This window comes from Schistocerca americana, chromosome 1, assembly GCF_021461395.2.
Source record: "Schistocerca americana isolate TAMUIC-IGC-003095 chromosome 1, iqSchAmer2.1, whole genome shotgun sequence".
NCBI lineage: Eukaryota > Metazoa > Arthropoda > Insecta > Orthoptera > Acrididae > Schistocerca > Schistocerca americana.
In genome coordinates, this window is record NC_060119.1 from 560,973,299 (window position 1) to 561,117,477 (window position 144,179).

The 144,179-nt window shown below is 39.0% G+C and overlaps 1 protein-coding gene across 3 annotated transcripts; it reads left to right on the forward strand.

Annotated features, from left to right (window-relative positions):
* The first annotated feature begins 26,487 nt into the window (after window positions 1-26,487).
* Window positions 26,488-111,942, forward strand: LOC124606354 (protein PTHB1). 3 transcript variants are annotated; one of them, XM_047138339.1, is made up of 15 exons: window positions 26,488-26,544; window positions 32,778-32,914; window positions 39,817-39,885; window positions 54,599-54,887; window positions 60,767-60,855; window positions 61,233-61,497; window positions 61,894-62,141; window positions 68,126-68,256; window positions 73,381-73,561; window positions 79,176-79,409; window positions 98,571-98,813; window positions 98,900-99,198; window positions 104,724-105,032; window positions 105,249-105,636; window positions 111,352-111,942. In XM_047138339.1, the coding sequence occupies exons 4-15, from the start codon at window positions 54,622-54,624 to the stop codon at window positions 111,507-111,509; spliced, it is 2,811 nt and encodes a 936-aa protein (XP_046994295.1). In that variant the 5' UTR covers window positions 26,488-26,544; window positions 32,778-32,914; window positions 39,817-39,885; window positions 54,599-54,621; the 3' UTR covers window positions 111,510-111,942. The 3 variants fall into 3 exon arrangements, with proteins under 3 accessions (XP_046994295.1, XP_046994309.1, XP_046994302.1); XM_047138353.1 differs by lacking the exon at window positions 39,817-39,885 and adding an exon at window positions 53,431-53,498; XM_047138346.1 differs by lacking the exon at window positions 39,817-39,885.
* Window positions 111,943-144,179: the final 32,237 nt, after the last annotated feature.

A 144,179-nucleotide genomic window follows, 5' to 3' on the forward strand; every position in this document is an offset into this window, starting at 1 on the left:
CTCGCATGCTTAACTGTACCTCGACGCGAGAGACCAATCAGTGGAACGCAACGACACACCAGCTTGTGCTTGCCTAGATTAGCTCCCTTCCACCCACAGTATCCAGTCTCATTTACACGTAAATTCCAGTTGGGCTCCCCTGGTCTATTGCCAAGCAACATGAATTCGTGTTAATGAAATGTTACTCAGTTGAAGTTTCTGTTTATATATCTGTTCTATCTTGACTTTGATGTTAATAAATCTCTTTGTGATACCGTAGGTCCTTGTTATTAATTTTTGAACGACACCCATTCTCATTCCCTACGATGTCATTTATTTTGTCGTGGGTCTGAAGTAATTAAATTAATTTTATGTCTAGTTAGCCAACTCAGGGGTGATACACACAGGAGCCACTGTTTAATGTCAGATTTTCTTGCTTTATCGATAAATGGGCCACCTCTTGGTTATGGTGGTGACGACTTTTAACTCGTTTGGCAGACGGAGATGCCGCCACCATAGGCTAGCTTGCAACAATCCCTTCCGTTTCATGTTACAAAACAACAATTTTAGAATAAAATATGAATTAAACATTGAAAGGTTCAATTTTGCTATAAATACTGTTTACTTTTAAGTAACAGGCAGGAGGATAACTACGTAAAACAAAAATGTTCCTAAGGCTATGTAGCCCTTTATATATCCTCAGTCTATATCTATAGAGTTTACTGCTTTCGGTTTTTAGGGAAATCTAGCAAGACACTGAACGCATACTTAAACAGAGAAACTGTTATGAGGTAACGCCCAGTATATATGCAACACACCTAATGTACAGATAATGGGGGTACGACCTTAACTGACCGAAGCTACACTACTGGCCATTAAAATTGCTACAACACGAAGATGACGTGCTACAGAAGCGAAATCTAACCGACAGGAAGAAGATGCTGTGATATGCAAAAGGATTAGCTTTTCATAGCATTCACATAAGGTCACACCTACAACGTGCTGACATGAGGAAGGTTTCCAACCGATTTCTCATACACAGACAGCAGCTGACCAGCGTCGCCTGGTGAAACGTTGTTGTGATGCCTCGTGTAAGGAGGAGAAATGCGTACCATCACGTTTCCGACTCCGATAAAGGTTGGATTGCAGCTTATCGTGATTGCAGTTTATCGTATCGCGACAATGCTGCTCGCGTTGGTCGAGATCCAATGACTGTTAGCAGAATATGGAATCAGTGGGTTCAGGAGGGTAATACGGAACGTCGTGTTAGATCCCAACGGCCTCATATCACTAGCAGTCGAGATGACAGGCATCTTATCCGCATGGCTGTAACGGATCATGCAGCCACGTCTCGATCCCTGAGTCAACAGATGGGGACGTTTGCAAGACAACAACCATCTGCACGAACAGTTCATCGACGTTTGCAGCAGCATGGACTATCCGCTCGGAGACCATGGCTGCGGTTACCCTTGACGCTGCATCACGGACAGGAGCGCCTGCGATGGTGTACTCAACGACTAACCTGGGTGCACGAATGACAAAACGTCATTTTTTCGGGTGAATCCAGGTCCTGTTTACAGCATCGTGATGGTCGCATCCGTGTTTGGCGACATCGCGGTGAACGGACATTGGAAGCGTGTATTCGTCATCGTCATACTGGCGGATCACCCGGCACTTTGAACAGTGGACGCTACATTTCAGATGTGTTACGACCCGTGGTTCTACCCTTCATTCGATCCCTGCGAAACCCTACATTTCAGCAGGATAATGCACGACCGCATGTTGCAGGTCCTGTACGGGGCTTTCTGGATACAGAAAATGTTCGACTGCTGCCCTGGCCAGCACATTCTCCAGATCTCTCACCAATTGAAAATGTCTGGTCAATGGTGGCCGAGCAACTGGCTTGTCACAATACGCCAGTCACGACTCTTGATGAACTGTGGTATCGTGTTGAAGCTGCATGTGCGGCTGTACCTGTACACGCCATCCAAGCTCTGTTTGACTCAATGCCCAGTCGTATCAAGGCCGTTATCACGGCCAGAGGTGGTTGTTCTGTGTACTGAGTTCTCAGGATCTATGCACCCAAATTGCGTGAAAATGTAATCACATGTCAGTTCCAGTATAATATATTTGCCCAATGAATACCCGTTTATCATCTGCATTTCTTCTTGGTGTAGCAATTTTAATGGCGAGTAGTGTACTATGAAAACCACTGTACTCGACGCTTACTTATGAAACTCTACTCTAAACTGTGATAGTTTTATAGCTTTAGACATATGATGGTAACATCAAAGTACTGGGGTGCACAAGGAAAAGTTTTTATAGTTCGTCGATTTGAAGCATCTGAAACGCACTGGTTACTTAACTACCTAATAATTTATAATTCCATAGGCAAATGTGTATATTGAATCACATACAGTGATTGGGAGAGGAAATTCATACATTATTCTTTCTCTTTGTTCGCTTGATTGTAAAGTACGGCACAATGCGGATGTGTCCCGAGTCCCTTTACCCAGGATCGTGGGTAGAACTTTAAATTATGGGACAACTCCGCCGAAAACTGGATGGATGGCAACCCTACATCCCCCTCTACGTATTCATTTGTCACGGAATCTTTTATTTTGAAGCCTGTGAATATTAACAGTGAAATGAGGAAGAGCTGAAATGAGGAAGAGCTCTATCGTGCACGAATTGCATGCATTGTTGCCTTCAAAATGGCAAATGTTCTTATAGAACAGGTAGAATATTCTGTAAAAAAGTGTGATAAGTTTCTACGTCGAACCTGGCTGGGAGAACAAGAGGTCGTAACAAAGTCACCAACAATGTCGGCCAAACGTTGACAATCTGTGTTGATAACATGATTGCACAATTTCGCGAAGTTTCTCAACAGCCAATATCTGTTGACTATGAAGATTTACTATCTGATCACGTTAAAACGAATATGCGACCAGAACAGTGAGCGTTTGACACGTTGAATGAACCACTCACGGAAGTGTGCCCATGCAGGAAAATCATCTGCTGGAAGTGCCTGCACACGCTTTACATGGTACATACACAGCAGGTTCTCATGTAGCACTCTACAGTCATGTAGTCAACATCACTTGGCCGGCCGGAGTGGCCGTGCGGTTCTAGGCGCTACAGTCTGGGACCGAGCCATCGCTACGGGTCGCAGGTTCGAATCCTGCCTCGGGCATGGATGTGTGTGATGTCCTTAGGTTTAATTAGTTCTAAGTTCTAGGCGACTGATGACCTCAGAAGTTAAGTCGCATAGTGCTCAGAGCCATTTGAACCATTTCAACATCACTTGTTGCAATTAACTGTCTTGGCACTGATATTAGGGTTGTCGTCAGTTGCACGAAGAAGTTCCTCCTCCCGTAGACATGTCCTCGTCCTTCTAAGCCTGCTAGAGTTGCGAGCAGTGGGCTTAAACAGCACATGCTCCCTAAGACGTCATTTTCAACATTTCATGTAAGAAAAAATTATTGTAATCCTGGTACGTTCTGTCTGTGTGTGTTGCCCATGATTAATGTGATTATGAGAAGGCACAGGAAATGGGTTATATCATGTCTACGTATTTATACTCGTATGTTCTTCTTTGTCTATGTGTAAGCAATGTTTCCTGAAAGTTTGGTCATATCTCATTGTTACACCTTGTATATCGGATGAAGTGTAAGTTGATTCTAGAAAACAAAATGCAAAGAATGGCTCTGACATTACAGCATCTCCTGCTTCCAATGGTTTTTTCCTCCTGTAGAGTATGAAGGGAAGCTGGAAGATAGACACCAGCTATCTCGTAAAAGTCTTATTGCCAAGTTTCAAGGAACAGTACCAAGTAAGGAATCTGGAGATATATTACAACTTCTACTTATCGCTCCCACAGAGAATGTAAAGGCAAAATTAGAAGAATTATAGTACACACAAGCCCATTAAAGCACTTATTCTTTCGTGCTCCACACACGAGTAGAACGGAAAGTAACTTTAATACAGGGTATAATGGGAAGTACATTGTGCAATGCATTTCATAGTGATTTCCAAATTACAAATAGAGGGCTGTTTGAGAGGCATTCTACTTTCATAAAGCAACATTTTAGCCACTAAATTACAATTTCCTCAAGGACAGACGCAGCAACGCCGAGTATGTGGTTATTGGATCACCAGTCTACAAGATCTTGGTCACTAATCAAGCTTCAATACTGAAGATGGAATGCAAACGATCTTATACAGAGTCTTCATCAGTGACATCGTCAATCAACTAGGTCCAGAGCAGAATGTTCAACAAGAAGCATTGAGACCCACTGAACTATCTATAGAAAGTGTCCAAGCGTTCAAAGTTGTTCAAGCAGCTAATCACAGTTTTATGGATACAGCACTGAAGCTCCTCTCTATGCTAGCAAAAACAAATTTTGGCTTTCCAGTTGTGACTCTGATCGTCGTCAACATCGTTCCAGGAGCCTTTTCATACAGCCACAGTAGTATCCATCCCCTTCTGTCTGTTCAGATGCCTGCATCGTTTTCAGAAGCACATTGGAGCAAGCTGCCCACACTGTAGCCGTACTAATCTTTTGGAGCCCATTTTGAAGTAACTGTGGCTAGTGGTGATGTATACCCTGTTCCCTTACATACATATGGCCCAGAAACCACTCTATGATCTTAACTAAAATTTTACTTAACAAGGACAGAATACATTGTTGTTATGGTTTAAGGGTCACAGTTCTTTTTTATTCAGTTCAGGGAATTTTGTACACATGGTGGTACCTAGCAGTTGAATAGTTATATTTCCACTATTACATCCACCAGACAGTAGTGAATAGAATCATTTGAACATCAGACATTAGAGCCAATAGGCCAGTGCATCACTTACCACTTTCCGTATCCCCTGTAAGACAACACAAATCAATAGGAGGAATTCCTAAAAATCGTTTATGTACGTTAGATGCCCCTTCAAACGAAGGTCACTGCATACCCCAGCAAATTGCTACAGCCTTTGAGTATATCAGTTCTCAAACATATTGGAGCCAAACAGGATGGACATTAGCAACTGTTTATGAGACGAAGCTGCTGGATGAACACCTTCACTGTCAAGGGAACACAGCTAGACAGCTAACAAAACGAACTTCTTCGACGGTTAGATAGATAGCAATGTCAGCTTCCGCCTGAGATGTAGTAATGGCGCTGACTGTCATAAAAAGGGCTGCAAATAGGAGGTCCAGGCGGATTTTTGGCAGGCAGGTAGATAGTACCCCATATACGAAATGATTACTCTTTTACCTTTGAAGGATCAACATTATTGCACTACACAGCCACAAGACATACATGTCAGTATGGCCTCAGGCGCTCATAGTTGTGAATTCAAACGTTCAGATATGATGGCATGAACTTGCACAGGTCTTAGATGTAGTCCTCTGAAACCCCATTCGATGCTGCTTGCACCTGAGTGTGCAGTTCCCACAGATTGGTGGGTGGAGGTGGAGCCCTAATGTGGTAGCAGTATGAGGACAAGCGTTGTTGTGTTGAAATAGGGTACGGGTGTGGTTTTTCATGAATGGCAGAGCCATTGTTTGCAGAACCTCTTCCCCATATAGTGCAGTTGTCATTGAACCTGTTAGGAACACTAATGGAGAATGAACAACAGAACATATCTCTCCCCTCACCATTATACCAGGCGACCAGTCATGTGATGGGAGACCACAAACCACCTTTGTGGCACTCTCCACTGTGCCTCCAGATATGGAGCCGGTGGTTGTCGCTTCCACTGCAGAAGAGGGATCTATTACTAAAGATGGCCTGCTGCCATTCTGTCTGTTGTCGACACCAGGTGAGTCAGGTGCGACTCCTTTGGGGTGTGTGTGGTCGGTGTCATAATGGTCGGTGGTTGGCCAGTAGTACTGGCATTTACTGGATGTTGAACAGATGGCAGAACAGCTCGCCAAATGGCCACTATCACTGCTGTCAGATCGGTTCGTGCCTGGTGGACAATTCATCAATCTCCCCTCCTTGTGGTGCATTTGGGACATTCAGATCCTACATGTCATCCATATGTGCCTTCCTGTATCCATTGCTGCCAGCAATTGGCAATGCTGGTGTCCAAATAGTCGGTGTGAAACACAATACAACGATAGGACCACCCAACCTCCTGGAGCCCCACAATGCAGCCCCTCTTGAATTGATCTAGCTGGCCACCCTCCTGTCAGACATGTCACCTGGACATATATCCCAAGCAGGTGATGCTCTGGTGACTCTACCCGCTGTCATACTGACCAGCACAGCTGTTGGCTGTTAAGTCAGCTGAAGAGGATGGTGTCACAAATGCACCCACACTCTCAGAGTGTGTGGCCAACCATACAAAGTTAAACATGATATAGCCGTTGGTGTGCAACCACCCAGTTTGCAACCGATCAGTAGGACCTTCTGAATGCTGCTGTTTTTATGGCAATCGCTGTAATTCACTGGTGTCCAAAATTAAAGCAACAAACTGTTTTTTCCCAATACTGTGTCTGATTCACGATATAATCATACAATCTGTCAACCAGACATCTGTACGACCTTGTTCTGCACGGAATATGTCATTCCAGTCAACGACAAACTATACCAATGACGACGTTAGGGCATCTATGAAACGAGGTAGTGTTTGCAGGTAGTCACATCCACAATCGTTGTGTACACAGTCACAGACGTTGCAGTATGACACAGAAGATGCCTAACGAACTCTCTGCAGTGGAGGACCATAAAAAGAATGGAAGCAGGCCAGTCGCAAACTGATGTGGCCTGTTGGCTTAGTGTGAATCGGTCTGTTGTTTCTCGGATTTGGCGACGTTTTACAGAGACCGAAACCTGTATCCTCAAGACTAGGACAGGGCTGACCATCTGTGACTTCAGAAGAGAGGACCGTCATTTGGCTGTAAAGGCACGACACTAAGGCCTTAGTACTGCACGACAACTAGCATGTAAACTCGCAGCATCCACTGGACATGTATCGAGGCAAATGGCGTCCAGAAGGCTTTGGCAGAGTGGCCGTTATTGTCGGAAACTTGCTCTATGTCTACCTCTGACACGTCTTCACAGGTCTAGAGTGCAGTCATCAACACCCCACCTCGGCAGTCGAACAGTAGGCCAATGTTATTTTCACAGATGAGTCCCGATTTAGTCTGGAGAATGATTCCCGATGTATTCGCATCTGGAGGTAATGTGGAACACGATTTTGGGACCAAAACATTCCAGAAAGAGACGAATATTGAGGAGGATCCCTAATGGTGTGGACAGGGATTATGTTGATCACTAGAAAACCTCTTCATGAAATTGTACAGGTGAGTCAGTAAGGTGTGCTTGTTGCAGGGTGCTGTGGGCACAGACTCTGTACTGATGGACGATAATTCCCGACCTTGTAGAGCACAGGTGGTTGATGTTTTCCTAGAAACAGAAGATATTGCAAATATGGCGTGGCCTACTCGCTCTCCCGATTTGAATCCCGTAGAGTATTCCTGGGATACACAAGGGACGTGGCTTGCACCCACCAACCACTCTCCAAGACTGCAAGCAGCTCTGCAGGAAGAATGGGCATTATTGTCTCAACATGAGACTGGTGACATCATTCATAGCATGTCCCATCGTTGTCAAGCCTTTATTGCTACCAGAGGGGGTCACACCCCGTACTGAGCACATTACCCAGTTGTCAGAATGTGTGTGCAAAGCCGTTAAGTTGTAAAAAACGAACAACACTTTTGACAACCGATATGCATGTTGCTGTTGTTTACATTCTGAATTCTTTGCATTGTTTCTACTTTAATATCAAAAAAATGTCCAAATGTGTGTGAATTCGGTCCATAGACTTACACACTTCTTAAACTAACTTATGCTAAGAACAACACACACGCCCATGCCCGAGGGAGGACTCGAACCTCCGGCGGGAGGCGCCGCGCAATGAGTGACATGGCGCCTCTAACCGCGTGGCCACTCCATCAGCACTTTAATATCATCTGTTTATACTATTTTGCAACAAAAGAACAGCAGCCTTGCAAAATTTCCGTTTATTGCTTTAATTTTGGACTCCAGTGTAGTACACAGATGGTCAACTTAGTGCTTAGTCTGTCTACGTCATTTAATGTCCCACATCCTACAACCAACAGGCTACAGAGACCTTATGATAAGGTGGCTGCATCTCATGAACACCTCTGAGGACCCAAGACCTCAACTCCCATTGGGATCCGCCCTGCATCTTCATCGTTATCTGACGCTAATGTAACTGGAATCCCAGTATTGCCACAGGCATCACCAAAGCAGCAAATGCTGTAGGATTCAGTGGCAGCCATCCACCAATATGATCCACCATACTCTGCCCGGCCACACACTCCCACATCTCCTTTCCTACTGAGAAACTGGCACAGTGTTGGCAGATTTCGACTGCATATGTTGATAGCAGAGAAAGGGAGCTCATACCCTGTATAATGTGCAGTGTATTTAAAAGTAGAGTAAATGTCTGAATGTTTGCTTTTCTGTCTGACAGTATATGGCACTAAAGCATAGTATTCAAGTTGTAAGTTGTGGTAACCTTATCTTTAAAATAAATCCCAAAGCTGTGGGTTCGGACTTTTACCAAAATAAAATAAGTGTTAACTGACTGCAGATCGGATAGAAAACCAAACACAGTACAAATTATATATTTCAGTTATCGTATTAATTTCAATGAATGCAGCAACTGGTGATATATTTCTCATTGAAGTAGTAACAACATAACTAATTATGTTCTTTTTCAAATAAAAAGAAAATTTACTAAAATGAATTTCAAGTGCTTGGGTTATTTATTATAAGAATATGCTAAAAGTCTTTCCATCACTATTAACAAATGATCAGCAGCAAAATGGGGGGATAATTGTAAAATGGCCATTCATGGTTTTATAATATTTCACATCACACAATAAGCAAAACAAAAATTCGAGCAAGATTTAGATTTAGCTCACATAGTGCCTTTGGATTGTACTGAATTATAAGCAAACAACTCTGATATCACAAATCAAGACTTCTAGACGTGATATACTAATATGCCTCAGTGGAGACACTTTATTTACTCTGCAAATAGGTCTGTTGCCATTCTTGTGTCACTCGCTTCATTAAACAGTTATCTATATTTTTATTTCTCTTTTTATAATGGCCTATAATTATTTCTTATTATTATTTTTCACATTATTTCTGTTTTTGTCTCTTGTCAGCATAAGCAGGTGTTGATAGGAATATCTTGAGTTACTAAGTTATTTGTTTTTTTTTCTCACATGTACATGTCATTAAGCATTGATGCCAACTGTGATACTATTACAGGAATAATAAAGATAGCTTTACACAGTAGCTTTACATATTCTGAATGCCAGTTAACTAAAGATTGTTAGTTTTTTACGCAGTGTACAGTAACAACTTTTGTTGCTGGGTTTTTCTATTTGTGACATTGAATCTGGAATTTACTCTGATTATTTTCTTTGCTTTGTCAGACCATATAGTCAGGTCCCACAGAAAACCAAAGATAACAGAGAAGGGCCTTCAATCTCACAAGGCATTTAATTATTTCACAAACAATAATTTCATTACTGTATCTTGTGAGAAGAACTTTCATTTGCAAGATATTGTAAACATATTGTAAAATGGCTAATCATAGTTTTATGTCATTTCACATAATGCAAGAAACGAAAGGGATGGGCGACAAAGATTTAAATTGTGTATGTGTAGTGCCTCTGTATTCTATCATGAACATGAGCAAAGATCACTGACATCACAAATCATGACTTCTCGACACTATATACCTCACCTGATAATAAGAAATGGAATATTTTTTATCTTTTGAGTGTTTGAACCGTGATATTGACAAGAAAAGTAGAAATATTATAGAAAAGACACTGAAGGAAGTCCATGGTTATCTTATGTATGTGACAGAAAATAGAAGGATGTAATTCTACAGCTACATTATTTTATAAAGGTCTTTCGTTTCTTTTGCCAATTTTGTAGTTTTTTTTTATTTTTGTTAAAAGCTACTTTTGCTTTCTGATATGTACTTTATGTGTTTGATAATAAGTTAATAATTGAAATTATCAGTAACAGCAAATAAAAAGACATTGAAAAATAAGCCTTCTGTTGGACAATGTTAACTTTCAGAATACTTGTATTTATACTGGCTGAGCACCCATACACAACAAAACAGAAAGCACTGTTGTCAGTTCCCTTTTTATGATATAGGAGTAGGTGTTTAAATATGAAGGAGTTAGACATAAGTTCCCACAAGAATGATATAAATATGATATATCTGTAAATGTGCTGGATGCAGTTTGCTTCCTCTGTTCCCTGCAATCCTCCTTCAAGAGTGAACAGGAACAGCTTGACACTTAAATTCTTTGCAGTTTAAACTGTTGGTGCAGAATGAACTTTTGGTAGTGAGACTTACTGCCATATTAAGGTAAATGTTAGTTTAACATGTTAGTACAAGTAGCCAGGATTTAGCTTCAAATGTACCATATGATCAAGATCGCTAAAATTTCCATAGTGTGGACAAGGGAGCTATCTTCTTCTTTTCATTATGCTTTTGTCCCACTGTGATATTGGATCAGCATTGTTATTAACTTAAGGGGTAGCCAGGTGCCCTTCTTGTCAACACCCCATGAATCCCTCAGGATGGAATATGTGTGCCACAACTGTCTGTGTGTTGTGTTACTGATGTGAAAGTGAGCAAAAGTTTTATAAATGTTTGTGTATCATATAACTGAGCAGGACTTCGGCACCAACCAGGTATTCACCTAGTGGGGTGTGGGAAACAGCCTAAAAACCATGGATGGCTGGCCAGCACACAGTCCCTCATTGTTTACCTATCATGTGAATTCAATCCAGGGTTGGCATATCTTCCTGTCCCAGAAGTGGTTCTTTACTAAACACAGCTCTCCAGATGAATACAAGGAAGCTGTACGTATTCTAACAAATTATGCCAAAATATTAATTTACTCATAGTATTGTGTTCATGATTCTCATGGTACATGTACTACAATAAGTGTAACAGCCATTTTACATAACTGAAACGATATTTTTGAATCAGTTTTTACATGTAAAACATGGTGAGGGAGTTTAACCCATATATTTTAGTCCCCCACCATATTTTCCTGTCTATATATGAAGGTTACTTTCAGGAACTACTGTATGGATTTGGAAATGGTTTTCACTAATTAACTTAATGGTTCATAAGAAAGTTTTATTGTACATAATTTGTAAATATTTCGTGCAGATTGTCTAAGCTGTGATGAAATAATGTCCTCTGCCCGTTTTAGTGTCTTTATGTGAAGACTAATCTCAGGAACTACTTGAGGAAACTTGACACAGCTATCACTAATACATAGACTGATTCATGAGGACAGTTTGTGTATATAATCTATTACTGCTACACCAGACAAGCTGTCCCACTGTAGATACTACCTGTGTGAATCTAGGGAGGATATATTCCTACATTGTTTGTAGTCTGTCCGCCTAGCTGAATGGTAACATGCTTGCCTACCATGCTGCAGGTCTGGGTTCGATTCCTGTCCAGGTCGGAGATTTTGTCCACATCACACAGAGACTGGGTGTTGTGCTGCCCTCATTATCATTTATCATCACTGATGCACAACTTGCCCAATGTGACGTCACATGAAATAAGACATTCACCTGGCGCCCGAACTTCCCCAGATGAGGCTTTCCTACCAACAATGCCACACAATATATATATACAGGGTGGTCCATTGATAGTGACCGGTCCAAATATCTCACGGAATAAGCATCAAACGATAAAACTACAAAGAACGAAACTTGTCTAGCTTGAAGGGGCAAACCAGATGGCGCTGTGGTTGGCCTGTTAGATGATGCTGCCATAGATCAAACAGATATCAACTGTTTTTTTTAAAATAGGAACCCCCATTTTTACTACATATTCGTGTAGTACATACAGAAATATGTATGTTTTAGTTGGACCACTTTTTTCGCTTTGTGATAGATGGCGCTGTAATAGTCACAAACTTATAAGTATGTGGTATCACGTAACATTCGTGATACAAGAGAAGTTTGTGGCACAAGTTGACTAGAAGAAGGGATCGGTTGGTAGGACATGTTCTGAGGCATAAAGGTATCACCAATTTAGTATTGGAGGGCAGCATGGAGGGTAAAAATCATAGAGGGAGACCAAGAGATGAATACACTAAGCAGATTCAGAAGGATGTAGGATGCCGTACATACTGAGAGATGAAGAAGCTTGCACAGGATAGAGTAGCATGGAGAGCTGCATCAAACCAGTCTCAGGACTGAAGACCACAACAACATTACCCCTGTTAAAACAGACCGTTTACCAATTGCGGAAAAGGTCGATATCGTGTTGATGTATGGCTATTGTGATCAAAATGCCTAATGGGCATGTGCTATGTATGCTGCTCGGTATCCTGGACGACATCATCCAAGTGTCCGGACCGTTCGCCAGATAGTTACATTATTTAAGGAAACAGGAAGTGTTCAGCCACATGTGCAACGTCAGCCACGACCTGCAACAAATGATGATGCCCAAGTAGGTATTTTAGCTGCTATCGCGGCTAATCCGCACATCAGTAGCAGACAAATTGCGCGAGAATCGGGAATCTCAAAAACATTGGTGTTGAGAATGATACATCAACATCAATTGCACCCATACCATATTTCTGTGCACCAGGAATTGCATGGCGATGACTTTGAACGTCGTGTACAGTTCTGCCACTGGACACAAGAGAAATTACGAGACGATGACAGATTTTTGGCACGCGTTCTATTTAGCGACGAAGCGTCATTCACCAACAGCGGTAACGTATACTGGCATAATATGCACTATTTATGAACGGAAAATCCACAAGCTGCTACAAGAGGAACATCAGCGACCTTGGCGGGTTAATGTATGGTGCGGCATTATGGGAGGAAGAATAATTGGATCCCATTTTATCGATGGCAATCTAAATGGTGCAATACATGCTGATTTCCTACGTAATGTTCTATCGATGTTACTACAAGATGTTCCATTGCATGACAGAATGGCAATGTACTTCCAACATGATGGATGTCTGGCACGTAGCTCGTGTGCAGTTGAAGCGGTATTGAACAGCATATTTCATGACAGGTGGATTGGTCGTTGAAGCACCATACGATGGCTCACACATTCACCCTGATCTGATGTCCCCAGATTTCTTTCTGTGCGGAACTTGAAGGATATTTGCTATCGTGATCCACCAACAACGCCTGACAACATGCGCAGCGCATTGTCAGTGCATGTGCAGACATAACGGAAGGCGAACTACTTGCTGTTGAGAGGACTGTCGTTACACGTATTGCCAAATGCATTGAGGTTGACGGACATCATTTTGAGCATTTATTGCATTAATGTGGTATTTACAGGTAATCACGGTGTAACAGCATGCGTTCTCAGAAAAGATAAGTTCACAAAGGTACATGTATCACATTGGAACAATTGAAATAAAATGTCAAATGTACCTACATTCTGTATTTTAATTTAAAAAACCTACCTGTTACAAAGTAAAGAAAGTGGTCCAACTAAAACATTCATGTTTCTTTATGTACGACATTATTATGTAATAAAAAATGGGGCTTCCTATTTTTTAAAAACGCATTTGATATCCGTTTGACCTACTGCAGCGCCATCTAGTGGGCCAACCATAGCGCCATCTGCTTTACCCCTTCAAGCTAGACAAGTTTCGTTCTATGTAGTTTTTTCAGTTGCCGCTTATTTCGTGAGATATTTGGCCTGATCATGATCAATGGACCACCCTGTCCATATATTGTGTGGCATTGTTGGTAGGAAAGCCCCATATATATATATATATATATATATATATATATATGCACTTTTAGGGGCAATTAAATTAAATATATTGTCTTTCCTTTTGCTTTATTTATTTAGAATGCATTTCCTGAGACTGTTAAAACATTATTATGTGTTTTGTCTCCTTCATATAGTTTAGAACAAGAGATATGGACATCTGTAATTGGTAAAATTTTATATACATACCAATATTGTCCAGCCATTGTACAAAATTACTTGTGGCTAAAGAAAAAGACTAGTAAATTGGAAAGGAATTGAGGGTTCCAAAGTGTCTTTGCAAGATAAACCTTGGAACGTTATAGATCCATACAGCTTAACATCATTAATGAAAAATATGTGTATTCTGGAACATATTCATAGGATACTTAAAAGAACTACTGCCTCTAAAAATTTACCTGTGTAAGTAGTTTCAATGGTTCTAGTTCGTGGTTTGCAAATAGAATCAGAGTATCATGTAAAGGAGGCATCAAGTGACATTGTTGGTGACTGGGTTAAATAACATTACAAATTGTATTGTAAAATTTTAAGCAAAGTCATCATCACATCAAAATACCAGTAGTAAAAAGTGAAACAAGAAAGAGGAAACAGGGAAATGAGAAAATTTCCTTAAAGACAAAAGATAGCAGCAAAATTACATACTCTTTTGGAAGGTCTTTTTAAGTGAGTAGGTGATTATTTAGGTCTGAACACTACTTAGTGGATATCCAACACTTCCCAGGAAAAGCGTTTGAGAATCTGCAAGTCTTTTTTGGGATATTGGTGAAAATACATAATTCAAATACTACAGGTACTAAACACAGCAGTTAATTTCCCATAGCAGAACTTCATGAAACACTGACATTCGAAATACTGGATGAAATTGCTTGGTAAGTTGCTTGGAACGACTGAGAGAGTATAAATGATATCACTGCCATTGTTGGCTATTTATCAGTGATCTGTTTGATTTTAGTTTATTTCATATTCCTACTGTTTGAGCTCACAAGGATGTCAAATAAATCCATTTTTTATGTTTGCAGTGTGGTAACTTTGAATTCCTAATGTATTAAATTTATATTTTCATAAATGGTTTACAACTATAAAGTGAAACAGATACAGAGTGCAAGGTAAACAACATTATTAGTTGCAGACTACTGTAAATAGCAGTTTATCTTACAAACTTTGTCAAGAACATCCACTTGAAGCTTGCTTTGTCCATTAATAAACTTTTTCATTGTTAGTTCCTTAATTCTGGTACTAATTTCGACTTTTTGTATTATGGATGGCATGTAATACACTCAGTGTGTGGTAATGGATTAATTGAAGTCATATTGCATTCGCGTTCTTTCTTGTGTGAACATACCACCATTTGAAATTGACATCATCAGTCATTCAGTTTCGTTCCGTTCATGTCTAGTGTGGGTCAGAGTAAGGCCCATCCACATACAACGATCTGTCTGTGCAGACACAAGTTCTAATCTACTGCTTGCCTGCCATCTGTTACACTAGAAAAGAAATCTCAGTGGCAACCGCAAAATTTATTTCATTTACTCAGAAATTCATAATGGAGAAAATTCTGTTAGGACCTATGTTGATAAAAAAAAAAGACTAACGAGAATGGTCTATACAGTGACAACTTAACTGAAGGCAGTTTTCTCAAGTGTTTCAGAGTGAACCTGATGTCTGGCATAACTATTTGCAGATGGATTTGGAAACATATCATTGTCTTTTGAGCCACATAGTTCTTTGCAGAGTATGGAAAAATACTTGCATGAGGAGAGCAATTACCCTACATGATGGCTGATGCTGACATTCAGATTCCTAGCAGCAGGAAGAGACTTCAAGGAGCTAGAACTCTCTACTGCAATTTCGAAACAAGCAATGACTGAAATCATACCCAAACACAAGAGAAGTTATGTATACTGTCCTGTAGAACGATTTCACGAAGGCAACTAAAGGACCTCAATTCTGTAATACATCAATTCTGGCAAGCTTCTGATAATATTTTTATTTTTTTTAGACATTTTTGGAACTTAGTGTATAAGGTGTGCCCAAAGAGCTATATTCTAGTTTCTTTTTGAGTCAGGATTTTCAATTCGCTGCCTGAAGCCTACCAACAATCTGTTACAGACTCTTACACCAAAATATGAAAATTTAATTCTGAAATCTAGACAGGGATTAACAGTCTATCTCGAAAGTTCTACTTCCAGTATGGTGGTAGTGCATTTTACAGGTCACCTGCAATTCACTCTATTTATAAACCATGTATTATTTTGGAAGTAAAACAAGTGTAAGAATCGCTATGTCCCTGAATGCACTACTGTAAGATCTTCCTGTTTGTGTCATAGCAAGCCTAGATTTACTACAGGAGGGTGTTGAACTGGTACTACAAAATGCAAAAATATTAGTTAACTTTAGTAAAACAGTTTAATATCAAACACTTAACTTGCATGCAATCCACATGCACATGAATGACAGTATATGTAGCTATTTCTGTCGCTGAATACAATAATATCACATTATAATGCTGAATGAAGTTACTTTTAATTATGACCTTTGATGCACAGTTAATAATCCTAGCACAGTAGTATGATGGTCATTCATGACTGCGTCTGACAGTGACTTTTTTAGCTTGTGGTCCCAATGTGGGAAAATGTAACTTGGAACCTCATTCTTCACTCAAGTCTAGAAACAGCAAATCTCAATGCCGTTCAGGTGAGCCAAGCGGTTGTGCTAGACTGGCCTCAGATTTATAGTTTGATGTGGTTTCTAGTAGCAGAGAGCAAAAGCTTATAGCAGTATTCTGTGTATCATTCATATGTTTTGTTATGTTAGTACAAGTACCATTTGAAAATGAAAAAAAAGTAGTTGCAATTTGTACACTACAAGATATGGCAATAATAAAAGCTTACATCGCCAAACTGTCTGATACAGGAATGATAATACAAATTTTCGTAAAAATTAAAGATATGTACAAATGGCTGCAACTTTTTTCTTTACTTCAGGAAACTGAAAAATCAGCTGAGACACTAGGGAATACAGGTTTCTATTTAACTTGCATGGACATACTACAGATTACATTGCAAGCTCAATCTCAGTGACTTTTAATCTTGAATGTCTCAAACGGCTGGCCGGGGTGGCTGAGCGGTTCTAGGTGCTACAGTATGGAACCACACGACGGCTATGGTCGCAGGTTCGAATCCTGCCTTGGGCATGGATGTGTGTGATGTCCTTAGGTTAGTCAGGTTTAAGTAGTTCTAAGATCTAGGGGACTGATGACCTCAGAAGTTAAGTCCCAAGTGCTCAGAGCCATTTGAACCATTTTTGCCTCAAACGTTGCTATCCCAGAAAAGTATGAAAAAAATTGTATTGCCACAACATTCTCCTACCCACATACCAAATATTATGCTTGTCATGTGCGTAATATATACAAAATTTCATCAAAATCGAGACAAATGTATTATAAAATTTATTTATTTGAACAGTGTGATACAGAACCATTTTTGCCTCAAACGTTGCTATCCCAGAAAAGTATGAAAAAAATTGTATTGCCACAACATTCTCCTACCCACATACCAAATATTATGCTTGTCATGTACGTAATATATACCAAATTTCATCAAAATCGAGACAAATGTATTATAAAATTTATTTATTTGAACAGTGTGATACAGAATTTCTCATTTACTGTATATGCAGTTAAAAAATATAGAACATATTAAAAATTTACAAGTTTACAAACCATATCAAAGAAACATATTCTCAGCTACTTTATTATGGGTCTCGCCATGAAAAATTGGCTTTGGCAGTTTGGCTTACTTTTCTAACTCAGTATCATTAGTTGTGACAATTTTCTATTGAATTTCAGTTACCAGCAAAAACATTAATGGCAATCATACACTGAAGACAGTTTTTATTCTAAACTCACACTATCTTTCTAGTGTAGTCTCAATATCAACAATCCTGAATTCCTTTAACACAGTTTTCGATGGTGCTGAGCAAACCATGCAGTATCTTTTGAAAGAATACATGGCCATTTGACTGTATATTACTGTATTTTTCTTGTGTACAATCTAGATTTTGGCCATCATGTCATTATCGAGTATGGTCCTAAAAGCAGGAATATGCAAATGGCCAGAAAAATAGAAAAAAATTGAAATTTTGAAACAATATATTAGATGTAACTTGATATAAAAGTATGAAATATGCACTTATTTCTTAAACCATTAACCTTATATTCCTGTGTCCTGTGCAGGACAACAAATTCACCATTCAACACACTTCCTTAACATTGATATAAATGTTACAAAACTAATGACTTGTAGGAATGCAGCACATTGTTGCACCAGCATGTCATATCTTGCAAAATCAGGCCAAAGCAAGTAAATATAAGACTACTACATGCTTTTAAAATGTAACTATGAAAGTGATATCAAAGAATGTAGACTCTAGAAGAACTGACACAGTGAAATGTAGAAGTATCATAGATATAAGCTTACTAGTGTTAGGTATCTTCTGACCATATGTGATTAGCTTTGAAGGCAGCATTATGAATCATTATCTTTGAATTTACGTGAAACATCATATTATTAATAATACGAAGTAAACATATGTTATGTACCATGAAGAAACTGAAGACAGTAAGGAACAGACAAAATAAAGTACAGAAGCCAATGAGTTGCACTTAAATATATAGTAATCGCCAATAAAATACGAAAAAGTGCTAAATATAAGAAAATGAGTGAAAATTGGGGAGCGGAAAAGGGAAGGTGTGGGGAAAGAGGAGGTAGAAAAAGTAGGAGTATACAGGGTGATTCACAAAGATATGCAAATATTTTAATATGTTATTCTACAAGCAAAACTAAAGAAAAAAGTTCATATAAACATAGGTTCGCAAATGTTTAGTTATGGAGTTACTACTAATAAAAGATTTTGCCTGAAATTTAGTAACTTTGCTAATACAAAGCCATTGCAAAACTGTACAAGGTTAAAGTAAAGTACGATTTCCATTTATTTTGTTCCTGTTGGTCTGATGAATCTAATAAAACATATCCCAGATGTGCATCTGCAGTGTAAGTTTAAGAAAGAGTAGACGGTGAAGAGTGTGACTGGAAGGTTGGGAAGGGGGAGGGGATTGGACGGGGAGGAGTGGCCCAACTCTAGAGATGAGTTAGAGAAATGGATAAGTAGGAAATGTAGTGTCATAAATAGGTGTATTTCGTGGGAGGGTAGAGGGGAGTGTAGAAGGAGAGGTTTGGATGATGGAAACAGCAAAAGAAACACGAATGAATATTTAATCGACTGTTAAAGTTGGGTAGATCAGAGTGGGGTTGAGAGGATGGGAGAAGACTTGGGAAGGGGGGGGGGGGGGAAGGTCAAGAAATTACAATGGATACAATGATAAGCAAAGAGTTGAAAGCTTGGGTGAGTACAGAAAGAAACTACAATGGACACAATGATATACATGGAGTTTGCAGAAATAGGAGGTGGGGGTAGAAAAGCAGTCCAGTGGATTGGAACTGTATAGTAATGATGATGGGGAGAGGGGGAGTTAAGGGATAAGAGAAATGGAGTGAGTGAAGGAAAAGGAAGGATAGGAAATTGGGGGACAACCGTGTGGACAGATGAGGGGAATGGGATCAAAGGGTGAGAAATAACGTGGACCTATGTGGTTATTTTACCAGACATGACGTGTTGGTGCAACACTGTGCTGTATTCCTACAAGATGCTAATATTTTTTACGATTTACATGAATGTTAAGCAAATATGTTGAACTATGTATTTGTCATCCTGCAAAGTACGAAGCAAAATGATGTTCATGTTTTGAGGAGTAAGTGCATATCTCGTAATTTTATACCAGCTTGCATCTAATATTTTTATAAATAAAAATTCAGTTTTTTGCTATGTGGCTTACAATTTGCGTGTTCTTGCTTTTAGCATCATACTTGATAATGGCGTAAAAGCCGAAATTTAAATTGTGTAGAAGAAAAATACAGTAACATGTAATCAAAATGGCGGTGTATTCTTTCAGAAAATCCTGCAACACAGTTTGCACCTTACTGGCAATGTCTCCGTTGGAAATGTCTTGAGCAAGAAAATTTCCTATATCATTGCTACTGAGATTACACACTATAAAACCAGTTTGCCCAATTTTCCAGATATTTCAAATACTGACAAAAGCTACATAAACAATGTGTTGTGAAGATCTTGCTCTAATAATAGAGCCATTAAGCTAACTGTATTATACCAGAAACCTTGCAAAGCTGTTTCTAATATCCAGTGCAGGCACTACATTAATGAATATTTCAGCACCTCCATGATTGTGAAAAATAATTGAAATAGTTTTGTGTTACTGGTAGATTCAATCTGCTGAAAGAAATATAACACAAAAATACAAAGCTGCTCACAAACTGCAGTAGCTGGATATGACCTTCTTGTTAGAATTACGTAAAACTCCGCTACTTAAATATCAAATTCATTGTCCAGACTGTTAACACAACCATCTGTGAAAAATATGAGTTTCATCTCTATAGTCCTATGCAGTCAGAAATATATAGAATTAGTCATTTAAGATGAAAAGAATTGGAACACTTTTCTCGTGAAACTACTCACAGTTTGGGAAGAACATGAACTTACTGGTACCTATGTTTTTAGTTATGGTATATATTTCCCAGGAATTATTGTAAAGGCCTTTATTACTGTAAACTGCTGCATAAGTGGCCTAGGCATTTCGACACATTGTGAAGATTGTGTCAATGTACACGAAATTAAAAACTTCAGTTGTTAGCAAACAATTTTGAATTTCGTGCAGGATGAAAAAAAAACTCCTTATCCTGAAGGTGAATGTAAATTTCTGGCGCCCATGCCATGAGCTGCAGATCAAGACCAGTCCAGTGCATCCTATTGGCACCAAGGTCTGTTGTCCCAAGATATAAGTTCACTCTTTGGATGACACTGCACTTTCATTGTCAGTTTTACACACTACTGTGGCTGCACTTTTCTTTATAAGAAATAGAGCCTACATCTTTATGCTATATTGTCATGTAAGATTATGAGATATGACAGTACTGAGTGAAAGTATGCTAGCAATCCCTTTTGTGGATCAACATATTTCTAAGGGAAAAACAGGCAGAACTGATCATTTTGGTTCAGTTATACACACACTAGTGTCTTCTCAGTTTGATGAAATGATTTCTGCCAGTAGCACCTAACAGAAAAACTGTCTAAAGCTCTGTGTTAGTACCTGCAGTAATTTTCCCCAGTTGTCACTTGTATGCTTTTCGTCATGTAGAAAGTGAGTAGAGTCCAAAAGACAGGTTATAGTTCACATCATTTACAGGATGAAACTTAAACTGTGTTTCGTATGATCCATCTTCATTGGAATCACTCAGAAAGTAGAAGGTGTCAAAACAATATTTCATTGTCCCTGGCGCCAGATCGAACAGATTTCTTTACTTTGTTTGGCTGATATCCTGTTTGCCATAGTACTAAACGCTCCTAATTTCTTCTTTAACGAATTATAAACAGCTGTCTTCTTATGTTGATCACTATATTCTGTGCTCTTAATTTTCTTCAACATGTGTGACTACTATACATTTCAAAAAATTCGGCAGTGAACTCTGTAGCACACCTGACGTGAGTGCGCCATTTTAACACACACACACACACACACACACACACATACACACACACACACACACACTGGACTGATTAAACAGTCGACTCAAACACGTTTCACACCCCAGATTTATTGTGATCTTCGGTTCATACGCTCAAAACTCGAACTCCAACTTCGAGCTTTGGAAACATCTAAAACTTGCGCGAGTGTCCTGTTCACACGCAACAATCTTTCTGCTCAGAAGTGGTGTGTGCAGATTAATGATTGCCTCAACTACGATTTTCCGATATCAGTGTTTTCTGTGAATGCTACTTCTCAGTATCTGTTATTATTAACTGAGATTTGTCGCAGTTAAGAATCGCAGTTGACGAATTCAGGTCTTGTATCCCTCTTCCCCAAAGCTACAGACCAGTCTCCGTTGTTCCAATGTTCTCAAAGATATTTGAGGCATTGATACACACACACATAAGCATCTTCTTTGAAAAACACAGTATCCTATGTAGCAATCAGTTTGGTTACCGCAAAGGGAAAAATACAACAGGGGCCATCCTGGAAATCATTGACCAAACCTTAACAGCTTTTGAAAACAATAACATGTTATCACTGGCATTATGTGAAGCTTTCAATTGCATTCCTGTTGACGTATTACTGGGTAAACTAGAGTTTTATGGGGTGAGAGGGAGCACTTTAGCTGTGATAAAATCTTATTTAAGTAACTGAAAACAATTCGTTTCACTCAGAAATGTAAATTATTGTGTAATGGAAAACAGCACAGGTGTACCACAAGGATCTATCCTTGGACCCAACTTCTTCATTGTAGCTATTAATGATTTACCTAAAAACATACCCTACCCTGTCGTGTGTAATGCTGACGATGCAACACTACTTACCACACGTCAGAACATTTCAGATCTGAATAAACTAACAAAAGAAACATTTGATAAGGCCCTTTACTGGTGTGCAGCCAATAAGCTCCTGTGCAATCCTGATAAAGCCCAACAACTTTTAATGGGAACATCAAATGAAGCAGGCAATAAGTCGATTAACTCTTAGGTATTCACACTGGCTCTAAACTCTATTGGGAGGAACATGTAAATCATGTATGTGAAAAAATATCTTGGGTGGCATACCTTATCTTGAAACTATGGGAGGTAGTGAGCTTAGAGTACCTTAGGGTGACATACTTTGGACTATTCCAGTGACATATTTCATCTGGTCTCATTATATGGGGGCACTGCCCTCACATCAAGAACATCTTGAAATTACAAAAAAAAAAATAAAAAATAAAAAAATAAAAAAAAATATCATGCATAATATGTAAAAGAGGTCATAGGGAGTATTGTCGTCCTCTTTTTTCCAGACTCAGAATACTCATATTATAAATTTATACATCTAAGTGTCACAATTTTTTTAAAAAAATTAAGTAGCACAGCTGTCTGTCAGATGATCCATTCTATGACATTAAAGAATTCCTTAAAATGCCTGAGGAGGATATTAGCATTTAAAAGTTGTCTGTAGTTAAACATATTATTGTGTGCTGTGGTTAGTCGTGTGTAATTACATAGTGTATACAATAATCAATACAATAGCATATTATATTAGATTATAGTATAGCTTATTGCATTAACTTTTAGAAGCTATCTTGGTGTAATTTGGTACACTGCCTTGCTTGAAATGTATTCTATAATGTACTGACACTTGTTTATTTTATTATTCTGTATGTACTAGTACATCCTGTATGACAAAGACAATATCATTGTAAAATGATCTATAGTGAATAAAATTCTTGATTCTTGACTGCTATTTCTGCGATTTCTATGATTCCTGCGATTTCTGCGCCTCCTGCGATTTACCACCATGTGAAAAAGTTACACTTGTCCACACAGACAGTTGCATCTCAACAAAAGTGTCATTAGTAAGTATGTTTTGCATTTGTTCCTCCGTTAGCTTTAATTTTGTATTAAAGAAACAATTGTGAAAAAATTAATAGTGTAATTAATATGTAAGAACCCATATGTACCGTAATAGTTTGTGTTTAGAACATGAATTCTAACGTATTGTTACGTTCACAGGTACACAGACCATATTTCAGTCATTGAGTATGGCGATAATTTAAAATATCATTGTCAATATATCTGGAGAAATTGCCTCTGTATCTTTAGCCTGTCTTCGTCAGATGAGAGGTTAGTTTCTAAGTGTTTCGATGTACTTAATTAATTAAGTGAGATCGTTCTTGCAAATGTGAAACGTCCCTCCTTGAGTGGCTTTCATTACAGGAAATATTAGCAATACTACTCTGCCAGTTACACTACTTGTAATTAGTAACAGCAAAAATGTTTAATAATCCTTATCATTTTTCAGACGCAGTTCTGACTGTGATTACTGGTTGCTGTGCGTATCTATCTACATCAAGGCTCTTGAGAGAGAATCGTGAAGACTCAAGACAACTCTTAGAGGCTTTGCATTTTAAAAGTGCCATAATTATGAAATATGTGTGCAGAATGAGTGATTGAACTGTGTTTAATTGAAGGTATTACGCGAATTTAAAGGAATGATAAATGTTAAATACAGTGAGAGAATAGTGAAAATCTCGTTTTCTTCGTGCTAAGCCGTCCTATACCAGTAAATTTTCCGCCATTTAATTATTGGTAAACACTTGTTGGGAAGTGACATTCCCCCCCCCCCCCCACCCCCTCTTTTCCCCGTAATCTGGTTTTGGTGACGCTGATCTGTAACATAGCACAAGGTTTAGAGTATGCGTTTTGAGGCTGTTGGTATGAAAGTGGGAAGTACGGATCTTGCATTTAAATCAGGAATAGTTAAAGTGAAGTATTTGAAGGTAATACAGGGAAACCTTACTTGTGTAGGTGGTTGTAGTCTATGCAAAAAGTTTTTGTGTGTGCAGTTGGCATGTAGAACACCAGGTGTAAAATTTTTCTCCAGAGAGTTGAACTGTGTCGGAAAAAAAGTGAGGCGTTCATATGACACAATAATATTGTTTTCATTTCATTACACTTATACAGATGTGTAAGTTCTGCTGTGCTAACATTGCAGTCCTGTAGGCATGTCGAGTATTAACCACAACTGTCATTTTGGAAGCAGAATCAAACCATTTTTTAGGTTAATAGCTTCTAAATGATATTTTCAGGAGAAAAAGGCAGTGTTACTTCTTATTGATATAATACATTCAGAGTCACAGCTGTTTTCGACCAACCAAAATTGTTGCTGAATGTGCATGTTGTCATGTAATATGCATACAATTAACAGTACATCGATCTCGTGAGGCACGAGGTTCTTATAACGATGTACAAACGTCGGCCAACAGATAGCACTAGGCAATGAATGTTAATTGCGCTTCTTAGTTGCTACTTGCGACTTCTAGTTGCGGTTTGTTACAGAAATCGCAGTTAGACTCGATAGTGAATCGCAGAGAATGAACGTAGTACGAACTTTGGCCAACAGGGCACTGTTAACTGCGCTTTTTAGTTGTTACTGCGATTTTCAGCCGTGACTTGTCAATGAAATCGCGTTTGGGCTCGATGGCGTATCGCAGAGATGGAGCGTATACGAACTTTGGCCAACAGATGGCACTATTAACTGCGTGTTTTACTTGCTATTTGCGACTTCTAGCCGCGATATATCACTGAAATCGCAGCTAATTCCGTTGCATGACACCAGATAGCAGTACGAAATTCGGCCAACAGATGGCACACAGCGTTGAATGTGAAAGATGTGAAACGCTACTTGCGACTGCTGATTGTGACTGAAATCGCAGTTAAGTTCTGTAAAGTTGTTATTGTGATATCTGTGAGTTCTCAAACACTGTGATTTCTAACAAACGCGATTTCCTTCTACCCCTAGTGATGATGTTTGCGCAAACAGATGTGGCTTAAGCCCGGTCCACACGCAACGATCTATCTGCGCAGACATGGGCGCAGATGTCTGTACATGCAAAAGATCGCTGCAAATGTGGTCTGTTCACACGACACAAACCCCAATCTAGTACTCGCCCGCTATCTGTCGGAGTAGAAAAGAAATCAGTGGCGAGCGACTACGCTCCCCGTAAACGTCAAAAATTTAATTCAGTTATTCTGAAATATAGAAATGGAGGAAGTTCTGTTGTGGTCTGTGTTCGCAACTTGTGTTGCAAAAAGCATTCAGACCAACCGCAGGAAACAGAGAAAGCGGTCAAAATGGTGTAGACAGTGGCTGCTAAAGCGAAAGCAGTTTTCTCACGTAAATTTACTGTGAGATTTGCAGGGCGAACCTTAAGAAAGCCAAGCAGATCAAAATACTATAACGTTGGCTGGTATATTTGATCTACTCCTACACCAGATCTTCTACATTTCTGAACTTTGGATAACTCTTTTCGGTAAACAGTTCGCAACGAATTTTTTTTTTTTTTATTACTGTTTCTCTGTTTGCCGAGGCGTCCACTGCCCGCAATTTTTCAATTAGAGCATTGTATGGTGCTGTCTTTTTGTCTCGGTCACTATATCCTTTACTTTAATCTTCCACAAACATGGGTGGTTTCTACATATTTCAATGAATTCACTAACAAACTCTCGAGAACACTGACGAGTTATCAGCCATTTTAATGCCCTGTGCGCACAAATTCAAACACTAGACTGAGGAAACAGCTGCTTCGCGCCAGATTTGCGGCGATCTCCTGTCCACACGCTCCAACTCGTCTGCGCAGATGTGATTTGAACCCACAGATTTGAGAGGTTTCGCTCAAACCTCCAACTCCAACTTCCAGGTTTGCACACACCTCACGTTGGTGCAAATCTTCTGTCCACACGCAACGATCTGTCTGCGCAGATGTGATGTGCGCAGACATTTGCGCAGACAGATCGTTGCGTGTGGACGGGCCTTTATAGACGGGAATGTATTGATACCTTGAACTTATAATTATTGCCAGAAATTAATAAAAAAAATCGTTTTCCACCGAAACGCCAACTGCAAAGTACTAATTTGTTGGAGCAATGTATGTGCAGCAAACATATTTCGTTTTCGAACTTGCTGCAGCAATGCAATGTTAAGCTGTTGTGTTATATTGGCAGCAGTGTGACGCATACCAGGCCACGATTGAAAGAGAGATGTTTTGAATGTGAGGTTGAAGGTACTAAAATGAAATTTTTATTTTGAAGAAATGTCATAAATAAATATATTTTGAAAATTTCAGTAAATGTCCGCACCTGACAAGATAAAGTTATGAGATAACGATATATAAGATATAAATGAACGAGAGTAAATAATCGTTGATCAAATTTCAGTTGTTGCACACTTTAGGCTGCTTGAAATAATATATCAAATAAAATCTAAGATATTGTCATGCAATGAATGCCTTGTACTAATTGGATTGTACGGGACGTAGTCAATATGCTACTGTCACACAACGGAATCCATTTACTAGAAAGTGGATTATAAAACTAGTTTTGGGCAAATAGCGTAGCCTAGTAATAATTGGAAATGGTTTCAGGACCAAATCGTTCATGGTTCCAAAGATTATAAGTACATTGACAACAAGGCTCTTTCTGTCTCCAGATATGGTAGATAATAATTTGATTACACCCTCTCTGTCATGTAATTATTACAATATGTTGCCATGCCATTTGTTGTTTTGCTGTTAGTATCCTGAACACTCTCTCGGGCATCCTTTAACTATAAATTATTATTTCTGTTGTAATTCTTTTCTGTGGTGTGACTGTGTGGCATTTGTCCTGGCACGTGCATTCTTTTCCATGTAGAAATAGCGATTTGTTTAGAGTTCTGCCATTTGGAAGGAAAGAGAATTTGCTCGGACAAGGTGGCAACTTGCGCAAAACCCAGGCTAAGAGGGACCCAGCTTGTATTACCTTACGCAATCCTCACAAATTGAAAAGCAGACAACAGTAATCTCACAGGAGTACGTTAAGGTAAATTCAACAAAGTCCTCAACCTGACCGGATCAGATTTCTTTCAAATTTTGTGCTTTTAGTGATCCAAATAAGAAATAGAAAACTACCAATTTGCAGAGTTATATGACAATTGTGAAGGAAGTTCCAGGTCTGCAAAGTTTGGAAATTGTGTGAAAAGTTTGGAAATTGTGTGAAATTACGCTTGCCTGGTTCAGTGAAAACGATTGTAAACATGGTTCTGATCAAGATACGCCAATGAAACTTGTATAGTTGAAAAGAAAATGAGTAAAACTTTATATTGATATGCAACATGGTGGGTTTCAATCTGTTTTGACATACAAGGTCATTGACCTTAACCTTGATCTTGAATATGTGAAATGCCCCTTCTTCAATTTTTTTGAAAAACGAAAAGTTGTATTGGACCACAATGTTACCACGAACATGGTAAATATCAACATGGCACCCTAATGGCCTCATGCCCAAAATTTATTTCATCTGTGTCACTACACCAACAAAATATAGTAAGCAGCCATGTATCTGTCCCATTCTCCTCCCCTTCCTCCCAATATTCTGTCCAGTTGGTGAACATTTCTTGCAGTGAACAGCTAGTCACAGAGACTTTTTGTCAGCCAAACATCATTAGCTTGTTTCATGGATGTATGCAATCTGCAGTGTACAGTTGCTGTAGTATTTAGTAGCAGTTTGTAAAAAAAGAAAAAAAAATCAAGTCTAAATAGTATTTTTACAATCCATGTAAAGGAGAAAGTGACACAAGAATACAAAAGAATTTGAGAAATGTTTGGGAGTGGATAGTAAAAAAAATGTTCAAATGTATTGCTAGGTGGAAAAATTTGCAGCAAATGTAGAAAGCAGGTATCACAAAACCCACCAATCTCTGCAGGTGTTGCCTTAGCTGTGCTAGGTACTTCTGTAGAAAATTTAAGTGGAGATGAAATAGTATCAGATCTGGCACTTGACTCTTTAAATACTATCCTTCAGTCTTAAGTGAATCTCCTGTGAAGAGAAGGAGGCTTCACAGTGAGATAAAGTACCCAAAGCAAATACTGAAAAAGTTGCCTGAGTGTTGGAGCATACTTATACAGTACAACAAGGAAAAAAGGAGTATGAAAGAAATGGAGAAAGAGAAATCATAGCTCAGCTGAAAGACAAGTTTCACTAGTCAGACTGTGTGTGTGACAAAATACAAATTTTGGTACTACTTCCAAAGAGCTAGAGTGTAAGGAAAACCACGAAAGAATTTTCTACTTCAGATTAGACAGATCGAAGAGTAAAATGGTTATTAGTAGAATATGGTATACTAGTGACACCAAATGCAAAGTTAGGTGAGACACTGTGTGAGAAAACTGTTCAATATGTATGTGACTTTTACTATGATCATAATGCGATCTGTGTGATGTCAGGAAGAAAAAACTGTCTCTGAGAAAGAAAATGAAACTAGAGTACATACACAGAAGCAGCTAATGTTGCGTAATCTTAACGAAATATGCTTATTTCAGAGATACATATTCACAAGTAAATATTGGATTCTCAAAATTTTTAGAGTTGTGACCACTGTGCTGTATTCTTGCCAATGCCCGTGAGACCCATTTTGTTTGTGAGCTTTACACCAGAATTTGAGTTAACGGTTGAAGGATGGAAATTGAAAGAACTAACAAAGTATGAAGAACACAAATTACCATCGTACATGCATTGTGTACCATTTGTTACATGCCATCCTGCACCTCCAATATGTTTCTTAAGCACATGTCCTTATTGTCCAAGGGTGACAAGATAGACTGATTATCTTTTTGAGCTGTTTGCTACAAACTGCATTGATGAAATTACATACAAGCTTGGTTAACAACAGATAGGGTAGTTCTAGAGACTAGCGAAATCAGTAGATGATTTCATTGAGGTGTTTACATCAAGTTTATGACTGCTCCTGCTACACTTTATTTATCACCTAGCAGCAGTCACAGTTTTTTTAAATCAGTAAAGAAGAACTTAAGAGTAACTGAATATCTTATTGTTTGTGATTTTGCAAAGAATTGCTCCTCCATCATTCAGGATGAAGTACAGGGATTTCATTAGAACAGTTCACACATTACAGTTCACCCATATGTTGCTTACTACAGAGACACAAGCGCTAATGAAGTACGCCATGTGTCTTATGTGGAAATATCTGTCTGCCTTCAGCATGATACAGTTTGTGTGTATTCTTTCCAGCACAATTTCATCAATTTCTTAAAGTCACTTTCCAACTCCAGAGCACATTTATTACTTTTTGGGTGGATGTGCTGCCCAATACAAAAACAGAAAAAAAATTCAGTAATCTGTCATACCGTCAGGGATATTTTTATGTTTCAGCACATTGGTATTTTTTTGCCACAGCACCCAATAAAGAAACTTGCAATGGGGATGTAGGGACGATAAAGAGATTAATCACACTTGCCAGTCTAAACGACCTCATGAGAACGATATTTTGACGTCACAGTAGTAGTTTCAGTGGTGCAAAGGAAATTTTCCTCCATGTGTCTTCCACTATACATCAGCTTCCCATATGATGAAGAAGTTGCCAAGGTGAAGCAACATTTCAAGAATACAAGGACAATTCCAAGTACACATAAGCTTCATTGCGTAATATGTATTAATAAAGGTATAGTAAAAACAAAGACATATTCTGCTTCTTTAGTAAAGAGAGAAGAGTCAGTGACTGCTATGGTGAATTAAATGTTGTTAACAGACGCACATGGATTTGTTGCCTGTATATATGACAGTCATTGGTGGGTTACATATGTGCTGAAAATTTCTGAAGAAACAGATGAAGTAGAGGCCAGTTCATTGCACCCACATGGACCATCTCCATCATTTGTGTTTTCTGCCAAAACTAACACTTGTTTAGTCAGAAAATGTGACATACTCACAAGACTGGATCCAGTGACACCAACTGGAAGGACATACAGTCTCCCTGGATCATATCTGGTGAACATTAACAATTTCATTGGAGAATTGTGAGATGAGATTTTACCACATTTTATTACCTTTTCATTCAAGCTACGCTGTAAGTGGTTCATAAAACTACTAAATAATATAAACCGCGCTTTTGTACAACATTACTTATGAATTGCTCTTTTTAATAATTTGTGTTTCATATTTATTTGTTATCTTCTGTGTTTTGATAGTGTGCTGATGCTGATAAAATAAATTTTTGGGCATGATACCTTTAATGTGCCACCTTGATCATTACCATGTTTATAGTAACATATTGGAGCAATACAATACTTTTTTTTTTTTTTCAAAAAAATTAAAGATGGCGTGTTTTGAGATATTCAAGATCAAAGGTTAAGGTCAATGACCTTGAATGTGAAAATTCTTAGAAACTCATCGTGTTGCATATCAATGTAAACCATTACTCAATATGAAACTTCCTGGCAGATTAAAACTGTGTGCCCGACCGAGACTCGAACTCGGGACCTTTGCCTTTCGCGGGCAAGTGCTCTACCATCTGAGCTACCGAAGCACGACTCACGTCCGGTACTCACAGCTTTACTTCTGCCAGTACCTCGTCTCCTACCTTCCAAACTTTACAGAAGCTCTCCTGCGAACCTTGCAGAACTAGCACTCCTGAAAGAAAGGATATTGCGGAGACATGGCTTAGCCACAGCCTGGGGGATGTTTCCAGAATGAGATTTTCATTCTGCAGCGGAAGGTAGGAGACGAGGTACTGGCAGAAGTAAAGCTGTGAGTACCGGACGTGAGTCGTGCTTCGGTAGCTCAGATGGTAGAGTACTTGCCCGCGAAAGGCAAAGGTCCCGAGTTCGAGTCTCGGTCGGGCACACAGTTTTAATCTGCCAGGAAGTTTCATATCAGCGCACACTCCGCTGCAGAGTGAAAATCTCATTCTGGAATCATTACTCAATAGCTTTTCAGTAATACAACTTCTGTTGCTGTATCTCGATTAGTACCAAAATTAGTTTATGCTGAGACAGATGCATATAAATTTCGCACAATTTCCAAACTTTGCACCCCTTTAGCTTTCTTCACAATTGTTGTACACCTCTGCAAATTTTTAGTTTTCTGCTTCTTATATGGATCACTGAATGCACCAAATTTGAAAGAAATCTGAGACGGTCAGGTTGAAAATGTCACTTTCCTTTAATAGGTTTGAAGCTTGCTTACATGAACTCTTACCTAAGAAAAATTTTTCATGTAAGAAATGTGGTACAGTCATATTGATTTGGGTCTTCTCTCATGTTTCCACATAATTCTAGGCAAATGCTGAGACAGTGTTTTCTGATACGCTATGACTGACATTTTCGTTTTCTCTTGACTGTTATTAAGATTTTGTCAATCAAATGTTTTTATTGTGGGTGTATTATGATGTGATATGGTTCACTTTGTGTCTCACAGAGCACAAATGAAATAAAAATTAAATAAAATTACGTCATTTAGCTATATATCATTTTCAGTGCTCCTCTCCCAACAGTATTCAACATTATTCACCCTCCCCCTTTTTATCTTGTATCGTCAGGACATCACGACTGTGCCTAGAATGAATACACAAAGATTTATCAACAGCAGCAGATGCACTGGTGGAGCCAGAGAATGACCACACAGTCTCGGACAGCATGAGTGTCTTATAGATGATGACATTTTGAGGCAGTCAATATTGGGTTGCAATATGTTTCAATCATGTAGATAAAGACAATACCACCACTGTTACCACATAGAAGATTTGCCCACCTCTGTATGTCTTTGCCTACAGGACTTAAATGCTCTCGGAAATTAATGCTCTCGGAGACTGTGTGGTCATTCTCTTGCTCCCATAGTGTATCTGTTGTTGATAAACCATTGTGAATTTGTTCTAGATGTAGTTGCAAGTTAAGTCCTGATGATACATATATGGGTTACTGGACATGGTAATATTGCCAAAGTTATGTTAATGGGTGATTGTGCTGTGTGTACATTATTTCAATAAATGAAACTATGATGTAATTATTTAGACGTTACCAGTGATTTGTTGACATCTTGAGATGTTGGTTACCCTGCCGAATATCATAATTGTTCATCAGGTGGCCATCTGGTGAAGATAACGAATCACATTGTCAGAATATCATGCATGAATGATGCTGGTACCCAGCAGGGTACCCGACATCTCAAGATGTCAATAAAACTATACATCGACCTTGCCAAAAGCCGAGAAGTGACTCTGGGTCCTCAGCAAAGTAACCTGTCCTCTGTGATCCAATCTGGATGCTCAATAGATATTGATGAATATAATCGTGATGAACATTGATGACTGACTTGTATTTTCTTTATGTGGTTGTTTATACATCATTGAAGGTTCAAGTATGCTTCATGACACAGAGCATGGTTTAATTTGTTCATTCATTACAAGACTCCTAAAGTTTCTCTCCACCTTATGATTTTACATGATGTTTTGTCTTTGTTCCAGGTGCTGCATTGTACCTTCACTGTGATTTGAGAAAGTCAAATAAATGACTCTTGGGAGAAGAAAAGATGCCAAACCTGAGGATAAAATCATACTTTTAAAAATGAAAATAATGTGACAGTTTTGTGCACATACAACAGGTGTAAATCTGTGAATAATGACAATCATTATAGAAAGACATTTTGCACCAGCACAGATGCACACTTTAAAGGCTGCACATTTGTGTTAACTGCACTGTAAAGAATATGAAGTGACACATATTGTTTCTTTGCTAAATTAGATACACAGATTTTGAAGTTGTTTGTTGTATAAGGTTTGCCACAAAAAATAATACCAGAGATTTCAAACCACAAATTAAGCTTGGATAAGAAATGTCAGAAATGAATGAATGCCTTTGTGCTAACTGCTGAACAGTGATAGCAAATGTACAGAAAAAGATAGTGACTCTTGAGCTTACACTAGTGACATTTTCTCCTTCAATGGGAAAAGATAAGATGACAGTTGTGTAAAGAAAACAAAAAATAGGCAGTTGGTATAAAGAAACTAGTGTCACTCAAAAACCCAGGATTGACATATATTAAGTGCAATGTGGAAGACTGATGAAACAATAGCTACTAACAGGCAAGAGGGAAAATCCAGAGTACTGACAATAAGTTCCAAGCAATTAATTCATTAAGGATGAGAACTAAAACCTGAAATCATGGTAGCAGGGCTTTGAAAAGGAGGGGGATGGGGGGGGGGGGGGGGAGGGGCTGGTATGAAAGAATAAAGGAGATACGGAATTCTGCTTGGAAACTGAAAAATTGAAGGGGTAACAAAGTAAGAGCAAATGAAGATAGACTGATGATGGAAACTGTGGGAACAAGTGTGTGTTGGAGTACCAGTTATTTTATATAGCATTCAGAGTAGAGGGAATGTGATGGGAGAAGGAATGGGTTCATCTTGAATGAGCAACAGAAGCAGGTTTTAGAGCCACCTGCATTACATTCCAGAGCACGTTCAGCAGCAGGATATCTAACCTTGACTGCATAAACGTTTTGTCTGTGGATTTTCACTTATATTTGGAACTGTATTTTATCATTTTACCACTACTGAAATATACAATGATACATGCTGGACATAAGACAAACTTCACTATTCTTGCCATAATCATAATGATAAAATTGAAAAAAAAAAAAAAAGTTAACCTTTTTTATGTAGTCGCCCTCTTGAGTAGATTAGTGTCTAAGTATGTGCTCAGTTATGTGATAACCATCAGCATTTTTTCAGATGATGGTGCCCCATGGACCAAACTGTTGTGTTTCAGATTGTTATGTTATGTTGCTCCATTACAAAAGTGATTTATGTACGTTTTTCCCAAATAATCATCTCAGCATTGTACTTTATGAATATATAGGGTGGCCAGAAAATGTGTGAAACATTTAGGGATGTTGCAGGGGAGATTTTGTGCTGAGATGTAAATGTTAAGAAAAAAATTGATATGTTGTGCTGTTTCCAAGTTATTTAGCATGAATTTAGCCAATCAGGTCATCATGTGCTCAAATTAAAGTTTCAGCTAACCAAACAAAGTACTCGTTGGGCAACACAACAACCCCTGTCCCCTCAGCAGACCACTTGAATGTGAACATGTGTCTTCCCAATTGGCTAATTTCAATGCTAAATAACTTATACACAGCATACCTGCTCTGCAACATCCCTACAAGTGTTTCAGACTTTTTCTGACCACCCTGTATATTCATGCCCCCTGTCTTTATAAATTTCAAGGAAAAGTTTCGGTCTTGAAGGAATATTTTCATGGGTTTATGGTGTGCCATTTTTAGTTTATGGTTAATACATTGCCAGGGCCAATTTAAGGCCCAAACGACACAAGCTGCTATTTGGTGTGCCAAACTGAGAAGGGTATGAGAGGCACCACAACTATAAAATTTCCATACAGGACATATCACAATTAGTAGTGGTCGCTTGTGGCACCAAGCTGAACACCAGAGTCATCCGAGTGTAGGATATGTATAAAATGCATATCACAATTAGTAGCAAAAATTGACACTGGTGAAAGTGTAAGGGAAAAAAGGGGTAGGGGGTGAGGAGTGCCAAATGATAAGTTGCTTATGTGGAAAAATGTTCTGAAACTGCCCCTGTGCATTGCTTATCTTAAAAAACATGTATTCACGCAACTAACTATCATTGCTTTTCACTAAAATTACCAGAAACTCATTAGTGAAAGTCCAATAGATAACGAGAACCCTGTTGGCATTCATTTGTAAATTTCTTCAGTGTTTTAGAAACATTTGGGACCATTGAACTTTTCAGAGTTTACAAAGATCCACAAAAATAAGTTACAGCCAAACTACACGAAACATGTCTGGAGCCAAATCAACACATTTAGGAACTAAGTGTTCCCAGAATGAGCCATGTTGCCAGTACAAATATTTAAAGAGGACAGTTAGAAATGTGTAGTCCTACATGCAACAGGTGAACTGTAAAACCTGTGCTAGCAGTGATGATGATTTTATGCCAAGGTACTCTTCCAGCAGGCAAAGTGAATTACTCATACAATCATGAAACTGTGCAACAGTGAAAAGGTTAATGGTCTGCAGGTACTTTTGCAGAAGATTACCAAAGTTGCTGCTGGACGGTACTGCACTACTTTATGGTTTGCAAGATCATGAATGTGCAGTGAGAGGCAGAGAGTAGTCATTTACCAATCACACATTCCATGGAATGAAGTAATCCTGGATACAAAAATTGTACTAACAGATGACTTAGGCAAGTGCATTATTATATTAAATTCAGAAGTATTATGGAAACCAGAAAGACTTATCAGCTGTGCCTAAGTTGCACAATAACTACAAAAAAGGATTAACCTTCCAGAAACTTGGCTATCTTCAGGAAAACTGAAATACACCAGACTCTGCTTTAAAAATGTAAGTCTTCTTTTATGGAAACATGGCAGTATTGTGGAATAGTGGTAAAAGGTGTGACATGCATATTGATAAAATATGGAGCCACATGCACTGCTACAACAGTTGTTGCCAGAGTGATGGTGGTAGTGAGTGTTCACGTGTATTTATATTGGCCAACACATCAGATGACTTCATAATACTTACTGGAGGGTTAATGGATTATATGACACTAAATCTAATTCCATGTGCCACGAGGAGATGAAAAGAAAAAAGGTTGTAAGTGGCCTCTGTTAAAGCTGGTAAAAGGATCACTGGAACACAGTGAGGACATGACAGACTAAAATGGTAAATAAAGTAGCCTCATCCAAGTCATATATGAGATTCAGCCAACTTAACCAAATATACAATTAAACCATACCTGTTAGTTTTAGTGGAATGAAACTGGCTGTAAGCTGTGTTTCGGTTCAATGAATTTCTGGGAAAAAAGTGCCTTTTTATGATTGCCTCCACACCATTGGTATCTACATTCAATAAAGTTGATATGGTGATAGATGTTATATGGAGCATGGTGGAAGAACAATTAAAGAAGGAAACATGCCACAGCTTTGAAGGTAATGACACCAGAAACCATTAAGAAAGTTACTGATCATGACTGGAAGGCAGTCATAGTCCCCATATAGGAAACTGTGAATGTGTACCTGAAGAGGAATCCATTGATGAAAATTTCTACAAAAGACATTAGAATCAAAGTGGAATTTGCAGATAGAGAAGAAAATTCTGATAAACAGGAACTGTCTACTAACAATGTAGGTCATACAATCCTAGGCGCTGAAAGAAACTAATTCTTCAGATGTAAAAGTGGAAGGAGTAAATGTAAGGGCTCACTGTACAGTTGATGCTCTGAGTTGTCAACAGGCCTGTAAAAGAGACTAGGGTCATTTCTAAGTTTTGGACGAATCCTTCTTCAAAGCTGACAGAATATACCAGCACAGCTACATTCTCCTGGCTGACTGTATTGTGCTGACAGTGCAGCTCAGCTGTGGTTTTTGGCTGTGTGGGGTGGAGTGGACAAGGGGAGAAATATGGCAGGAAATAAGTGGAAGGGTTCGAGAAGGGTAGCTGACAGCTGGGAGGGATAGGAATGTGGCATTGGTGAGCTCATTCTGGCTGTAGATGCTTGCACAGGTCACAGTGAAGTGAAGGTGTGTGTTGGAAGGGAAGAGGAAGAGGGAGGCAAAAGTGAAGAAGGTGTGATAGAAGTTCGAATGAAATTAGTGTCATGGGGCAGGGGTGGAGGTGAATGAGGGCCAGAGGCTAGTGTAGACTGAGGCCAGAGAGGTTGCAGGATCAAGGGAACTGTGAGTGCAGTTCCCGTGTATGTAACTCAGAGAAGCCTTTGTTAGGATGAAGGATCCAAATGGCATTGGTTGTGAAGCAGCCATTGAAATCACAGGTGTTGTGCTCAGCAGCATGTGTTGCCATTGCGCAGTACATTCTGCTCTTGGGTATAGTTTGGAGGCGGCCATTCATTCATTCATCCTGCAGTTGTATCCACCTCTCTGCTGTTCTGTATCCCCCTCCCAATCCAATCCTCCAAATCATTGTGTGTAGCACACAACTCCCCCCGCCAGCAGTCATAATGAGCTCACTGTTGCCATATTCCTATCCCTTACAACTGCTCTCTCTCCTTCCCCTCTTTGAGCTTCTGTTTCCCAATCTTTTCCCCTACTCCCTCCCAATTTTCTCCACTTCCTCATTCCACCCAGCACAACAGCTCACACCAGTTGTGCTTCTGTCTGAAGACATAATTACAGCAGTTCTGCACACTAGTCTGTCCTGTAAGGGCATCTTCATCTCTGCATAATTTCTACAACCTACATCCAAATGGATCAAAGTACCATACATTAATCCCTTCGTTACAAAACTGGTGATATTTTTTATGCCTCAGGATGTGTCCAATCAATGTATCCCTTCTTTTAGTGAGGTTGTGCTATACAGTTCTTTTCTCCCTATTTCAGTTCAGTACCTCCTCATAGTTATCCAGTCTTCCCATCAAATTTTCAGTATCCATCAGTAGCACTACAATTAAGAAGCTGCTATTCTCTTCTTGTCAGTACTGTTAATCATCCACATTTCACTTCCATACAAAGCTACACTTGAGAAAACACTCCCTAACACTTAAATTTATGTGTAATGTTAACAACTTCTCGTTTTCCAAAATGCTATTCTTGCTTCTGCCAATCTGCATTTTATATCCTCTCTACTTTGGCCCTCGCCACTTTTTTTGCTGACCAAACAGCAAAACTCACCTATTACTATTAGTGTTCCATGTCATAATCTAATGACCTTGTCATCTCCTGATTCACTTTAACTAAATTGCATTATCCTTATTTTACTTTTGTTGATGTTCGTCTTATAACCTCTGTTCAACTGATCTTCCTAGTTCATTGTCATCTCTGGTAAAATAATGTCATCATCAAAGAGTGAATTCTCGTTAACATTGTCAAAGTTATAGTTCTGTTATATTCACACCTGTTGACATCTGTCTTCCTTCAAATAGGAATTGTTACATTCTTGATGAAGTCTGAGGTATTCACCTGTCTCATATACCTTGCGTACTAATTGGAATAATTTTGTCATGTTATGTTTTCCTGAGTGCTTCAATAATTCTGAGGAATGTCACCTACCTCAGGTGCCTTGCTCCAGCTTAGATCTACTCACAGTATCATACCTCCATTCTCAATTTACTTCTTAGTTTGTTTCTACAATATTGTCTTAAGTTCATTTACCTTATGTAGCCCCTGTATCACAAAGCCACGCAAGCCATCCACTTCAGCAAGGTCTACAGTTCATGGAGAGGAATGTAGTAATACAGAGTATTTACATTTGCAATCAATAAAGTAATTTCTTCAAAGTTTTTAGCATGTCTAAGACCTTTTGTTCCTTATACACTGTTATGACTTTATGCAGGACAATACAGTGCAAGGTTTTCATTACTGCCCTACTTCTCATTCACACTGGATATGCAAATAGTTGCCTATCTCTCATTTTCAATCACAACATAGCACACATTCCATCATTGCCTCACATGTACTTTGCTTATCAAACTAAACATCATCACTGTGGTCCTGATCAGCTGACAATGTATGTAGTGCTACATTATGAAATAATGCATGTAGTGTGTGCAATGACATAGAATAAGAAATAAGTGAACAGTGTAGCACTAGACTTTTACATTACAGTATTCTTCTTAGCGAAACTATTGAACACTAGGGATAAACCAAATGTGGAAGCACTGTTCCAAAAAGGCTGCACTCATATCTGGGAGGGTGGAGGTTCCAATCTCTATCTGGTCATTCTGATTTAGGTTTTCCTTGTTTTCCCTAACTAGGATATTTTTTTGTTCTTAAATTGTATACCATAACATGTCCAATGTCCTCGTAAAACTGGGATGTGTATAAATAAAACTACTACTGCTTGTACTGTAGATACACATATATACCCCCAAATAAAATATATCACAAGCCACTATTAGTTATTGATAGTCTGTGCAGTTTAGGCTATATACACAAATTTGTGTTTGTTCTCTGCACTGATTTTAATTAACAGCACTTCATTTGTCGTATCGTCATTTGAAGCTCATTTTTGGAAGCCTTATTGTTTGTAGACCCTGGTCACCAAGTGCACAAGTTCAGTCTTGCTCTAGGCACAGATCATTCTTAGCTGGAGTATTAATTTGGTGTACACATTTGTAATCATATTTGCTCAGTAAAATATTTTTCAGCGAGGTCTTTTTTTAAAAAAGAAAGAAAATTGTAATGTAGGGGCTACTTTTGTCCCTTCTTGTGTGATCATTTCACTGTATAGTGACAAATGACAGTGTTTGTGTTACTGCTTGTGCAATAACCATGTGTGAAAGTCATTGAGGCAGAGAATCTTCCATTTTGATTATTGTTTTGCAACCTCCTCCCATGCATTTAAGTATATGTTGCGATTTCTACAGGTTTAAAGTTCCTGCTGCCTTCTACATAATTGCAAAAGGCATATTTTGTGAATTAGTAACTAGCAATTCATTTGTGGTTCCCAGTGGTAAGCTTACAAAGTTTCTGAATTTGTTTCCTTGTTTTTCTCCTTTATAGATCCTACAGTTCATGATTCTACGAAGTGTTGCTGCTCTTTTTCACACATTGCTACTCCCTGTGCCCTCCGTAAGTTTGCAGTTAGTGTATAAGCTTTGCAATCTACACTGTGTTCGAAGTTATTCGTGCTACTGTTTCTAGGTTTGCTGGAAAGTTTCCAGTCAATTTATTGTTTATCATTCTGGACACTTTCGCATACATGTCTATTGTGATTGTTGGATCTCTACTCTACAGTTAAGATCTACCTGTGTCCTCAGAGTGATATACTTGTTCATTGTAAACAAGAGAAGTGGTACCATTGGTCATATAAAATTACAGAAAGTTAATTTTAGTCACTGTGTGACCATTTTCAGAGCTTAAAAAGTATAAGACATAAAATCAGACATGAAGGCCATATTATAAAACATAGGCATAAGTCACATTGGATAGATTACAATTACGATGTATAGTAGGTACCAGATATTAAAGTCTTGAAGACTCATGTAATAAAACACATATTACAGCTTCAGCATGGTGTCAGTACAGGACATAGCATCTAATGAAAAAATTTTGAACTGAGCTTGCAGCTTACAATCATACTCCAGTGTAACTTTCTTTAGTTTTCCTGGCCTTACCCTATTTGAAGTGGTTGCCATGTTAACTCAAGATTTGGCAACATAAGTGGTAGAGTGTGATCAGATTGCCATGCCCCCCTCCCCCCATACGGACGAAATTTGTGTACCATATCTGTCTGTACCTAGTGTTATGCCGTGGAAAAGTGTGTGAACATCTTTCCTAAATGTTTGCAAATCATGTAACTGAGGCATGACGTGAGTACTAGCCTGATGTTCACCTAGTCTAATGTGGGAAACTGCCTAAAAACCATATCTACACTGTCTAGTACAGCAGCCCTCATCATTAAATCTGTTGGACAGGACCAACATGCCTCCCTGAACACTGGAAACAGCATTCTAGCTATCCATGCAGGTCATTGCTTCATTCTATCATTTCATTTAAAACCTGCAAATAGTTCCTTGTACCGTATCTACTTCTAAACTCAGCTTAGTCCTTTGTTTGAGTAAATCCAATGTTTTCCCTGTTCAGCTCGTAATGATTTAATAGATGTCTTGTATATACAGACAGAAGGCTAATAGATCTGTTTGCCTGTTTACTCATATTTCATGTGACTCACAACAACTTTTGTATTATCCCACTTTTTGGGAATTGTCTTCCCGATGCAGACATTCTATAAATATGATCTCATTTTCATGGCAAACTGAGGTAATATATAGCTTTGACGTTTCAAGCCAAGTGAATTCATTGAAATAGCGCTACGTTTTGATGAGTGTCACTTTTGGCAGAGATGATAAATAGGGGGTGACACTCTTTGATAGATCACACAGTTTTGACGAACTCACACAGATTGAAACATGGCAACTTATATTAATTCTGTAAATAATTCTGAAAGTGCTTTTTGTGCTATTTTTTATCCAGATTTTATCACTTCTGTGGAAAAGCCATTTATTTATTTTATTTTTTGCAAAATGTTGTTTTTCTCATTTTTGATGTTTGTTTTTAAATTTGAGATTTTCCGTTGTTTTTGCATGAAGCATCTTTTGGCATCTGCCTAAGTACCTTTGTTAAATAATTGCTCCTTTTGTTGATACCTCTATGATCTTCATTTCCTAAGATGCTGAATGTATTGTTTAATTGTTTCTGGTATTCTACTGTTAAGTTTGTTTCTGTCCAGCTTTGTGTCTAGTTTTAGTGCAATATATATAATATTGGTTTTAATTTTCTTACGTACAATAAATTCTATGCCTGGATTTCCTCTCAGCTCTGTTCCTCTGTAATAGAACATATCATTTAGAGAATGTAAACGTCAAAGATTTTCTTGTGGAAGATGTCACGAAGTCTCAGTATGACTTTGTTGTAACTCATCTGAAGAATAGACACACAATAAAAATTTTTCTCATGCAAAATCTTATAAAGGAAGAGCAGTAATTGTATAGTACACCAGCACTTCAAGATTTAAAAACAAGTGGAACTTACTTGTAATCCTAAATTATTTATTTCTTCTTTCTTGTTTACGGCGAACATAGTGGTATTATTTTGTATTCATGTTCAGACTCATTTACTGTAATAAATGACATAATCTGTTTAATTATGAAATTTAATTTTTTCCCCACTTGTACTATTCTCTTTCAGTTGTACAGTGCGCACACCTTCTTGTAAAAAATGTGGATTATTATTTTGTAAGCAGTTGGAACATGTCTAGACAGAAAATAAATATTTGTTATTTCAAAACCGTGAAAAGTATAGGCAACTGAAATGGTTGTATACACACTATGAAATTGGAAGGTAGTTGTTAGAAGTGAAGTCAGAGATTTTGGTCATCATAACTAGGCAAAGCCATTTGTGGGAGAAGAAAAGCCTTGCTTTAATTACGGAAAGAGAACTCGATAAATAAGCCTGACTCAAACAATATGGATATCAAATGAAAGGTTAAATGTCTGATGATCATAAGAACTGCGTGACTGTATAAGTATTTTACAGCAGGCAAGCAGGTAATGCAGATGAAAAAGAGAGAGGGAAGATATAATCATTGAGGTAATCATCATTTTTCATGTCTACTGCAGAACTTAGGCCACTTCCTAATTTCCCTGGATGTTATGAACTTGTGATATGCACTTGTGGTGCTCCTGCATATTTTAGTGACATTTATCCACCTTCCTGTAGATTGTCAACTTTGAAATGCAGCAAAGAACTTTATTGGTTCACCTGCTCTCCGTTTAGCTGGCCCTGTGCCCTCCAAATTCATTTTATTCTGATAGCAGATACAATTGATTTAGTGACTTCTTCCATTAGTTGTTGAAATTTATCTTCACTTGACTAAAAAATTAAAATGTCATCATCCAGAGACAGTTGAGTTATTCTTTGTTTTCCACAGTTTTTGTGGATCTGGTAATTCCTCTAGGGCCACAGAGAATAGTTTTTGAGATATGGGATCCATTGCCTGACTCCTCTTCCAGTTCTGAATTTTCCACTAATGCTGATTAAATCTATTGGAAATTATAGCACTGGTCTGTATACAATATACTTTATAATGTACTAACATAAACTGAACCAATTCATTATTTTCTCAAAGTGTGTTAGTGCAAATATAGATAATAATGTATGCAATGCCAGGTGACAGAGAGGTACGATACAGTATCAGAGAAAGTTGGATGAGGTACAATTCATGTTTAAGAAGAAAATCTTAGGAAGAAGTGTTTGGTCATGATATTGCCTGAAGCAGAGCACACAGGGACAGGTACAAAGGCGCGTGCATTAACACGTCCAGAGCAGTTAAAGGGTTAATCACATAACTGAATATAACAGGTACAAATTTGAGAATTATTGTTCCACTCGAGTAAATGTTGTCATTTGTTTATTGTTACAAGAAGCTTTTGTTCAAAGCAATATGAATGAGGTGTCACCCCGTGTCAGTTGCATTATATGTGGCATGGTCCCCATCTGAATTCTTCCAACAAATGACTTTTTACTTAGCTAATCGCTGAAGGCATTCAAGAAAAATAAAACATTGTACATTTAATCCAGTAATTTTTGCTGTTTTCATTCTATCTCTCTTAGGCTAAATGTTTTTGACAGAGTAAGCTGCAGAAAAACTCTAGGTACAATTGAGAGAAGTAATAGTTTTGTATAGTGCTGTAATTTGGACAGAATCATGGATTTTATAGTGCACTTATTCAGTAAAATTCATCAGAATATAGGAATCCTCTTAAATACTTTACTGCCAATACAAGAAACAGGATTTCAAATTACATACTTGCAGAATTATTATGTTTATCAGAATACTGTAGGTAGCAGAAATTAATCTGATACAGCTTGAGCAGTGCAAGTTAGTATTATTGCATAACTAGTCAATAGATAGGATTGTGGGTACACTATTTAAGACTGGGACAGATCTTTGATTATATGTCGCATTATGTTTGGTATCAAGAGCCAGTATCCCTTACTCTGTATAAGAATTTTATGCCAAGTTGTACCAAACTGTAAGAGATTGTATTGACAAGATCACTTAGAAATATGTGGAGGGTCATTGTCTGTGAGAACTTAAATGCGATCTATTTGTCAGACAATAGGCTGCTCATCATGCTCCATGGACTAGGGTTATTTTGGTGCATGTTTGAAGTATTCCCCACTGTAAAATTTGTAAAATTCCCACCAAAATTAAAGTGGCATAACACAGTTCTCATTGGGAACTGCTTTTTAAATCACATTGTCTTTAATGAATTACATACTGATGTCATAGTAAAAATTTTGCCTGTTGACAGCAGGAAAAAAAAAAAAAAATAATAATAATAATATCTTTTCAGTTGGGTTTAGGTAGTGAAAGAAAAATATTGTTTGAAAGAATGTGCTCTGAAGAAGAATGGACAACTCAAAACCTGAGGAATAATGTTCACTTTATTGTTTGTGTGTAACAGCTCTGGACACACTTGTACCTGTCATCCTCACTCTTATCGCTGTTTTGGCACAGAGTATAGATTGGTGGGTAACTTCACATGATATTTCACTGCCAAGTAACATAGCTCAATGTAGTGTGATCTTTACATAGAAAGAACTGCTACAGTATAGTACAGAAACTAAATGAAGAAAATATACAGTGAGATGAATAGAAATGGCACTTTTATTTAAAGACAATAATTACACTGAATTTTGTCACAATTCATAATGGTCCGCTGGAAATTACAAAAGGTGGGACATCATAGAATGTGTATCACCACATACAGCAATGCAGAATCTGCAGCATGTTTCCAAGCTGGCCAGGATGCTGGTACATAGTTCTGTTCATCCAACAATGCAATTGACAGCTGCTGGATGATTGGTGGTGCATGCAGACATGATGCATTATGTCTCCCGAACACATCCCCTACATTTAAGGTGGGGGAATGAGCAGGCCAGTCCATTCACCATTCACTGAGTATCCTCTCATTCCAAGAGATATTGTTTTAATCCATTACTTCAAACAACATATTAATTCACAGAGACCACTAGAAGCCATATGTATACTGGCAAAGTCAGTGTTTTATTATTATGAACCTTAGAGTTATGCAGAATTTACATTCCAAAATTCAGGCAATTAGATAAATTGTAGAAGTTGCTCTTTTGCTTTGTTTTTGAAAATATAGTGATTTCAGTTTGCTGTCTGATGTATTTTACTAATCTGTTACAGCCATTCGCATAAAGTATAAAACTACAGTCTGAAACCTAGATAGTTTGGCGTAGTTGATGGAAATTATTTTTACTTTTAGTATTGTGGTTTTGAATTTTGGAGCTCATCCTAAATTCACCCTCATTATTAAACAGAAACACAGTTAGGGAATATATGTACTGACATGTAAACGTAAGAATCCTGAGGTCCCTCAGGAGGCTTCTGCAGGAAGTTTGTTATTCAGTTTTACACAGTAATATTATTGCACACTTCTGTGGAATACTTTCTGACCTTAGCTGCATTGGTCCAGGAGATTATTTATTTATTTATTTATTTATGCATTTATTTTACCTGGCAAGATTAGGGCCTTCAGGCCCTCTCTTACACCTAACCAGGCACACTCAGATTCAACAAATTTCAGTGTCTACAGAAAATTAGGACATATAACATGTTATACAGTATTAATGTTAAAGAAAAAAAATAGAGATTATAAAAGTAGTACAATGATAATTATAACAATCAAAAAATAATTATAACAATCAAGAATAATAAAAATAATATAGATAATGATAACAATAATAATAATAATGACTATGTATATGAAAGTAAACATATTTTTCTTTTATGAGTGTCAGTCCTATTGCTAGTTGGGAATTTTCTCGTTATATTCTTGCAGCTTGTGAGTTATTCTCATCAAGCAGAGACATAAGACGATGGAATGGGGTGAAAGAGATATAGAAGAGGTAGATAGGTTAGAGGAAGAGAAATAGAATGGTAAAATTCGAAGCTATGATGGAGAGGAGAAAGAAAAAGATGAGGGGGGGCACAACAATGGTGGCTATACCGACCCTAATATGTAAGTCTTAAGTTCCCTCTTGAATGTTGAGTGGTCTTGGATAAGATGCAGATCACAGGGGAGCGCGTTCCATAGTCGTATGGCTGAGATGGAGAATGACACGGAGAAAGATTTTGTGTTATGTAAAGGTACAGCCAAGATGCTAGACGTATCCGATCTGGTATTGCGGTTGTGGAATGATGATAGGTGTTTAATGTGAGAAGATAAGTATTGGGGGCACCAGTGGCTAAGAAATCGATGAAGTAAGCACATCGTGTGGAGATCGCGTGCCTTATGTGGGCGTATCCAACCTAGCTGGGAGTATGAAGGACTGATATGATCATACAACCGTATGTTGCATACGTATCTAACACAAGCATTCATCACTAGCTCTAGGCATCTCGAATTTTCATTATTTGTGCCATGTTGAACTACATCACAGTAGTAAAGATTAGGCAAGACTAGTGTTTGGACTAATTTTTGTTTAACATGGGTTGGAAATATTTTTCTAAATTTTTGAATTGCATGTAGGGAGGAGAGCGATTTCCGGCAGGCTGTGACTGTTTGTTCTTCCCAGTTTAGGTGTTCATCCAAGATTATTCCAAGGTCTTTTACTGTTTTTTGGTATGGTAGTTGGGTACCATTGAGGAGTATTTGAGGGACTGTTTCGCGAAAGTACCGACTGATTAACTTTGGATGAGATATAAGTATGACCTGGGATTTATTGGGGTTTAGTTTCAGACCTAGGTTCTGTGCCCATCGAGAAACAAAGCAAAGATCTGCGTTCATACTCGCTACTGCGTCAGCAATGTTCTTGGGGCTTGCACTTATGTACAGTTGGATGTCGTCGGCATATAGATGGTAGTTGCAGGAGTGAATCACTGAAGAAATATCATTAATGTACAGTGAGAAGAGTAATGGACCAAGGACGGAGCCTTGGGGAACTCCAGAGCGCACGTTTTTCCATGATGACTTTTCCGACCCACAAATGACTTGTTGACTTCTGTTTTTGAGGTAGCTGTCGAACCAGTGTATTGCGCTGTTTGAGAAATTCAGCTGCTTCATTTTAATTAGTAATATATCAAAGTCAACTGTATCAAAAGCCTTGCTAAAGTCAAGCAGTGTTAGGATGGTAGCTTCACGTCTGTCTATAGCATGTTTAATGTCATCAGTTACTTTGATTAATGCAGTTGCTGTACTATGGTGCTTTCGAAAGCCTGACTGATATTTGTCGTGGATGTTATGAGTTTTGAGGTAATCCGTCACCTGTTCATGGACGATATATTCTAGGGCTTTAGATATTGCAGGAAGTATGCTGATCGGCCTGTAGTCACCTGGCGACTTAGGGTTGTCAGTCTTGGGTATAGGTTGAATTAAGCTTTGCTTCCACTCAGTAGGATATGTACTACTGACAAGAGACAGGTTGAAGATGTCTGTGATAACTGGAGTAATAGTGTTTACGACGTTCTTAATCATGCCAATGCTCACTCCATCATTTCCTACTGCCTCGGAAGAGATTCTCATAATTGCCTTGTGTACTGTGCCGGTAGTGACATGTTTTAGGAAAAACTTGTCTCTCGAGAGATTGATATCTTGGGGCTGGTAATTTGTCGCTGCGTGGCAGTTTACGGTTGTTGAGAAGAAATCGTTTAATTCTTCTGCAGACGCTTGATAAACAGCGTCAGATCTTCGCTTCCCTATACCGAAACTGCGCAGCTTTTTCCACAGTGCAGCAGGTTTTGATATGCCGCATACGACAGAGCGGGCATGTCTGATTTTGGCATTCCTCACGCTTTGCTTGGTTCTATTTCGGAGTTTCCTATAAGCTTCGTATGCCTCGGGAGTTGGGTTACGCTTGAAGGCCCTATGTGCAGCATCACGTTCATTCATTAACTGGCGTAATGCAGTGGTGAGCCACGGAGCGGGAGCTCTCTTTACCTTGACAGTGCGTTGAGGAGCATGTTTATCATACAGTGCAATAATTTTGCGACATAATTCCCGAATTTTTCCGTCTAAAGTCGGTTCATTGCTTATATCATGCCAAGGGATGTCTGAGCAATCCTTTTGAAGAGCGTCATGGTTAACATTTTTTAGGTTTCTGTAGGTTACCAGCTGAGATTTTTCCTTGGTAGTATGTACTGAGTAATTTAAGAAAATCACGTCATGAGCAGAGAGTCCTGGAGCGGATGTCTGATTGGCGCGAATTATTTTATCTGGTCGCTTTGTTGCTATTATATCTATGAGTGTATGGCTGTGTGGCGTGTGATGAGTTGGGTCCAGCGGTGTTAAACTCATATCATTGGAGTGGAACAGTCTCCTAAGTTTTTCTGCAGAGGGAGATTTTAACTGTAAGTCGATGTTTGTGTCGCCCATTATGATTATGTGTTCATACAGTGTCACGAGCGAGGACAGGGCAGACTGAAAGGAGGACATAGCACCGACGTTTGGAGGTTTATAGATTACTCCAATTAGCAGTTTCTGATTTGATGTATTTATTTCGAAAAACAAGAACTCTGCTTCTCCTTCGCCCTTTGCATCCGATGTGCATAGTATAGTAGGTCTCAGATCAGAGCGAATATAGGCACCCACACCACCCCCGCATCATGTTTCACGATCTGCCCTTAGGAGAGAGTAACCAGTGATTCGGATAGCGTCGGAAGAAATGTTTGGTTTCAACCAAGTTTCAGAGACGAGGATAATATGGAACAGCGATTGCCAGAACAGGTCACAGAACTCATCGAAGTGAGCCGTTAGCGACTGAGCGTTCGCGTGGGCCACAAAGAGCCCGCCGCCGGAACCGGTCCGTCCCATTGTGGCCGCCTGTAGGACCGAGCGTGCTCCGTCTACCTGCTGGCCGGAAGAGGGACAAAAGCTGGATTTCGCGGGGGAAGACATATTTACAGGTGTGTCCAAGGTCGCGACTGACTCAAGCGTCTGTGGGCTAAAGGTGAAAGACAAGCTGGAGGTATCGGAGAAGGGAGCGAAAAGAAAGATGGAAAGTGGCAGTAGTGGTTACGAAAAAGATAGTAGTAGTAGTAGTGGTAGTGACGAGGATGAAAATAACAGATATAGAAAGGCGGTTTTAAGGAGATTCCTGTTAATGGAGAATGTTAATTCCCGTTTGACTGACAATATGAATATAAATGAGCACTTATGATAGGCATGTCATAGTACAGTAGTGGTTGGAAGTCTAGCACTCGTGTTTGCAGGTCAACATAGTAAGAAAGATTTGTAAGAGCAAAGCAGGCAGATCTGAGTTTATGGTTAACATATCCACATGCTGGTGCCACCACAGTTTTTCATCTGTATATCTATGAATGTCACACATGGTAGCTCATCCAGTACATGCAAATTGGTTTCTAGCTTTGGTACCTACCAGCCATTTTTATTTCTTTGGAATTGTGTAATATGAGCTTTTGTAACATTAAGGGTTACACTGTTAACTGTGAACCAGTTTAAGCATATTCTATTATTCTCTTGACTGTGTCTAATATACCAGGTAAACCATTTATGTAGGTAAACAAAAGGAGCATGGTAAGCACCAAATATTATGGGGCACCATATTTAGTGTTTACTCACTCAGAATATACCCATATTCCTGTCATTTTATTTGCAAATGTGACACTTTGTTTCATACTATTAAGATACTAGAATACCTTGTATTCCATACTGTTTTAATTTCTCTAGTAGTATCTTATGATTTACATGACCAAAGTCTTTAATATTCTCACAGAAAATGCAAACATGATTCCTTTTCTTGTTTAATTCTAGTAGAGCTGAGGTATTTGACAATGGTTTGGTGAAAACTGATTTTTTCAATGTCACAAGCTGCTGAACAATTTTAAGTGAAATGGTGTGACTGATGCTGGTCTCTAAATACTGCCTGTGCACCATAATTTAAGTCACCACTGTGCATGTTGCAGGCACCTCCTAGTGTGGGCCATTGTGTCTTCAGAACACTTCCTAGCAGTGGCTGCTGTGTCTTTTGAGCACAGCCTAGTACTGGGCACAGTATATTGTGTAGCCATAGAAATGTCAAGAGTCTGAGTCGCCGTTAGGGTGGGATACAAGAAAAACTGAGTTCATGTTACCATTGATTGCTTTTTCAACAGAGAAGCCTTTAGGCAAACCATATTGAGCTATTATTAAAAGGTTATTCCCAGACAGATAGTTCAGTATTCAGTTGTAAACTACTTTTGCAAATATTTTTGAGTACAAAGTAAGATGGGAGATAGTGCTCAGTTGTTATCTCCTTTTTTATAAGTGCATACTTCAGCCTTTCAGGAATTGTCCCTTGACTCATTAACTGACTACTAAGGTAACTTGAAAGGGGGTTGGTGGGTAGGGTTACAGTGCCAGTACAGTACAATGTAGTCAGAAAACATGTAACATATATATAAAAGTTTGCCCTGTAAAAAATCCACTCCAGTGAAGGGTCTCTCTCTCTCTCTCTCTCTCTCTCTCTCTCTCTCTCTCTCTCTCTTTTTGATAGTTCTTGATATTTCTACTTCTTTAATTTCCTTCAGCATTAACTGTCTCATGGTGTGCATTACGTTAAAGATTTTTTTCTGTCCCCAATTAGCATGTGATTCATTATGGTAAACTGTGTGTATGAAATCTTGTTTGCATAGTTCTGTTTCTACTAGTGGCAGCCCAGCAGAGCATAAAGCAGTAAAATATGTGTGACATACTTGTCTTTTAATTTTCTTGCACTACAATTACTATCCTTTATAATATATAATACAAATTAAAACACTTATTATTGTTTATCTGTAATAAATCTTCCATCCATTGTATTGAGGAACTCGAGAGTTATTTTATCTGCACAGTGCCCTATGGACACATGTCATGTGGATGTAGGTGTGGCTGATGCACAGCAGAATTCAGTTAGGAAGTCTGTTGCTTCAGAAAAAGTAAGAAGAAAATTCTTCTGTTAGTTAGCAGTCATGAAAGAGGTGTGGGCCAACTTCTGCAGGGAAAGTTAGGTGACAGCAACCAGCTCGCAAACTTTTTCAAGCCTAGTGCATCTCTCAGCCAAGTGATAGAGGGCACAGGATCTTTGTGTAAAGGTTTCACCAAGGAGGGTCATGTTGTATTAGTGGTGGGAGCAGGGAACAGTATTGATAGGGACCAGGGCTACAGTATTGAGAGTGACCTGGTAAAAATAGCATCAGCAACGAACCATACTAATTTTGAGTTTCTGCCTGTTTTCAAGAGGTACGATCGACCCCAGTTGAACAGCTCTGAGAAGAGGGTCAATATGGAGTTGGATTGACTGCTTCGGGCTGGTGCTAGGTCAGGGATTGGTTTGGTTCCTGTTGACACTATTGGTAGGTGGGACTTTACTTCTCATGGCCTGCATCCCAATAGAATAGGGAAGGATATACTGACTAGGTTGATAGCAATTTCTTTATGGGGGGACACTGCATCTCATGGAGGTAGTTCTTTTTTAGGTTAAGCTCATTATCGACACATTCAATATTGAAACAAGATGTATCTGAAAATGTTAAGGATAATACTTGTGAAGACAAAAAAATGTAACAGTAAATTTACTATATCAAAATATCAGAGGTTTAAAAAACAAAATTAATGAATTTCAGATCTGTTTAGATGAGTACAGTCTACAAATCCTGTTGATATTATTTGTATTTCTATACATCATTTAGGTAGTAAAATTGAAATGCTTAATATGGAAGGGTATACCTTAGCTTCAAAGTATTGAATAAAAGAGATGGAGAAAGGAGGAGTTGCCATTTACAATAGAAAGGGTCACAATTATAAAAACACTGACATCCTTAAATTTTGAAGCATGTGCCACACAAGCAGAAACAAACAAAAGAAAAATAATTATAGTCACAATATACAGGGCTCCAACTGGTAATTTCCAGCTATTCACTAAACAGCTTGATGCAGTAATAAATTTCTTAATTTCTAAAAATAATGAACTCATACTAAGTGGAGATTTTAATTTAAATTTTCTGGAGGATAGTTACTCAAGATCCATACTAGAGTCTCTTACCACTTCTTATAATCTCATCCCCTTAGTACAGTTCCCAACCAGGGTTATGGTTACCAGCAGCACTGCTATTGATAACATTTTCATAGATACTACCACACTAGCAAATCATAGTATAAATCCAATATTTAATGGCCTTTCAGATCATGATGCCCAGTTGTTTACATTTAATATAGTGGAGTCTGATTCAACTAATAACAGGAAGTGGGAAACTATATAAATAATAAGTGAAAGAGGAATTGAATGTATAAAAACCTGTTTGAGGAATGCAGACTGGAAAGATGCATACAATTCACCTGGGATAAATGAAAAATATAACTGTTTCTCTAATGCAGTCATAGGTCACATTGAAAACTGCTGCCCTAAGAAAAGTAATCAAAGCAAATAGATTAAATGTTTCAAAACCTTAGATTACAAATGGAATAAAAGTATCTTGCAAAACAAAAAGAAGACTGTACTTAATGTCAAGGGAAAACGATGACTAGAGAGCTAAATCACATTACAAATTATATTGTAAAATTCTAAACAAAGTAATCAGAACCTCAAAATGTATTTATTTTCAAGGGGAAAAAAAATAAATGCCTCTAATAACAAGACAAAAACTATATGGAACACAGTGAAAAGTGAAACAGGAAAAACTAATCAGGCAAATGAGGAAATTATGTTAAATGTAAATAATGAGTTGATTAGAGACCCCTCCAAAACTGCAGACACTTTGAACAACTTTTTTCTTTCAGTAGCAGACAACTTAGGTTTGCATTGTTCCTCAGAAGACCGCTTAAAATATTTAAAAAATGCATTTCCGCAGAAGTTTGACAAAATTCAACTATATCCTACCTCACCGAAAGAGATTTATAATATTATTAGCACTCTTAAAAACAAATGTTCCTGTGGTTATGATGAAATCAGCACTACCATAATTAAATGTTGCTCCTCAGAACTTTGTGGCATACTGAGTTACTTATGTAATGAATCCCTCCACAGTGGTACTTTTCCAGATAGGCTTAAATATGTTATTGTCAAACCATTACACAAAAAATGAGACAAATCATCAGTGGAAAACTTCCATCCCATTTCATTACTGGTAATATTTTCAAAAGTGTTTGCAAGGGTTACGTACAATAGACTTTATAAACACTTAGTACAGAAAAATGTTCTCATTCGCAATCAGTTTGGATTTTGGAAAGGATTGTCAACTGATCAATAAATCGAAAGTTATTACGGAAAGGATTGTCAACTGATCAATAAATCGAAAGTTATTACCACTTGGAATATTCTGTGACCTGGCTAAAGCTTTTGATTGTGTTATGCGTGATATCCTTATACAAAAGTTAAAATATTATGGGATAACAGGAGTAGCAGGCTCATTGTTCTCATCCTATCTTTTTAATAGAAAACAATGTATGTCTGTATCAAGCTCACCACATAACACTAGTCGTTCAAAATATGAAACCATCAGACAAGGGGTGCCCCAGGGCTCTATTTTAGGTCCCTTGCTGTTTCTATTATATATTAATGACCTTCCATATGCACTGTCACAAAATGCAAATTTTGTCTTATTTGCAGATGATACAAGTGTTGGTATAAAAAACAGTACCCATGATCTCACTGAGCAATCAGCTAATGAAATATGTGTAAGTATCAATGGTTGGTTCACAGCAAATGGATTGTCACTGAATTTTGACAAGACCCTGTACATACAGTTTAGTATCTCACAAAAATACCTGACCCTATAAGTATAATGTATTCAAACAATGAAATTAAAGCTGTAGACAGTGTCAAATTTTTAGAGCTACAAATTGACCACAGCCTAAATTGTAAAACCCACACTCTAGACTTAATGAAATGCCTTAGTTAAGCTACATTTGCAGTACGCATGATAGCAGAAATAGGTGATTTAAAAATGAAGAAGTTAGTTTATTTGGCCTACTTCTGTTCACTAATGAATTATGGAATCATCTTTTGGGGAAACTCCTCCCACGAAGAAAACATTTTTAAAATTCAGAAATGAGTCATTAGAATTATATCTGGTGTCAGTCCTAGATTATCATGCAGAGACCTCTTTTAGAAACTTCGTATTCTAACTACTACTTCTCAGTACAAAGTGTAAAACACGATTATAATACCAGAACCAAAAACAATCTGTATAAGGACTATAAAAGCTTAACATTAGTACAAAAAGGAGTCAAATACATGGGTACTCATATATTCAATAACTTACCAAAGCATATCAAAAGTCTTGTAAGCAATAAAGATCAGTTTCAGAATGAATTAAAAAAAAAAAAAAATTACTCTTTCCACATCCCAGAGACTCCTCTCCAAGGGATCCATGGAAAACGATAAATGTAATGGGCCTGATTCCTAGACAACAATAAGGTAGTGATTATCACTTCTCAGAAGATGAAACAATGGATCTCAAGCATGAATGTCAAAACCACAGTAAACAATCATGTACATTGTACCACACTTAACAAATATTATAACTATTGAACCCATAATATCCTGCCATCAGCAAATTCTTGTGGCACCCACAATGCGAGAGTTACAGTATACGATGTGTGAGGTACGTTTCTTGGGGGACAAGGAAGAGGAGGAGGAAGGGGGGGGTGGAGGGGGGTGAGAGGGGGAGACATAGGATATGTGACAGACATATACGTGCAGCTGTAGGTATATTTATGCTTGTAGATATAATCTGTAATTCACATATTCATACTCCCATATATTGACATTTCAGGACAACTGAAGAAAAATATAATAATGTCTCTGTTCAAAGCAAGGGAACTGTGGTCAACACAATGTGGTGCTGATGAAACATTTGATCAGACAAGTATTACAATTGCCAGTATTGAAGGAGCATCAGAGAATATAATTGTTGGCAGTCACAATGGTTTTCTCTACATATTCCAGCCTTCCACAGCAAAATCAGAAGATGGAAAATTCATTGGATACAAACCTTGTGATCTCCTCATTGAAACACATCTTGCACATCCAATTTTGCAAGTGTGTGTAGGAAAACTTGTTTCGTAAGTATTTGTGTTATAATTTACAGTATGTTATTTCAAAACAATAAAACGGTAACTTACTCTGCAGGCTCTGACTAATTTGTAGTTATTGTTGTTTTTCTCAAAATGTTTAGTATGGTACTTTCTCGAGCACAATTTTTGAACTGGAACAGCTCAGGACATTAATTTAGGGTACTTTAATATTTTATTTTGTCAAGTTCTTTGACACTGATGTTGCAGAATGAATGTTTTGATCTGATATGATTTTTGTTGATCTCAGTACTAAAGGGTGTCCCACTCAAACCTCCCTGATTTCAAAGACCCAGGAAAAAAAACCACAGTAGGTATGACAATGAAAAATGCACCACATTGTAGAGCATCTCATAGAATTTATTTATTTATCATCAATACACCTCTACATGTAAACCAATTTTAGCATGAAAAATATTGAGTGTATATTCAATTTCTTGACAAGTTATTTGTAACATTTCTTCTGTTATTGTTGCAGTCACATTAGTGATACAATGTCAGAACATAGGAATATCGTCCAATTTGGTTGCGTGCTTGCGGTCCTTCACGAATCCCCACATGAAGAAATCAAGTGGCATAGTGTCAGGTGAACGTGGTGGCGAGGCAATGCGTCCTCTGCATCTGATCCAATGATTGGGAAATTTCCTATCCAGGAACTTGCAAACAGCCATTGACAAATGCGGCAGAGCTCCATCTTGTTGAAAAATGATGTCGGGTTGCAAGTCTTGTATCTGAGGGTACACAAACTGCTCCAACATGTCCAGATACATTGACTCATTCACTGTTTGTTCCACAAAGAAGAACTGTCCCACAATCCTGTTGTGCATTAGCCCACACCAGGCGTTTAGTTTAGGGATATCACGAACATGTCCAATGACAATGTGCGGATTTTTTGAACCCCAAATCTGAACATTATGCCTATTAACCCTTCCTGATAGATGAAAGGGTGCCTCATCTGAGAATAAACATTTTTCCAGGAAGCTGGCATCCATATCAATACGCTGCAGCATATCCGCAGCAAATTGTTGTCGGCGTGGTTTGTCGTTTGGCGTCAGATGTTGCAGAATTTGCAATTTGTAAGCACACATATGAAGATGCTGGTGAAGTACACAATGCAATGTTGATCAAGGTACATCAAGTTGCCTAGATGCTTGAAGAATTGACTAACATGGGCTTCTGAGAATCATTTGTCTGATGTCCTCCTCTGTCTTTTCTGAAACTCCATAACATGCACCACCAGAATGTTCCAGAACACCTCTTGTTGCCAGAAATTTCCTATACCATTCCTTGTTTTCACATTAGGTGGATCACAGTCATACAGACGACAATAATTTCATTGCCCAGTAATCGGCAATTTTGTTTCTGCATACCACACTACTGCTTGCGCGCACTGCTGTGGAGTCACCATTTCCACTTCAGGTGACCATGCTGCACTCTGGCGACGATTCTTGGCACTTCTGACTTGGGAATGTAAATTCTTTCAGATGCTCTACAATGTGATGCATTTTTCATTGTCGTATCTACAGTGGTTTTTCTCTCCCTGGGTCCTTGAAATCAGGGAGGTTTGAGTGGGACACCCTGTACTGTCATGTGTTGTTACACAAAAATAAGGGCAAGTCACAATTATGACTTGTATAAATATTATAATTAACTCAAAATATTGAAAACAACAGTTACATCTGTAGAGTGAAATAAATCAGCGAAAACCTTGTGGCATATAAGAAATCTATTTTAGCGCCTGCTACTTCACTTGCAAGACTGTATGGCCTGCAGAGATTCTTTTTTTTTAATCAAATTTTTATGTTGGTCACAAATTCCAATTCCTTCTAAGCTTTGCACACTAATTAAGCATGGTCTTTTCTGAACGTACTTTTGATCAAAAAGCGATTCTGGTTGCTGGAGTCCAAAGTTTTTGTTATTCGTGCCTTTTGCATTTGTGTCACATATTTTCATAGGAACTTTCATCCCCTAACAAATAAATTCTTTATATCCAACCAAGAAGTGAAATAGCAATTTTCATATATATTTTTTTAATGTAACGAAATATGTCCTTAAGCTTTTTTATCCATTGTTGCACTTCATTAGGGGTTGAATTTCCAGAAGCACTGAAACATGTATTTTTTTAAATTCTAATTGAGGAGTCAAAGACCAATCATCATAGATGTAGCCTTAAAAATCCTTAAGGAGTTCTTTAGTAATTACTTATTTTCAAAACAGCTTTAACCCTCAGTTTACCCCCTTAGTGCTTGAATTTAATGCTCAAACATATACTTTGTATTTTCTGATTGAGATGCCAAATATCAGTTTTCATAGTTCTAGCTCCAAAATTCCCTTAATAATGACATACTTATGAAAAGGCTTTCATCCTCTATTTCAGCTCCTTAGGAGTGAAATTTTGAACGATCCTTTCTTAAACAATGCATACAGTATAAGATCCCTCTCCAAACTTCAAATTTCTGTCCTTGAACAGTTTGGACTGGGTGATGGCGACTCAATGATTTATTTATTTCGTGTTCCATAGATCCATATAGGAACATATCCCTGGATATAGAATGAGTCAAGGTTTTTACAGATTATTGTTTTGTGCACAGATACATTGATCTTATCATTAGATTAAAGAAACTCTGAAGTTCAGCATATACCCTTACATATTAGTTAAGATACAGGACATCTGAAAGAATATACAGTCGTACATAAATTTGGGTATTGTTCTTAAGTTATACAGGTGTCATATACAGACATACGTAAATTTGGGTATTGTATTAAGTTACACTGTAGTTACAGAGTATGATTAATCAATTGTAGATGTCACACAGTAAGGTTTAAGCACAAACAAGAGATTCAATGCATTTTTGCTAAGAAATTCATCAATACTGTAACAAGATTCATCTAAAAGAAACTGCTTCAGATTTTCTTTAAACTTTGGCATGTTTCCAACCAGTTCTTTAATGTGCGGTGGGAGGGCATTAAAAATCTTGGTGCCACTGTATAAAACCCCCTGATTCTATTTCTGCCCCTTAGGGGTTGAATTTCCAAAAACAGTGAAACATGTATTTTTTCATCTCTAACCGAGAAGCTAAACACCAATTTTCATAGACACAGCTTCAAAAATGCTTTTACAATGAAATATTCCTATAAAAACTTTCATCCCCTATCTGCCCCATAGGAGCTCCACTTCCAAAAACACTGAAACACACATTTTTTTTTTATTTGTAACCTAGAAGTCAAATATCATTGTTCATTGATGTAACTTTAAAAACACTGTAATAGTTTTTTAATAATGATGTATTTTCAAAAAAAGCTTTCACCAACTATTTCACCCCCACAGGGTTAAATTTCCAAAAATGCTAAAACCTGTATTTCTTTATTTCTGACTGAGAAACCGTACACCAGCTTTGGTAGGTGTAGCTTCAAAATTGCCTTAAAGGCGATATTATAATTTTTTTTTAAAAAAAAAAAAAAAAAAAAAAAAACAACTTCATCCCCTATTTCACCCTCTTGGGGTTGGAATTTCAAAAAATCCCTTCGTACAGTCAGGACATTGCCTTTTATATACAGAGATCTTTGGCATGGCTACTTTAGATTGTCATTCATAAATTCTGTTTAGCAACAATTCTTTTGGGGTTACATTTTTAGTTTCGCCTTGAATCCTTCTCTATTTGACATTAAACTTTCAGGTGGCTTGTTGTACAGTGGAACCCACATCTTCCTTATGCTGCTTTGACCTTTACACAGCCACTGACAAAAGTATTACAATAGATGAATACTGACTATACTAGTGAACAAAGTATCCATATTTCAGTGTTTTGTTGTCACAGACTGCAGTTACGATGGTAATGAATAACACAAACTGCTTAGTCTATTTATTAACTATTTTTATTTATGTCCTGCTGTAGAGTGTCATCTATTTACACTTTGAGGAATTTAGTAGTTACCTCTTGGTTTATAGACACATTTTCACCATCTAAAGTTGTCTGTCCTTGATGAATTTATATGTGGTGGGCCAAAATTTATATACATAGTTTTGTCTTTATTCAGCAACAGTTTGTTTTTGTTTAATCAATTTACCAACTTATAGTTGGATAATAAATAGTTTGGACAAGAAGAGAATAGAAGCTTTCAAAATGTGGTGCTACAGAAGAATGCTGAAGATTAGATGGGTAGATCACATAACTAATGAGGAGGTATTGAATAGGATTAGGAAGAAGAGGAGTTTGTGGCACAACTTGACTAGATGAAGGGATCGGTTGGTAGGACATGTTCTGAGGCATCAAGGGATCACCAATTTAGTATTGGAGGGCAGAGTGGAGGGTAAAAATTGTAGAGGGAGACGATGTAGGCTGCAGTACGTACTGGGAGATGAAGAAGCTTGCACAGGATAGAGTAGCATGGAGAGCTGCATCAAACCAGTCTAAGGACTGAAGACCACAACAACAACAATGGTTTGTATTTGAAATCAAGTTATGGAGCTCATTAGCACAGTGATTTGAATGCACTATTTGATGTCATCAGTAGATATTACTGGTAGATCTTTCTGAATGCTTTAGGACAAATAATTGATAAACGTAGCAAACATAAGTGGGCCAAGCGTGGAGCCATTAGGAATGCCTGACCATATGACTTGTTCCTTGCTCCAATGTATGCTTCCAGCTGTTTTTGATATGTGCTCTGTGAGACTGGAGCAAAACCAATCATTGGATTTTCCACTTATTCTGTACTGTAGCAGTTTCTCCAGAAGTAATTCATGACTGACCATACTGAAAGGTTTTGTGAGATCGAGGAATACTCCTGTTGTATGCTTCTATCATTGAGTTCACTGTAAACTTTATTTGGAAATGAATATAGGATCCCATTTATTGATCTTCCATTTCAAATGCCAAATTGATGAAGGGTCAATAAACAGTTGGTTCCTAGGAACTTAATAACACAGTCATATACTGATTTTTCAAGAACCTTGGATATGCTTGATAAGATTAGTATGGCTCTGTAGTTATTAACATCACTCCCTTCATCCTTTTAAAAGAGAGGAACCTCCTTTGCTGCCTTGAAATTTATATTTGACATGATATGGGAGACATGATGTCACATTTATTTGAGAGAAGATAACTGATATGCTATCAAAACCACAAGAGATTGATCTCTGCTGTATTTCACCTGATGTGACTAGATCAAGAAACAATATTTTGTGGAATAACTGTAGGTCTGGAAAGAGAAAGGGGACCAAGCAAGTAGCTAAATTTTGTGGTGTTAAATTATAAGTATTTAAATTTTTTAATATGATTAGCTACCACTTTAAATGAACTAGAACATCAAATGCCTTTTTTATTATTTAGTTACAGACAAGTTTTAAGTGTGTTATTAATGCATTTCTTGTTTATTTAATGTCTGTTCCTAATTGTATGTATTCCTGTATTGTAAGAGTGACACAGTCTGTTGAGTAATTAATGACAGGTGAGTGATTAAGGTGTGATAATAAATTCTAATAAATCATGAGATAGCATTTTTTCAGCTGCTTGAACACCAGTTCATAATGAAACAGTTTTACCCCAGCACTAATGCAAATAAACAGACCACACTAAAGAGGTTCGATGTATCATAACTTCTTAGCAGATTATGTTAATTATTAGGGAAAGTAATTAGTAAGTATGAATTTTTTCACACTCAAGAAAAGAAAAAAAAATAATTTTTCAGCACAGACTTCTTGGTAACCTCATACAGTATGCTGATGTCTTTGCCATGCTGCCACATTTTATAATTTCCCTTTAGAATGCACATCCTTCATCTTTTTGCTCCTTCTAAGTAAATGAAATGGCTTTTAAATTATATAATTACTTGTTTCTTAACTTTGTATTCTGTGTCTGTTACTACAGGGGTTCGCAGAATCTGCAGATAGGTATTTTGCATCCCCAGAGTGTTGCTGTCTATAGTCTCATAACAAGACACGGGGCTGCAGAGCATGGTATGTATTTTTCAATGGTCAGTTAATGACATCTTATATTAAGTATTTGGGTAATATTATATAAAGGAAGCAGTAAAAGTAAGCACTCCATATATGCAACTCGGTGGGGCCCAGAAGCTTAGCAACATTTTCACAATTGTTCATCTTTCTGTCGACCACTCAACGCCTGAACAATACACTATTTGGTTATGCATTCTATTATCTTTTATAGTTGACACATTTTTGTGTGGTATGGGATGTTCGTATTCTTTTACAATCTGCTCACACCATTGCAATGAATATTTTTGTTGCAGCATTTTATATTAAAGTAAGAACTGTTCAGAAAATAACAGCTAGGGAGACATTCTTTTACATGTCTAATTTTGGCTTTTTTCCAGGCGATCAAAGAAGTTTGGCATTGGCATATGAACATCAGCTACGGCGATCAGCATTTAATATGGTCATTGGTCCATTTGGTGGTGCAAGAAGCCGTGATTTTATTTGTGTACAGTCTCTTGATGGAGCTTTATGCTTTTTTGAACAAGAAACTTTATCTTTCATACAGTTTCTACCGAATTTCTTATTGCCAGGGCCAGTTGTATATTTAGTACAATTAGACGCATTTGTTACAGTCTCTTCACATCTTCATATTGAATGTTACAGGTATGTTATTAATTCAACTTAAATCTTGAAGTAGCATTTCTTTGAGTTCTCTCTCTCTCTCTCTCTCTCTCTCTCTCTCTCTCTCTCTCTCTCTCTCTCCCCTCTCCATTTAAGCTCTGTTGATGTTACAATTATGTTTCTCATATGTCTATGAAATTATTTCATTGTGGTATTATAGCTCCAACTCTGGACACGCCATTTTGCACAGCTTCCCCTACTTTGGTGGAATTAAATCTATCTGTTCTTGTTGCCACCCTGGCTGACTCATATGTAAAATGAGAACAGAACCTAAGAAGTGGCCATAATATCATTAAACTATGAGTCCCCCCCCACCACCAAAGCAAATCATGAGATACAACTACATAAACAAACAATGTTTCCTTTTCTCTTACTTAGTTACCAGCAACTTGCTGAAAGAAGTAGAATCAAAGACCAAGATGTCCAAGAAGGGAGAAAATTGGTTGCAGAGTGGTCTTACAATCTTGGAGAAGCAGTTATTGATATTGAGATAGTTTCGTGGACCTCTCATGATGACATAGTAGTGCTGGGTGAAAGAAACTTCTTCTGTGTACAGCAAAATGGTGTATTAAAGTTTATGAAGAGATTAGAATACAGACCATCCTGCTTTTATCCATATATAGCTGGTAAGTAAGAAGTATTTTTGCATCGCTGAAGCGCTTGATCATTGTGTTCAATGGCATTATTAAAATTCTGCAGTAGTTTGTCAATGCTTCACCTCCTCAAAATATCATAGAGTTTTTGTGACACCATGTGTCACAATACCCTCGAGCATCAGCAAAATTTATTGTGCCATGGAATTTTTAACAATATTTTCATATTAATTTCCTTTTCAATGACTATAAACTGCATACTATAGAAGAGAAATACTGCTTTTGTAAACCAATGTACTTGATGTCAACTGAGAAGTGTAATTTCGAACTTCATGGGGACTGTGGTTTAAATTTTGAACCACTCTTCATCTGGAAATTGAGGAAGTGACCCCTGCTTTATTAATTTACAAATGTACAGTAAGTGATATTATTGCATTTAAATGTGTCCAAAACATACCACACACTTATTATGCTTTAAAATAAAGACATTATCACACTTTTAAACAAGGCAGTAATCAGCCACAGGCTTCAAGAGACAGAAAAATCTATCCTACATGCATTTTTCTCCATGCACTCATTTAGCTTGTATATCCAATATTGTAGTGATTTGACAGTAAAGTAACTTATTATCTAAATCATCATGGAAATATAGAAAATTTGACTGTGGTTAATTTTGGGATGATGTTTTCGAACTTTAACGGAGTTAATGCCAAAAATTATAGTATACTTCCGCACTGATTTCAAAAATTGGTTGTACCCAAAAGTCACTTGTTGAAGAAATGATTTGATTTTGCATTGTACATATTTCTATGTAACAATTGTTGTTAGGAAAACTGACAATTTATAGTAGATCAGATGTTGATCATTTTCAATGCAAAACTCACCACCACAATTTAATCTGGTTTGCTACTATATAATGTTTGCAGTTGTGAGGCATACACTTCAGGGATATGTAAGAAATATTGTACAAGGTCTATTCAAAAAATTCTATAATTTTGTCCACAAAATTTTTCTACACTTACCTTTCAGTTATTGTGTATGGTCTCCTTTGAAATACTAACCTCCACAATCAATACACAGCTCCCAATGCCATTTCCACTTCGGAAACAATTTTGGTATGCCTCTTGCTGGCTCATGTGAAGCATCACCTGCGAATTTTCTTTTATGTCATCTGTGTTTGCGAATCTTCATTCTTTCACCAGGGTTTTCTTCTTTGGAAATAAAGAAAAGTCCACAGGGGCCAGGTCTGGAGAGTAAGGAGGATGAGGCAGCATAGTGATTTCATTTTTTATGCAATAGTCATGCACCAACAGGCGTGAATGTATGGGTGCATTATTGTGATGCAAGAGCAATGAATTGTCTCACCACATTTCAGGCCGTTTCTTTCTCACATTTTCTTGCAGGCATGACAACACGTACCGGTTGTACCATGATCAACAATTTGTCTCTGTGGCACGAATTCATGATGAACTAATCCTTCAAAGTCAAAGGAAACTATCAGCATGGCTTCGACATTTGACTGACCTGATGAGCTGTTTTTGGTCTTGGAGAACCTTTCTTGATGCATTGTGAAGGGTGAACCTTGGTGTCAACAACATAACTGTAGACTTACATCTCATTGCCAGTTATGATTCTCTTAATGAACACATCATTCTCATTTGTGCAGTCCAAAAGCTTTTCAAAGATTGTAAAGTGGAAGTCTTTTTGGTCTTGAGTCATGAGCCATGGGACCAACTTGACGCCAACATGTTGCATTCGAAGATGCTGTGTCAGGGTTTCATGACATGATCCAACTGAAAAGTAACATTCTTCTGCAATCTCTTGGACAGTTATTCTTCAATTGGCATGCACAGTTTTGTTGAAGTTCCTGACATGAGCATCACCAGTAGATGTCAAAGGGTTTCCTGAATGAGGATCATCTTTAACTTCCGTCCAGCCATTTTTAAACTGTGTGAACCATTTTTAACACTAAGTAAAGCTTAAGCACTCATCACTGCAGGCTTCCTGAATCATTTAGTGTGTCTCTGTAAAAGTTTTCTCGAGTTTCACACAAAATTTAATGCGGGCGCATTGCTCCTCTAACTCTGCCATCTTGAAATTCGCAAACTCTACAGCACAACATTCTACTCAATACAGCACTGAACGATAACTAACAGACACAACAACGAAACTTCCAGCAGTTACACATTAAACACATGTGTGTGCAGGGATGCCATTAGCATATTGATCCAACGCACCATTGGCGTGAAATTATGAATGTTCCTGAACTTTTGATCATGTATCATAAAGTTAAATGTGCTTTCTCCAATACTACTGAGCAAGGTGGCACAATGGTTAAGTCATTGAGTAGTGTTTCTCTGTCTGTCTGTCTGTCTGTCTGTCTGCCTGCCTTTTCAAATTGCAGGAAAGTGTCCATTGTTGTAAAAAGACAACTAACTCTTATACCTCAAGGAAGAGGACCAAAATAATTCTACCTCTTGAAGACCCAACAGTCCCTTTAATATTATCTTTATCTTTACAAATGATTCATAGCTTAACTCTTTGGCATAACATGACACCCCTTAATGTTCTTCTCAGGTTTTTAAAATTTGTTCATATGCTACATAGATTTCCTGTGCTGTATTGACTGTATCCCACATATACCTGTACAATCAGGCCTTAGACTGTTTTATCTAGGATACAGATACATCAATGTTTCATTTAGCTGTTCCATTCCACACTAAATATTGCTGTAACATTTCCATTTACCCAATAATTTCTCTTTTCCTTTTGTCTTGTTATAGTTTCCATATCATAATGTTTCCTTTTTCTTTCCTTATTCTTTTCTTGAGTTGCAGATTCAGCGACTGTTTTTATGAAAAAGCACAAATACAGTAAATATTATATTTTTGTCACTGTGAAATGAAATGCAGTGTATGTTATTTTTTCTGGTATAGGAATATATTCTTTCATCAATATTACATTCTACTTATCAGAGCTAATTAACATGTAATCATTTCCTTTTCTTCAAACATTTCTCATTGAATTAGAAACTGACATAGGTTATTTTTAAGAAACAAAGAGCAGAAGTTGCATGCCATTTTGAAGTGCAGCATTGTATGATCTTTGGTTCGTGGAGCGGGAGTAATAATGGCCAATATATGTGCCACAGTGGATGAACTGCAGTCAGCTACGCACTCACTTGTCCCCATGAAAATAAAAAATACATCCCAGGATCAATTCTTATGACAATAAAAATCGTTGTGTATTATAATACAAAATTTGTTAACTTCATTATAATGTACTGAATTACAAAACATAGCAAAATTTGAAATTATCTGTGATTGCATTAAGTGGTAGAAATGTGGGTGTCAGCATCCACAGTTTTGTGACACTATATCTGCACTCATATTGTGAGAGCAGAGGTTCAGATCCACATCTGAATATCTGTATTTACATTTTCATCACTTTCCTAAAATTGTTTAAGACAGATGGTGCAATGCTTTCTTCAGAAAGGATAAAGCTAATTTCCTGCCTCAGCTGCAGCTTATGCACAATTTTTTCATATTATTACTGTCTTTTAATGTAAATGTAATTGTTTTATGTTTTTAGAATTTATTTATAAAGAGAGCATCTTTGTTGGTGAATTATATTATTATATTACTGAGCTAGAACAATGAAGAATATATTCCACTTAATGTTAATGTTTCATGGATTCAATCATAAATTTACTCTCAGTAAGATAATATTATTTTCAGACAGTATCAATATAGTCCTTTTTCTTAAACAAAATTTGAATTTCATTTTTACTGAACAAGATGATGCAGTGGTTTAGGTGCTGAACTGATATTCAGGAGAAGCAATGTTCCAGTCCCTGTCTCACTATCCAGATTTAGGTGTCCTGTTTTCCTATATCAGTTATGGCAAATGCCTGGATGGTTCCTTTGGAAACGATGCGGCCATTATTTTTTCCTAACTTTGTTCTATTCGAGCATGTGCTCTTTTTCTGGCAGTCTCATTATTGATGGAAAGATGACTCCTCATCTTCCATCTTCTTTGATCTTCATTTTAATACTAATTTTTAATCTGAAATACTAGCATATTCTACTAAATTAAAAAATATATCTACTATCTGATTGGTACATTACCAACTATGTGTTAAGCTCCCTAAGATACCTGATAACAAAAGTCACTGCACTGGACAAGTTTTTTTTTATCAAAATTGGTTATTGATATAGTCACCAATGTTTAAAAAAATGTTAGAACAACATTTTGAAATTAATTCTTTTGTTGCAAACAATTTTGACATTGTTTCTATTTTCTCCAGCAATGCACTGAAAGTATTTTCTATTGTCTATGTAGTATTGCTGTAACATTTCCATTTACCTAATATTTTCTCTTCTCCTTTGGCCTTGTTATAGTTTCCAGATTATGTTGTTTCCCCCTCAATATTTTTAATGGAACCGTACTCAGTACTGCTCTGTGCCAGTCATTTCTGTTTCTGCTTTTATAGTTATGAACATGTCTACTTAGATTAGAGGACAGCGGGAAATGTAGATGAGCATAGATGAAGGCAGTAGTTCATGTAGAAGTCTGAAAGCAGTCTTTTTCTAGCAATGGCTAACAAACAGTTGATGCTGATGGTTCCATAGGAACAACTGTACCAGGGTTAAGAAGCACATTAGTTTAGATACTGGAGCGTAGCTTTTATATTGTAAATAGTACTGCTTTGTTGAGTTAAAACAGAGACTGGAAATAGGGGCAAGTAAATTGAAAGTGTAACACACACAGTGGCCAAAGATGAGAAAAGGGAGAGTCTTGAGTTTCAATCAGCAGAGACGCATTGAATCTTAGTGTTTAATCCACTGTCATTGCTGACTTCCATGATCAATAATAATCATACATGGTTCTCAATGGTCAACATCTCCCATTATTCATATTACAGTTTCTTGTTGTAAAAATTACTGTTTCACTGTATGTATACTTTTCTAAACCAGCACACACTATCTTATTTAGGTCTAGATAGTTAAGCAGGAGGACAAATTTCAACATTCATTCATCTTTGTGTTGTGTTCTGGAGATTTTACCATGAATGACAGCATTTGGGATTGTGATAAGATTCAAAGAACACATCAATAAAAATAGCCAGTCTAAGTAACTTCTGAAGCTGTATTAACCATTAAATATCATTAATAATACTCTGTTTCTACAAAAAGAGGAAAAAAAGAAAAGAATCAACATGTTAGATAATCAGCACAACATCACTGCACTGAAAAAAGTTTTTCTAATTATATTATGCAGTTGCAGTTGGTTTGCTACTGTACACTTAACATCAAAATGAGTACAATGGTTAATTTCTGAATATAACAGCTGTCCACCCTCTTTAAGAATGCAAGTCTATTTACTTTTTACACTATAGGCTATCATACTACTGAGAGAGATTTTCAACTGTCAGTCAATTTACAGGCCTAGCTAATAAAAAGTTGATTTTAAAATTGCAGGAATATCTTTGGATGATCCAAAATCTACATAGAAATTATTTGGTGATGGGACTCTGTTTATTCAATTCATCAGTACTTACTAAGCACTAAGGCCAATAACAAGTAAAAATATAGGAAAGTAAGTGTAGATTTATGGTTTTTTGAAGAGTTCTCTGGTAGATATTCAGATATCCAAAAATGTTATCATTTTTAACTCTTGTAGGATAAATAAGTCACTTAATTGGCTTCATCTGATCAGCAAAGAAGATAATTCCACAATGCAAAAGGAAAATATACAAACCAAATTGGAATTTCTGTCTGCAGATCAGAATAATGTGAAATACATCTAAATGCAAAGCTTCCTGATCTGAGTGCTTTTTAACATCATACCATATTTCACTAAGCATGTAAAAGAATTGCTGCTGTGCAGGCTGTTACAGGGATGTTACCATGATATTGAGACTAGTGAACATGCACTGATAACGATGCCATTGAGCAGTCTAAAATCAGTATCAGCATCATAAAATCAATACATAATTTTGTTCTGTTTATTTTTAGAATCCAGTGGCAAACTAATGGTTCTTATTGGGACTGAGATGAATACTTTGTTAATTTATGAGCAAACCACTCTTCGCTGGTCTTGTCAACTTGTTGTGTGCCCTATTGCTGTGAAGAAGATAAATTTGCAGGTACGTAAGTTAAGTGATACTGTATGCTACATAAAAACATTGTAAAAACCATAGAATAAAAGTATTCCAAAGAATATAATGCTTACTTACCTACCAGTTATGAAAAAATGGTTATATCTGAAGCTATGAGGTAATTTGTATTTAGGAAAACAGTTGAAACTCTAGATTTTTTAATTTACTGAAATTATTATTGTTAATTGTTATTTATTGTGACACTACTTTAAATACATAGGATGGAGAGTATCAAATAAAATATTAAATAATTTGTCTCTAAGTGTAATTTGTTCAAACTATTATCCATTGAGAAATGATTGACCCCTGGCTTTGAATTCCTATTCTGGCTACATCTTGAGATGAATGTCAGTACATTGTACCTTGCCAGAATACTGAAAATGTTTACTCATATTCTGTATGTGAATATTATATTTTGGTTTAAAATGAGGTGATATAAATGAAAATTTTAATGAGACAGTGTGTTTTATCATACATATTTGGTGAGAGTTAACTTTGAAGACTCACTGAGCCAGACTACAAATACCTGTACAATTTCCTTTTCATAGCTTAAAGACACAACCATTCTTTATTTGCATATGGATTTTCATTGTTTTTGATGAGGCATTTCACTGCAATAGTGTCAAATGCAAGACACTACGACTGAGTTTACCATAATAGCTAACACAGTGAACTAAAAAGAAGGGTAAATCTTGAATTTTTGTTTTTTATTTCACATATCATTACTAATGAATAATCCCCACATTTTGAAGTTATGAATCTGTAAAGCAATTGTATTACTGATTGTGATTGATAAGAAGTTGTGGTGGAGATCAGTTGTAGTACCTGTATATTGCCAATGTTGTTATTTAATGTAACTGGATAGATAAAAAATCTACTCACCAAGTGGTGGCAAGAGAAAACTTAATCTTTATATGTTTTCTCCTTTCACTGCTTAGTCAGGAGATCTTTTATCCATCCCATTACATTATATTTTCAAAAAATGATTATTTGCGTAAATGTTGTACTGTGCTATAAATGCCCCTTCCAACAGCAAAGAGTGGCAACTTCATTTTATTGTTCCAATACAGCACTGCAATGCTCAGTGAGTGTTATGTATATAGGTCAAGAACCTGGCGTTTCAAATAAGTAAAGTAAAATGAGAAATTTCCAGAATGAATCTTTTACTCCGCTGCAGACTGTATGTTGTATTTGAAACTTCATAAAAGATTAAAAATTTGTTTAGTACTGTAACTGTGGTTGTGATTTTAACTCAGAACCTTGCATTTTGTGGACCATATTTTTACCAATTGAGCTATCAATGCATGAAGCTTTATGTGGGGGTGCACGGAAAAAATTTTTTTTTAAAGCTATATATTTTCAATTTATCTACAAAACAACCTTATCCCCTTCAAAATACTCCCCATTACAAATAATATATCTGCCCCACCAGTGCTTTCACTTTTCAAAACATTTTTTGTAGTCATTTTCAGAAATGGCTGACAGCTCCTCCCTCATTTTTTTCTTGACTTCTTCCATGTTGTCAAATCAGTGTCCTTTCATGCCCCTTTTCATGTGAGGAAATAAAAAGTCACACAGAGCCAGGTCAGGCAAGTAAGGTGCATGGGGCAGTACCATGCCATTTTAAGCCAAAAACTGCCTGACAGAGATCATTGTGTGTGCAAGTGCATTGTTGTTGTGAAAGAACCAGTCTCCTATCTGCCACAAATCAGGTCTTTCTTGATGAACACCGTTCCGTAATCTTCTTAAAATTTCCAACTAAGTTGATTAATTGTCTTTTGACAATCTGTGTGCACAAGCTCTCGAATGTTTTCAATATTTTCGTCGATTCAGGCAGCTGATGGCCATCCAGAATGATATTTGTCTTCAATCAATATGTCGCCATTTTTAAATTATGCAAAACCACTTGTACATTTGAGTTTGTCCCATTGTGTCATCTTGGTAAGCTGTTTTAACATTCAAACAGTTTCAGCAGCATATTTACCAAGTGGAAAACAAAATTTCACAGCTGGGCATTGTTCACTTAATCTTGCCATCACAGAAAACGAAACATGAAAAAAACAGCACTAGCAAAAACAATCACTACAGATGAACAGAACAAGCCAGGCCAACAACAGAGATAGCACTGAACTGGCAATGTGTTGCAATATACATGCCTAGCGGCAGAAATGCGTATTACCAATCTCCACCCATGGCAATGTTATTCCAGTATTTTTGGATACCCCTTTGGACTTCCACTAGCACCCTCTTTCCTACATTCCAAACTTCCCAGCTTTTGGGACTGGCACTTCTAGAAGTGAAGTTTGGAAGGTAGGAGAAATGTGCTGGTAAAACAAAAGCTGCGAGGGCAGGTCATGAGTTATGCCTGGATAGCTCACTAGGTAAAAGTATTTCTCATGAAAGGCAAGGTTACACATTTGAGTCTTTCTTTTGCACACAGTTTTAATCTGTCAGGAAGTTTCAAAATGGGAAACTGTTCATGTACACTCAGTACACAAGTAGTTATCAATAAATGAATGATGAAATGTGTTGTGCATGTGTAGCTACAAATGAAACCTCATTCTATGATTTGTAGCAATAAGCTGGAAGCAATTTTCTGGGACAGGATAATAAATTAGGAAAAGAAAAAAAAGCCTACATTATATGCTTTTGCTGCAGTGAGAGGTCACGCTGCTATTGTAGTCAATCTACCTGAATTGACAATTGTTCTGTAGCCTTGAGAGGACAGTGAGCTCTTTCTGCATATCAGTTTTTGATTTTGCCTCTGTGAATCACTGAATTCCTCCAGAAAATTTGGAGAATTCTTTGTAGAGCAGAGCAGTTCAACTGGAGAACATCATATATCATAAATGTCTTGTTTTTCTCTAGTTCTTGATAAGAACCTGCTGTTTCTCTACCAGCCACGGTACACAGCATTATTTTCAGAGCATGCCTGACACCAGGCAGTAACTGTGGCACTTCACATACAGTGTAGTCAGTTTCCTCCTAGATGGCACTGATATTACGAACTACTGTAAATTTTTCGCACAAGATATTGACCTGCCAATAGTTACACTGCTATAACCAAGAGTGCTGAAACTCAGAAATATTTTTCTGGGTCCATTAAATCATTCACAGAATGTCATTCATATGTGGAGTGCATGATTTAAGACACTGCACACACACACTCAGCAGTTAACCTGTTCTCAGTTATCACCAAATTCCAGCAGTTCTTCATTCCTACAGTTGCCTACAAGTTATCTACAGTTCCAACCAGTTTAAGTCATTGAACAGTTTATGCTGAGTGTCGAACATTACTCAAAGTGATAGTAAAAGTGTTCATTTATTGAGAGACTAAACATAATCTCTTAAAACTGTAGTTCATGTGGTATTCCAGTTTGATTAGTTAGTAATCATATGCAATGTTAGGTTAGGTGCAGTACTTTACATCAGTGCCATGCTGTTCTCTGCAAGCCAACCTGAGTATATTTTGATGTACCTTATTTCAATAACTGATTGTTATTGTTTCTTAGGTGTTGCCTTGAGATTCTGTTTTAAATATCTAGGCCTTTGAAGAGCTTGTAGCTAGCATTCAAGCATTCCACTTACATTTAGCTACTGGTATCTGTGGCAGGCAGTCTGTTTCATACCATCTTTACGTTGGGCACCTACCTTAGGTAAACAGGACCCAAATAAGTTCAATTATATTGAAATGTCAGTGTGGCACAGGCAATCACAAAAGTTTCATTTCTTTGTGCAGTACACTCCCCAAATGGAATTCTTGTCATCTGAAGTGCAGTTACTCATTCTATGTGGATCAATATAGTCCCATGAGACTAGAAGAAAACACCAAGACATTCAGTAACAGAAGTCTTCCTTTTCATAGATGGACATTATGATACCAGCTGTATTTTTTGTTATAAGGGTCCTGAGTTACAGCAGTCACCAATCTATTGGGTAACTTTTTAAGAATTCCCCTGAACCTTTCCTCATAATGACTAACAATGTTCTTAAAATGTATCACATTTTTGCCTAATAAAACATAAGCAACCAATTTGCACACACTCATCTTTTTTTCAGTGTGGGACATTATAAATGTCTTCCCAGAAATACCCTTTGAATTTCACTTTTCTAGCCACTCCACCCTTGAACATTTCCTCTGGTGTAATCATATTGGTTTTTTGAGGCATAAGGCATTTTTTGTTCCTGCTTTCTGGAATGATTTGCACTCCACAAAGTCTCATCAGTGTAATAAGAGTCCATCCAATGTTTTCAATTCCCTACAAAAATGCATATACACTGAAGTGCCAAAGAAACTGGTATAAGAAGGCTTATTCAAATACAGAGATATGTAACGAGCCAGAATATGGCGCTGCAGTCGGCAGTGCATACATAAGACACCAAGTGTCTAGCGCAGTTCTTAAATTGGTTACTGCTGCTACAATGGCAGGTATCAAGATTTAAGTGAGTTTGAATGTGGTGTTATAGTTGGCACATGAGCGATGTGAGACAGCATCTCTGAGGTAGCGATGAAGTGGGGATTTTCCCATATGATGATTTCTCGAGTGCACTGTGAATATCAGGAATACGGTAAAACATCAAATGTCCAACATTGCTGCAGTCAGAAAAAGATCCTGCAAGAACGGGACCAACTATGACTGTAGAGAATCATTCAACATGACAGAAGTGCAACCCTTCCGCAAATGGGTGCAGATTTCAGTGCTGGGCGATCAACAAGTGTCAGCGTGCGAACCATGTGTTGTGGCACTTCTGTGTGATCATGGGGGTCCTACACAATATTAGGCTGGTGTACCAGTTCTTTTGGCTCTTCGGGGAGAGAGAGAGAGAGAGAGAGAGAGAGAGAGAGAGAGAGAGAGAGAGAGTGTATCTACTGCAGTCTACTGCAGAATTTGGACTTTTTCTGCCAATATGTCATTTCTGTATTGTTGTTATTCTCTCCAGGGCTGTTTTTCAGTTCATTCAAATAATTCTCTGCAGTATGTAAAAGAGTAATTGCTTCATATTCATTAGTGATACATTCCTTCTGTTAGTGTGAATGCTTTATTTTTTGAGTTGTGCCACACAAAATATGCTACATTCCTCTTTAATTCTGCAGATTTTTATTATCTCTAGGATCTTAAAGGAGTTCTTGCAGTCCTATCAGAAGATGGCTTAATTCATTGTTGCTATCTTGGAACAGAGCCATCACTGTTTATTCCACCACCTTTGGAAGTGACAGATATTAATTACCAGGAAGCTGGCAAGGAGCTGGCAGAACTGCAGAAAATCATTAATTCTTATAGCAAGGACAGTAGTAAGTATTCCTTTATGCCTCATTTTACAACATAATTCTATTGCTTTGTACATTGAATAGCACACCTGTATTGTGTCATATACAGACTAAATGAAGCTAAACAAGATTCCTATTGTGAATAATCTCTAACTGCTCTTAAAATATGCGCCCTAACTACATGAGTTACTTTTGAAAATAAACATCCTACAAAAAAGTAATGATGTACAGGAGACAAAATGTGTAAATGAACTGACAAAAATATTTTAAAGGAACCATTCACTTAAAGTTTTGAAACATGGAAGAATAACAACCACTTAGAGGATGAAATAATGGATGTAAACAAGTGGACACAGTTTTAATTAATCAGGAAATTACAAGAATATTTATCTTACTGTTTGCAAAAGATAAAATAAAGCAGCAACCTGAACAGCACATGACACAATATGTAGATTATAAGATTCTCAAAACGTAGAGGTAATGAGCACAGTATGTTCTTTCTAAAAGCAATCTGGTCTGTCACCTACCATATAGAAAGTGTGTATCACATTGACATAGGAAGTTATGATAATAAGAATACATTGTAATGAAGCAACAAGTATGGACAATAATTCAAACAACTTTTATAAAAAACATTCTGTGCCTAGTTTTTAAGTTCCTTGTATGCACAAACAAGTATTGTATGAAACTTCCTGGCAGATTAAAACTGTGTGCCCGACCGAGACTCGAACTCAGGACCTTTGCCTTTCGTGGGCAAGTGCTCTACCATCTGAGCTACCGAAGCACAACTCACGCCCGGTACTCACAGCTTTACTTCTGCCAGTAGCCATCTCCTACCTTCCAAACTTTACAGAAGCTCGCAGGAGAGCTTCTGTGAAGTTTGGGAGGTAGGAGACGGAGTCTTGCTACACTCCAGGATCTCTCTGCTGGGCAGAAGAAGGACGCCAAGACATCTCAAATTATGCTTGCCTTAAATCAATCAGAGGATGTGAAAGGAAAATTTAAGGTAGTTAATGGAGTACTTTGCAAGAAAAACTTTGATCCGTTTGGAAAGAGGTGTCTGCCATTGATTCCTAAACACATGTGCTTAGATGTTCTACAGAAATTCCATGACACACCTAAGACCAGACATTTAGGATTTATTAAGACACACGATAGAATCTTCAAGAGATTTTTCTGGTCAGGTTTATTTAGGAATGTCTGTCACTATGTGCCGCACTGTTGAGAGTCCCAGAGGAGAAAGGCAGTTCTCAGACACCACTTGGCTGACTCATACCAATTCCACCAGCTGAAATGCCTTTCCAGTGTGTTGGGATTGACCTCCTTGGACGATTTCCAATGTCTGCTAGTGACAATAGATGGATTATTGTTTGCACTGATTATCTGACACACTATGCCATTACAAAAGCCGTGAAAACAGCTGAAGCATCCTGGGTAGCCAAATTCATCATAGAAGACATTGTATTAAAACACGGTGCCCCAAGGTCATTAATTACTGATCAAGAGAAAGTTGTTCAATTGAATCCTGTGATAGAGATAAACCGTTGGTGCAACATTACTCATCACATGACGATTGCCAACCATCTGCAAACTAATGGATTTACTGAATGCCTTAATAAGACCTTGGGCGACATGCTATAAATGTTCATCAATGTTGAGCAGAGCAGCTGGGATGAGGTGCTCCTTTCGTGATGTTTGCCTACAACACCACCGAACAAGACACCACAGGATTTACACCATTTTCCTTTTGCCTGGCTGTGAGGTGACTACGCTGACGGACACTGTGTTTCCGTTACAGCCTGATGACATGGACGACAACTACATTGGCCAGGTGGTAACCAGAGATGAGGAAACTTGGCAGTTAGCTCGGCTCTGCACGCTGCAGGCCCAAGAAAATGATCGCTGAAGGTACGATGTGAGCCACCACCCTGGTGACCTTGTTTGGATCTTCACTCCTGTTTGGAAGGTTGGTCTCTCTGAGACTTGGACCTTATAAGGTTGTAAAACAGTTGTCTGATGTTACTTATGAAGTCGAAGATTTCGACCCCAACACAAGACAACGAAAGATCAGAGATACGGTCCATGTCCTTCAAATGAAGCCCTATAAGGATCCTTTAACCCAGAGTAAATTCATAGCTCCAGTGACAGGCGACAAGCAGAAAGGTGATGAAGAGCATAGCGGCAAAAGAAGTTCTAAGAAGATTACCGCCAGGGCGAGAATCAGTCATCAGGAGTCGGAGTATGCAGGACTGATGACTCGTTCCTGGACTAGGAGGATGTAACACCAAGACACTGTTCTCTTAAGGAGGGAGCAATGTCGTAGAAGAAGCTGAATAGCACCATAGTGTAGTGGTTATGAAACGAAACTGTTGCGTATAGGGTCCTGAGTTCAAAATTCACTTGGACTGTACAATTTTAATTTCTATATTCAGTTTGAGTACATTGTAGAAGTATCCACAAATGTCAAGAATCATTGTACTGGAATGTTCTGTAGCTGTATATATACTGTATGTGTTCTGGTGGGAGGCAGTTTGTTCTGCGCTCTTGTGTGTGTAAGTGCTGAGTAAACCTTCGTTAAGTGAAGTTAGTGTTTTTCGTTCATTTAATTACACCTTCTTCTATGTGACAGTATAATATAACTCGAGTATGATACAATCCTCTTTTGCACATTATGAATTAACTGTGTTTAGTTCTAGGTTCAGCTTCCACCTAATTTCACATGCATGTGTATCATAATTGTGTTTGAAGATGTTTTCTTTTTTTAACATGTTGTGGAATCCCCCCCAAAAGATATTCTGTACATCAGTAGCAATGGTGTACTACCATGGTACTGTTACCACCAATGAACAGCTTGTATTTTGAGTTAGAATCCTAACTGCAGATGTTAAGTGTATTCAGTTTTTTATTTAAATTGTTAAGGTGCATCTCCCACCTCAAATCCTCCTGAATATATATGCCTAAATTTTTTTGTATGAATCTCGTTTGAGACATTTTTTTCCTTCAATGGTGAAAACATGGTTTGAAAGATGGAGGTTTTGCATGGTGTGAAAGGTAACTGCCATAGTTTTTTTCAGAACTTGCAATGAATGCATTCGTCCTGAACCACTGTGCTAAGCTACGCATAAACAGTGTTACAGTTCCTGCAGATTTTCCACACTGAGTGAATTATTTAGAATATTAGTGCCATCTGCAAAGAGTACTGTGGTTCCGTCACACATTTTATGAGCCAGGTCATTTACATACAGTAGGAATAAGACAGGTCCCAGAACTGATCCTTGTGGAACTCCTTACTTGCTTTTTTGCTCGTTAGTGCAAAAAGTAGAAACACCCGCCAGGGAAGCCAAGAGCACTAACGCATTGCTTCCTGCACTCAGGTAGGCACGCCAACCACGGATCTAATCTACCCAGCAGATTAATGACGAGGGCCAGTATGCTGGCCAACCTGGACGTGGTTTTTAGGCAGTTTTCCACATCCCGCTAAGTGAATACTGGGCTGGTCCCCACGTTCCACCTCAGTTACAAGACTCACAGACATTTGAAGACTTTCGAACTATTTCATGGCTTACACTAGACGCAGACAGTTCGGGTACACTACTTAATACCAGGGAGTTCGGGGTGGCGGCAAGAAGAAACACTGACTGCTTTAAATGATGTAGCCGATAGGTGAACATTTTTGTTTCACAATATTTTACTGTCACTGTCCACCCCCCCCCCCCCCCCCCCCCAAATAATACACAGTTATATGGGCAGCGCACTAGTTTAACCTTCGATATGCCTCATTAATAGGTTGCAGGCAAACATCCACATACTGCTTCAATAGTTTACTGTTGTACATCTACGAGAAGCAAAAATCTAACCCCTCCCCAGTTCACAAGTCTTGCAAGATATTGCGGTACGTATTGAACAGACACTGTCATTGTTTGAGCACACAGCCTAATTTTTTTACAATTATTTCCCAGTTAAGTTGAAGCATTTTTGTGGTTCTAACCAACACAGGTTTCTCGTCTGAAACTCAGCTGTGGAGTGACAGTCTCAGGACTGAAAATCAGGCCCTTATATAACCTCACAATAATAGGTGCTGAAACTACACATTCTTCAAAGTTAAATTTACAGAAATTACATCATTCAATTAACTGAATACATTGAAAAATTGGTTCTTTTTAACAGTTTCTTCTATTACAAGAGTTAGGCTGAATTATTTGTTTAAATAATGAAATTAACATATATACTTACACAAACAATACTTTTAACAAAACTAAAAATTACTTGGGAATTAATTAACAGATTTTCGACTAGAGCCAAATAGATAATTTAAGAATATTAGCATTTCATCTTCCAAATGTTTATAATTAGTACAGAATTTATATTTGTTTATAAGTCAACAATAGAATTTAAGTTACAAAACAATTACTGTTTTCACCCTACAATGAAAGTATTAACTAGGAATAGTCAAAATAAATTAGAAAATCTGTTACAGGCATAAAACTAAGCACAAAATTAGATCTAGTGTTATATTCTTTAAAACTGTGGGTCAAACTTTCTCTTTTATGAAAATGCAGATTATAGTCACTTATGTCAAAGGCAACTACTTCAAAAGTGAAAAAATGATTTAAGGGGACAGATGGCAAAACAAGAGGGGAAAGTAAAAATATTCCAGCTTGACAAGATAGATAGTGCAAATAGCTAAATGGGCAATTCAATGACCACAAATGATGCCAGACAGTGGGTTAAAAATCTACACACAAAAAATTATTACATAAGAAATCTTATCAAAACTACAGTACATATGTTTTTCAAATTTCTACTTATATGAACTGGCCATATGAAAATCTCCATACAAAACATTTACATACAGTGCACAAAAGATCCACAAGTTATACTTTTAACAAAAATGATGCATCTTCATCATAAATGATGCCCTTTTCAGGTAAGTGAAGATTACATTTAAAGATACATATCATTTTACACAAGTCCTGTCTTCAGAATGAGATTTTCACTCTGCAGCAGAGTGTGCGCTGATATGAAACTTCCTGGCAGATTAAAACTGTGTGTGGGACCGAGACTCAAACTCGGGACCTTTGCCATTTGCGGGCAAGTGCTCTACCAACTGAGCTACCCAACCACGACTCACGCTATGTCCTCACAGCCAGTACCTCATCTCCTACCTTCCAAACTTTACAAAGCTCTCCTGCGACCTTGCAGAACTAGCACTCCTGAAAGAAAGGATATTGCGGGAGACATGGCTTAGCCACAGCCTGGGGGATGTTTCCAGAATAAGATTTTCACTCTGCAGCGGAGTGTGCGCTGATATGAGAGAGAGAGAGAGAGAGAGAGAGAGAGAGAGAGAGAGAGAGAGAGAGAGAGAGAGAGAGAGAGAGAGGAGGGGGGGGTAGCGAGGGGGGGAGGGGGTATCGCCACTGGTCATTGTCACAACTACTTAGGCTTACTTAACTCTTCTTTTTCTTTCTATATATTAAGCAACACATTGAGTATGCATTATATAAACTGAACACATCCCAATCCATCCTATTTAGTATCAACTACTAAGGATCCACAGTGACTTTGGCATATTGATTTATTTGTAAATAGTCTGTTTCTTTTATTATATAAGTGTGTGTAACTCATAAATATCTTACAGCAATCACACTAGCAAGTGGCGCAGCAGAGCGTGAAGTTTGTGTTGAAGTGAACATGAATTCCCGACTAGAAACAACTTCACATGAACATATGCTGGGAGCAGGGATTGATCCTCCTGCATGCCAGATTTCTGTCCATTTACGTCCACATGTGCCTCTTAATAAGGTGCAAGTTGCAGTCATAGTACAACCACCACTGGAGGCCTCCCAAGTTTCACACACTGTCAACAGCCTGTGTGAGTATAATTAAAATATATATGTCATAAATAATTGTTTAAATTGCAGTTGTTTCGAAGAAAATGCCTTTTTTGCATGCTGCACATAGAAATTTTATTTTTATTTATGCACCCAGATGCGTTTCACCTTTTGTACAAGGCATCTTCAGTGGGTGTCCTGAAATATTACATGATTTGTCGATTTTTACACATAGGTTATGGTTTCACATCTAGGTTATAGATTTTAAAACAGTTCCTTAACTTTTTTTATGAATTGGAATGTTACTTACAGGTAACTTCTAATTCATTGCATCCAAGCAAACTGCTTTTTCTCTTCTGGCAACCAGGTGGACATCTTACAGTTGGCTTTCAGTTCACTGTTTCATTTTACTTTATCTTTGCTTTCATTTTCAACAAAAGGTTGCAAATGGAAATGTATCTTCCAGATTTGACCTATAGGAAATGTTGATGGTTACATGGGCTCATTACATACAGTTTTCATCAGTGACATACCTGTTGCTATTTTCACTGTGGCATTGTTTTGATTGTGACAATATTCTTTGGAGAAAATGTGAATCAAGGTAAATATACACTAACATTTGTGAAAACTGCAAATCCCAGAAAGAATGGTCTGGATGAATCCAAACTTGAAGGATGTTTAGAATAAGTAATTAGTTAAGATGGCATACCCATAAGGCCCAGCAGCAACATAAGTTGGTGCATCACCAAAGTTATTTAGTAAAGAGCCAAAAAACGGGAATTAAAGCCAGTTTATGTCATTGATGTTGAAATGTAAAGTATTACCACATAAATTAGATAAAATAGTGCAGAATTATCAGTTTTCAGAAAACGAGCTTGCAAGAACAGAACATTTCAGCTCACCCTGGGCATGCTACTACGATGATGCTGTGTTTAGAATCAGTGGACAAAAGAGTTGCTAAGTGATGGGTAAAAACAGGGCCTTACAGTGTGACCAGAGTTTAGGAGACTGTAATCTTTTTGCACAGCAATAACAGACTGTACCACTTCATCCACAATGTTAGCTCAGCATTGCAGTAGATTTGGACTTGTCTGCGTCGATAGTCCGATGTCGTATGTTGGGGACAGGAATTATGCCACATTTGATGTGTTCCAGCCTATTTGCATATTTGTTGTCATTTAGTATCATTGAAAAATGTATCACAAATGTTATAATTTATTTCTCACAAAATGATATTAAATTTTGAGTTTTCAGGAGAATGTTCTACACATCTGGGTACTGCAAGTGGTCTGTTTTCTTCATTTATGTGAAGGGAGAAATTAGCTTGGTTATGTGATGGTCATTCAATAAAGTATTGCAGTCTTGTGTAGCTTCCAGAAGAATGACTGTCAGTTTTCTGTGGGGCATAGAAAGGAAATGCAGAAATTTTATGTTTTCTGGGTATTACAAGTGGTGTTTTTTTACAATAGATAATCCTCCTCCTCCTCATATCTGCTAGCCAGCCAACTTCATTAATATCTTTTAAATTAAAAAGCAGAAAGAAATTATAACCTTCTTTTACACCTCAGCCCTAAATGAAAAAAGCCCAATTTTTCTCAGTTGCCATTTTATTCATCCAGCTCTCCTGTGATGTCAGCTTAATGTCTCAAAGTCGTCTCTTCTAACATTCTGCATCACATACTTCCTTCACTGCTAATTAATCCAAACTATTCAGTGCCACATAGATCAGTCAATACACACTGTATCATCAAATTCTTGTATTATTTGTAATGGCTTTTCTATAATAGTCATTGATATATCCAAAGTTTTTTTATCACCTACAGTTTTTTTTTTTTCTAATTCCAGGATGGACTGATAGTAGAAGAACTACAATGAAAGGTGTAGAACAACAAGACAGTAGGAAGCAGTGCAGAGAACTAAAATAGAAATAGCATTGCAACAGCCTGCGGTATTGTATTCACCACATTCATATCCATGAAAGAGCAGTGGATCCCACGAGGTCATTGATTTACTGAGCCCTAAGCCCTAAGGCTGCAATATCAAGAAATTCACTTTTCTCTATGATGTCATTATAGTAACTTTCAGATGCAGCATTAATTTTTCTCTCTGTGTCTAGTAAAATCCTCGTGGGTTCACTTTCTATTCCAAATTGAATGACTGGGTGATTGTAACACTGTTGCAGCTGTTCTGCCGCTATTACTTTATCCATTACTGACTCATCACTAGCATATCCATATTTATTAAAACATACATCATCTTTATCAAAAACAAATTCCTGTATGGTATATTCCCCTTTCTTCTCACCCTAATCTTCCATTGTTCTTCCCCTTCAGACATCCTCTCCTCTTCTGTCTCATACTCTTGTTTCAAATATTCTTCCACTTCATCCTCATTGGACTACAGTTTCAATCAACCAACATCTTTTCTTTTGCTGTTTTGCTTTACATGACTAATGCCATCTTGAAACCCTTGCTGGTACACCCCCTCCATGCAGACTTCAGCAACCTGTTCTATTTCATCTGACTATCTCTCCAAAGATCCAAATTCCAGTCCTTGTACCCCAAAGGAACTATCTTTCCTCTCATCTAAAACTACATCTTCAGCTACCTGGTTATTCATATTTTCTGATGACCTTAACTCCTCCTCCCCTTTTGCAACCAAAATAACTCTCCACTTCGTTTCTACTCTGCTTTCAGTCATTATCTTATTCCCTATATGGTCTTTCAAATTTCCATTTCTTTGTGGCTCTCTCTCCAATCTCACTCCTGCCTGAGCCATGGCAGGAGCTATTCCCAGTTTCCCAGGCCCACTCAGTTGAGATGAGGTTGTCCCACACTCCTGTCTGGAGGTCCAAGGTCCATATCCATATTTGGTGATCATCGCCTACTATGATTGTTAATCCTACTGGTTTGACGACAGCCTCTGCCCATCATTTCTATTATTCACTCCCACTCAGTTTATTCCATATTGCCCTGAGTCACCTGGTCCATTTGATCTATCAAACATGTGTACCAGCATGTCTCATTTGGGAACCATTTGTACCTATCCAATATTATGATCATAATCTTCCTGAATTGCATCCTGATGCTCACCATTAGACACCTGCATACATCAGCACTGCCATTTCCATGGCACTCCTACAACTGTGTCTTGTTTAACAACCTTCTGTCCTTGGTCTGTTTCATTCATGCATACATTGTCACCTCTCACATCCATAGTGACCAATTTCAAGTTCTACAAGCAGCTACACACTGCTTTGCTGTACTGCGCCTCATCTGCTGTTCATTTACTGCTGATATGCCATCTCGCATATCGAAATGGTTGTAGTCACGATGGGTGCAGCAGACAAAAACATGCTATTTGTGCAAGTGCAAGTTTGCTCACACAGGACGCTGTGATGGTTCCCAAGGTGCCTTGATTGTTGCAGCCAAAATCACAAAATGGCATCTCTGTGCATGCACACTAGGCTCACTCACACTGCTGTGAAGAATTTGAATATGGCAGAACTGCAGCAGCTATATCACGCCATCCATGACACAAGTGCACTAAGCACTCGGAGCTGCTGGCTGTAGCATATTGGCTACACTCATGATGTCATTCAATTGCATTAGTGTTCACATTTCGCTGATTGAATAATTGGGGCTTATCTCTTATGTTTCTTGTGCTCCTTTATTAAACCTAACAGTTTGGTCATGTCACCAAATGTAAACTAACTGGTTAATATAGTAGCTAGCTTACTCCATATCAAATATTATTCCACTGCTTGTTGTTCACACTGCACTCATCACAACAATGAATAATCAAGGCCAGATTTAAATTTCAGCTCAATTTATTTATTATTCACCACTCATTAACACAAAATTATGCAATAAATGGCAATAGTAACACAAACTTCATGAAAATATTCATTTCTGAATGTCTACGCCATGTTCATATTACAATTCCTTATCCTTCTGTTAACATCCAAAACCTACTGATAGCAAACGTTATGCGCTGAAATCACATGATGTCAAGGACATGCTAGAAACTTATTGATGACAAAGATATCACAAAACCATGCAAAAAATATTGCATTAACATTACAAGTAAAGGAACTCCATATATTAGTTCTGTACTCAGTCATGTGTGGAGGGGATTCCAGGTATCGAGAATTGGTGCTGCCAGTGTGTTCTGCTTGCTGCCTCTGTTGCTTTTACATCAGAATGTTTCTGTCATAGTTTTGCTAATGCCACATCCTATGCGGAGCTCAGTTGGAAATCACTGTACCAGTTACATCTACGTGACTACCTTGCAATTCCAGGTTAAGTGCCTGGAAGATGGTTCATTGAAACACCTTCAAGCTATTTCTCTACTGTTCCACTCTCAAATAACATGTGGAAAAAGCAACTTCTCTACCATTCCACTCTCAAATAGAACATGGGAAAAATGCACACTTAAATCTTTCTGTGTGAACTCTGATTTTTCTTATTTTATTATTGTGAATATTTTTCTAAGTGAGTGCAAGCTAAATATTTTCACATTTTGAGGAGAAAGGTGATAATTGAAATTTTGTGAGAAGATCGTACCACAGTGTTTTAATGATTGCCTCCCTAAATTGTGTTTCATATCCATGACAATCTCACCCCTGTTCTGTGATAGTTCAAAATGAGCTGCCTATCTTTGAACTTTTTCAATGTCCTTTGTTATCTGCTGCAGGACTGTGCAGCAATACTCCAGAAGAGAATGGACAGTCATGGTGTGGGCAGCCTCTTTAGTAGATCTGTTTCATCTTCTAAGTGTTCTGCCAATGAAACACTGTCTTTGGTTCACCTTCCCCACATTATTATCCATGTGATCAGTCCAATTTAAATTATTCATAATTGTAATTCCTAAGTATTGAGTTGAATTGCCAACTTAAGATTTGCTAAAGTTATCGTGGTACTGAAATTTAGTGGATTCCTTTTAGTACTCAATGTGAATGAGCTCACACTTTTCATTATTTAGAAGAAATTGCCACTTTTTGCTCCATACCGATATTTATTTATATTATTTTGCAATAGGTTTTGAACTTCTGATGTCTTTGTGAGACAGTAAATCGTAGCATCATTTGCAAACAATCCAAGAGTGTTGCTCAGATCATCTCCTAAATCATTTATGTAGATGAGGGACAGCAGAGGGCCTTTAGCACAACCTTCGGGAATGCCCAATTCTATTTTACAATAACTTTCTGTTAATTTCTGTGAACTGCAACTTTTCTAACAGGAGATCACAAATCCAGTTGCACAACTGAGATGACATTCCATAGGCACACAATCTGCTTAGAAGTCACATGTGAGGAACAGTGTCAAAAGCCTTCTGGAAATCTAGAAATATGGAATCAATTTGAGATCCCCTGTTTGTAGCACTCATTGATATTAGTAATAAGGGTATTTAATACAGCAGATTACTCCTATTTCCTTTCTTGAGTATTGGTGTGACCTGTGCAACTTTCCAGTCTTTGACTATTAATCTTTCATTGAATGAGCAGCTGTATACTATTGCTAAGTATGGAGTTGTTGTATCAGTATACTCTGAAAAGGACCTAATTGGTATACAATCTGAATAAGAGGATAAGTGATTGAAGCTGCTTTGCTACACCAATGACATCTGCTTCTATGTTACTGATGTTGGCAGCTGTTCTTGATTCACTTTCTGGAACAATTACTTCATCTTCTTTAGTGAAGGAATTTCAGAAAACCGTATTTAGTAATTCCACTTTAATGGCACTGTCATCAGCAATATTACCACTGCTATCACACAGTGAAGGTATTTTTTGTGTCTTGCTGCTGGCGTGCTCCACGTATGACCAGGATCTGTTTGGATTTTCTATCAAATTTTGGGACATTGTGGAAACTATTAAAAGCATCACACACTAAGGTCAGCACTAAAGGTTGAACTTCTTTAAAACATTCCCAAACTTGGAGATTTTGTGTTCTTTTGAATTTTCATGCTTTCTTCATTGCTTCTGCAATAGTGTTCTGAACTGTTTTGTGTACCTTGAGGGATCAGCACCATTTCTTGTTAATTTATTTGGTGCATATCTCTCAATTTCTGCCTGTTCAGTGACTTAGAATTTATGCTGCATCTTGTCCACACTTACATAGTTAGTTTGGAAGGAGTGGAGACTGTCACTCAGAAGAATGTCAAGTGAATATTTATCTGCTTTTTTAAACAGATATATTTTGTGTTAATTTTTGGTGGATTTGAATGTTACAATATTCATTCCTGCTACAAAGACATTGTGGTTACTAACCCCTGTATCTGTCATGGTGCTCTCCATTTGCTTGGGATTATTTCTTGCTAAGAGGTCAAGTATGTTTTCACAACAATTTACACTTTGAGCTAGTTCTTGAACCAATTTTTCAAAATAATTTTCAGAGAACACATTCAGTATGATTTTAGATGATATTTTATGTCAAACACCAACTTGAAACATGTACTAAGATAGATGTAATGAACTGTTTATTTCCACTGCCTCTTTGATGACTGAATCCCAGAATCCAGTGGCACCTTTCAGTGTTAGAAAACAAACAAGTGTTGTTTCTTGATTCTGTGCTCTGCCTCCACAGACTTATTGGTTTTCACAAGGCGAACACTTCTCACATGTTCTGAACATTGCTGCGAGATGCATTGCTGCATCTGGCCAGTTTTTTGCTTGTGTCACTGATGCTGCCCCTGTAGCTCTAGTTGGTCTTTGACTGACCCAAGCCCAAGCTTATTCCTAATTTTAACTGTTGAGAGGAAAATGTTTGTTGGCTTGTGCTTCTCCATTATCATGGCAATCTTAACTGTGGGCAGCCCTGCATATGAAAGGAATACCAGGTGCTCTATTTCGTCTTCTGGATTTTTTTTCTTCCTTCTTCTTCTTGCTTGACTGGAGAGCATGTCTTATTCATGTCTCTGAATAGTTGTTTTTGTGAAAGATTTTGTTCAGGCTTTCCTTGTAGCATATGACTCATGTTCTGTGTACCAAGGTGGTGAGCACAGATGTGTGCTGTAAAGGATGTTGGCAACTATTGTGGTTTAGGTACAGGTCTGTGTGTGTCTGTCCCAGTAGGTGATCAGCATTCTTATTTATCTATTTTCTTCCACATCCATGGTGAACCTGACATCATAGGACTTTCCACCACAGTGGAATTAGGTAATGACAAATGTACATCAAAAATTTATGAAATTTATTGACATCCTGCTCCCATTTCAGAACACCATTCTATCCCCATTGCACTCCTCATCAACCCTTTATAACAACCAGACTGTGCTTTGCTCTATGTCTTCCAAAACTCCCTCTCAAAACATTCTGCAAAACACAGAATCTAAAGAAACCCAAAACACAGTTGTCAACCTATCCATCAAAAACCTCAATCTACAGAAGTTCCAGTCCTATCTAAAAGCCTCGCCTTCAGCTCTACACCAAGGTTCAATCATGCTGGAGTTGTCAAAAACCTACTCTCCTCATGATCACTACAGTAGAAACATTTATTTGCTGCCAATCCCTCCAACCAAAGCCAAATTAATTCCAACACTGAATCTAATTCATACCACCATCCAACAGTGACCTTCCCCCCTCTCCCACTTAAGCACCCCAAGCACACAAACCTTTCAATAGAAGAAAGAGCAGCCATCTGCAGCCTCCAGACAGTCCCTGCAGACAGAGATTCCATCAGTGTTGTGATGAATTGCAGTGACTACCTGACAGAAATCATCTGCCAACTGTATGTCTCCTCCACCCAAAAGCTCTTTCATATGATCCCATCCCAGAAGTCAAACATAACCACCAGTCTCTACTCAAATCCTTAGACCCATCCCAGAATGTTCCTCCTGAATCCGTCTCCCTAAGACTTCAATGACTCCTAGCACACCCATCTTCTAAATACAAGATCCATCAACACAACAATCCTGGATGCTTCATTGCAGCTGGTTATTGTGCTCCTTCTGAAAGAATCTCTCCTGTTTTTGACCAATACCTCCAACCAATTGCTTGTAGCCTAGCCTCTAATGTTAAAGAAACAGACTGCCCTCTTCACAAAGTCTTGACCATCATCACCCCAATACCGCTTGGATTCTCACTCGCCACTGTTGATGGGGCCTTCTTATACACAATTATGGTGCAAAAAGTGGCAATTGGCACTAAACAAAGAAAAGTGTGAGGTCATCCACATGGGTACTAAAAGAAATCCGATAAATGTTGGGTATACGATAAATCGCACAAATCTAAGGGCTGCCAATTCAACTAAATACCTAGGAATTACAATTATGAGCAACTTAAATTGGAAAGACCACATAGATAATATTGTGGGGAAGCCAAAACAAAGACTGTGCTTTGTTGGCAGAACACTTAGAAGAAGCAACAAACCTGCTAAAGAGACAGCCTACATTTCACTTGTTCGTCCTCTGCTGGAATATTGCAGCACGCTGTGGAACCCTTACCAGGTAGGATTGATGGAGAACATTGAAAAACTGCAAAGAAGGAAAGCTCATTTTGTGTTATTGCGCAATAGGGGTGAAAGTGTCACTGATATGATAAGCGAGTTGGGGTGGCAGTCACTGAAACAAAGATGGTTTTCTTTGCGCAAGATGTATTTACGAAATTTCAGTCACCAACTTTCTCTTCCAAATGCAAAAATATTTTGTTGACACCCGCCTATGTAGTGAGAAATGATCATCATAATAAGAGAAGTCAGAGCTTGAACGGAAAGATTTAGGTGTTCCTTTTCCCATGCGCCATTCGAGAGTGGAATGGTAGAGAAGTAGTATGCAAGTAGTATGCAAGTGGTTCAATGAACCTTCTGCCAGGCACTTAAGTGTGAATTGCAGAGTAACCATGTAGATGTAGATGTAGATCCCCCATGCCCATGGCCTTGCTGCTATCAAACACTATCTTTTCCAAAATCCTTTTGACTCAAAACTATCTGCCTCATTTCTTGTACATCTAACCAGTTACATCCTCACACATAACTACTTTTCATTTGAGGGGAAGATATATAAATAAATACATGACACATCCACGGGAACCTTCATGAGATCCTCATATGCCAGTCTTTCTGTGGGCCATCTAGGGGAATCCTTCCTAGTGTCCCAAAACTCCAAACCTCTTGTCTGGTTCAGGTTCATTGATGATGTCTTTGTGATCTGGACCCAGGGCTAAGAAATCCTATCCTCATTCCTCCACAGCCTCAAAACCTTCTCTCCCATTGTCTTCACATGCTCCTCCTCAGTCCAATGTACCACTTTCATGGAACTAACCTCCACTTCTCTGATGATTCCATCCATACTATTGTCTGCATCAAGCCCACTAACCATCAGCAGTACCTGCATTTTGACAGAGTCATCTTTGCCACTCTGAAAAATTGCTCCTAGCCTAGACATTCCTTAAACACCTGTAATACTCCCATCAGTCCCAAGAAGCAGCTGCAAAGATCACCCCTCTCATCAACCAATATCATCCCAGACTGCAGCAACTGAACCCTGTTCTTCACCAGGTCTATCAGCATATCTGGGAATCAGGGACATCCTACACACAATCCTTCCCACACCTCATAAAGTGTTATTCCGCTGCACACAGCATCCTGTACCATCCCTATGCCACTCTCCCTCCCAACCCCTTGCCACAGTAGTCATGTCCCTGTGGATGACCCAGTTGTAAGCCATGCCTGATTTCTTCTCCCAGCACATTCTTAACAGGTTTATCCTATCCCATCAGATGCGAGGACGCTGATGAAAGCAACCATGTCATATGCCAGTTCTGCTGCAATTTCTGCACAGCATTTTATGTTGCTATGACTGCCAACCAGCTGCCCACCAGAATGAATGGCCATGAGCAGAGCTGGACATCCAATGATGGAACACACTGCTGAACACAACATGATCGAGTTGAATCGATGATTCATAACCCATACCAAATGGATCCTTCCCTGTAGAACCAGCTTTTTTGAACTACCAAGATGGGAGTTTCCTTACAGCACATCCTTCGTTCCTGCAATCCTCCTGGCCTCAATCTTTACTAACCTACTTCACCCTCTACCCATAAGTTTCCAGTCTCCCTTCCTTCGTCCTGCACCCCCTCCTGATCCACTCCTCCATATTACTGTCATCATTCGCCGCAAAACTCACCTGCTCCCATGCTCATCTGTCGCATTCCTATTTCATGTATCTCCTCTCTCTCCCTTCCTTCCATGCATCTGCTCTCTCCCCCTTCCCTTCTCTTATCACACATACCTGCTGTGTTCCTATGAGCCATCGGCCACGCTTCCCAACTCTCCCTCACATTTCCTGACTCTTTTCTCCCTCTACACACCCCAAGCAACTCAACCTCTCCCCCCAGTGTACTTGCTGAGCTGCCTTCTCAGGATTGTGTGTTCATCCAGCACAACGTTTCTTGGGAATATCACATTCAAGATCTTGTGCGAAAACTGAATGCTGCTAACTTCACCATAAGAATGAACTCAGTTGTCTCTGACAATGAAATGCTAAGACTTATTTAGTTTGCTTACTGTCACTGTATTATCATGTTTGGTATCATAGTTTTGGGAAAGCTGTATGAACTCATCGAGAATATTCTTAGCTCAATAAAGGTTGGTCAGGCAGACCTGCTTGTGAGCTCATGAACTTTGTGTAGGCCATTGTTCAGACGTTTTGGAATTTTAACTTTGCCAAGCTATTGATAGTATTGACTCATTCAGAAGAAACTGCAGCAATCATTCAGTGAACATTAGACCACAAACAATTTGCACTTAGCTAACACTCCGTCAAGTACTGTTCAGAAAGGTGTGCACTATTCAAAATTGTTTCATTTTCAATATGCTTCCAGCAGAACTGAAAAAATGGTTGCTAAACCCCAAATTTTTAAATCTAAGTTGAAAGATTTTCTTGTGGCTCCCCCTTTTCCTGTGCAGGAGTTTCTTGCAATAGCTGACAACTATTCTCAGTACCTATAGGAAGCTATAAAGCTAATCGGTAGAGTGAACACTAGAATCTAAATATTTCATGAGATTTCCTCTGTGGTAATAGATTTATTACTGGTAGGTTCAAAAGACATGAAAGTGTTACAGAGATGCTTTGGGAACTCAACTGGGGATCGCTGGACGGAAGGGTGTAGTAATCAAGTAATACACAAAACCAGTCCAAGTCGCAAAAATAGATCTTTATTCATAACCTGTGCACAGTAATGAAAAAGCCTCTCAGGACTCCACAAGACACAGAACAACAAATGTGCATGATAAAAACTAGAATAGCACAGAGAAATCAGTCAGTGCTACTTTGTGCATACATATATGCGAGTCACCTGCAGATGGTGCGACAGAGATTGCACCGCATGGGCGCCTCCCACAGGCAGGCTCTGGCTGCCGGCCCTCACTGATGCAGTTGGTGGCCAATTCAAACACACACACATCGACACCACACTCAGCACACTCACATGCATTAGTATCAGGACACAGCACAGCTTTCTCTTGTGAAAAGTGGGTGCCCAGGAGACAGGAGATGCCAGTGGCACAATGAGAGAATACATACTTTGGCTCCAAAGCAGCAGCAGCCAGTGCTGATGGAGGAGAAGGACAAGTGCTGGGCAGCCACCAGAGCACAGGGCCAGAATGCGCAGGAATGCTGGACTGCCTGAGGGTGGTGGGCCCACATGATGCTGGACAACAGCATTGGAGAGGAGGGTGCCATTGCCATCTCTGTGTTGTGATCAGCAGGCAGGTCCCAGTGCAAAGGACACAGTGCTGGACCCACTGGTGATGATGGGTGAGGGAGCTGGTGCAGGTGGCCCAACCAGAACAGCAGGCTGGGGCAATGGATCTGAGGCTGAAGGAGGACTGGAGCCTGTCATCGGGAAGCTGGAACCCCAGGGCACCACATGTGGAGGAGGCAGCCAATGGGACAGGCGCACCTCCACAGCAGGCAATGATGGGTTCAAGGCAGAGGGTGGCGGAATGGGCTGTGGTGACAGAGGCCACAACCAGGAACTGGTAGCTTCCAGCAGTGAGTGGGGGTACAACTGATCAAAGCAGCATGCCACCAGCCCATTGGCCATACAGACATCGCAAAGATGGCATCCCCAGTGGAGGACAACAGCAGCTGGTATCCACTTGGGCTGGTGACCAAATCCACATGTCCACACCGGCAATCCCAGCACAAAGTGGCCAGATGAACCCAACTGTGGCAGGTGTGATGCAGACCACAGAAGATGGAGGTGTGTACACGGCTGTCAGCTGTGAAGCAACTCAGTCTCCACTGCCCCATAGGCATGAAATGATAGGAGCTCAGAAAATAGGGAAGGGCATTGATTGATGAAGAATCAACAACAGAATTTTAATTTGGGACTTGAATGTGCACTCTAGTCATTCTGCCTCCCCATCTGATCCCCTGGGAGCTGCATGCTGTTGGGCACATTGCTCACAAGCTGCAACAAAACAGACAACTTCGCCATCAATCCCGGGCAAAAAATGTGTCTCCTAGACAACATTTTAGTGCGCAAAACTTCCTAGTGCCCCTGGTGAAGAAGGCGTAGAACCTCTCATCATAACACAGTGGGAATGGCTACTCTGGGAGAGTGGTCTTCCGTGGACAACAACAATACACATCAAAAATGGTGAGGCAATACCATAAGGCAAAATAGTCATGCAGTGAGTCCGAAGCCTACCTGGTGGTTTATCTGGCCAGCCCTGTTCAACAATCTGAACCACCAGGTGGAGAAACAGGTCAGCAACAATGGCAGTTGTTACACGTGAGCTCTTAGTTGGAAAACCCTTGACTATGGCCTGTGCTTCGGTATTAATGTGGAAGCAAAGCAATACTTCATGATCAAAGTCAGGATCAGGACCCACAGAAACACTGGCTTGTTTACACATAGATCGAAAATGGATTTATAATTGTAGCAAGATAAGAGCAGCACCCAACAGTTTAGGTAGTGTACTGTCTTGTCAGACAAGGAAATATGTGGGTTAAACAAGGAAACCAAAAGTTTATGGTCAGTAATGAGCTGAAACTTGAACCCATACATAAAACGTGAAATTTCTCGAGAGCCTCTTTTTCCAACTGAGAGTAATGCTGCTGGGCCACAGTGAGATATTTAGAGGCGAAAGCAACAGGTCATTTAGAGCCATCAGCATATTGGTGCTCCAGGACTGTGCTGAGGCAATCCTGTGAGGTGTCAGTTACTAAAAACTATGTGCCGGTATGGACAGAATGAAGCTAAACAAGAGACTGAGAGGAGTTTGTATTTCAACTTTTGAAAAGCATATTTATAAGCCAGGCACCAGCAAAAAGGTACATTCTTGCATAACAAGGCATGCAATGCATGCACCACTGTGGGTGCCTCTGGCAGGAATTTATTGCTGTAGGCTATCTTCCCTAGGAAAGCCTCAAGTTCATTTGTGGACAAGGGGTGAGGCATAGATGTAACAGCGGAGATGTGGTCTGGTGGAGGGCAAACCTCAGCACACAAGACCTTTAATCCCAAATAAACAATAGAAGGTTGAAAAAACCGAGATTCATGAGGTTACACCGTAAGCCTGTGGACTATAAGACAGAAAACAAAGAGCACAAATTTTTCAAATGATTGACCATGGAGGAGCCCATGACAAAAATATCATCCAGATAATTAATACAATACAGGACAGGCATAGTCACTTTCTCTAAAAAATAGTTGGAAAATAGCAGGAACGCTAGTCACACCAAAAGGAAGGTGCAAATGATAGAGACCAAAAGGAGTATTCAAAACTAGAACTCCCTAAGACTCTTCATTCACAGGAACTTTAGACAAATCAGGTTTAGAAAAGTACTGGCCACCTGATATCTTTGCCAACAGTTGCTCCTAGCATCAGAGAGGATACGTGTCAATGATGAACAGCACATTGACAGTAGTATTGAAGTCATCACAGAGGCAAAGTTTCCCAAATGGCTTCCAAACTATGACCAACGGAGATGACCATTCACTAGCCATAACAGGTTGCACCCCTCTAGAGATTGAAGCCTATCCAATATGGTACCTGATCAGAAAGAAGGTGAACTAGATCAGTGATAGTAGATCAAAATGCCTGAAATGCGTCAATCCCAAACAAGCTCTCAATTCCAGCCTCAGCAACAACCAAAAATGTAATGGAACGAACCACTGACTTGTAAGAGGCAGATGCCATAAATTGTTCCAACAGTACAATGTTCTGCTTGTTGTAACTGACCAGCTTCTGCGCAATCAGTGTCAATGGCAGTGAACCTTAACTCACATAGGTTTGTGAATTCAATAGCATCACTGCAGCACCTGTCTCGACCTGTAGCCAGACCACTTGGCAAAAAACACTTAACTCGATGAACAACTTTTGGGAGAAGTCACAAGCATTGGAGTCGCACAGTTTGCATCCATTTCCATATCCTGAGCAACCTTTGGTGAACAACACATGAAGGGAATGTGGCCTTTCTTCTGGCAAGCATTACAAGTAGCACAGTGCTTAGGGAACACCTAACATTCATGCTGGAAAAAACAGAAAGGAAAAGATGGAAAAGGGAACATTGATGCTGGTGCTGTGGCAGTCGCAGCTGTTTGGTTCAGTCTTGGTCAGTTTGGCACTGGGCCTGCATGCTTACTGCTATCACAGCCACTTCCACATGCAAGCTGTCTGTTGTCCTAGTGTTGTCCTTGTAACACTACTGCCACATCACCCCAGGCTTCAATTTGGTCATTCACTGCAGAGAAACTTCAAAGGATTGTGCTATTTGCAAAACTTCTGCCAACATGGGTTTTTCACAGAGTAAAGCCTTCTAGCGCACTTTCTTGTCTGAAGCTAAACAGATAATTGTGTCATGCGCCATAGAGTCTGCATAAGAGTCATTATGGGCATCAGTAACAAATTGACTCTTACAGCTTAGACTGTGAAGTTCAACTGCCCAGGCCCTGTATGGCTGGTTTGGTTTCTTGCGGTGCCAATAGAATTCATCTTGCACTGCTGTGACATGCATTCGTTTGCAATAGTAGCTGGACAATACGCTGTGCATGTGATCAAAAGTAAGAACTGCCAGTTCTTGTAAAGGGGCAAGGTGACACAATAATTGCTGCACCATACGTGGAATCTATGAGAGAAAGAAGGCTTTGCAAAAACTCGAGTCACACCAAAAGCCAAAAAATGCTGTGCGATTTATTTATTTATTTATTTTGTAAGTTTCCCAATTCTCTGGCTGAATCATCATACAGAGGAAAAGTGGGTGGATGGACCAGTGGAACAGTATCCTGTCTGTTAATAGAAGCCGACAAAGTGGTCACAGCCAAAGTAAGCTGTTCAATAAGGTAGCAATGTGTTCATACTGGGTAAACTTGATGAAATTGCACTTGAAGACTGCAATTGCAGAAACTGTTCCAAAACCATCACCAGTTGTGTAGAAACCAAGTAATACACAAAACTGATCCAATCACACAAATAGGACTTTATTAATAACATCTGCACAATAATGGTAAAGATTCTTGAGACTCCACAAGACACAGACCAACTGATGTGCATGGTACAAACTAGAACAACATAGAGATATCTGTCAGCACTGCTCTGCACAGATATATGTGTGAGTTGCCTGCAGATGGTGTGGCAGAGACTGCGCTGTGTGCATGCCTCCCATAGGTGGCCTCCAGCAGCCAGCTTGCTCTGATACAGTTGGCAGCTGATTCAAATAAACATACACAGTGACACTACACTTGGTGCACTAGTAGCAAGACACAGCAAAAGTGACATTCTTTTTGAGGAACACTTTTGAGAATATTTAGAGAATCAACATTCGAAGCTGACTGCAGAAAAATTCTACTGCTGTCAACATAAATTTCGATATGAGATATTAGGGCTCGTATGGAGGCATATAGATAGTCATTTTTCCCTTGCTCTATTTGCAAGTGGACTATAAGATGGACCTTAATTTTTAAGCAATTTTTTTAAAAAATAACATTTTTACCATTTTTATTATTAGACTGCAAAGCCTGAAAAAAAGTTGTCAGCTTATAAAACCGAACTGACATTTAAAATCCCTGAAAATCATCATCTACACTTTCTTCTTCCTCTTTGTCATCATTGTTGTGCTCTTCATATACACTCCTGGAAATGGAAAAAAGAACACATTGACACCGGTGTGTCAGACCCACCATACTTGCTCCGGACACTGCGAGAGGGCTGTACAAGCAATGATCACACGCACGGCACAGCGGACACACCAGGAACCGCGGTGTTGGCCGTCGAATGGCGCTAGCTGCGCAGCATTTCTGCACCGCCGCCGTCAGTGTCGGCCAGTTTGCCGTGGCATACGGAGCTCCATCGCAGTCTTTAACACTGGTAGCATGCCGCGACAGCGTGGACGTGAACCGTATGTGCAGTTGACGGACTTTGAGCGAGGGCGTATAGTGGGCATGCGGGAGGCCGGGTGGACGTACCGCCGAATTGCTCAACACGTGGGGCGTGAGGTCTCCACAGTACATCGATGTTGTCGCCAGTGGTCGGCGGAAGGTGCACGTGCCCGTCGACCTGGGACCGGACCGCAGCAACGCACGGATGCACACCAAGACCGTAGGATCCTACGCAGTGCCGTAGGGGACCGCACCGCCACTTCCCAGCAAATTAGGGACACTGTTGCTCCTGGGGTATCGGCGAGGACCATTCGCAACCGTCTCCATGAAGCTGGGCTACGGTCCCGCACACCGTTCGGCCGTCTTCCGCTCACGCCCCAACATCGTACAGCCCGCCTCCAGTGGTGTCGCGACAGGCGTGAATGGAGGGACGAATGGAGACGTGTTGTCTTCAGCGATGAGAGTCGCTTCTGCTTTGGTGCCAATGATGGTCGTATGCGTGTTTGGCGCCGTGCAGGTGAGCGCCACAATCAGGACTGCATACGAGCGAGGCACACAGGGCCAACACCCGGCATCATGGTGTGGGGAGCGATCTCCTACACTGGCCGTACACCACTGGTGATCGTCGAGGGGACACTGAATAGTGCACGGTACATCCAAACCGTCATCGAACCCATCGTTCTACCATTCCTAGACCGGCAAGGGAACTCGCTGTTCCAACAGGACAATGCACGTCCGCATGTATCCCGTGCCACCCAACGTGCTCTAGAAGGTGTAAGTCAACTACCCTGGCCAGCAAGATCTCCGGATCTGTCCCCCATTGAGCATGTTTGGGACTGGATGAAGCGTCGTCTCACGCGGTCTGCACGTCCAGCACGAACGCTGGTCCAACTGAGGCGCCAGGTGGAAATGGCATGGCAAGCCGTTCCACAGGACTACATCCAGCATCTCTACGATCGTCTCCATGGGAGAATAGCAGCCTGCATTGCTGCGAAAGGTGGATATACACTGTACTAGTGCCGACATTGTGCATGCTCTGTTGCCTGTGTCTATGTGCCTGTGGTTCTGTCAGTGTGATCATGTGATGTATCTGACCCCAGGAATGGGTCAATAAAGTTTCCCCTTCCTGGGACAATGAATTCACGGTGTTCTTATTTCAATTTCCAGGAGTGTATAAGGTGGTCTTCACTGCCATCAAGAGCATTACTTATGCCGCACTTCTTGAAAGATTTAACAGTAATGTTTTCTCTCACTCTAGACCGTGACTCTTTTACCCTTGACACACTTATTTGATCGTTGGTCATTTTAAAGCTCCCTTCGGCATGAATTCATGTTAGGTTTCATCCATCATCCATTTGTTCCATTTCTCTCTCACATGCACTTTAAATGGTGTATTTATTGAGACATAGTGAGGTTGCAATTGTGGAGTAAGTCCTCCTGGAATAACAGCAAGCTCTGTATTTTCCTGTCTCAGTTTCTTTCACAGAATTTTTCAAATGGCTACTGAACTGATCTAGCACAAGAAGAGTACTCTTCCTCAATAAAGCTTCTGAATCCCTGCAACTCATGTTTGTCACATTGGTGCACTGCTGCTGCTGAATGAATCCAATGTTGCCAGATAGAATAGGTTTCCCATGACATTGAATATATGGATCTTTTTAAGACTGGCGGGAATTTAAAATCAAACACTGGATATTTTTTATTGATTTTGAGTATACAATGCATCTGAATTTTGGAGGAAAATTTTTTTGAAGAAAAAAGTGCATCTTGTGGTCCATAAAATACATTATTTAGATGTAGATGTAAACATGATAGTAGGAACCAGCAACATGGAAACAGTAATATGGAAAATTGTAGCTCATATCAACTAGCTTGAAGTGAAAGCAAAAGACAACAATGTGAGGAAAAGGTAAGATGGGTACTGGGAAAAAAGGACAGGTAACTTTCATTCTACTCTAAGTAGGTACATTTTATATTGTCCTGTTTCACTTCACCCAATATTCATGTGTGACACTGCAGTGCATTTGTAATGCATTTATACAGGCTTGACATGCTGTCAAGTGGAGAAATTCGTGACAAATGAATTACTAATATTTCTTTCACTGCAGTCTGCTGTCATGCCTTTTCCACACTGATAATCGGATTTGTTCAATTACAAAAGATATTCAGATCAGTAGTAGTTATAGAGAAACAGCACAGCAACTTTTCTTTTGATGAGTAGTAAACTGTCTTCATATAATGCTGCATTCTTCTGTAAAAAGCAATACTGGTTATTTAAAGACTGAAAGAACAAATAATAGATGTGTATATTACACACAGTTATGGTCTGCTGAGGAAATCTGTGGCATTTCATATTGATACTACAGGTACTGGTGAAAATTTTCACTTGGAAAATATTTAGCTTTGGTATGGGGAATATTTAAAGCTTAAAATAGCTGATGTCTTTTGCCTGTGAATTCATACACTTGTTGAGCTTAAAGTCTTTCTTCTTTTATCCTTGTCAGCATTATTAATATTTGTTTAAGTGAAACTCTCTTTCCATTGAAAAGTTGCAATCATAATTGGCTACTGCTTCAGTTTCTTGAAAGCCATGCACAGCATATAAACACAAAATGGGAAAAATCTAAGAATGCTGAATTATTTAAGGATACCTTCATAATTATAATCACCATTTCTGAGAAACACTTTTTTGTTATATGCTCTCTGCTTGTGAAATTGGACATGACTGTTTCTTGTGGCCAAATAACAGAGCCTCATATTACTGTAACCATGGGACACTATATTTCAAGAACATCCTTTATGTCACTTTTTCTCTGACAGATTATTACAGTCATATGCACTTAGGCCTCACACAAGATTATTTTTGTTTCAGGTGGAGAATTTCATTGGACGACATATATATATTTATCTCAGCCGGGTGATGTCCCTTCTCTGGAGATGAGAGTTGTTACTTCATATGTTACAAACAGCAGGAGCATTCCACGCATCTTGCAACATTTTGCACAACTTCCACTAAAGCTTGTAGCAAAGCCATGTGCCCCAGAAAAAAATGCTGAATTCAAAATAGCAATTAATTCAAATCTGCCTATTGTTGAACCACTGGTACTATTCCCAGGTAAGACTGAGAAATTATCTTGTTTGTCTTATAAAGTTACAAGCAATTCAAAGATAACTCAAACAGGTTTGCATTTCTAATTTCAGAATTTTCATTTGAAGATTCAGGACCTGAAACTGTTTCTAGTGTTGGATTTGCACCATGTTTTTTGGAAAAAAATATAGTCACAATCTCTACTGTAAAATCTTCGCAACAATATCATCTTCAGTGCAATACATTTTCATCTCTGTGCCTTTTTGTATACCAATTGGTGCACAGACTTAATAAGCATTTTGCTAAAAACAAGCAGTTCTCATGTGGCTACACTTCATCATTACCTCTGCAGGAGCTGTTCGAGGCCATAGAAGCTCGGTTCAGATGTAGAAAGGAATCATTTAAATTAGAGGCAAGTATTTCTTAGGAAAATGTTGTACTCATTTTTAATTTACTATTACTATTTTTATACTTTCAATAAGAATAAGTTATATTGTATATTTGTTACCAATAAATAATGTCTAGAGAAAATCAGAATATGAGTCCTATCCAATTGTTCCCGAAATTTGTATGACTCGCTCTTATAAATCATACTACAATCAAATGCCACTAAGAGCATTGTAATACATGTTTCATGTGTCAGTATGCCTAGCAGCTTTGATCTAAGTGGATGAGTTTATTGTTGAGGGACAGTTTTTCACTGTGACGTTTGCTTCTGTTTGCGATTTTGCAATGAGTGACTTGAGAAAACAACCTTGCTGTATCAAGTTCCATTTTAAACTCTGTAACACATTCTTAGAAACAAACAAAATGTTAGTAATGACAGTTTGGGCCAGGGCCAAATATATGACTGGTTTAAACATTTTAAAAATGGCTGAATATCTGTTGTTGATAATGAATGTTCAGGAAGACCATCTACTGGCATCATACCAGAAAATGTCAGTGCTGTTCAGAATATGACTGTGAAAGATCATAGGTGGATCATCCACAATATCTGGTGCTGTCTTATGATGGCCAAGGGAGGATGTGAGAAGGAAACATCCAGAGAAATGGTGCATGAATGATTGGATCCTTCATCATGACAATGCGAGGCCACGTACAACTTTCATCATGCAGCAGTTTTTTGGTAAAAAAACAACACAGTAGTTCTTCCTCATCCATTTTATTCCCCTGTCTTGGTTCTGTGCTATTTCTTTCTGTTTCCCTAGTCAGAAATGACGTTGAAGGGATTAAAATTTGGCATGATAGAGGAGGTCGAAGTGGAATTGCAAGTGATGCTGAACACTATTAGTAAAAAAGAATTTCAGTATGCATTCTGTTCATGGTGGAAGCACTGGGATTGGTGTCTGAGCTCCCAAGGGGACTACTTTGAAGGTGACTGTGGAAAATAAAAATCTCATATGATATGATTTTATTTAACCTTCAGGTAGCATCTTGTAATTAAAGATAAAAGGCTTCTATGTCAGTTACTTATACTGTCAGCAAATCATACATCCCTTTCTTTAGCAGTGTTACAAAGTGTCACTTACAGTACATAAAAGGACATAGTTAATTATATCAAAAGGAAAAATTCACTTGAGAAAATCATAAAATTATGAGATGGCATTGCTAACTGGTACTTATATTCTGTAGCTCAGTGGTCAGCATGTTTGGCTGCTATGTGGAAGACCCAGGTTCAACTTCTGGTACTGCCGTGGGTTTTTTCTTGGTGATAGGACTGGAATGGGGTGCACTCAGCTTTGTGATGCCATTTCAGGAGCTACTTGAATGAGAAGTAATGGCTCCAAGGTCTAGAAGGCTGCTGCCTGGGAGTGCATTGTGCTGATCCCATGCCCCTCTGTGCCACATCCAAATGACACCATTGGTAGAGGATGATTGGTAGTTAGTTGGTACCTATTGGCCCATCTGGCCAAAATGTGGAGCTTTGTTTTTTGCTTCACCTATTTTCATTAAGTGACTTTCTATTACTGGCAATATATGCATATAAAAGTACACGAAACTAGCATGGATTTTGGCACTATTAGTTTCTTTGTTTGGGAGGAAAGAGCTAAAGGTCATAGAGGAATTGCAGGCCACTCAGACCTTAGAGTGAGAGAAACCCACATATTGGTCCTCATTTTTGTATTTATATAGTAGTATCACCATGTTATTTACATCTACACCCACAGTCTGGAAACCATAGAAAATTGCATGGCAGGGGTTACTTCCAATTCCATTCACATATGGAGAATGGGAAGAATGATTGCTTATAAGATATTCAGTTATAAATACACTTTTATTTACAATAGAAGACAAATTTCATTTTAATTAATTGTAAGGATATGAGCTCCAACTCTATAGTCAGATCCACTAGATTGTGGCCTTGCTTATCCATGAGATAACTACTCTTATTATTGATGGTAGGAGAAATTTTCATGCTAAAATCTGATTTGAAAGGAAGTGGCACCATGCAGATCCTAAGATATGGCACTATGTAGATCCTGATTACCATACTGTGACACAAAGTCCCTGATTATATTTCAGGTGTTTTCATAGAGCCCTATGAAGTAATGCACAGGATAATGTTGATGATTCTCTAACAGTCACTTGATTCTATTGGCCATTTTGAGAGAAGGAAACTTTTTTATATCACAATATTCATTCCTTTAATTCCATCTTCATCCACAATGGCACTGCACTTTCAACCCTTCATAATCACTTACTGTACTAAATCTGTGCACACAATAAGTGTCATGGTTCTTCATTGTCATCAGCTTCAGTCACAATTATTTCTCTATTTTAGAAAATTGAGGAGTAAAGAAAATGATTTAGGGAAAAATGGATGCTTGTGGTCTGTGCCAGACATTTGAGAGTACAGAGGTAAATATTTCAACATCTTTTGAGAAAAGTGTGAAGTACATAAATGAGAGGATTACAATGATGATAACATAGTTTCACAATGGCACAAAATATACAATGCAGATAAAAATTAAAACAATGAAGCTGCTGGATACATTGAAAGTCATTTCTATGGCATGATACAAAAGTGACCTAAACAGATAAATGCAGATATATGGGAGAGGCAGAGAAAGAAGGTTAACTAATGTTACATTTGATCGTGAATGATGAAACAGGTTTGAGAGTTCATGATAAATAGTTCTGGGTGTGCTTCCTAACAGTCATTATCCATTTTGCAGATGTGGGGTGAGGAATGAGGAATGGGGAATGGGGGATGGCTGATGGCTGCCCTCCCTTGCCCCTCACTGAGGTAAACCCTCAGTGCCATTGAAATATTTGAAATTAATTTGGGACAACATTTTTGAGAAAAGGGAAGATTAGGACTTACTGTTTCTTCAATGATGAGGTTGTTAATAATGTAGCACAAGCTCAGATAAGATAAGGATTAGGGTGGCCAGTTACCTGGAGCTCATTACACCCCAGGGTTCTAAAAATAAAGTGGTGAGAAACATGTGAAGACAGGCACTGTGTGGATATCTAATGAGTTACTTAGAAAATTTCTGGGCAGAAATTATAAGTATTCTTGAGTCCTCTGTGTATCAGTCTCATAGACATTGTGAAGATAAAAGTAATAATGACTTTGCACACAGGCAGACATTTCATGCTCCATTCATGAATAAAATGGAATGGAAAGTACTTTAATAGTTACCATAATAAAAAGTATCCTTGCTTCACATTTGATAATGGCTCAGAGAGCACAGATGGAGATTACAAGATCCTCAGAGATTTCTTTGCTCATTCTGATTACATTGGCTGTCCCCACATGTAATTTATGTGGAAAAAGGAAGTAAGAGTAAAGTTTGACATCCTACTATTGATGTGGTCAGTAGACACGTTCACAATCTCAGACTGGGGAAATAAAATTTAGAGAAACCACGTGTAACCTAAACTTGATTGGCTGGATGGGGATTTGAATCCCAATCTTCCTGAATGTGAACCCAGTGCCTTAATCACTGCACCACAATGATTGGTAGGATTCATGTGGACATTGTATGAACACCTTCATATTCTCAAGAAACAACAATGAATTTTGGACTACCATCAATACCACAGCATATAACCTGTATCTTTATGGCAGTAAATGAAGCAATATTCTCTAACGTGGAGGTTAGATATTTACTGATGATGCTATAGTTTTAACCACTGTGACATTCTGTGAAATTTGGAGTATTTGTTTGGCACTTAGTTAAGAGTATGTGTGTCCAAATAAACCTGTTTTAGGCTATTGTTTCATAATGTCACATTGTGTTTGTGGAATTCCAATATAGCTACAGTTTGAGAAGCAATTCTTTTATTCTAAGTGGAGTATTTGCTGTGATTATTGTACATGACAAGCTAAAACTGTATGCCAGACTGGTACTCAAACTCAGGCCCCATCTTTCATGGGCCGTGTTCTGTCAACCAATATGCCATCCAAGCACACTCGACAGACCAACTGAAAGCTTCAACTTTTCAGACCTGTTTCCGCTTTTCTGCTGTAAACTGGGGAGGAACTTGTGATGACAACTAAAGCATTGAGTCTGTTTGTGATGTGAACTTGAATGGCATAGTGTTTGCTAGCATTCAGCTCGTGGAATAGATCTGAATCCTAATCCAGTACACAATTTCAACTGGTTACATACAATCACAGTTACATTTTGTTTCACACTGTTCACCATTTTAGGTGCAAAAACTTGGATATTGGGTTGTATTAAGTATTAACTTATGAGACAGGAAGTATGCCAGATCTAGACTCAACCTTGTTGTTGATGTCATCATTGTCATCTTCAGTGTGAAGACTGGTTTGATATAGATCTCCACACTAGTCTATCCTGTGCAAGTCTCATCATATTTGCATAATTAATGGAACCCATATTCTTTAACCTGCTTACCATTCTCATGCCTTAGTCTCCCTCTATCTTTTTTTACCCCCACAGTTTTTTTCCATTACCATATTTATTGATGCCTCAGGAAGTATTCTACCTCCTAATCTCTTCTTTTAATCACCTTATGCCACAATTTTTTCTTCTCCATTTAAGTTCAGTACTTCCTGATTAGTTGTTTGATCTACCTGTCTAGTTTTCAGTATTTTTCTGTAGCAACACATCTCAAAAGCTTCTATTCTAATATTTTTATCCACATTTTGCTTTGTATCCTAAATTAGCAAACATCAGTCTGGGAATCATAAAATTGGAAAGTATATTTTAGGCAACTCAATATCATATTCATGGCAATGCTCATCCAGTTCTAGGTGACATATTACAAGATAAGCAGTGTTCATCACTCAGAGATTTATTCTTGACATTTTGAAAGCACACTTTCCAAGAAGAGACAAGCAGCTCATAACTTCCTTCCATATACCTTTTGAAAAATGAACACATCTGTAAAATCAGAGAAGTTTGAACTCTTGGAGAGGCTTACTGACAAATATTCTCACCTTTCATCAATTCTAAATAGAAGAGGAAATGGGGGAATGATAGTGGAATGCACACGACATAGCCTCAACCACACACCATAATATGGCTTGTAGCATATAAATGTAGATGGTGGTGATGATTCTAGTTCACACAACCAGCAGGGACAGAATACACAAAATGTAATATAAGGTTCACAAATAGGTAAAATATACTATTGTTATCACCATGGCAAACTAAAGTGATGCTGTGACATCAGAGTGAGTTTACAACAGAAATGACTGTAATAAAGACTGTATTTTATTCTGACAGCTACATACAGGGTATAAACTGAAAGTAGAATGCTTGACCTACATTTCTTTTAATTATTTTACTGCATTTGAACTCTGTGTTTCTCATTAGCTGCTATTACATACGCTTGCAGCCTCTCCAGTGTGAATGTTTCTTTCAAAATTATTCATTCATATAAGTAAAATAGCTACATTTAATAGGAGTGGTAATTTTTCCTGACACTTTCCTTCTTTATAGTAAAAATTATGCATTACAGGAAGATCTTGCACGAAAAGCTGCTCAGTTTAGAATTGTTCAACGAAGACTTCTTACTAAGTTTAAAGATAAAATTCTGACACCAATGAATAACTTGGAAAATCTTCTGAAAGACACATATACAAAAATTTTAATATCTACTGACCTTCTGGAAGAAAACCAAAAAAAGATGAAGTATTTGAGTATTCAAGTTAGTTGTTGTGTACGACTACTACTTTTCCTGCTGAAGTTACAAAATCCTTCTTCACAGAACAATGTAGCCGATCTTGAATCAGCACTCAGCTGTTCAGTAAATGATTCAGATGATCAGGTATGTATACATGTTTTACTTTTGTTCCTTTGTTGTAAATGCTGGAATGGCCATTTTTAAAAGATTATGTGTAGTAGTGTACTGTGTAGCAAATAATTAATTGTTTGATGTTATACTGATGGATCCTTCAATCACTGACATGGCTGGGATATAAATTTGTATGCTAACTCCCATTCAGAATAATCAGTCAAGAGTTACCTTCTTCATTTTTTATAGGGCTGGGATGAAATAACTGATGCAGCAGTGTCATACTTACTTCGAACATCACTGGCAAAATCTGTGAAAGACCAACAGCGATCAGCACCAATTTCTCTAGATGCATTGCAGGATATAGCAAGGGTTAAAAAACATATTTCAATGGCTTTTGAGAGAACCTGTAGAGGTAGTCAACTTCCAGGGAAGAAAGAACATAATGTTGAATCAAGCACTCTCCATGTGGGAATTAGCCCTATACCAGAGGCTACTGAAATAAATGAAGATGATGAAGGAACAATACCAAGAGGTTCTCAACTTGCAGAGAAGAAGCAATCTAATTTAGTACCAGGGACGCCTGCTGGCCTCCTGACAACAAGACGAGCCAAATTACAACTGCCAGCCATTCCAGGTATGCTTTGATCTTAGGAACAATCTTTTTTTTTAAGGAGGTGGCAGCTGCGGATGGATATATATGTGTGTGTGTGTGTTTCCACTCCCGGGATTGGAATGACTCCTTACCCTCTCCCTTAAAACCCACATCCTTTCATCTTTCCCTCTCCTTCCCTCTTTCCTGATGAAGCAACCGTGGGTTGCGAAAGCTTGATATTTGTGTATTTGTTTGTGTGTTTTTTATTGTGTCTATCTACCAGTGCTTTCCTGTTTGGTAAGTCACAGCATCTTTTTTAATATATATATATATATATATAATGGAAGGAAACATTCCACGTGGGAAAAATTATATATAAAAACAAAGATGAGGTGACTTACCGAACAAAAGCGCTGGCAGGTCGATAGACACACAAACAAACACAAACATACACACAAAATTCAAGCTTTCGCAACAAACTGTTGCCTCATCAGGAAAGAGGGAAGGAGAGGGGAAGACGAAAGGAAGTGGGTTTTAAGGGAGAGGGTAAGGAGTCATTCCAATCCCGGGAGCGGAAAGACTTACCTTAGGGGGAAAATAGGACAGGTATACACTCGCACACACGCACATATCCAACCACACATACAGACACAAGCAGACATATTTAAAGACAAAGAGTTTGGGCAGAGATGTCAGTCGAGGCAGAAGTGTAGAGGCAAAGAAGTTGTTGAAAGACAGGTGAGGTATGAGTGGCGGCAACTTGAAATTAGCGAAGATTGAGGCCTGGCGGATGACGAGAAGAGAGGATATACTGAAGGGCAAGTTCCCATCTCCGGAGTTCAGATAGGTTGGTGTTGGTGGGAAGTATCCAGATAACCCGGACGGTGTAACACTGTGCCAAGATGTGCTGGCTGTGCACCAAGGCATGTTTAGCCACAGGGTGATCCTCATTACCAACAAACACTGTCTGCCTGTGTCCATTCATGCAAATGGACAGTTTGTTGCTGGTCATTCCCACATAGAATGCATCACAGTGTAGGCAGGTCAGTTGGTAAATCACGTGGGTGCTTTCACACGTGGCTCTGCCTCTGATCGTGTACACCTTCCGGGTTACAGGACTGGAGTAGGTGGTGGTGGGAGGGTGCATGGGACAGGTTTTGCATCGGGGGCGGTTACAAGGATAGGAGCCAGAGGGTAGGGAAGGTTCCATCAGTTTCACCTGGTCCTACTCCAAATACCATGCCACTTTCCTTGACGTTGACCTCCACCTGTCCAATGGCCAACTTCACACGTCCGTCCACATCAAACCCACCAACAAGCAACAGTACCTCCATTATGACAGCTGCCACCCATTCCACATCAAACGGTCCCTTCCCTACAGCCTAGGTTTTCGTGGCAAACGAATCTGCTCCAGTCCGGAATCCCTGAATCATTACACCAACAACCTGAAAACAGCTTTCGCATCCCGCAACTACCCTCCCGACCTGGTACAGAAGCAAATAACCAGAGCCACTTCCTCGTCCCCTCAAACCCAGAATCCCCCACAGAAGAACCACAAAAGTGCCCCACTTGTGACAGGATACTTTCCGGGACTAGATCAGACTCTGAATGTGGCTCTCCAGCAGGGATACGACTTCCTCAAATCCTGCCCTGAAATGAGATCCATCCTTCATGAAATCCTCCTCACTCCGCCAAGAGTGTCTTTCCGCCTTCCACCTAACCTTCATAACCTGTTAGTTCATCCCTATGAAATCCCCAAACCACCTTCCCTACCCTCTGGCTCCTATCCTTGTAACCGCCCCCGATGCAAAACCTGTCCCATGCACCCTCCCACCACCACCTACTCCAGTCCTGTAACCCGGAAGGTGTACACGATCAGAGGCAGAGCCACGTGTGAAAGCACCCACGTGATTTACCAACTGACCTGCCTACACTGTGATGCATTCTATGTGGGAATGACCAGCAACAAACTGTCCATTCGCATGAATGGACACAGGCAGACAGTGTTTGTTGGTAATGAGGATCACCCTGTGGCTAAACATGCCTTGGTGCACAGCCAGCACATCTTGGCACAGTGTTACACTGTCCGGGTTATCTGGATACTTCCCACCAACACCAACCTATCTGAACTCCGGAGATGGGAACTTGCCCTTCAGTATATCCTCTCTTCTCGTCATCCGCCAGGCCTCAATCTTCGCTAATTTCAAGTTGCCGTCACTCATACCTCACCTGTCTTTCAACAACTTCTTTGCCTCTACACTTCTGCCTCGACTGACATCTCTGCCCAAACTCTTTGTCTTTAAATATGTCTGCTTGTGTCTGTATGTGTGGTTGGATATGTGCGTGTGTGCGAGTGTATACCTGTCCTATTTTCCCCCTAAGGTAAGTCTTTCCGCTCCCGGGATTGGAATGACTCCTTACCCTCTCCCTTAAAACCCACTTCCTTTCGTCTTCCCCTCTCCTTCCCTCTTTCCTGATGAGGCAACAGTTTGTTGCGAAAGCTTGAATTTTGTGTGTATGTTTGTGTTTGTTTGTGTGTCTATCGACCTGCCAGCGCTTTTGTTCGGTAAGTCACCTCATCTTTGTTTTTTTATATATATACTTAAATCAACGAAACTAATCAATTTTTGAATATATAATGTAATTGGATAGATAAAAAAATCTACTCACCAAGCAGTGGCAGGAGAGCACACATGTAAAAGGTATTAAAGTTCATTAGCTTTCAAAGTCACTGGCTCCTTCTGGCAGAAAGGTTGAAGGGAAAGAAGAGGGGTGAAGGAAAAGGACTGGTGAGGTTCAGGAAAAGAGGTACAATTCAGAAAGGTCACCCAGAACCTGAGGTCAGGAGAAGGAAAGACATTGTTGGGTCTTGTTGGTTGGAGACAAAACATCATTGTTCCAGGTAGCCTGCGAAAACCAGTTCGCCGATGTTGGCCACTGATGAAACATGTATACGACTGGAGCTAACCCCGTCAGTTTCAGTTAATGCCTCAAGATGGTGCACTGAAGCACCAAAACTGGTAGCCATATAACAAATAACATTGTAAGGATGGCTGTAGGTGTTCCATCTTATTAAACTAATGCATTATGGCATCCATTCTAAATGTTACAGAGAATTGTAACTCTAATCATTTACATACGTGCTGATGGTGTGTATTTGTACAAAGTTATATTGACATTTGACCATGTCTTTCTGGTTGCTTCCTCTTTGTGTGTGTGTGTGTGTGTGTGTGTGTGTGTGTGTGTTGCAGTGCACCTGCAGTAAGTGAAAGTCTTTGGACTAACAAAACTACAAAACTAGAAAAGCTGTTGATGATTTAATGTTTAAGTAATAAATCAAATGATATATATGTTCTACCATTCACTTGCAGAGTAGACAGTCTTAGCATCTATATAGGAACCACTTGATTCAATTCATTTGACAGTGCCAATTGTTTGAAATTGCCACTGAAATCCGTGGAGATGTTTTTTTTTTTTTTTTTTTTTTTTTTTTTGCTATATAGAAGGAAAAACCTCTAGCAGCATGTTCTAAAATTATATGATTGTAGTGAAACCTATTAGTGATGCCCGATGCCAATTACAAATTTGGAGGCATTGTAAAGAAAACTTACTAACATGGAACTCTTACCACTTCACCTATAATATTTCAAGGATAGATAACAGACATTTTGGGAGATAAAGCTCCATGTTAGAGACCTTGAGGAAACCCTTCCATCACAGATGTTTGGACAATGGGAGAAGTGTGTAAAATTATATCTAAGAGCAAGAAAACTTTTTGGATGTGCATTTGGATTAATGAATAAATATAGACTACTGAGAAAAGAAATAGAAACATCAATCAATGTAGCTGATCATATAGTTAGGTCCATTTGCCTACAAAATTGTGTCCTTTCCTATTGATGACAGTATTATATAGAAGCTGAACAGTTTTATAAAAAAGTGGATTTGTAAAAATTTAGTATGAGTTTCAATAGGGATTGCACATTAAATCTGAAGACAGTCAGACATTATTTGGTCAAATATTATGTTAAAAATTCAACATACATGTTATTCATGCATACTTATCATTAATCTTTCAAGATAGCACCAAAAATCAAAAAAATGATGCTTTTATGGTTCTGTTTGGTTTATCAGTTCATTGCAAATGAAACAATACACTTTATAATTCAATATAATTTGTAATCACATTTGTCAGCTGTGCCATACCACATTGTCATAAATTCCATAACATGGAACTGATTCACAAGCAGTGTCAGCTGCTAGTGATCAGTATTTCACACACACACACACACACACACACACACACACACCGTCCTCGGTCCTCGTGATGAAACCATAGTCGGTAATGAGACTTGCACAAAGAACAAAAAATCCATTTTAAATTATAGGCTCTCACAATCATGGAGGGTCTACTTTGTGCCCCAAAGTTAAGTTTTGCAAATATTTTTTGCTTCAGAGTTGATTAACTCATAAGTGACAGAATGTTTAATAATCAGTGCCTGCTGCATTCATAAATATGCTGTGAGATGCCTTCCTTGAAGGGAAAAAAATGTATTTTCAATATTCAGAGATTCAGAAAAACTACTAACAGAAAATGTGACATCATTTGTGGTTAGCAATGCCTTTGGAAACACTGAAAGCTTTATTTAATAGAAGATTTTACTGAGTACTTTAGTAGCAGTTTTGGCTCAGTGCCATGGCAAAAAAAAAAAAAAAAAAAAAAAAAAAAAAAAAAAAAAAAAAAAAAAAAAAAAAAAAAACCAGAACAGACCAACAGAAATGAAAACAAACTGTGCTTCTTCTTAATGTTGTCATATTAATAAGTTGTTATGAAATTATCATAATAAATAAAGTATTCCAACTTCATTGAAGTTTCGGCAAACCTGCAGCATCTATGCTCCCACTATTCATGGTATTAGCAGCTTTGTATTGATAGTGTTTTTAGTCATACAACCTTGGATTTCTCACACTAATTCCATGGTACATGTATCATCAATTTTGAGCTGCAAAACTGCCAGAGAATGAGGCAAACTGCAGTGAAAGCAATCCCAATCTTGCATGAGTGTTACATCTACATGATCGCTCTGCAATTCACACTTAAATGTTTGGTGGGGGGTTCAGAGAACTACTTTTGTTTTTGATTTGGGGGGAGTGGTTCAAAGAACATTTGAACTATTTCTTGACCATTCTACTCTTGATTAGCACATAGGGGAAATGAAAACCCATATTTTTCCGTGTAACCTCTGATTTCTCTTATTTTATTATGGTGGTCACTTCTTGCTATGTAAGAGGTAGCAAGAAAATATTTTGGCATTTGGAGGAGACAGTAGGTAATTGAGCTTTCATAAAAAGATTTTGCCACAACCAAAAACACTGTTGATTTAATGATTGTCAACTCAACTCACTTAAATAAAAGAACACTGTCTCCCTTATTTTGTGGTAATACAAAATGAGCTGCTCTTCTTCTAGCTTTTTCAATGTTCTCTGTCAGTCCTATCTGATAAGAATCCCATACTGTGTAGTAATACTCCAGCAGAGAGGATCACAATTGATATATATTATTCCATACTGGATTTTGAGTGATTAATTTTTAAAGTGTTAATTATACCAAGTAATTATATTTTTGGGGTGGAAGAAACAAATAATGCTCCATCTTTGACTGTGAAATTTTTATTATTTAAAAATGAACTGGTCTGTAGAAAAAAATAACAATTATAATATTCTGAGACTAAACACCCATACTTTTGTTGCTTCCAGATGGAAGTCAGTATAAGACTGACTTCAAGAAACCTGCCACTCTTCAGGTGTCTTCTCTGGAGAAAGACAAGCCACCCGAATTTCCACCTGAACCTCTAGAGAATATAAAAGTAACACACACAGCAGAATCTCCTGAAGAAGATGATGATATCTGGTAACCATATATTGACAACAAATGACTGGAAATCTTTACTTAGAATCTAAATGGGATCAAGCTTGACAAATATGGGAAAACATGCATATATGAGGGCTTTTATTAGCAGAACTCATTATGTCTGTGTTGTACATTTGATGAGTTTTTGTACATTCATTATTAGAATGCACTGTCATAAATTTCTTCAATATGTATCAGTACAAAATTTGTACTACACAAACTACAAAATGTTCCTGTAAAGGTCATAACATAACTACCAAGAAAATTATTATTCATTGTTTACTACAGTTTTTCAGCATATTGTGGTTATATTTTCTGAGATTTATATTGCTCATCCTTATTAATGAAGGAAAATATGAATACGTCACCAGGACTTTTCAACAAATAATTTCAGATAATGTTGGTGAATTAGGTATGAAACCATCACTTTACACAATAAAGAACTTGTACTGTAATACAGTAGTTTAATTTATACAACAAGACCTAATAAATATTTGGTGATATTCTCTTCTATAAGTTGAATTATATCCTGGTTCTCCCTTGTGCCCATCTCCATATTTCCATTACTCTTTTTCCCACTATCTATATATAATTTTAAGATGTTGAACTTGTCTAATTTAATCTAGTATACCTCCCTATTCTTTATAACTTATCATAATATATATTTCTGTTTTCTTACCTGATCCAGCTTTGTATTCATTTTTACTCCTCACTTTATTGGTCTATGATTACTTAAAATTTTGAAAATATTTTTGGGCCATCAGGTCCTGCTTAAGTTCTTTGTTTTTTTAAAAAAATATATAGTCAGTTTAATTTTTAATTCTATTTAGGTCTTGCCATGCCCATCTGCTATTTGTTCTCTTCTGGAACAATGTTTCCATGTTGGAGCAAGTTCTACTGATGTATGATGTTTATAATATCTGCTATAATACCTACAGTTACACAATGGAAAGTCATTATTTAATTTTACCTTTGTTTTTAAGTGTTTTAAGCTATTTTGTAGTAGAAAGTACATTCATTTATCACTCTTAATCTTTGTGGAGATCTTATACATCACCATCAAAATAGACTTGAATGTCTTCCATGGAATATCTTCTGTTTACTTTTAAAACAGCCCTTAGAAATTTGTCATATTTCTTCAATATTTTACTTTTCTTGTTTACAATTAATCCTGCACCTGAATTTCCTCCTTGGTCTATTCTTCTGTAATATATCTCAAGATTTTAATTTTTCTTAGTATTTTAATTTTTTTCCCATACTTCTGTTGACCCTACTACAAGCTATTTGAATGTATTTAATTCCTCTTTTATCAGGCATAGTTGCCCAAATGGTGTAGCACATGCCTGGAAACCAAAAGGTCATGGGGCTGAAGGCCATTTCGTCCATGGTTTTTTTCAATCTGCCTTTACTTTTTAGCCTTCACTTCTGAACCATGTGAAGAGTTGACAGGAATGACGCATAGTTTGAATTTCACTTTAAACTGTATTCCCCCTTTCCCCAATAGGGATAATGGGGTAGGATGGTGACACGCAGGTTGCTGAAGTGGCATCCAATTGAAAGACAACATGAAATTATTATTATTACTACTCTTGTGGCTCTGCAAGCCTATATTTACAACCAAAAGTTCTTCAATGTATTGTCCCTAAATAAAAAGCGATAAAGCAGTTTGGTATCTACGGTCTTAATGTTTGTGGTGGATATCCTACTCAAAATTCCTACCCTCATTTTCCAAAGTGGTGTTCTGTTGCCCACCCAAACTACACAACTTCTTGGTCCATCCCAGTGCCACTCTTGTTCCCGAACCCTAAACCACTAATGTCATTTTCCTGTGGACAACGTAAGTGCTGGGCTTGTCCCATAATCAATTTAACACCTACTATTGCAATTGTCACAGGAATTTCCTACCCAATCAAAGGTAAGACCATGTGTAAAAGCTGCCATGTCATCTAAAATTTGTATTGAAATTAATGTCCAGTTTTCTATGTGGGTATGATAACCAAACATCTGTCCAGAAACTTGCCAATACCAAGTTTTGGCTAACCATGATTTATCACACACCTGCTGAAAATTTTGCACAACCATTTATCAAATACTTTGAAAGCTGCTTGACATCAATGCTGTTTGGATCTTCCTATCCTAGAGCAGCTCCTCTGAACTGTGCAAGTGGAAACTGTCCCTTCAGCAAATCATCTGTTCTCACAAGCCATGTCATCTCCACTTTTGGCCATCACCTTCCCATTCCCTTGCTCTCTTCTCACTCCCTTGCTCTCTTCTCACTCCCTTGCCCTCATCTTTCCTCTCTTAACATTTTTCAACATGTTTCACCCCATCTCATTATTCTATTCTCCTTTCTGCCTGTTTTCTCTACATTCGCATGCTTGAGTTCCTCAGATTTGTGTTTATACCTCACAGTAGTTCATTACTGGCCTCTGGTACCTACTGTGTCAGGTGTCCAGAGGAAGTAAATCCAAAGGATAGAGGTCTGTTAATTGTCAGAAGTTCAGATGTGGAGTGAATACTGGTACCTTTCAGTGAAACGTCAGCAAGGGATGAAGAAATGCTAGGTGCACTCTGCAGATTGTGGTGCATGTTGGAACAAATCATGCCTGTCATCTGGGCTCTATGTCTTACTTAGATCATTTCAGTGACTGGCAGGTACAATTTGAGAAGATCAGCCTTGCTGAAGGAGTTTCAGTGAAACTCACAATTTGCAGCACTGCCCACAGAATGCATTGTGGGCCCCTGGTTCAGAGTCAGGTAGAAGGATTCAACCAGAGCCTTTCTGTGACAAGTTAGGCTGCAACTACCTAGACTTATGACATAATGATGAGAACTGTAGGGTACCCCCAAGTGGATCAGGTGTGCACTATACATCAGAGGCTGCTACACAGGTGGCTGAGTGATGAGTGCACACAAGGTTTTTTTTTTTTTTTTAGATTAGGCAACTCTCATCCAGTCCAGGTAACAATCGCTGTAGGAGATCTGGAAATGTTAGTGTAAGACCCAAAGAAATACCCTTTATAGCTGAAAGTATTAAAATCCTTGTGATTAACTGCTAAAGCATTGGCAATGATATGACAGAGTTCGAAGCACTCCTAAAAAGCAATGGAGCTTACATAATACAAGGCACAGAGACCTACTTACAACACAAAATCAATACTAGTGAGATTTTTAGACAAAATTTAAGTGTGTATGAAAAGGATAGGCAAATGGCAAGAAGGTGTGTTGCATTTGTCACAGTAGACAAGACACTCAATTCACAGAGATGGAAATTGAAGCTGCATGGGAGATTGTTTGGGCAAGACTAATTTTCAAGGATGGACATAAACTTATAATTGGATCCTTCTATTGACCACCAAACTTATCTCTAGACATAACCAAAACCTCTAAAGAAAACCTCAGTTTGCTAGTAAACAATTTTACTAATATTACTGTCACCATTGGAGGAAACTTTAATCATACAACAATCAACTGGGAAAATTACAGTTTTGTAGGTATAGGGTGCAACAAGACACCCTACGAAACATTACTAAATGTCTTCTCTGAGAGCAGGTTGTTCAGAAGCCCACTTATGATAAAAATATATTGGTATAATGGCAACAAAGAAATGTGACCTCTTTGAGGATGTCCACATTGAAACTAGTGTCAGTGATCATGACACAGTTTTGGCAATGATGATTAGCAAAGTGCAAAGAGCAACTAAAACAAGTAGAAGGATTTATATGTACAGAAAACTAGATAAAAAGAGATTAATCCTACAGCTCAAGAAAGAATTAGAAACATTCATCTCTGGAGAGGATAATGTGGAAGAACTGTGGCTCGCGTTTAAAAGAATAGTTGACAATGCACTGGATGGATATGTACCCTGTAGAACTGTTCATGATGGGAGGACCCTCCATGGTGTACAGTCACTGTAAAGAAACTTCCAAAGAAACAGAGACTACTACATGAAAGGCATAAAACAAAGCATATAGGCTGGGGATGGAGAGGTGCTGAATGAAATAAATTTGGCTGTCAAGAGTGCAATGCATGGAACCTTCAATGATTACCATAGTAGAATATTATCAAAAGATCTCTCACAAAAGCCAAAGAAATTCTGATCACATGTAAAGGTTGTTAGGAGTTCTGAAGTTAGTGTCCAGATACTTAAGGACAAGTAAGGAACTGAAACTAGGAGCTGTAAAGCAAAAGCAGAAATACTGAACTCCATTTTCAAAAGTTCTTTTACAAAGGAAAATCCAAAGGTGTTGTGCCAATTTAATTCTTGCACTGATGTAAAGATTAGTAATATAGATATTAGTGTCAGTGAAGCAGAGAAACAAATGAAATCTGCATCTACATCTATACTCTGCAAACCACTGTGAGGTGAATGGCAGAGGGTATGACCCACTGTACCAGTTATTAGAGTTTCTTCCTGTTCCATTCACATATGGAGTGTGGGAAGAATAATTGTTTGAATGCCTTCAGTGTGCAGTAATTGTCCTTATCTTATCTTCACAATCCCTATGTGAGTAATACATAGGGGATTGTAGTACATTCCTAGAGTTATCATTTACAGCCAGTTCTGGAAACTTTGTTAATAGACTTTCTTGAGATGGCTTATGTCTATCTTCAAGAGTCTTCCAGTTCATTTCATTCAGTATCTCTTTGACACTCTTCTGTGGATCAAATCTGTGACCATTTGTGCTGCACTTCTCTGTATACATTCAGTGTACCCTGTTAGTCCTATTTGGTACAGGTCCAACACACTTGAGCAATATTCTAGAAATTTTCCCTCGAGTGATTTGTAAGCAATCTTCTTTGTAGACTAATTGCACTTCCCCAGCATTCTGTCAGAAAACCAAAGTCTACCACCTGCTCTGCCCATGACTGAGCCTATGTGATCATTCCCTTTCATAACCCTACAAAGTAATACACCTGTGTTTTTGTACGAGTAGGCTGATTCCAACAGTGATTCACTGATATCATAGTCTTAGGATTACACTTTTTTTTTCATTTTTTGAAGTGCACAGTTTTACACTTCTGAACATTTACAGCAAGTTGCCAATCTTCGCACCACTTTGAAGTCTTATGAAGATCTGAATGAATTTTATGCAACTTCTGAAATTTTCCCGGCGTATTTCTTCTTCTAATAATTTCCGGGTATGCAGCCGGATCCCGTCGACATTCTGCCACGATATTTCGGCCCAGAGACGTCCGGCCATCATCAGGTGAGTACACAACTACTGAAGAGCCCAGGTGCAGTCGTGGTATTTATGCCGAATCTCGCGCATGTGAAATGTACTGGCATCCTACAGCGCATGCGTCAGGTGTTGACATGCGCAGCATAGCCGAGTTGTACGTGCTGCCCTCGGTGGTGGAAATAAAGGTTCATCTAGTCATTGAGTATCGAATGACACTGTCGATTCCGCTGTGATTGTATAATTTTAATAACAGGATTCCAATTTTTATCCAGCTGAAAGCCGTTGTCACGATTTATAAGATTTTGGTTACATTGTATTCCATTGAATGTCCCAAAGAAATACAGTGCAGAATGTTGACGGGATCCGGCTGCATACCCGGAAATTATTAGAAGAATTTTATGCAGTTTCTTTCAGATAGTACTTCATTGTAGATAACTGCATCATCTGCAAAAAGTCTGAGATTAATGGTAATGTTGTCTGCAAGGCTATTAATATACAACATGAATAGCAAGGGTCCCAACACACTTCTCTGGGGCATACCTGAAGTTACTTCTACATCTGGCAAGTAGTCTCCACCCAAGTAACATGCTGTGTCCTCCCTACCAAAAAGTCCTCAGTCCAGTCACAAATTTCACTTGATATGATTGTACTTTTGACAATAAGTATAGGTGTGGTACTGAGTCAAATGCTTTTTAGAAATCAAGAAATACTGCATTTAACTGACTGCCTTGATCCAAAGCTTTCAGTATGTCTTGTGAGGAAAGCAAGAGCTGGGTTTTACATGATCGATGTTTTTGGAATCCTTGCTGATTGGCATTGAGGAGCTCATTCTGTTCAAGATACCTCATTATGTTTGAGCTCAGAACATGTTCTAAGATGCCAGTGATATTGGAAGGTAGTTTTGCAGATCACATCTACTACTCTTCTTGTAGACAGGTGTGAACAGTGCTTTTTTTCCGAGAACTGGGCGTGGTTTTTTGTTTGAGGGCTCTACAATAGATTATGATTAGAAGAGGGACTAACTCAGCTGCAAATCCAAGACAGAATCTGACAGGGATTCCATCAGGCCGTGGAGCTTTGTTTAATTTTAAAGATTTCAGCTGTTGCTCAACACCACTGACACTAATATTTACTTCATTTATCTTTTCAGTGACATGAGGGTTAAAACTGGGGAAGCTCTCCTGGGTTCTCCTTTGTAAAGGAACATTTGTAAATGAAGTTCAGCATTTCACCTTTTGCTTTTCTACTCTTAATTTCAGTTCTTGTCTCATTCACTAGGGACTGGACACTAACTTTGGTGCCACTAACAGCCTTTACATATGACCAGAATTTCTTTAGGTTTTGTGAAGTATCATTTGATTGCTATGTTAGTAACTAAGGCATCACACACAGCTCTCTTAACAGTGAAACACATTTCATTCAGCATCTCTCTATCTATAGCTCTCAGTTTTGTTTTACACCTATTATGCAGTAATCTCTGTTTCTTTAGAAGTTTCTTTACAATGACCGTTTACGATGGAGGGTCCCTCCCTTTTTTAACAACAATCTGTTGTAGATCTCTTGAGCAAAAAACTATGCCATGTAGTTGGAAGAAAGCATAGACCACAACCATCTGCAAGAAGAGTAGCAGAAGTGATCCACGAGATATCCTTGACATCTAGTTGTAGAATCTTAAAACATATTCTGAGTGCAAACTTAATGAGGTGTCTTGAACAGAATGACCACCTCCATGCCAGCCAGTGTGATTTCCAAAAACATTGACCATGTGAAACCAAACCCTCATGTTTCTTAGTGGCATCCTGAAAGCCATGGATCAAGACAGTCAGGTAGCTACAGTATTTACTGATATGGAAAAAGCTTTTGCTCAGTAGCAGTTCTACACTTATTGCTGAAGGTATAATTGTATGGTGTATCAAGCAAAATTGAGGATTATTGGAGAGGAGTACATGGCGGTGTGAATGGAATAACAAGATATATGATGTGAAGAAATAGCACACCATTTGCATTAAAAAACAATTTTTAATGCAAGTAGTGTGCTATTTCTTCACATCGGCATCCTTCAAAAAAGTTGCTGAAACTGATGAACGAAAATCTAAATGACATGATTTATCTTTGCGGTAAGCGGAGACATGAGAGGGAAAATGCTGGTGTAGTCGGTGCTTGACATTACAAACAGAAACTGCAATCAGAATGAGATTTTCACTCTGCAGCGGAGTGTGCGCTGATATGAAACTTCCTGGCAGATTAAAACTGTGTGCCCGACCGAGACTCGAACTCGGGACCTTTGCCTTTGCCCATGAAAGGCAAAGGTCCCGAGTTCGAGTCTCGGTCGGGCACACAGTTTTAATCTGCCAGGAAGTTTCATATCAGCGCACACTCCACTGCAGAGTGAAAATCTCATTCTGGAAACATCCCCCAGGCTGTGGCTAAGCCATGTCTCCGCAATATCCTTTCTTTCAGGAGTGCTAGTTCTGCATGGTTCACAGGAGAGCTTCTGTAAAGTTTGGAAGGTAGGAGACGAGGTACTGGCAGAAGTAAAGCAGTGAGTACCGGGCTTGAGTCGTGCTTCGGTAGCTCAGTTGGTAGAGCACTTGCCCGCGAAAGGCAAAGGTCCCGAGTTCGAGTCTCGGTCGGGCACACAGTTTTGATCTGCCAGGAAGTTTCATATCAGCGCACACTCCGCTGCAGAGTGAAAATCTCATTCTGGAAACATCCCCCAGGCTGTGGCTAAGCCATGTCTCCGCAATATCCTTTCTTTCAGGAGTGCTAGTTCTGCATGGTTCGCAGGAGAGCTTCTGTAAAGTTTGGAAGGTAGGAGACGAGGTACTGGCAGAACTAAAGCTGTGAGTACCGGGCGTGAGTCGTGCTTCGGTAGCTCAATTGGTAGAGCACTTGCCCGCGAAAGGCAAAGGTCCCAAGTTCGAGTCTCGGTCGGGCACACTGTTTTAATCTGCCAGGAAGTTTCAGAAACTGCAATGTTTAAGTTCACCATGCAATCTATTAGGTTGCTGGTGTTTGCAAAAAGGAAAGAAACAAGGAAGTCAACATGAAATGTTCCAGACAAGTCCGATATCTGACAAAATCAAACAATGGACCCACCGGACACTTTCTATTGTGGCACTTACATGCAGTTACCATTGCTGGCAAAGTGATTATCACGAAGTGTGAAGTGCATCGTTTTCCTTTCAGTTCTTGGTCAGAGTTGAGGTTGATAGCTTGTTGATGCATAGAATATCTAATAATAAATCACTATTTAAATATACAGCTCTAAAACTGGCAGTATGTTTACAATGTGCAGCTGGTATTTTTATAGGCTGGTACATTGATATTTCTTCCATCAATATATTGATAATTTTTTTCAATATACTGACAGCTGACAATGATATTTTTTTAAATATTGATGTATTGGATTCCTGATATTTTTAAATATATTCAACAGTCCTACTCCCACTACTCATCTACACAGGAGCCAGTGCTCATCCTCATTTTTTTATTTGTTTGCTAGTCTAAATATAATCAGAAATAAGAACATTGTATTATGTTGCTCTACATTAAGAGTGTTGGTATGCTTTCATGATTTGCTGCCCCTGGGACAATGTGGACATGCAATCCATCACTGCTAAAGCCCTCCATTACCTGGACAAGACTTTTTGTAATTATTTGATTGGTAAGGGGGTTGGGTTGGGTTGTGTTGGGGGAGGAGACCAAACTGCGAGGTCATCGGTCTCATTGGATTAGGGACGGAAGTCGCCCGTGCCCTTTTCAAAGGAACCATCCCGGCATTTGCCTGAAGAGATTTAGGGAAATCACGGAAAACCTAAATCAGGATGGCCGGATGCGGGATTGAACCAACATCCTTCCGAATTTGATTGGTAAGGCAGACACATCCAGTGATCAGCATAATTGTTACAACTCACTTTTTTTTCCTTTTCTTACTGGATGTGTATGTCAAGTCATTTGTGTCCAAATCCCAATTTTATTCAGAACAGGATAGGCTTGCCAAAATACTAGCTACCAACTTCTTTGTGAGTTTTTGGAGCATGATGAGTCACATGTGAAATTTGATACAAGCGGTGAAGTGAGTGGTTGTCATTTATAACAGTTATCCTCATCAGTATGGACAACTCTGTCAATGACATTGTCATGTAGAAGAAGGTGTAAGTAGATGAATGACGAACACTAACTTCACATAACGAAGGTTTATTCAGCACTTGCACATACAAGAGTGCGGAGTGAACTGCCTCTGGCCAGAACACATACGGTATATATACAACTACACAACATTCCAGTACAATGAGTCTTGCCATTTTTTGATACTTCTCCAGGGTGAGTCATAAATGAGGAAAAATATGTTGAAGACCGCACGGTGCTATGCGTAACACGTGACACACCATTGTTAATTTTGTTCTCCTCGGTGTACTGTGTACATAAAACAAAAACACCTGTTAACCATTGGATGAGATACCAACGAGCCTCACAATCACAACGTGCCATTCACCCATAGATACAACACATGACACACCAATGAGCTGATGTGTATCTGCCAGTGTTTGAAAGATACGAGAAAGAACAAATTCCATCGTAATGTATGTGAAATTGTATCAGAACTTGCCGGTGGTAAAGGGGTGTACAGTCCCATGTTAGGGAATGTGTGTCCTGTAAGTGGGAAGAGTGGTCAATGGCAGAAGTAAAACCGCGGCATGTATGAGGTTTTTACAACACCTCTGCGCTGCTCACGCTGCCTGATACTCACCGTGTTGACAGCTGGCAATGGCCATGTCACAGTGTTACTACAGAACCATGCAAGTTTCACAAACAAGCAGTATGCTGACATCCACCTCACCTACAGGTTTGCAGATGGAAGAGCTGACGTTGCAAGGCAACTGTATCACGAGAGGTTTCCTAGCCGGTGCCTTCCATCCGCAAAAACGTTTTACTCTGTTGACAGGTGCTCGGGGGAGTATGGTGCATGTGTAGTGCCTCCAGGATTTAGTGGTCATGGTCGACCGTTGACGTACAGTGCGGATGACAAAGAAAAAGTGTTCTAAACTGTTGTGGAGGACCAAACAATAAGCACCAGGTCTCTCACCACTGTGGTCAGAATGTCACAATCTACTGTTATGCAAGTACTCCATAGAAACCATTACCATCCCTTTCACATGCGGAATGTATCGGCATTGTTGCCAGAAGACTACCAGACGAGGCTGGACTTCTGCAACTTTATCCTACAGCGTCAGACCCACAACCAGCATTTTTCACAAACAATACTATTCACCATCGAAGCCTATTTCACGAAGGAGGGTATAGTGAATTCGCATAATTGGCACGAGTGGGCAGGAGAAAACTCCCACAGCACAGTGATATGAGGGTACCAACAACGATGTGGTGTCAATATCTGGTGTGGTATTATTGATCACCATCTCATAGGGCCACATGTGCTACCACAAAGGCTTACAGGAGAGCGGTATCTGCATTTCCTGGATGCTACATAACCAGAATTGTTGAAAGACATTAGTTTGGCCTCTCTATGAACATGTGGTACATACATGATGGCGCCCCTGCTCACTTCAGTGGCACAGTGTGATGCGACCCGGACAATGCCCTCCCTTCAAAATGGATCAGTCATGGAGGCCCTGTAGCATGGCCAGTAAGATTGCCAGACCTGAATTCACTGGATTTCTTTTTGTGGGGCCATCTAAAATCTGTGATTTATGAAGGAGAGATAGTTGATGTCAACACCCTTCAATGCAGATTACAACATACCTGTGATATTATGCAAAGGGATATAGACATGTTGGATCATGTTCAGCAATCCTTCCTGCGAAGAGTTCAACTTTGCCACACACATCATGGGCGTCATTTCGAAGAGTACTTATAAACTGCCACTGCAGCTTCTGGTCATGTGTTTCTGTGTTAGTTTTGACTTGTACAGCTATGTTGTATTCGTTTGTATTAACTGCCACATACCTGTGTAGTTGTATTTTGTATTCTGCATCTATGTACTCATTTCTTAAAACTAAGTCTGGGACACAAAGATCAAATTATAAAATAAACATGTAGAGTAGTGCAGCCCCTCCTCATGTTCCTTTCCCTATGCCAACTAGCCACGATACATAACACTGGCCAGCATAATCGGAATGAGATAGATGTGGGTGCTGTCATTGCTCGCAGTGTCATGCAGACCGTCGTTAGACGCCGCATGCCTCGCCTTCTCGTGAGCGGCTAGACTACTTACAACACTTGCATTGTTGTTGTTGTGGTCTTCAGTCCTGAGAGTGGTTTGATGCAGATTTCCATGCCACTCTATCCTGTGCAAGCTTCTTCATCTCCCATTACCTACTGCAACCTACATCGTTCTGAATCTGTTTGGTGTATTCATCTCTTGGTCTCCCTCTATGATGTTTACCCTTCAAGCTGTCCTCCAATACTAAACTGGTGATCCCTTGATGCCTCATAATATGCCCTACCAACCGATCCCTTCTTCTTGCAAGTTGTGCCCCAAATTTCTCTTCTCCCCAATTCTATTCAATACCTCCTCATTAGTTATGTGTTCTACCCATCTAATCTTCAGCATTCTTCTATAGCACCACATTTTGAAATCTTCTGTTCTCTTCTTGTCTAAACTATTTATCATCCATGTTTCACTTCCATACATGGCTACACTCCATACAAATACTTTCAGAAACAACTTCCTGACACTTAAATCTATACTCGATGTTAACAAATTTCTCTTCTTCAGAAACGCTTTCCTTGTCATTGCCAGTCTACATTTTATATCCTCTCTACTTCGACTATCATCAGTTACTTTGCTCCCCAAATAGCAAAACTCATTTACTACTTTAAGCGTCTCATTTCCTAATCTAATTCCCTCATCAACAGCCAACTTAATTCCATTATCCTTGTTTTGCTTTTGTTGATGTTCATCATATATACTCCTTTCAAGACACTGTCCATTCCATTCAACTGCTCTTCCAAGTCCTTTGCTGTCTCTGACAGAATTACAATGTCATCGTCGAACCTCAAAGTTTTTATTTCTTCTCCATGGACTTTAATACCTACTCCGAATTTTTCTTTCGTTTCCTTTACTGCTTGCTCAATATACAGATTGAATAACATCGGGGACAGGCTACAACCCTGTCTCACTCCCTTCCCAACCGCTGCTTCCCTTTCATGCCCCTCGACTCTTATAACTGCCATATGGTTTCTGTACAAATTGTAAATAGCCTTTCGCTCCCTGTATTTTCCCCTGCCACCTTTAGAATTTGAAACAGAGTATTCCAGTTAACATTGTCAAAAGCATTCTCTAAGTCTAAAAATGCTAGAAATGTAGGTTTGCCTTTCCTTAATCTATTTTCTAAGATAAGTCGTAGGGTCAGTATTGCCTCACATGTTCCAACATTTCTACGGAATCAAAACTGATCTTCCCCGAGGTCGGCTTCTACCAGTTTTTCCATTCATCGGTATGGAATTCATGTTAGTATTTTGCAGCCGTGGCTTATTAAACTGATAGTTCAGTAATTTTCACATCTGTCAACACCTGCTTTCTTTGGGATTGGAATTATTATATTCTTCTTGAAGGCTGAAAGTATTTCGCCTGTCCCATACATCTTGCTCACTAGATGGTAGAGTTTTGTTAGGCCTGGCTCTCCCTAGGCTGTCAGTAGTTCTAATGAATGTTGTCTACTCCTGGGGCCTTGTTTCAACTTAGGTCTTTCAGTGCTCTGTCAAACTCTTCATGCAGTATCATATCTTCTATTTCATCTTCATCTACATTCTCTTCCATTTCTATAATATTATCGTCAAGAACATTGCCCTTGTACAGACCCTCTATATACTCCTTCCACCTTTCTGCTTTCCCTTCTTTGCTTAGAACTGGGTTTCTGTCTGAGCTCTTTATATTCATGCAAGTGGTTCTCTTTTCTCCAAAGGTCTCTTTAATTTTCCTGTAGGCAGTATCTGTCTTACCCCTAGTGATATGCGCCTTTACATCCTTACATCTGTCCTCTAGCCATCCCTGCTTAGCAATTTTGCACTTTCTGTCGATCTCATTTTTGAGACGTTTGTATTCCTTTTTGCCTGCTTCATTTACTGCAGTTTTGTATTTTCTCCTTTCATTAATTAAATTCAGTATCTCTTCTGTTACCCAAGGATTTCTATTAGCCCTTGTCTTTTTACCTACTTGATTCTGTGCTACCTTCACTATTTCATCTGTCAAAGCTACCCATTCTTCTTCTACTGTATTTCTTTCCCCCATTCTTGTCAATCGTTCCCTAATGATCTCCCTGAAGCTCTCTACAACCTCTGGTTCCTTCAGTTTATCTAGGTCCCATTTCCTCAAATTCCCACCTTTTTGCAGTTTCTTCAGTTTTAATCTACAGTTCATAACCAATAGATTGTGGTCAGAGTCTACATCTTCCCCTGTAAATGTCTTACAATTTAAAACCTGGTTCCTGAATCTCTGCCTTATCATTATATGATCTATCTGATACCTTCTAGTATCTCCAGGGTTCTTCCATGTATACAACCTTCTTTCATGATTCTTGAACCAAGTGTTAGCTATGATTAAGTTATGCTCTGTGCAAAATTCTACCAGACAGCTTCCTCTTTCATTTCTTCCCCCCAATCCATATTCACCTACTATGTTTCCTTCTCTCCCTTTTCCTACTATCGAGTTCCAGCCACCCATGACTATTAAATTTTTGTCTCCCTTCACTATCTGAATAATTTCTTTTATCTCATCATACATTTCATAAATCTCTTCGTCATCTGCAGAGCTAGTTGGCATATATACTTGTACTACTGTGGTAGGCGTGGGCTTCATGTCTATCTTGGCCACAATAATGCATTCACTATGCTGTTTGTCGTAGCTTACCTGCATTCCTATTTTCCTATTCATTGTTAAACCTACTCCTGCATTACCCGTGTTTGATTTTGTATTTATAACCCTGTATTCACCTGACCAGAAGTCTTGTTCTTCCTGCCACCGAACTTCACTAATTCCCACTATATCCAACTTTAACCTATCCATTTCCCTTTTTAAATTTTCTAACCTACCTGCCCGATTAAGACATCTGACATTCCATGCTCCGATCTGTAGAACGCCAGTTTTCTTTCCCCTGATAACAACGTCCTCCTGAGTAGTCCCCGCCAGGAGACCCGAATGGGGGACTGTTTTACCTCCGGAATATTTTACCCAAGAGGGCGCCATCATCATTAACCATCAGTGAAGCTGCATGCCCTCGGGCAAAATTACGGCTGTAGTTTCCCCTTGCTTTCAGCCATTCACAGTACCAGCACAGCAAGGCCGTTTTGGTTATTGTTACAAGGCCAGATCAGTCAATCATCCAGACTGTTGCCCCTGCAACTACTGAAAAGGTTGCTGCCCCTCTTCAGGAACTACACATTTGTCTGGCCTCTCAACAGATACCCCTCCATTGTGGTTGCACCTGTGGTACGGCTATCTGTATCGCTGAGGCATGCAAGCTTCCCCACCAACGGCAAGATCCATGGTTCATGGGGGAAGGGGGATGGACACTTGTATGTTGTGTCCTATTGCCGATCTGTCACCTTGGCCAATGTCGGCACACAGTAGCACCCAAAAGTCCACTTCATATTCCCAGATTTTTACCATTCAATTGCATTGTCATTTATTGACATAGGAACATGCGGAGAACGAATTTATATTTGTAGCTCAGTGTGTGACAATTTGTATGACATATTTTTCCTTATTTATGACTCACCGTGTAGCATGTACTTGAACCAAATATAGAAATTAAAATTTTTCAATTCAGGTGAGTTTTGAGCTCACAACCTTCCACGCAACAGTCTAGTCTCATAATCACTACACTACAGTGACTGCTACTCAGCTTCTCCTGCAACATTGCACCCTCCTTAAGAGAACAGTGTCTTGGTGTTACATCCTCCTAGTCCAGGAACGAGTCATCAGTCCTGCATACTCTGAGGGGGGGGATATTAGTGTGTAACGTCCCGTCGACAACGAGGTCATTAGAGACGGAGCTCAAGCTCGGGTGAGGGAAGGATGGAGAAGGAAATCGGCCGTGCCCTTTCAGAGGAACCATCCCGGCATTTGCCTGAAGCGATTTAGGGAAATCACAGAAAACCTAAATCAGGATGGCCGGAGACGGGATTGAACCGTCGTCCTCCCGAATGCGAGTCCAGTGTGCTAACCACTGCGCCACCTCGCTCGGTCTGCATACTCTGACTCCCGATGACTAACATTCGCCCTGGCAGTGATCTTCTTAGAACTTCCCTTGCCGCTACAGTCTTCGTCACCTTTCCACTTGTTGCCTGTTGCTGGAGCTTTGAATTGACCCTGGGTTGCAGGATCCTTTTAGGAGTTCATTCAAAGGATGTGGACCAAATCTCTGATCTTTCATTGTCTTGTGTCAGGGTCGAAATCTTCAACTTCATAAGTAACATTGGACAACTGTCTTACAAACTTATAAGGTCCAAAGAAGCACCCGAGGAGCTTCTCAGAGAAACCAACCTTCTAAACAGAAGTGTAGGTCCAGACGAGGTCACCAGACTGGTAGACAACAGGGCGCTGACTCACGTCATACCTTCGGTGGTTGTTTTCTTGAGCCTGCAGCTTGAGGAATCAGGCTAACTGCTGAGCTTCCTCAGCTCTGGTTAACACCTGGCCGAGGTACTCATTGTCTGTGTCATCAGGATGTAACAGAAACACAGTGTCCATCGTCGTCAACACCTCACGCCCATGTACCAGGAAAAACAGCGTAAATCCTGTGGTGTCTTGTTTGGCGGTGTTGTAGGCAAATGTCACAAAAGGTAGCACCTCATCCCAGTTGCTCTGCTCACCATTGATGAACATTGATAGCATGTCGGCCAAGGTCTTATTAAGGCGTTCAGTAAGCCCGTTAGTTTCAGGGTGGTAGGCAGTTGTCATGTGATGAGTAATGTTGCACCGATGGTTTATCTCTGTCACAAAATTTGATTGAAAACTTTCCCTTGATCCGTAATTAATGACCTTGGGGCACTGTGTTTTAATATGATGTCTTCTACGATGAATTTGGCTACCTCGAATGCTTCGGCTGTTTTGACGGCTTTTGTAATGGCATAGCATGTTGTATAATCATTGCAAACAATAATCCACCTATTGCCACTAGCACACATTGGAAATCGTCTGAGGAGGTCAATACCAATTCGCTGGAAAGGTGTTTAGGCTAGTGCAATTGGTATGAATCAGCCAGGTGGTTTCTGAGGAACTGCCTTTCTCCTCTGGCACTCTCGACAGTGCGACACGTGGTTACAGACACTCCTAAATAAACCTGGCCAGAAAAATCTCTTGCAGGTCCTATCATATGTCTTAACAAATCCTAAATGTCTGGCATCAGGTGTGTCACAAAATTTCTGTAGAACATTCTAAGCACATGTGTTTAGGAATCACTGGTAGCTACCTCTTTTCAAACAGATCAAAGTTTTTCTTGAAAAGTAATCCTTTAACTACCTTAAATTGTCCTTTCACATCCTCTGACCAATTTAAGGCAAGCATAATCTGAGATATCTTGGTGTCCTTCTGATCAGCGGAGAGATCCTGGAGTGCAGCTTGACAGTCATTATCTTCATCAAAGTCTTGATGGTCTTGCACAGGGTTTCTTGAGAGACAGTCGGCATCTTGGTGTTTTCTTCCACTTTTGTACACTACGGTAATGTCATACTCTTCAAGATGTAGTGCCCACCTGGTGAGTCGTCCTGCAACCACATCTTCTTGTTTATCTTCGTTGTCCTGTTGGCTAAGATTGGTCTGCTGTCTTCTGGCATGGGCATCATCAAATATCTGCCAACTTTCTCAACAATAGTGCAACACATGCCCCAGTTGTCCACAGTGGAAACATACTAGTTGGTTATTCTGGGTCCTCCAGATGTCAGTCTTCCTTGGTGTCCAAACAGGTTCCTCATGCATCATCGCAGAAATGTAACTTCGTCTGGGTGTCGACTTTTTCACCATTTTAAAGGGAAATGAAGGACGAGAGATTGAGTTCAGTGTTTGTTGCACTTCCTCCCTTATGACCTCTTGAAGCGTCTTGGTTTTTTGCTCGCCGTGCAATCCAAGTGCCTCCTCTCTCACTACCTGACGAAGAACACTTGTAAAACCAGTTTCTTCCTCCATCACAGACATCAATATGACATTTGGAAGCTGTTCAAACTTCTTGTGTGTAATTCTTTTTTGAAGCATTGTCTCGATATACCGGCACCATTTTATGAAGTCATCCGCTGTTGAAACCTCCTTAATGAGTAGGGCTTGATATATGTCCTCAGAAACACCCTTCATGAGATGTCCAACCTTATCTTCTTCCTTCATTCTAGGATCCACTATTTTATACAGCTCCAAGACGTCTTGAATGTAGGATGCTGTAGTTACTTCTGGACGCTGTGCCCTTATCGTTGTGTGTTGCTGAAATACTTGCGCAGTTCTGCCTAGAATACTTTCCAGCTTGTGATCTTCTCCTCGTTGTTCTCATACCAGTGCTTGGCACTGCCTTCCAAGTAGAAAGATACGTTAGCCAAACACACGGTGTCATCCCATTTGTTAAATTTGGCTACACGCTCATATACTTTCATCCACTTGTTTGGATCTTGGCCATCGTCACCAGAGAACCCAGAAGGATGTCTTATGTGGTGTCACACACTTGCTGTCATCGTAATGTTCTCTTCTTCTTCTGTCTCTGATAAATTGCAATCTGTTGAATATGGCTCAGACTCAGATTTCTCGCCACATAAACAGTGGCTCTGTCATGGCCTGATGGGAGCCACTGTGTCATCAATAATGTGCAGTATCACAAATTCCAATACATAGTGGCTCCACAGGAATAATGTCACGTAGAAGAAGGTGTAAGCAGATGAATGACGAACAGTAACTTCACTTAACAAAGGTTTATTCAGCACTTGCACATACAAGAGCCTCTAGCCAGAACACACACGGTATATATACAGCTACAGAACATTGCAATACAATGAGTCTTGCCATTTGTGGATACTTCTAGAATGTACTCAAACCGAATATAGGCATTAACATTTTTAAGTTCAGGTGAGTTTTGAACTCACGATCCTTCATGCACCAGTCTAGTCTCATAACCAATACTCTATGGTGACTGTGCTACTCAGCTTCTTCTGCAAAATGTTCCAATTATCTTTGTGTTCATTAATTCATTTATGTGCGATCAAATCCTTTTCATAGTTATTTTCTCTTATCCCTACCTTTCTCCCTTTATATGCTTTTCCTACTATTCACATTTTTTGTATGTTTAAAATCTCACTATAATTGTGCTAATAGACAGTGATGGACAAAGGAAAGGATTCTGGTATTTGTGTCAACAGACAGCCAATTAGTGAAAGTCTAAATAAGCATAGAAGGCCCAACATTTACAACCCACTTGCTTAGCATTGAAACACATTATTCACTCATGTCATCTTTATATCTTTACCTTACTACTTTAGCTGCTGGGAGAGCTGAAGTACCACAGGGCTGTCCCTGTCTAACTTCTAGAATATATTAAATAATAATAGAAAATGGTGATTGTTATAAATCTGGATGACATTTTGTATTTATGATTGTTGTCTGTATAATGTTATTGCCTAAATTGTTTGTCAAGTTTGGAAAAGGATCTCTTATCTGAAGTGTCAGTACCAAACTGCTAAATGAGATGGTTGGTCAAAGTGGAAGCCTTCTCATAGAGAGATTCTAACTTCTTTTTAATGTAGTAACAGATTCACAATTCACCCAAAGTAGTCCCAAATATGAGCGTTTCTCATCAACTGGTCAGAGTCACCTAATGTACAGAGGATTCTAGTGTGCAGTGACTGCAGCTTCTTGAGGTAAGAATCAGCTGCCATGGACCACACCTCTGATCTGTAGAGAATCGTTGGAAGGATGATGCACCTGTAAAGCCATAGATCATCATAATTGTTAGCCCTCGGTTCTTGAGAAGTAGATACAAGTGACTGAAAGCAGCACAACCTCTATTTCTGGCCCCATTAATGTGTTTAGCAAAGGTGAGCTACATTTCCAGAAAAAGGGTGAGATAGGTTGCCAAGTTTCTCCACATTATGTTTCTGCCACCCATAGAAATCTGACACACTGTTAGGGTTATTTTATTTGCATTTATTTTGATCTTCCAGACATTACATCAGTTTGTGATCTCATCTGGGTGTTGCTGCAGTTTTCCTGCAATTAAATTTACATGATTCTGCTCCTATATACTGCGCAATTTCTCCACCTGCCAATTATGGCACATTGTTGGTGCAGAGCATGTACAATATGGGATATGGAGCCCAGAACTGAGCTCTGCAGGACCCCAAACACAGCCTTCCTCACTGTGCTAACATATTTGCCATACCTGATGTAACACTGCCTCCCTGCCAGGAATGAGGCAGTCATGCTGATCATGTGTCTAGGAATGTCTAGCTGGGATAGTTTGTAAATTAAGCCATCATGCCAGACTTTATCAAACACTTTCTTGATGGTGAGAAAGACTGTTCCTGTGCTGTGTTTCCTATCTCTTGCTCTGCTTATGTGTTTCCACCAGATGCAGAGATTGGTGGGTAGTGCTACATTCTGCATAGAAGCCAAACTGCTCAGAGGTGGTGATGTTACTGTCTTTAAGGAACTGAACAGGGGCTCTGAGGATAAGACAATCCAATAATTTACCAAGAAAGGAAAAGATTGGAATGGTTCTGTAGCTTTGGGAAAGGATGGGTATGGTTATAATCTGAGTAGTTTTCAATGCAGGTGGGAAGACGGTTAAGAAAAATCACAGGTTGTAGATTATGGTGAGGTAGGTGATTGCAGGAGGGGATAGATGCTTCAGGTTTGGGACACAAGCCTTGTCAGGACTGGAGGATTTGTTGTATCCTAATTGTCTGATGTATGATCACACAAAGCACTCAGAAACAGCTGTGAACTCTGTTTCTGGCCTATTCTCTCTCAACTGAACCACTCATCTGACTGTTATTCTGTCCTGCCTGTCACACTCTTCATCTTTGACTGTGACTCTAGTGATATCGCCATTACTTTTGCTTTCTCCTCTCCTTTGTACACTAGTCCATTTTCTCCTCAGGAGGGCATGGGAGTAGCCTTTGGCAGTTTCATAATCCTCCATACTTGGTTTGTGACTTGTTCTGCATTTATGAAGCTCTCTTCCCAGCAGAGGCCTCTGTGCTCTGTAGCTTTTGCTTTACCTGGCCTTCCAATTGTCTAAGCACGCAATGATCGGTGGGGTAATGGTAACACTGGTAGTCCTTTCTCATGCACAGCTTTGCAGCTATCACATGCCAGATATCAGGGGGTGGGTCCCTTTCCACTAGGTTTGTTGGTTGCCCTGGGCTTATCTCTCAAGCAAGGTCTGAAGGATGTTTGTAAAGTACTTAACTGCTGAGTCTACCTCTCTTTTGTCTCATATTTGTGTTATGACCTCCAGGTGGTGTCCTGCCAGGGTATTGTGTTGCTCCCAGTTAGTAATGTAGCCATTCTTGCCATCATCCGGTCTACATCTACACACATACTCTGCCAGCCACCATACAGTGTGTAGTGATGGCTATCCTGTGCTATGACTAATTACTTTGTTTCCTGTTCCACATGAACAGAGCGAAAAACATTTGTGTATACACCTCCATATGAGCCATAATCTTTCTAATCTTATCTTCTTTGTCCTTAGATAAAATTTACATTGATGTCAGTAGAATTATTCTGCAGTCAGCCTCAAATGTCGGTTCTCTAAATTTTCTCAATAGTGCTCATCGAAAAGAATGTTGCCTTCCCTCCAGTGATCCCCATTTGAGTTCCCAATGCATCACTGTAATTTGTTTGTTGTTTGAACCTACCAATAATAAATCTAGCAGCCTGTCTCTGAACTGCTTCAGTGTCTTCCTTTAATCCAACCTGGTGCGATCCTAAATACATGCACAGTACTCAACAATGAATTACGCTAGCATCCTATTTGTGGTTGTCTTTACAGATGAACCACAGTATCCTAAAATTCCCTAATAAGCCAGTCAGTCATTCATGTTCCCTAAAACAATCCTTACATGCTTATTCCATTTCATATTGCTTTGCAACATTGCTCCCAGATTTTTCATCGATGTGACTATGTGACTGTGTCAAGCAGCACACTACAAATGTTGTATTCGAATATTATGTGTTTGTTTTTTCCTAGTCATCTGCATTACTTTACATTTTCTACATTTAGACCTAGCTGCCATTTATCACACCTACTATAAATTTTCTCTAAGTCATCTTGCATCCTCCTACAGTCACTCACCAATGACACCTTCCTGTACACCACAGCGTAACCAGAAAACAGCCACAGGCTGCTGTTTACCCTGTACACCAGCTCATTTATATATAGACAGAAAATACCAGTTGTCCTATCACACTTCCCTGGGGCACTCCTGATGATACCCTTGTCTCTGATGAACACCCACCATCCAGGATTATGTTTCTTAAAAAGTCTTCAAGCCATTCCCAGACATTATGTGATCAAAAGTATCTGGACACCTGGCTGAAAATGTCTTAAAAGTTTGTGGCGCCCTCTATCAGTAATGCTGGAATTCAATATGGTGTTGGCCCATATCTAGCCTTGATGACAGCTTCCACTCTCACAGGCATACATTCACTCAGGTGCTGGAAGGTTTCTTGGGGAATGGCAGCTCATTCTTCATGGAGTGCTACACTGAGGAGAGGTATCGATGTCAGTCAATGAGGCTTGGCATGAAGTCAGCATTCCAAAAAATCCCAAAGATATTCTGTGAGATTTAGGTCAGGACTCTGTGCAGGCCAGTCCATTACAGGGATTTTATTGTTGTGCATTATGAGCTGGTGCTCAATCGTGTTGAAAGATGCCCTCATCATCCCTAAAGTGCTCTTCAACAGTGGGAAGCAAGAAGGTGCTTAAAACATCAATGTAGGCCTGTGCTGTGATAGTGCCATACAAAACAACAAGGGGTGCAAGCCCCCTCCATGAAACACAACCACACCATAACACCATCGCCTCCGAATTTTACTGTTGGCACTACGCATGCTGGCAGATGACATTCACCAAGCATTCACCATACCCACACCCTGACATCAGATCACCACATTGTGTACCATGATTCATCACACCACACAACATTTTTCCATTGTTCAACTGTTCAATGTCTATGCTCCTTACACCAAATGAGGTGTCGTTTGGCATTTACCAGTGTGATGTGTGGCTTATGAGCAGCTGCTCGACCATGAAATCCAAGTTTTCTCACTTCCTGTCTAACTGTCATAGTACTTGCAGTGAATCCTGATGCAGTTTGGAATTTCTGTGTGATGGTCTGGATAGATGTCTGCCTATTACACATAACGACTCTCTTCAACTGTCGGCGGTCTCTGTCAGTCAACAGACATGGTCAGCCTGTACACTTTTGTGCTGTATGTATCCCTTCACATTTCCACTTCACTATCACATCGGAAACAATGGACCTAGGGACGTTTAGGAGTGTGAAAATCTCACATACAGGTGTATGACACAAGTGACACCCAATCACCTGACCACGTTCAAAGTCTGTGAGTTCTGCAGAGTGCCCCATCCTGCTCACTCACAATGTCTAATGAATACTGATGCCACTGATATAAAGTACCTGCCAGTAGGTGGCAGCAAAATGCACTTTATATGAAAAACGTATATTTTTGCGGGTGTCCGTATACTTTTGATCACATAGTGTGTCTGTGAACCTATTCCATATGCCTGTACCTTCATTAACAGTTCACAGTGTGGCACCATCCCAAATGCTTTATGGAAATCTAGGAATATGGAATTCTCCTGTTGCCCTCCACCCATATTGAGTGTAGGCCAAGCTGAGTATCGCACTAGCAATGCTTTCTAAAACTGTGCTGATCTGTGGACAGAAGCTATTCTCTCTCAAGGAAATTTATTGTGCTCAAACTGAGAATATGTTCAAGAACTCTGCAGCAAATCAATGTCAAGGATATTGGTCTGTAATTTTGCAGGTCCGTTATTTTACCCTTCTCATATACAGGACTCACCTGTGCTTTTTCCAGTCGCTTGGAACTTTGTAGTGGTTGAGAGACTTCGATAAATGCAAGCTAAGTAAGGGCTCAATGTTGCAGAGTACTATTTATAAAACCAGGACCTGGTGTCTTATTTGCTTTCAATGTTTTCAGTTATTTCTCAAGCCAGGGATGCTTTTTACTATGTCCTCCATGCGGGAGTCTGTGTGATGGTCATGATGGTCAAACAAGGGTATGTTTTTATGCTTCTCCTGCATGAGTGATTTCTTAAATGTCTCTTTTTTGGACATTGGCATATTGCAGAACAACTCAGCTGTGGTCTAAGTCCAGCTCATAGTGGACTGTGATTGCACTCCACCACAGCAGCTCCTTAGAAAGGAAGATATCTGGTCTGTACAGTGCATAGAAGGAGACACAAGTAGGTTCCTCAGGAGTGATTACTCTTAGTGAGGGACCACTTTTGACAAACCACCTCAATCTCCTCCCACCTTCGTTTCTGCACTATGGCAGCCCCAGGCACCATGTTTCTTTAAGTTTCTTGACTACCTTGCTGAGATTAAACCCAGCAAATACTTCTCTAATTTCTTTAAATTCCCACATGAGGCTTGCGAGTTTGCTACCTGTGCTTGGAGGCTGCTGCGTTGTTGTCGCTATGGGTTCAGGAATGACACTGGCTGTGCTGCCATCAGGAGTGGTAGCACAGGAAGGTGGGGGTATCAGTGGTGGGAGTGAGCCCATCTTTGGTGCTGCTGGAGGGGGTGCCATAGTTGTAGCATGAAGGGGAGGCCCATGGATTCTGTCTGGGCAGAAGTGCTGAGAATTGCCCTGGCTGCAATGAGCAGAAACTGTACCTTTCTGCAGTTTGCTGGTCAGATGCAGCATTAGGAATGGAGGCTGTTTCCTGTTGCCTCTGGTAATGTACCAATCTTCGGTATGCTTGGCAGCCTCTGTAATTTGCCAGATATTTGCCTTCACAGTTTGCACAAATAGGAACTGTCATCTTTTTCTTCTTGCATAGCTTAGTCAAATGTGGATCTGTGCACTTTATACACTTTGGTTTCAAAGTACAATTCTGGCTGGTGTGATTCAAACGTGGACAGCAGTGGCACCATCCAAGATCCTAAGGCTTGTTTTATTTTCCTATCCTGACCCAGAAGCTAAAATAATCTACACTGAAAACTCTCTTCAATTCATCATTGTCTAAGGGCACAGGATGAAAGTTTGGTTCTTACCTATGCCAGTTTCCCTTTTCCTCTTGCAGAGTTGGTTTGGAGAATTGGTGCACATTTGTGACCTCAAACCCTTCCAACACTAGTGAAGCCTATATTCTGCTGGGATCCATGTTGATTGGTAGATCCTTTATAACAAATTGTAATGCCTGCTTTGGTTCCACTGTGTACAAGTAGAACTTGGTCTCCTGCATTTTAAGCTCCTCTTTGCCTTTGTCGCAGTCTTCTATTGTCTCCTCCTGAAACTTCATTGTTCCAGGGTGGTAGACTGCTGTAAGCCACCCTTTCAAAATCCCTGCAATTCTTTGACTAGAACAGTGATCCTCCAGGTCAGGTAGACTACGAGGGTGGTTTGAAAAGTTCTCAGAATGGAATAGAAAAAAAAGTACTTATATCACTGAAACTTTTCTTATTTTTCAATGTTGTTTCCTTGTAGATTAATGCAGTTGGTCCAACGATGTTCCAGTGCCTTGACCCCATCTCAAAAATGAGGTTCCTCCAGGTCCGGCTATCAATTCTTTGTTTGAAGGGAATCTTTATCCACCAAGAAAAATTTTCAGTTTTGGGAAGAGAGTGGCAACAATTCATACCTTAGTTCATTTAATGTGTGTAGGCATGCATTAGGAGTAGTGGCACCCATCTTGAAGATAATTTTTTAATTTCTTATTCTTCAGTTAAAATGTGATATACCCTTTCAGATGACATCTGGCAAGCATGAGCAATTTCACGCACTTTCAATCGGCAATCCTCCATGACCATTTTGTGAACTTTTGCAATGATTTCTGGAGTAGTGACACATCTTGGCCGACCACTGTGTGGATCATCATCTAAGCTCCCCCGACCAAATTTAAATTCATTTCTCCTCTTGGCAACAGTTTAATATGAAGGAGCAGAGTCCCCCAGTGTATTCTGGAAATTGGCATGAATGTTCTTTGCTTTCATACCTTTCTTTACAAAGTACCCGAATCTCGATTTTTTTCCATCTTCAAAAAATCACTACGCAGGAACAACAACAGAGTCACCTCACTGCGACAGCCCTCTTCCAAGAGCACTGATGTGGCATGTGTTTACAGGCAACAGTCCAATGAATATCACGTGAACAACTCGTTGTGCTAATGCTGACTTCTCATGGTGATTCCGAGAACTTTTCAAACGACCCTCATATTATCATCAATACTCACTACTTTTTTCATCTCACTACCTGCATCTCTCCTTCTCCACCTGCTTCCACATTTTCCAGGGCAGAAAATGTGTTTGCATTTGGCATGTTGACTACTATGTTCCCCTTACTATCCTGTTTTTTTTCCTGTATATCCTTCACACTCTCATCAATCATGAGTCTACCTCCATCCTTCAAACTGTCTGCTTCCTCTTGTACTGATACCTACCCTCCTTGTCAGAGTTTTCCATTGTCTTTGTCACCCTATTCAAGTTGTGTGCACTCTTGTGAGTTCTGAAATGGACTTTGCTTGTGGCTTCCCATGATAAACATGACAAATCCATATTATCTGTCACAAGTTTTGTAGTGCCATCAGAGTGCACTGGTTGATGCTTGGTTCTCACCTCTATATGGTAGGTATTCACATCAGAGCCAGTACCTAAAGCCTCAGCAGATGCACTGGCCTGCAAATACCCTATACCTTGCGAGGTGTAGGGAGGATTCCCCATGGAGGCAAGGAAAGAAAAGGGTGTGAAACAGTGACTCCAAATTGACCACCTCAACTTCATAATTCCCACCTGCAGCCTCCACATTTGTCAGTATACTGGCAAGTGGCAATGCTACATTCACAAAATGTAAATCTTTCAGGCTTACGCATGACAACTTTGCTCCGGGATCATCATGAAACACAACAATTTTGCCAAATATGATATGGTAACTCCCAAGGTAGAGCCCTAAGGCAGCAGTATGATAGTTAACACATTCTGCAAATGCATCTGCTGTGTTTGGCAGTCACTCTGCATCTTGAGAACCTTCTCTGGATCTTCTTTTCTCTCCAAAACAACAGCAATATCATCTGCATAATGCAGTATGTCTATCTTCTGTCAATTAATTTTGATCCTCAACTCAATCTCCTGAACTTGGTGCATAGCTTCCTGGATATAAGTACTGAATATAACAGCAGAGAGAGTATATCCTTGTCTCACGCCTTTCTGCTCTCATTCCTTCCACAGGGCTCTTCTGTCTCCCCTATCTTTCTCGTTATGACTTCCCTTCTTTTCCTCCTACATACTCTTACTGCTTCTCTTTTCTTTTCATTATATAGTGCTTGCTGATCTTGTGTTTCACAGTAACCATTTCAGATTTGCTTCCTTTTCCTGTTCCAGTGCCATCTACATCCATCATCATATTATTCTTCATTTATAGGTCTCCTTGTTTCCCCCAGTATTTCACATGCTGTTGACAAAATGGCATTTTTAACAGAGTTCCATTCTTTGCCTATATGGTCTAGATCATCTTTTGTATGTACTTCTGCCTCAATCTTTTTGATGCTCTTGAACAGTAGATACGTCTTTCAATTGTTCTATATTCCTTTTCTTTACTCTGGTACTACAGTACTTCCTCTGACAGCCATAGCATGTTAATGCTTCATTTTGACTGATACTACATAATGGTCAGAATTGGAACTAGCTGCTTGGGAAGTATGCACATTTTCCATATCAGATGCCCACCTGTTTGATACCAATGTATGGTTCACTTGGTTTGATTCATTTGTTCTGATATCTTTCAGACCCCTTTGCATTTATTTTTTCTTGGGAAAAAATAGTTACTGCTTTTGGCTTGTTCACAGAAGCAAATTGGGCAACCCTCATACCGTTATTACTAGTTTCATCATGCAGACTTTCCTCACCAAATACATTTCGGAAATGTTGTTCTGAAGTTTCGCTGTGATTTGGCAAAGCCCAATAAATGTGATGTCATGAGAATAACTATAATTTTTATTATGATATGCATTTTATGTATATTGGATTTCATTGGGAGCTTTAAGTCACCATTTTGACAAGCATTTTTGATGAGCAGTATCGATAGGACCAATATTTCCACCAGTCCAACTATAAATTATCTGATTACCTAAATTCAAAGCTTGAAAATTCCTATCGGCTAAATGGCACGTGGCAGTGTTCACTGTAAAGCTTCGTGACTTGTAGTAGTGTACCGGTATTGTAACTAGGTCTCTCTTGTTAATACGATTATTTTTAAAAATACCAAATATTTAGCTACCAATTAAAGATAAATACCTGCTATTTAATATAACTGAAGAGCCAGCAACTGTTTTCAGAGTAGTGGTTCTCCTTTGTATTTGCTAGGGTAAATTTAAGTGGTGTATGAGGGGGTACCCCCCCCCCCCCCCCAAAAATAGAATTATTTTTTAAAAACTATATATTTTCAAACGGTTTAAAAAACAAACTTACCCCTTCAAAATACTCTTCATTACAACTAATACATTTGTCCCACTGGTGCTTCCACTGTTCGAAACATTTTTTGTAGTCATCTTTAGAAACTGCTGACAGTTCCTCCCTCATTTTTTTCTTTACTTCTTCAGTGTTTTCAAATCGGTGACCTTTCATGCCTCTTATCATGTGTGGAAATAAGAAAAAGTCGCACAGAGACAGGTCGGGCAAGTAAGATGCGTGGGGCAGAGGGACCATGCCATTTTTTAGCTAAACACTGTCTAACAGAGATGGTTGTGTGTGCAGGTATAGTGTCGTGGTGGAAGAACCAGTCTCCTGTCTGCCACAAATCAGGTCTTTTTTGACAAACACCATTGCGCAATCTTCTTAAAACTTCTCTGATCATCGATCAATTGTCTGTTGACGGTCTGTGAGCACAAGCTCTCAAGTTTTTTCAATATTTCCATTGGTTCATGCAGTTGATGGACATCCAGAACAAGGATTGTCATCAATCGACATGTCACCATTTTTAAATTGAGCAAACCTCTTGTACACTTGAATTTTTCCTGTGATGTCATCTTGGTAAGCTGTTTTCAACATTAAAACAGTTTCAGCAGTATTTTTACAGAGTACTGTCCACTTAAACTTGCCATCACAAAAAACAAAACAGGAACAAAACAGCGCTAGCAAAAACAGTCACTGCAGATGTTTAGAACAAGCTAGGTCAACAACAAAGGCAACACTGAACTGGCAATGAGTTGCGCTGTAAATGCCTAGTGGCAGAGGTGCATACTACACAAGCTCATCCCATTGAAGTGTTATTTATTTATTTTGTTTTTTGGGTACCTCCTGTAAGGACAAATATCACTGGGCAATATAGTTACAGTTTAACGTTAATACATTAAATGGATAAAGTTTATATGAGTTGCTTGCCTTTGGTAATGTACCTTTTCTCCTTGGCTCCTTCCTATATCCTAAATGTCCTTCTTGATGACATCAACAGAACACAATGCATGACAGATGGATAGATGGATGGATGAATACCCTGTTCCAGCTGAGATTCAAACGTTGATGCTCAGCTTTCATCTCATTATGTGCTTATATTCCACTTGAAATGTATTACAACATCGCACATTCATCTGCGCATGAATAGTGAGTCATATATAGGCACACAGGTAATTGTATTAACTTTTGAGTATTTGCTCTTCCTTCAAATCTCCCCCCCCCCCCCCCCCCCATGCCCCCTCCGAACACACAATACACAGAATAATAATACTTAAATGGTTTTTTTCTTGTTAGCCGCAAAAATTATACTTACCAAGTGACAATCATCTGCAAAAGAGGCAGACAAGGTGAAGGAAAAGGATCCAAATTTTAATATAGCAAGTTGGAATGTGAGAACACTGCTTCAGTATAGCAAACTAGGAAACCTAAAACTTGAAATGGAATGACTGGAAATTGATATTCAAGGCATATCGGAGATGAGATGGCCCCAACCAGGTGATTTCTGGTCTGAAGACTACAGAGTCATTCACATCAGAACTGACCGAGATGGACCAGGAATGGAAGGAGTTGGAATAATTTTGAGGAAAAATTATGGCTCACGTGTCAAGGGATATGTGCAATATAGCTCTCAAATAATACTAGTTAAACTTGAAACTAAACCAAAGGAGACTGTGATAATACAAGTGTACATGCCAACTTCCAAAGAAGAAGATGCAGTCATTGATGAAATATATGAAGAAATATGTAATGCAATGAGAAATGTTAAAGAAGATGAAAACCTGATGATCATGGGGGACTGGAATGCGATTGTGGGCGAAGAACTGGAGGACAGAATTGTTGGCAAATATGGACTAGGAAGAAGAAATGAAAGAGGAGATCAACTAATTGAGTTCTGCTCAAGGCACCAGTTAGTTGTTGCAAACACACTTTTTCAATATCACAAATGAAGAAGATACACATGGAAGGCTCCTGGAGTCCTGAAGAGACAACAGATTGGTTATGTTCTAGTGAAAGCATGTTTTAGGAACCAGGTAAACGATTGCTAGAGCTATCCATCTGCAGACATAGGCAGTGACCATGACCTGGTCCTGATGAAAAGTTCACTAAGATTCAAATGTCTGAAAAAGAAGACAGTAAAACTTCAATGGGAACTAAAACAACTGAAAACTGGGGGACTGGCAAAGCACTATGCTCATGAAACAGACAACCTAGCTACGAATTTTCAGCATGGTGGAGTAAATGAAGCCTGGGATCAAATTAAATCTGGTGTATACAAAGCAGCAGAAAAGATAGTTGGAAAAGCTGAACCCAAAAACAAGAGGAAATGGATTACAGCAGATGTTATTGAGCTTACAGAAAACAGGAGATTATACAAAAATGCAACTGATGCACAAGGAAAAGCTGAATACAGAAGACTAAGGTATGTAGACAGTAGAGAAGCTAGGCAAGCAAAAGAAAATTTTCTTGAGGAAATGTGCAGGGAAGTGGAAGAAAATATGCAACATGGAAGAACTGATTTAGCCTACAGAACAACAAATAAATTTTTAAACAAACGCAAAACAACACTCTCAGGCACAATAGAAAATAAAGAGGGGAAAATGCTGTGTGGTAAAGACATGGTGAAGAGGTGTAAAAAATACAGTGAGGAGTTGTATGCTGGAGCACCTTTTTCAGAAGAAGTAATAGGAAGAGAAAAGCAAATAGATGAAGATCACAAGGGAGATGACATTCTGCAAGAAGAATTTGACAAGGCTCTAAAAGAACTACGGGTCAACAAAGCAAGAGGTATTGATGACATCCCAGCATAACTAGTAAAAATGCTGGTGACAGCATGAAAATAATGCTGCTTAAACTTATTAGGTCCATCTATAACACAGGAGAGATACTGACAGACTTCCAGAAATGCATCATTGTTCCTTTAACAAAGAAGCACACGAGCACTCTGTCTCCAGGCCACAAGTGGCCCACTGGGACCATCCGACCGCTGTGTCATCCTTAGGTGAGGATGCAGATAGGAGGGGCGTGTGGTAAGCACACCGCTCTCCCGGTCGTTATGATGGTTTTCTTTGACCGGAGCCGCTACTATTCGGTCGAGTAGTTCCTCAATTGGCATCATGAGGCTGAGTGCACCCCGAAAAATGGTAACAGCGCATGGCGGCTGGATGGTCACCCATCCAAGTGCCGGCCACGCCCGACAGTGCTTAACTTCGGTGACCTCACGGGAACCGTTGTATCCACTGTGGCAAGGCCGTTGCCTTTAACAAAGAAGGCAGCAGCTAAAAAATGTGAACAGTACTAAACTTTAAGCCTAATATCACATGCATCAAAAATTCTCATAAAAATAATTCTGAAAAGAACTGAAAAGAAGAAGGTGGAGGATACACTAAGTGAAGATCAGTTTGGTTTCAGAAGGGGATTGGGAACAGGAGAAGCAATTCTGGCACTGAGACTCCTTATCAAAAAGTAATTACAGAAAAATATACCAACTTAAATTGCCTTTGTAGATCTTGAAAAGGTGTTTGATAACGTTATCTGGCAAGAGATGTTCAGAGTGCTGAGGAAATGTGGAATGAAATACAAAGACATTCGTGTGATATTCAGTTTCTATAAGAATGAGGTGGCAGTGATTAGGAACTGTCACTTGAAACAAGAAGCAAATATTACCACAGGGGTAAGACAAGGATGCACTCTTTCTCCTCTTATATTCAACTCTTACATCCAGGAAGCTATAGACCAAGTTTGAGAAACAACTGAGTTGGGGATCAAAATTAATGGGCATAAAACAGACATGCTACATTATGCAGTTGATATTGCTATAGTCACAGAGTAAAAGAATATCTAGAGGAATTCCTCAGAACAAATGAAAGGATTCTATGCAATCAGTATGGAATGAGAACAAACAAGAAAAAGATGTAAGTGATGGTATGCAGTACAGAAGCAGAATATGAACCTCTGAGAATGAGAATTGGAAGAGAGGAGCCAAATCACAAGGGATGTTAGAAGCTGGAAAGAAATTGTAGGCAGAATACAACAGGCCAAAATTGCATTTCATCTGAGGAGGAACTTATCTCCAGTAAGAACATCAATCTGAAAATAAGGAAATGTACCATGAAAGCTTTTGTTAGGAGTGTGCTCCTATTCGGATGTGAAATTTGGACAATGGGAAGAGAAGAGAGAAGACAGCTAGAGGCCTGGAGATGCGGTGCTATAGAAGGATTATGAAGATCAGCTGGAAAGACAAGTAACAAATGGAGAGGTGCTTAGAAGAGTACAGGAAACCAGATTTCTGTGAAGGCACATCCAAAAAAGAATAGACAAACTTGTAAGGCACCTCCTAAGATACGACAACATCACTGGAACAATAGCAGCAGGAGCTACTGAAGGAATGAATTGGTGGGGTTGATCAAGGATATCATACATGCCATAGATCATGAATGATGTTGGATGTAACATGTATGTGGAAATGAAAAGGAAGGCAGACAGAAGACAGAAATGGCACTCTGCTGCAAACCAACTAAACTAAAAGAAGAAGAAAGGTGACAGCCAACATATGCCTGAACAAAGGATGACAAAACATCAGCTTGCAAAAACATAGATTCCACAACACACATATAAGAGGACAGGACCGGCGTAGATGCAATTATACAGCCCCATTTTATATTAACAGCCTCATTTTATATTAACACACTTAATTAATTATTTACAAAATAAATGTCTCAATACAATAAATATTTTTTGTATTACAAAGCAATTTCCCCACTCAGATGAGTGTAATACTTTTGTTACACATTACTCGTTAAGTCTCTGCAGGTAATATCAAGTAGTTTTCATTT

Coding starts and splice junctions, on each gene's coding strand:
- LOC124606354 (XM_047138339.1), top strand. CDS start 54,622: ATGTCTCTGTTCAAAGCAAGGGAACTGTGGTCAACACAATGTGGTGCT. Junction 68,257..73,380: donor TGAAGAAGATAAATTTGCAG/GTACGTAAGTTA, acceptor TATTATCTCTAG/GATCTTAAAGGAGTTCTTGC. Junction 99,199..104,723: donor AGGAATCATTTAAATTAGAG/GCAAGTATTTCT, acceptor TATGCATTACAG/GAAGATCTTGCACGAAAAGC.